The sequence below is a fragment of the Xiphophorus couchianus genome, chromosome 5 (assembly GCF_001444195.1).
Source record: "Xiphophorus couchianus chromosome 5, X_couchianus-1.0, whole genome shotgun sequence".
Taxonomy (NCBI): Eukaryota; Metazoa; Chordata; class Actinopteri; order Cyprinodontiformes; family Poeciliidae; genus Xiphophorus; species Xiphophorus couchianus.
The window spans coordinates 34252723-34388895 of NC_040232.1; the positions used below are offsets into that span (position 1 = coordinate 34252723).

At 40.4% G+C, this 136173-nt stretch overlaps 7 protein-coding genes and 2 long non-coding RNA genes across 14 annotated transcripts; 5 read left to right on the forward strand and 4 right to left on the reverse strand.

The window, feature by feature from the left end:
* The first annotated feature begins 2503 nt into the window (after positions 1-2503).
* On the forward strand, positions 2504-7407 carry LOC114144046 (uncharacterized). Its single transcript, XR_003595387.1, has 2 exons — positions 2504-5460; positions 6178-7407. It is a non-coding gene; the product is annotated as an uncharacterized LOC114144046 (long non-coding RNA).
* Positions 7408-7958: 551 nt separating this feature from the next.
* LOC114144043 (bromodomain-containing protein 4-like) lies at positions 7959-29494 on the reverse strand. Of its 4 annotated transcripts, XM_028016497.1 has the most exons (23): positions 29413-29494; positions 26807-26958; positions 25154-25290; positions 23092-23332; positions 22905-22997; positions 22030-22167; positions 21604-21736; positions 19954-20465; positions 19498-19869; positions 18414-18542; positions 16249-16470; positions 15034-15254; positions 14856-14956; positions 14357-14596; positions 13407-13496; positions 12900-13295; positions 11980-12585; positions 10795-10895; positions 10594-10714; positions 9646-9782; positions 9360-9550; positions 8843-9080; positions 7959-8754 (listed from the first exon to the last, which is right to left on the reverse strand). In XM_028016497.1, exons 4-23 carry the CDS (start codon positions 23218-23220, stop codon positions 8686-8688), a joined length of 4239 nt encoding a protein of 1412 aa, XP_027872298.1. In that variant the 5' UTR covers positions 23221-23332; positions 25154-25290; positions 26807-26958; positions 29413-29494; the 3' UTR covers positions 7959-8685. The 4 variants fall into 4 exon arrangements, with proteins under 4 accessions (XP_027872298.1, XP_027872300.1, XP_027872297.1 ...); XM_028016499.1 differs by lacking the exon at positions 25154-25290 and having other exon boundaries at positions 13407-13493; XM_028016496.1 differs by lacking the exon at positions 25154-25290.
* Positions 29495-30568: 1074 nt separating this feature from the next.
* akap8l (A kinase (PRKA) anchor protein 8-like) lies at positions 30569-41118 on the reverse strand. Of its 2 annotated transcripts, none has more exons than XM_028016501.1 (14): positions 40958-41118; positions 40228-40266; positions 38883-39117; positions 36792-37383; positions 34526-34634; positions 34372-34421; positions 33654-33684; positions 33475-33565; positions 33140-33281; positions 32919-33024; positions 32701-32831; positions 32302-32397; positions 31529-31721; positions 30569-31444 (listed from the first exon to the last, which is right to left on the reverse strand). In XM_028016501.1, the coding sequence occupies exons 1-14, from the start codon at positions 40980-40982 to the stop codon at positions 31218-31220; spliced, it is 2067 nt and encodes a 688-aa protein (XP_027872302.1). In that variant the 5' UTR covers positions 40983-41118; the 3' UTR covers positions 30569-31217. The 2 variants fall into 2 exon arrangements, with proteins under 2 accessions (XP_027872302.1, XP_027872301.1); XM_028016500.1 differs by having other exon boundaries at positions 30569-31459.
* Positions 41119-41868: 750 nt separating this feature from the next.
* LOC114143919 (uncharacterized) lies at positions 41869-49852 on the reverse strand. Its single transcript, XM_028016321.1, has 11 exons — positions 49389-49852; positions 49218-49294; positions 48753-49040; positions 47800-48033; positions 46556-46660; positions 46273-46485; positions 45085-45417; positions 43838-44095; positions 43630-43726; positions 43489-43546; positions 41869-43412 (listed from the first exon to the last, which is right to left on the reverse strand). The coding sequence occupies exons 2-11, from the start codon at positions 49270-49272 to the stop codon at positions 43350-43352; spliced, it is 1704 nt and encodes a 567-aa protein (XP_027872122.1). The 5' UTR covers positions 49273-49294; positions 49389-49852; the 3' UTR covers positions 41869-43349.
* Positions 49853-52027: 2175 nt separating this feature from the next.
* Positions 52028-91720, forward strand: LOC114145650 (zinc finger protein GLIS2-like). The gene is made up of 7 exons (XM_028019309.1): positions 52028-52480; positions 79493-79678; positions 82440-82636; positions 84944-85129; positions 86907-87040; positions 87300-87418; positions 90082-91720. The coding sequence occupies exons 2-7, from the start codon at positions 79513-79515 to the stop codon at positions 90765-90767; spliced, it is 1488 nt and encodes a 495-aa protein (XP_027875110.1). The 5' UTR covers positions 52028-52480; positions 79493-79512; the 3' UTR covers positions 90768-91720.
* Positions 83321-100295, reverse strand: LOC114145652 (uncharacterized). Its single transcript, XR_003595745.1, has 3 exons — positions 100186-100295; positions 84914-85113; positions 83321-83647 (listed from the first exon to the last, which is right to left on the reverse strand). It is a non-coding gene; the product is annotated as an uncharacterized LOC114145652 (long non-coding RNA).
* A 64-nt stretch (positions 100296-100359) lies between these two features.
* Positions 100360-108212, forward strand: LOC114145651 (beta-1,3-galactosyltransferase 2-like). Its single transcript, XM_028019310.1, has 2 exons — positions 100360-100620; positions 106125-108212. Exons 1-2 carry the CDS (start codon positions 100574-100576, stop codon positions 107263-107265), a joined length of 1188 nt encoding a protein of 395 aa, XP_027875111.1. The 5' UTR covers positions 100360-100573; the 3' UTR covers positions 107266-108212.
* Positions 108213-113270: 5058 nt separating this feature from the next.
* LOC114145034 (beta-1,3-galactosyltransferase 5-like) lies at positions 113271-116958 on the forward strand. The gene is made up of 2 exons (XM_028018355.1): positions 113271-113727; positions 115069-116958. The coding sequence occupies exons 1-2, from the start codon at positions 113651-113653 to the stop codon at positions 116165-116167; spliced, it is 1176 nt and encodes a 391-aa protein (XP_027874156.1). The 5' UTR covers positions 113271-113650; the 3' UTR covers positions 116168-116958.
* A 1152-nt stretch (positions 116959-118110) lies between these two features.
* Positions 118111-123149, forward strand: LOC114145033 (beta-1,3-galactosyltransferase 1-like). 2 transcript variants are annotated; one of them, XM_028018353.1, is made up of 4 exons: positions 118111-118943; positions 119036-119132; positions 120081-120143; positions 121157-123149. In XM_028018353.1, the coding sequence occupies exons 1-4, from the start codon at positions 118857-118859 to the stop codon at positions 122170-122172; spliced, it is 1263 nt and encodes a 420-aa protein (XP_027874154.1). In that variant the 5' UTR covers positions 118111-118856; the 3' UTR covers positions 122173-123149. The 2 variants fall into 2 exon arrangements, with proteins under 2 accessions (XP_027874154.1, XP_027874155.1); XM_028018354.1 differs by having other exon boundaries at positions 118113-119244.
* The last annotated feature ends 13024 nt before the right edge of the window (positions 123150-136173 follow it).

Below are 136173 nucleotides of genomic sequence, written 5' to 3' on the forward strand. Positions count from 1 at the left end.
CCCGCTGTCCTGTTTTCTCTCATTGTTCAGAAACTGTTTGCGCTCCTCATTACAGCAATAAACTTTATGGAAGACAAGGATCAATCCTCTCTGCAAACGAGTGAGCCGTAACGAAAAGGAGTGGAGAATAGGAAGGACAGAGATAAGAAGGAAATAACATCATCCCTGCACTGTACACAGAGACAGAGTGACAATAGTAAAAACAAACAAAAAAAACCAACACGCGTTGATAACCTTGTCCTGTCTGCAGCCACATGATGTATTCTGCAGACAGGAGTCTGTCTCTAGTGTTTGTTCAACCTTATTTCCTCATCAGACAGGTGACATCCAGTTAGAGTTTGAACATTTATAGAATATAATTTGTCGTTTTGTGCCTTCCGATCCCCTCATTTCCTCTCAGGGTTGCTGACAGCTGCCTCGAGGGCAACAGTTGTGGCCGTTGTGATGATGAAGACGTCCTATTCTTGTCCCACCGACACCTGTTTGACACAACGGGACAAAGCAAATATCCCATATTTGAGCATTAAATGACCACAGCCAAGGTTAATGGTTGGTCAGAGCAGTTTACTATTGAATTTAACATTTATACTTATATCCCGTATTACCTAGAATCAGACCTTTCAAACGGGTTGCCATCAAACGATGTCTGGAGAGCAGAGTGTTGCCTTAAAAATAGGACATAATCCACTAGCAGATGGTTTACTACGCAGAAAAAGAGATTACAGCAACACTTTGAAACATTGAATCTATGGCTTTGAACTCGAGGCCCTGGAAATGGAGCCACCGTCCAGGATAAGAAAGATGCTCTTATAAAATGTGTGACTTAAACATCTTGAGGGAATGAAACACAAATGAACAGCAATGGGTTATTTTAAAAGTTTGCGACAAATTCAACTTTTGTTGCCAAAAGGTTCTTAGGCATAACGGATAACCCACTAACTGGGGCGGATAACCCACTAACTGGGGCGGATAACCCACTAACTGGGGCAGATAACCCACTAACTGGGGCAGATCATGCTACCAGGCGGAGAGGAATGGATGAACTTCTGTAAAATGGTGAGTTGTGGTCGAGGTAGAGTGGGCCTATTTAATACTTGAGCAAATGCAGCTTGTCTGTTCCACTCCACCTCTTCAAAAATGTCCATTAATCCAAGTGAAACGAGGAGTAAAAGATCTGTCTCTAGAATTGTCCTTAGTCCAACACTGGTAGCAACCGGTAAACAAAGAGACAGCTAAACAGAAAACGACAGACGGGTACGACACATTCGACAAGGACCCGACAAAGACACAGAAACACAGGTGGCATTAAATACACTGAGGGTGATCACAGAACGAGAAACACCTGGGAACAATCAAGGGGTAAACAGGACAACACGGAGACTCAAGACACAGAAATCCAAAATAAACACACAGAAAAACTCAAATCAACACAGAAAAAACCCAATCCTGACACCAAGAGCGCTGCTAGAACGATTGTAAACGGCATGATGGAGGAATGTTGATGTGATGACGTGCTGAAGGCGGAGTCTCTGAAAGCGCAGGAGCTTCTTAAAGAGACAGAGTGACAATGTTAAGGTGTTAAATCAACTTTCTTTAAAGTTATGTTCAATATATACAGTATTTTTATAAAAACTGGGGGTAAACTAGTTACTTGATTGTGCCATGAAATGTCACTAACTGCTGGCAAACTATTTATTTCAAAACTTGTTTCAAATGGTTTCATTATCTATTGAGAGACGTTTGTCTCATTTCCTTTCAGAAACAAACAATGTGGTTGAATTAAGAGGATTTCTAAATCTGTGATGCAGATGAATGTTTTTGGGTTTATCTGTACATCTGGAAATAATAGCTTCGAGTTTGCTTATAAATGTCTGAATGACTCATAGAGTCAAGCGATAAACAAAATTCTTCTGATAATTGTCACTCTGGACTGAATATAATGTAAAAAAAATAAAACAATGCAGCTCAAAATGAAAACAGACAGATTTCTGTTAGTTGTACAATTACATAATGAATTATTAAGGCAATTCTTAAAAACATTGGAGAAACCCCATAAACCCACACTTTTCATTTAGAGGTTTCTATTTTTGTACATTTTCAATGAGGAAAAAAAAAAATGGCTGCACAGTGGCGCAGTTGGTAGCACTGTTGCCTTGCAGCAAGAAGGTCCTGGGTTCGATTCCCGGCCGGGGTCTTTCTGCATGGAGTTTGCATGTTCTCCCTGTGCATGCGTGGGTTCTCTCCGGGTACTCCGGCTTCCTCCCACAGTCCAAAAACATGACTGTCAGGTCAATTGGTTTCTCTAAATTCTCCCTAGGTGTGAGTGTTTGTGTGTGCATGGTTGTTTGTCCTGTATGTCTCTGTGTTGCCCTGCGACAGACTGGCGACCTGTCCAGGTGACCCCGCCTCTCGCCCGGAACGTAGCTGGAGATGGGCACCAGCAACCCTCCCGACCCCATTAGGGACAAGGGTGAACAGAAAATGGATGGATGGATGGAAAAAAAAAAATCTAAACTATGAAAAAAAAAAAAAAGTCTTCTGTTACTAAAATAAAATAAGGTCTGGACAGACAAAAGGAAGTCCTGCTGTAGTCCAGGATGCGGGAAAAGGAAAAGACTCGAGGATCCATGAAGCTGACGCGCTTCGGACTGATTTATGGCGCCGAGCGTGTAAACAGCAGACAGAAATACACGCGGAGGCCCAAACTACAACCAGATCGCTTCCCACAGGCGACCATGTGCGGCACACGGCGCAGCGTGGGGGCAAGTTGCGTGTGAGCGGCAGAGTGTGTGTCAGCCATAAGTGTGTGTGTGTGTGCTTTCCACGCAATTATATGGGGGTCTTGTGCAACGCGCTGAAAGGCTCGAATTGGATTGCGTGTCCATAAATCACACGTGGAGTTGCTTATTGCCGTCTGGCGTGAATTTCAGGGAAAAGGCCTTGACGATCAGCGATCTCCAAGCCTTTCCCCTCCCGTCTCTTTTTAGCACAGCTGTATAGCGGGAACACTGGGGGTCCTGCAGGCGGGCCCAGATGTGTTTGTTCCAAGCCGCCGGTGGTGGCGCTTCGCTGGAGGTGCCTCCTCCACCATTCTTCTCCAGATGGACACATCCTTCCTGCTCAGGGTGGAAGGAAGGGGAAATATGTTTTAAATGAGATCAGGAACTCGGCGAGCAGAGAACTCGGTTTTCGCGCCAGAAGATTGTGAGGGTAAATATGAACTTGGGAACTCGTTCGGCCCTGTTTTCTGGATCAGCCTCTGCGTGCGCCTGGTGTTGGGGGAAAAGGTGAGATTTATAGCACTCCTCCAACTGTAAAAGATAAATAAATAAAATGAGAATAGCGGCAATAGTTGCGCTCCAACTAAGTTTAGAACATGTCGTCACCTTCCTGCCTTTATGTTGTTGGTACGGAAGGAGATTAGGGTCACTAAAAAAAGACAAAGAATTATGACTTTTTTTCTCATAATTCTGACTTTGATCTCAGACGATTTGTGAGAATTCAGAGAAATTAGATTAAAGTCGGAATATTTATTTCAGGGGCCCTAATCCACTGGGCCCCTAATTAGGGGCCCTAATCCACTGGGCCCCTAATTAGGGGCCCTAATCCACTGGGCCCCTAATCAGTGTTTGAATCTGTTTCCTTCAGATTCAAACACAAAGTAGTGCGACATTTTAAACGTGGCAAATTTCAAAATGAAAAGCAGCAACAAAAACGTTTCAGATCGAAGCACATTCATGTACTCCAGCGGTCCAGTCCAAGTAACGACCTAAACCAACCCTGACATTGTGGTAAGGCTCGAAAAATCGACGTTTGGAGACAGAGGATGGCGTGAAGGAAACAATTTCAGTTTGGGTTGCAAAGCAGAGAGGCGGAATAAAAACGGAGGCCGTGCTATTCATTTGTAATTTGTGAAATAAATAAACAACCACGTATGATTTTTTTCTTTCCAATTATGCAGATTGTTGTGTTGATTCGTTACCTAAAATAAAAAAAGCATAAATGCAAGTGACTGAAATGGGACAACGTTCAGTTCGTGGTAAAGCAAGGCGACCGCATTTTGATTCTTCTACTGTCTAGTTTCTTACAAAAGGAAAAAAAAAACGATTTGTGGTTTGTCTGAGCTAAGCACATCCTGTAATCGCTGACTCTGTTTCTCTTTGGTAAAGCTATGTAGAAATTACATTTTTAATTTTTTTTTCACAATTTGAATATGTCCAATTCAAATTCTTGACAAGTATGGCAACTTTTCTTTCTGCTTCTTCTTGCAAATAATCTGCTGAGCTCCCACAAAGGGTCTGCAGGCACAGAACGCTGTGATTTGAGCATGAAGATCGAGAAGTACTGACTTTCATTTCAGGTGGGAGGTGGGAAAACAAATCCAGATCAGTGAGAATAAAAAAAATGTAGATACAGCGAAGAAGAGAGAAACAGCAGTGCAAAAATAGAATTTCCTGTTTAGGCAGAACAAACTTGACACCGAAAGTCAAGGCTGAGAAGAGCTGCTGCTCTCAGAGTCATGTGACTCTGCCGTGACCTCACAGTTTCCTTGAGCCAGATTTCAACAGCCTCCTACCACACACACAGTACAACCTGTTGCCTCCGAATGTTTTTCTTTGACTAAATCGCCTCTGAAAACGTTTGCTCCCACCGGCAGTTCCCCTTCTGACACGTACAATCCCACAAACCCTCGGCGTTTTACAGATGACAACCAAATCTGGGCGTTTCTCTCGTAACTCTATTTTATAAAGAGGCAGCATCATGTAAAAATGGATTCTTTTCGGCTTCGCGTCACGTCATAATGTCGCTCCCTCACCAAATACGTACCCGGAGTGTTGCCTTGACGCTTTCATGCATGTTTGAGAAATCCTCTCATCTCCACGGCAACCATTCGGCTGCGGGTGGACGTGGCCCCGCCTTCGAGGACGAAGCTCCTCCTCCGAGCTGCAGCTTACAAGATTCTGCATGGCAAATCCCAGCTCCCTAGTGGCTCAGCTCCTTCAGACTAGCCACCAGCAATTAGCAACCACCTGGTGGAACGTCTTCTGAGCTCATCACATCAGCTTCTTCTCAGAGAAACGCTGGGAAAACAATGTTAAAGGGTTAATAAAGGAGCCATGTTGTGATGACTTCCTGAAGGCCGAGTGTCAGAAAGAAACAGGAGTTTTTAAAGGGACAGAGGTAAATTTCCAAGCCGTTCAATTTCTTTTAAGTGATACTTGATATGTAAAGAATTTTTATAGCAACTCTGGTTGACATAGTTACTTGCTTGTGCTCTAGAGTCGCACTATGTGGGTGGAAAACACACAATTCTGCCCCTTTAAGACGTTTCTCATGTGCAGCAGTGCAGAGGTCAGCGGCGTCCCTTATCTTACAGCTGAACTCTCCTCGTTCTCTCACCTGCTAAATCCCGAGGTCATCTTGGCAGTTTGCTGCTCTTCAGAGTCACTGACGTCTCTGGTAAGTTTGCCGTCCGTCTTGAACTTTGATAAACCATTTAAAAAAAGCTCAGCCAAACCACGACAGCCCCTCATTTGAAAGTCAAAACCTGAAAAAAAAAGAAACACCTAAATAAATAAAAGCATTCGTCGTCACCACAGGAGACAGAGGAACATTGAGTAAAATATATTTTGTGACTCGCTCGGCAGGTGTTATCTGCCTAAGGTCGACTTTCTGTTTTCTCTCTAATCTTTCTGAGCGCCGAGCAAATTTGTGATAACACATGATTCTCTTTAGCAAAGGAAGCACAGTAATAGCTTCTGTATCTTGGGTGTGAAATTTGTCTTTGACGCCTCTCACCAGCCTGTAACTGGTCTGAACCTCCACATCCTCCCCGGCTCTCCTTTAGCAGCGTCAGTCTCTAGAAAACCTGTCAAAGCCACCAGACAGTTTCTCACGCGTTCTCGTTTGCTGGGCTCTAATTTCGGCTGCTGCAGAATGAAGTGAAAATGTGTGCTTACTTAGCAACTATGTACATACTTGTACACTGCAGTCAGTGTACAAGTACTGTATGTACTACTGTAAGCTTTTAGAAAATATATTAATTTGCTCTTTGAATCACTCCAACTGACTCCACTCTTATTGCTTAATTAAAGCTGGTCGTCTGTGGTTTTATATGTATATATTTTTTTATGTTACTCATTTTTCTTTCCATATTTCCTCTTTTTACCCCAGCAGATGCTGCCTCAGCTCGACTTTAACACCACTGCAGAGAACAGTTCCTCATTGTGGGACTCTAACAGTGTCTGGATTTGAATCTGGGTAAAGATGTACAGAGCACCAAGCACACAGTTACATGCAAACAGAAACATTATATTCAAAATCAACATTTATTTTGATGGATTGTCAACTCATTTCAGAAATTCCTGACTGCCTCTTAAGTGAGCAGTGATGGGATTGATCTTTCAAGATAAATCGACTGGACGTTAGGGTGGGCATTTATTGCATCGTTTATCACAATAAGTTTCTTATAAGAATTTCGATCTCCAATTAATCACGTTTTTAAAAAATCCAAACTATGTCCATATTGTCAATATTGCTATGTTCTCCTATTTTCTCAGAAAGGTCTCCAGGCAGACCTTTCTGCCTGTTCCAGAAAGGTCCATCGATAAATACCAACAAATTTGAAAATATGATGAAAAACAAGTTACTGTGTGCAGTTTATTGATATAAAATCACTTATTAATGAAGTGTAATACAAATGGATGTTTCTCAAGAGCAGAAAATAGCATTTTCAAAAAAAGGACTCAATGACTGTCTTTCTCTCCCACATTTTGCGAGTCACCCGTCTAGCCGAGGGTTATGCTGTTCATCTTTTCTGTACCGAAACAAATTTTGTTGTGCTTCTGTTCGGTGACAAAGGCCGATTCTGAAGAAAAATGGGTGAGGACCAGGGTGAGGTTTTTAAATATTTTAATACTTTTCTTAGAAAAACAAAAAAAAACAAAGATGCTGTACTCCATTATATGAAGATGAATCTATTGACCTCAATGCCTCACTCACCAACACATTTTTCTGGGCAAAATAAATCGAAAGAAAAGACAAACAGCAAAGGAGAAATAGGACACCTTGAAGATGTGAAGAAAAGAAAAGAAAAGGAAGAAAAAAAAAAATACAGTAAACGACAGAGCAGAAAACACTCCTGGATCTCCGAGCCAAACCTCAAGGAAGCGGGAAAATCTCCCGCTTCCAGATCAACACAATGGCACACAAAATCCAAAACGCTCTCGCTGCGGACGACGAGCGCGAGGTAAGAGTGATGAAGGGCAAAGTGAAGAGAAGTCCATCAGAGACTATTGAAACTGTGATGATCGTGGCAGGCGAGATGGGCAAGACCGACTCAAAATATCCACATGAAGGGAAGAAAGAAAAATAAAAAAAAAACAAAGAAATATCTAAAAGAAAAAACTTAAAAACAGACTAAAACACGTAAGTGCAGATTTACCCCGTAAGTACAAAATGATGGGACCTAGGCGCGTAAAACTCCTTTTGAAGAAAGAGAAAACCTGTTGCATAACTTTCGATTTAAAAGGGAAGAAGGGGAGGGAGGGGAAGCAAAATTTTAAATAGCAATGATGACAGTCTTTAATATAAAGTGAAGAGACGATGCAATTTACATGTAAAAAACGTGAAACAACTTTCAGCACTCAATGGATTTGTTTTGGCATAGAGTTAAGAAAAAAAAACAAACAAACAAACCACAAAACAAAAACTGAAAATGTGAGAATAAGACAGACGAAACAATCCTCTCAATAGAATCATAAAAAAGTGTTTGTTTTTTTTTTTGTTGTTTTTCTTCTTTACAGTAAAGCCTACAAAATCAAAACCATAGCTCAGAGATGAACACAGACACGAGCTTTGCTCTCCACAAACGACATCCCTCTCATATTCTTCAATGACTTATTTCTATTTTTGTCATATATAATATATATATTTGTGTATCTATTTTTATATATATATATTTATATATATATATAATATGTATAATTTGTAGGGCGTGATTAGTTTACAGGCCGGAGCGCTAAGGCAAGGGACGCACTTTGAAAACTTTTGAAACATGGTTGCTTCTTCCGTGGTCACTCCTGATTGTTGCAGAGGGGGAAGTGGGAGGTGAAAGGAGGTCTTATAAAAAAAACAAAAACAAAGAAAACACACCGTATCCTGAGAAAACAATAAGCTTCTAAATGATAGCTGACGAAAACCTTACAAACTCAACCACAAGAGTCCAGATTCCCCCAGCGAAAATCTGAGGGGAGAGGAGAAAAGTAAAAGCAAAGCAGGCTGTTCTATTTGTTCTCCTGTTAGCTACAGTTCCCCAGAAATAAAAAAAAAAAAGAAAGAAATTGCTCCAGTTTATAATTTAACATAATGAAGAAGATTCAATTTCGATTCTCTGCTAAAAGTTTCAGACTGCTTATCCCGTCGTCCTTGGAGATCAACAAGTAACCAATGAACTTCAAGCAGGAAACCCGGGGTGGAGAAAAGCCGTTTCTCTACGTTCCCAATCACAACAAGCTAACGGGGCGGAGAGGTTTCTGCTAGGTCCGGTCGATGATGTGGGTTTGTGTCGACGGCGGCAACCATGCATCTCAGAGCTCTGTTTCTCGTGACGCTTGTACATTTGCAAACGTAACTTATCGTGTCCTCGTCTCGTGCTTTTTTTTGTTTTGCTTTGTTTTTTCCTTTTCAGAAAAGACTCTCCTCGAAAATCGCCATCAGGTCGCTCTGGAAATTGATGTCGATGTTGTCCGCCATCTGCAGAGAAAACCGAATAGGTAAAAGGAGGAAAAAACGCAATTTAAAGAAAAAATATGAGACACAAACAAAAAGCAAAAGTGCGTACGGCCTCTCTGAAGCGCCGGTCCCGTTCGCGGAGGCGCTCCCGGTCCCTCTGCTGGTCCAGAGCGCTGTGTGCTGCAGCTGCTGCCGCGGGCGGAGGGGGCGGAGCTTGTTGTTTGGCTGGAGCCGGGGAAGGCTGAGGGGAGTGAGTGGGCGGAGAGGAGACGGGTGGAGGGGTTGGAGCGAGGGGCGACTGTCGCCCTCGGCGACTGTGCTCCGTCGTCGTGTCGTCGTCGTCGCGGCTGTGACACGGAAACAGGAAGCAGCGTTATGTTTTTATTTGATCAAGTTCATGTTTGTACCTGGTACCACTTTTCAAAACGATGCGAAATTAAGCCAAGCAACACAAAAACGTTTTGTAAGGAAATGAAAACTTTTTGCGTGGGAATGCAAAAGAACAACATTTCCTCACCTCCCCTATGGGGCGCTTCTTTTTTTTTTTGCCAATTCTGAGCCATTTCTTTATCATCTGGAGTGAGCTGCTTTCTGTGCACTCATCTCCGTATGTCCCTCCTACTTACCGTAGCATCTCCTGCACTCTCTTGGCCTGCTCCGCCTGGGCTTTCAGCTGTCTCTCCCGCTCCTCCTTCTCCATGGCGACGCGCTTGTAGCGCTCGAAGCTGTCGCTGGACGAGCGCAGCGATGACGTCGGTGCAGACTGGGCGCGATGAGCCAGGCTGACCCAGGAGCCCATGTTCTTTAGTTTCACATCCTGGGACAGAAACACAGCAAGATCAGTGGGAAATAAAGACAGTTTTATTGGGTGTGGCACAATTTCATTTATTTATTTTGTATTTTTCTGCGTACCGGTGTCTTTTTGGGTGTGATGGGGGTCTTGGGTTCTTGCTTGATTTTGTTCTCCGGTTGGGAGGCGGGCGGCGACGGGGAGTTAGGGAGGCGGGAAAAAACGGGACGAGAACCATCCAGCGGCTTTATGTCCAAACCTAAACACACATTTAGGGAGAAATGACGAACCAGAGCAACACCAACTCTTGCAAACTCAAATCTACATTTTTATGGGTTTTCCCCTCAAATTTCCAGATATTTAAGAGTATTAACATTTTAGTTACATTTTATTAACATTTTAGCACCTTTACACACCATTTAATTTGAAACACAATGCTTATGTTGTCTTCAGATTAGGACTGCAACTAATTAATTATTTTCGTAATCGACTATTCCATAATATGACGATTAATCTATTAATCGGATAAAAAAAATTGTTTTCTTTTAACTACATAGGACGACTTTTTTTAATACAATATTATAAATACATTAAAGTATGCAAACAAACAATTCAGTTCCCTTTTTAAATAAAAAATAAAGAAATCAACATTTCATTGCCTAGAATGCAACCAGAGGAACGTAAATCTATGCCACCAGAGGAGTTTTGGGGAAAATATGTTTACAGATGAAGAATTTTTAACATCTCGAAAGCAAAATGTACAAATGTTTTGTACAATTTTGGCTCAATCCTCTCTATGTTGCTTTTCCAGCAACTTTTTCTTAGTCTGTGTAATCCAGATAACGATTAATCAATTATTAAATTAGTCGATTAATCCGTTTAATCGTTTCAGGCCTACTCCAGATTTGAGTATTAAAGGGATATTGCACTTTTTAAAAAGTGCTTGGACTCAGATCTGCTTCATTTTGACATCCATAAAACTTAGACATTTAAAATTGTCTCTGGATTTGACCAATCTTACAGAAACGCCGTTTTATCCTTCCTTAGCAGAGAATAAACCTTTCACTCACTGTGTTTGTTGTCGTGTTTGTGTGCGTCTTGGCGGATTGCAGGGCTGAAAGGTGATGAAGGTAGACCTGGAGACTGCGAAGGCTTTTCCTCTTTAACTCCCACCAGGTTGGACCTTTGCTCCTATGCCAAGCCGAATCACACAGAACTCAGTGCAGTCGCCACACATCGACACAGTGACGCAACGTTCCTGATTTGCTTACATGCTTCTTGGCCTGTAAAGGTGACTGCTGTCCCATTGGATGAAACTGAGGCATTTGAGGCGAATGCATCATTAGAGGAGAGGGGCTTTCACGCAGGCAGCCTAAACACAGGGAGCAAGAAGTTCAGTTTATCTACAGCGGAGCTCTCTAGCACCACCGTATGGATGCATACAGGAATGACAACCGTCTTTCAAAGCATAATTACCCCCCCAGGGTGGTTGAAAAAGAAAAATCTGTGTATTTTAAGCAACATTTACACTGAACTTTAACAAAAAAAGCAAACTAACTAAAAGAAACCCAACAACACTAAACAAAAAAAAAATAATCTAGCTACTACATGTAAAAATCCAAACATATGTATCTTATTAGAATCAAGGTCCTGATGTTATTAAGAGCTGTGGAACTTTCCAGCTTAGTGGTGGTAGTATCGCTGGTAGTTTTCAGCTGTTTCAACAAGTTAAAATAAAATAAAACTTCAACCATGTAAAACGTCAGAAAAAGAAAATATTTAAGAAGGAAACCAAACAACCTGCAAAAAACATTGAAGCTCAGTATGATAACTTCAATATTGACCTTTTGAAGTTGTTATGAAAATGCTATATATATATAAAATATGAATTAAAAGAAATTTCATTTCGAAATTTAACGTCTTGAAATTGGGCGTCCGTCACTTTAAGAAGCTCCTGCTCTTTCTGAAACTCCACTTTTAGGAAGTCATCACAACATGGCTCCTCTATTAATCCTTTAGCAAACGTTTTTACCAGCATTTCACTGAGAAATAGTTTGTAGGTCAGTAGATCCGCAGCTCCACCAGGTGTTTGCTAATTGCTGCTGGCTAGTCTGAAGGAGCTGAGTGGTGGAATTGTTCTGTTCTGCTCTGTTGTGTAGAAGCCTGGAAACTGCAGCTCTGAGGAGGAGTTACGTCCTCAAAGGCGGAGCTAGGTCCACCCAGGTGTTTGGAACAGCTGAACGGTTGCCATGGGAGATTAAAGGATTTCTCTAACATGCATGACAGAATCAAAGCAAGGTATGTTTTTGATGAGGGAGTAATACAATCAGCTCAAAATACTGCCCCTTTAATGTTCTCTGAGTAGGAGGCTGCTGAAAGTGAGAATTTGTTCTCAATCAACTTACCTGGTTACATAAAAGTTTAACAAAATTAAAAAAAACTGTTTAATGTGGTACCTTTAGTTGAGAAGGCCTCTGCTGTGTTGTGTGGGGACGGCTGCTGCTGATGCTGGAGCTTCTGCTGCAAGACGGCGCCCTTCAGCTGCTGGGACGCCGCCGCCTGGGAATTCGGGAACAGCTGGGGAACGTGAGCCGGGACGTGTCTCTGCGTCTGGGTGGGCGGTGCCGCCGTCAAGCCCTGCGTGTGTATCGACTGCAGGAGCTGGGAAGCGGCCTGCCCGGGCGAGTGTGTGTGCAGCGGCTGCAGCTGCGGCGGCATGGTGGACCGGGGCTGCAGCGACTGCAGCAGGTTATGAACCTGGCTGAGCGGTGGCGTCTCGGAGCTGTTCGGCACAGGCTCTTCGTCGTCCTCCAGCAAAGCCTGAGGAGGTTGAGCCGAGAGGGTACCCAGGATGCCGTGCGACGGCGGCGACGGTACGCGTGGGCGGTGGACTGGCTGCGGGAGGCTCAAGGGAAGTGTGGGTTGGAGCTGCGCGGGGGTGGAGGGTGGTGGAGGAGGCAGGGTAGGCAGCAAGGATGGAGGAGGCTGCGGCGGTTTGGGCGGAAGAGGCGCGGCGCGGTTGCTAGGTCTGGATGGTTGCTGGGGGAGAGCGTTGTGGAGGGCTGCAAATATGGAAGACAAAGAAAGAGGGGACAACCTTAAAGCGTAATCCAACAATCTATCAAGACATATTCTATTAAAAACGTAGCAATGTGCGGAAATGAGGGTTTCGACTCAGACTGGACGATACGGCAGAGAAGCATATTGCCTTGCATGAAAGAATCAAGGCAACATTCCAGGCATGTTTTTGATGATTGGATAACATTATAACGTGATGAAAAGCTCAAAAATGTTGAATTTACATAAAACTTCCCCTTTAAAGGATAATTTAGGCTGCTATGTGGATATGCTTAAGCCGCAGTTTCGAAATACCAACCTGGGGAAGGAACGATGGGATGCTGGTTTAGGAAGGGATGCGTGTCGGTCGGCGTCTGGTTGAGGGGTGCGTTTGCATTCAGCAGGCCCGGGGGTAAAGCTGCCCCTGCGGTGGCAACGGCGGCGCCGGACTCTGCGTTTGACTCGGTCAGGTGGGAATTCATGAAATGTGCCAGAGGGTCGAATCCCGAGGACAGCAGCTGAGACGAGTCCAGCGGCGGGACAGAGGGAGCGGATACAAACGGGGGCTTGGGCTGGAACAGCTGGGGTTGTGTTTGAGGCGCGGGGGCGACTGGGAGCATCCCAATGGGAGGAAGAGGAGGGGGGAGCGGCTGGTGGTTCCCTCTCTTGGAGTCCTTGTTGGGTAACGTCTTCTTCTGTTGCTTGGGAACCAGCCCTGTAGACACGAGACAAATGAGATTCAAGAGAGGACGAAAGACAACATTTTCAGGCTGAATAATTGAGGGTGCCAATCAGTAAAAACACAGAAGTGAAGTAAAGACACTACCATTCTCAGAGTCCTCGCTGTCTGAGGAGTCACTGCTGCCTGAAGATGAAGATCCTGTCTTTACCTTGGTCATTTCCAGAGATTTCTCTACTGCAACAAAAGCCATCAAACTTTTACAACTTCAGCAAAACAAGACAAGTATTTAATGTCCATATCAGATTGGCACAATCACAACAAATCCTAAATTGAACTGTGTTTAAATAAGCCGTACAGAACAAAATAATTCATAATTCAGCGGTGTAAGTATTGTAGATTTTGAATCAGAGTCGATCAAAGACAGTTCAGTTTTAATTAATAAATGTAAAGTGAAGACTGTACTGTGCCAAATGAACCAAACCATTTGGAAAAACCTGTTCCCCTCCTCGCCTGTGGAGGCGCTGCACCGAAAACCACTGAGGGAAGCGAGACTGAGTGCAACTTCTTTCCTCAAAAAATGTAAACAAAAATGGCGAGGCGTCAGATTTTAGCGGTTGTAGGATTTTGCTTTTGTCGTTGGCAAAAGACCATAAGCCACTTGATAATCAATTTTATCAATTCAACAATTTTTTGTTTGTTTTTGAAGATTCAATTCTAGAAAATTGTGGATATTTTTCACCACTGCATTCATTGAGTTTCTATAATTCAGAGTGATGTCAGCACACCGTGGGCCGCCATCTTGTTTGACAACCTTGTTTTGCAATTTCTAATTATTTGGACTTTGAACAGACAGAAGGGATGACTGAAACAAAAACCACTTCTTTGAAAATATTTTCTGTCATTTGCAATTTCTTTTTAAGAAAGTGAGAGAAAAAAACCCCTGACTAAAGAAATAAAAAAAAGGAAATCAGATACTTATTTTTAAAACATATCGCCCAGACAAACTCTTGACAACAGAGTTAATGCTGCCTGTGCCCACAGAACGGGTTTCTGATGTCCATCTTTTTCAACCAGAACTTCGTTCCAAAACCCACCTGATGGTTTTTTCTTCTTCTTGAGGCAGCCAGAAACGTATTTCTCCAGCTCCCGCAGCGTAGACGGCTTCAGGGTCTCAAAGTCGATCTCGATCTCATCGGGGTTCGAGTTTTTCAGCGACGGCTCCCTCGTCTGGATTATGTGCACGACTCGGCCGAGCTTGTCGCCGGGCAGTTTGTTGATGTCCAGGCTCAGCTGGCGCTTCTCTTCGTACGACATCGGCTTGCAAGAGCCAAGATCTGAAGAAGAAAAAAAACAAAACATTACAGAGGTTTACACTGAGTCTTTGATTAACCACAAATAAGAATTTATATATTTTATGTTCATTTTAAAATGTAAAAAAATACTTTAGATATAAATTTATACAAGCTTGTTAGGTGAAACTGGATGGGACAATGGGACAGAAATGAGTCTGGAAATGTAAATATTTGCATGAAGACATATTCTGGATGTTTCCAGAAGCAGTCATGCTTCGCCTCTGCTCCGTATTAAACACACCGATGTCGTCCTCCGCTTCCAGAGAAGCTGAAGGCAGAAGAGCGATGGGTCCTGACGGAGGGGGCGGAGCTGGCCGGCTGTTTTTGACGTCTTCTTTCTTACTGCGATGGACAAATGATTGATTTAGTCCGACTTCAAGCGGAGACATCGTGACTGAATTCTGCAAAGGAAAACGTACCTGGGCTTCTTCTTCTTCTCCTTTATCGTGACGGGATCTTTACTCTTGCTTTTTTTAGAAGTCGGAAGCATCGCGGGAGGAGAGGTTTCTGCGGGTTCCTCAGCTTCCTGCTTCTTTTTATGCTTCTCCTTCTTCTTCTCCTTCTTGTCTCTCTCTTTCTTCTTGGGCTTGCTGGTCGGTGGCTGGGAGAGCGCCGCCAGCTGCTCATGAACAGCTTTAAGCTAGGAGGTTCAAAAACACACACATTAGGTCAGAAAACACCACAAGATGTGAATAATCCCCTCTGTGGTTGTGTAAAGCCAGCCTCCATCCTCTAACCCAGGGACGGCCAAAGAATGTTCCTGACTGAATTCAACTGATGACATTTGTTGCGAACTGGTGGAATATAAATGAATTGAAGTGATTTGAATTCAGGAATACCACAAATTTAGCCTGACAGCTCAGACGGTCGATGCATATAGAAATATAGAACAAATGTTAGGGTTAAATTTTCACTGCCTGACCCCTCCCCCCAAATAAAAGAAAAAATGAAAAATTGAAATTTTTTGAAAAATTGAAAAAGTATTGGCCTTTAACTTGGAAATGAATAAAACCAGAAGCATCCAGTGATTTTAGCTGAAAACCCAAGTAAAATAAGAGTGAACAATTTTCTAACGTTGCAGAAAATACACAAAACAAATCTAGACAAAGATATTCAACCTGAAACATGCAAGAAAAAATATGTTTGTTTTTTTTAATAACCTTATCAGAACCTATTAAGATAAATCTAACTGGATAATAAATAAACTACTGCGATTGTATTGCTGTTTTGAGACCACTATATTCAGTAAATATATTGATAATGGCATAATAATGCAAGTTCTAACTCAAATACTACCAAGCATAATTTTATAAAAAAAACACTCAACCCTGGAATTCAGTTTATTTTAAAAATCCAAAATATTCAGAAATATCTTGGACAAATATATTGTAAAATACAATAAGTAAAGCAGAAAAAACCCCACATAAAACCATAAATAAAAGGAACTAAGAAGTCTAAGTAAACATAATTCAGACAACATTGATCATCAGAATCAAATTTGAGCTCATTTTAATTTATCATGTGATTAATTGCTTGTTGCAACAGGCTTACCGAAAATCATAAATAGTTTTGACATTTTAATGTACAAAAAAAAACAAAACAAAAAAACAAAGGTTGGACAGCACCGTTCTGACCTGCTCCTGCAGCTCGGCCAGTCGCTGCTGTCGTTCCTGTTCCGAGTCTCCTCTGGACGACTCGGAGTCGGAGGAACTCGAGCTGTCGTTTTCCGACGCAGCAGACGTAGGAGGGGCTTGTCGAGTGGGGGGGACGGAGAGGAGGGCCGACGACGGCGTGGGGACCGGCGTGGGCCCTTCGGACTCGTCTGGCATTTTGGCGAAGCGCATCTCGAACACGTCCTGTTGGTGGAGGACAGCAGCAGAAACTGTCAGGTCAAAAAGTTTCCCACTTCAAGACAACTCGTCTCAGACGGACTGAGGACGTTTTGTTTATTATAAATCCTAAAGTGTTAACATGATTTCTGGATGTCAGATCAGAAGAGAGGCACCGATCTGATATTAATATCTGTATCGGTCCAGATACTGAAATAAATTCCAGATCTCAGTGACTATGTGCCTGATCCACAAGGCCAGATCTATTCAGTCTAACTCTATGCTTTGTGCTCTGCGTGACATCATGCTTTATTATTTACATTATATTTAAATGTTCTAATTGCACATTCTGAACCATTTGAATTAAGGTTTGTTGCAGTTTATCGTTACATGTTTGACCAAGACATTCAACCCATCATTTTTGTCATTTTAAGTTACTTTATTATTTATTTTACATGGGCTATTTTACTCCTATTTGCACTGGCTAAACAAATTAAAGTTGTGTCATTTTTACATGTTTGACCGAGTTTGTGAAACTATTGGTGTACTGATGAAGAGTTAATAAATAACTTTGTAATGTTTTCTTTTTCTTATAATTTGAGTAAATTCAGCACTTTTTCTCTGTATCAGACTGACTGATACTGAACCTCAAATATCGGTATTGGAAGTTTAAAAAAGTGGATCGTTAGAGATCTGTAAAGAAATTAAAACTAAATTGTAACATTAAATGTTCTAATAAATAACTGTCTTGTTTTCTCCTGTGGCCATCCTGCTTGCTTCCACAAGGTGGCGTTAAAGCATCAGATTGTAGCAGATTGGTGCTACGTTGTGCTTTTGAAATAAAATGTTATGGATTCATTAAAAACAATACACAAAAAATTAAAGCTTCCACAAACATCTATGCAGAAATTCTTGAAAATAAAAATGAAACCCAGTGAAGAAATGAGGTGAAGTCAGTGCAGCGCAAGTAAAGATGAACGGGGGAACTGGGCTGCAAACGGAATCAGAGGATTTTCAGCTTGAATATTTTATGTTTCTTCTTTTATGGTTAACATAGGTTGAGACAGTTTTCCTACAAAGTACTGTGTGGAGAGAATGTGTTCACTTTCTGGGCGACTACATCAAAACAAACATGGTAGATGGAGCATCTAATTAACATCTAATAAGGAATTAAACCATTTTAATGTTGAATGTTTTGAAGTTGAAACTGCAGCAGAGTGCAGGTGAAACAGAAAAAACCCCAACATGAGTCGTTTGTCTCTTGAAAGTGTTTAAAGTTCAAGTTAGACCGATCGTCTGCTACAGTTTCCTGTTATCGTGTTAGTTTGTGTATATATGCACGAAAACCCAAAATAAATTTCTACGTCTCTCTTTAATAACATTTATTAGTGTAGATAATGTGCATGTCATTCAAATTTCACAAGCAACATTGTAAAATAATTTTTTCTTTGGAGTTTCACTCCAACGAGAGATTTATTACTTGTTCATTTCCAGTTAAGCCTCATACTTTTTTGACAATTTGAGTCTCTAGGATTTTTATTTTTAAATACCCATTACACTGAAATGCACATATTTATTTGTGTCAAGCTGCAATGGTGCTTTTCACATATAAGTCACTTTTTAAAGAGTAAAGTTTAGTGTACATTTTATCTTGTGGGATAGAAAAATGAATTCACTTTGTAAAAAAATAGATTGAAATAAAAAGCAGTCTTAAACAGGAAAAAACAAACGTGTAGAATACCTTGATTATTTTAAAAATGAGCCAACAGATTACCGTTTTGAAAATAACTATTAGTGGTGATGTCACCAGAAATAATGCGAACAGAACATTTTTTCCCGCAAAATCAAGTAGCAGCACATTGTAAGTTGTGTTTGTCTGGAGTCTTTCAGATTTTTTGATTTTTTAAAATCAGATGAATAAATTCATAATGCCTGATTTTTTTCTCTTCCCTGCGTGCGGCTGTATTTACCTGTAATTTACGCGCCATGGAAACAACGTCGTGATCTGGAGGATTGTACTTGTAACAGTTGGAGAACATCAACCGGACGTCTGCAGCGAACTCCTCTGCGTCTCTGTACTGCCTGTTATCCAGCTTTTTCTGAAGGAGACAAAAACCATTTAAAATGATTGAAATACTTAGGATAAAACATTTAAAAATATTATTTGATTCAAATTAATGTATAACTAAGATTATGAGTCAACGGAAATTCACACAGTCTAACATTAAATCTATCAAATCTAATCAAATTTCTGTTTTAGGTCATTTAGAATTGTGAAATTATTTATACAAACTCAAATTATTCAGTACTTTTTCTATATAGTCATTTTGGATTAAAATGAGATTAATTACAAACCCTGCAATTAACTTAATTGAGTCCCACCAATAGAATCAACCAATAAGTAAGTTCCAAAGCCTTGACATCATAGTTGGGCTTTCACAAATTATTCAAAGGGGTACATAAGTAGTACATAATCTCTAAATTTGAAAAATATTTTAAGTAGTTTAAAAACATATTCCAGTCGTTGACAAATAGAAATAAGTTTGATTCTCCTCACACACCTTAAGCAGTGTGTTTTAATGTCAGACACCAACTGCGTTTCCATTCACTATATAGTTGCACAAAGAAATTTGCTTAATGGAAACATGACAATTTAGAAAAAAACGTTTTGATACAAAGTTTTTTTGCACTAGAATGAGGTGGTTTTTCAGCTGTGATGACATTAACGTATTTTGCAAAACCTGAATTGGAAACAATTTTTCACATCACACGAGTCATGTGATCAACAACCAGATGTTGCTACTGGAGGAAACAAAGAAGAAGACGACAGGAAGTGGTAGGAGCATGATGACGCGATGAATTAGTTCGCGACATTAGCGAAATATCAACCAAGTTCTGCACACATTTGTAATGGAAACGCAGCTAATGATAATGTCTTTTCTTATACAGTATGTAAATATCTGGATTAAACTGTACAAAGCTGATTCACTCCATCCTAAAACGTTATTGCACAAGTATCCCCAGACTTTAAAAAAAATAATAAAAAGAGGTCACCTTGATGGTGCTGAGATCCATTGGGTGCTTGATGATGTCGTGGTAGTCGTGCAGGCCCAGAGATTTGGCGTCGACGGGTTTGTGAAAAGGCCAGGCGTACGCCATGTGCTTCTTGGACAGCATCTCTCTAACGAGTCGTGCACAGAAGCGGAGCTGATCCTGGCGCTTGGACGTCGCCGTAGCGCCCATCTCCAGGCCTCCACCCATGTGATGTTGGGAGTCCGGCTGCAACGAGTCCCGTTTGGGCTGCTTCGACGGGCGGGCGCTGTCTCGGCGAGGCCGGGTCACGTCGGACACTGGGGGCGACTCGCTTAGCTGGTCGTTGGCGGTGGGGGTGGTGGTGTCCGCTTTCCTCTTCTGGCTTTTCTTTTGCTGTTGACGTGGAGTTGGGGTTTTCCGTCAGAACAGAAATATTTAGATGCATGTAACACAATGAAATGTGGAGTCATTGGTTACCTTGATGAGGGCCGGGGAACTCTGCAGCACCGGTGGAGGATGGAGGCCTGGGTGCGTCATGACTAGAGGGGGGACAGACGTCATGCCTGGGCCTAGGACGTCTGGGGTAGAGAGGGCAAACTGGGGTCCAAGATGTGAAGCGTGATTTGTGGGTGTGGGAGGCACCCGCGGGTGTTGTGTCTGGATTTGGGAGAGGGCTAAAGGCTGGACTAAAGGCTGGGCTAAAGTCTGCGGTACGGTTTGGGGTAATGGTTGAGATAAGGACTGAATTAAGGGTTGGGTTAAGGGCAGGGTTAAGGGCAGGGTTAAGGGCTGGGTTAAGGGCTGGACGAGGGGCTGAGGTAAAGGTTGGGTTAAGGGCTGGACGAGGGGCTGAGGTAAAGGTTGGGTTAAGGGGAGGGTTGGTGTGCCACGGGTGTGTGGAGTGGTTGAGGGCGATGAAAAGCCTCTCGTATGCGGGGTCGTTGACGGAGAGGATGAGTCTTGGCCTGAATCCGACATAGTCATCAGAGCTGGAACGAAGGATGGATGTGTGAGGACAAGAGGGAAGAGAAATAAAAAATGGAGTGCTGTTTTCAGGGTTCCTACAGCTTAAGGCAAGTTAAATTTAAGACTTTTTAATGCCACTTTAAATAACATTTAAGACAAACTTCACAGTAAACACAAATGGAAAAAAAAAAACCACCCAAGTAAGCAAATATTTCCTCCAAGGTTTCCCCCAGAAAACCTGCTAAGCCCGGCGGTCGGGGCGCTCGGCAGTCATTCATCCAGCAGGCCGTTGTGTTTTTGAGTTAAAAAATGTTTAAAGTTGACAAGAAATTTAAAAATATCACTTGATAATCATGTGTTATTGAAAGATTAATGCCTGAACACCATCTATAAAATCTTAAAAAATGCAAACATTTTAAAAAGACTTAAATAAATAAGCAATGCTAAGCCTGTTAGGGGCACAAGTAAAGCCTGGTAGCCCGCCAGGCTTATAATACACTGGGGGAAACCCCTTCCTCCTTGCTTTTTTAACATGAGGCTGGGCAATTTGGCTGAAAAGCATAGCACGAAATAAACGTTTAATCAGTCAATAGATAACTATTGATTAGTTTTTTTCATTTAAATATTTGAAATACATCCCAGTGAAGACCAGCGTCCTGGCTCTGATTGGATGTTTCTAGTTACCACTGGGAGCAACGTGAGAAGGCAGAGAAGCTCAATTTTTCAGAGATTATCTGTCTCCTGCCATACCATCACAAATTAGGGACAGTTTCAACAAATATGTAAAAATATTATTTTATAAAAGTTACATACTGCAGCTTTAAGGCCTTATTTTTAGATCGATGAATTCAATGCCTGTCAAGACTTTTTAGGATCAGCGGGAACCCTGTGTTTTACACATGTAAGACAAATGACATCATTTCAAATAACAGGAAATTACAGACCTGAAGCGTTTCAAACAAACAAAACCTGATTTAACCATTAGAATTTTGTTCCACAAAGGCAAATTTAAGCCTGTATGTGTCCTGACAAGCTTAACGAGTGAGGTTAGCACCATTTACACATCAATGAAAACAAGTCTTCTCAGCTACTTTCCATGTTACATCTGCCAGAAATCAAATGTTTGTGATTAAATGTGTATTTGAAGATAAATCTACTCACAGGGCTCACGCCTCCCTACACGACGACCCTTATTGACCACGGCAATCTCCGCCTCTTCCTGCGGCATCTCTGTGATCTTCTGCAGGAAGAGCTTTTCCAAAGCCTCGGCCATAAGGACGATATCATCCCCAGGCTGAAGAAGTGAGAGACGATATAAAAACCAGAGCGCATTTCAGACTGAAAGCATACTTTTACAATGAAATCCAAACACATACATTGAGATTTGGGGTTGCGAAGTGACAAAAGGTTTATAAATGGAACAATTTTGCAAGATATTGTGTGGTATACAAACTTATTCTTAAATGTTTTTTGAAACTTTGCTCATAACAGATGAACTAAAGCCCTGTTTTTCTGTAATTTAAAAAAAGAACACAATGTGTCGCTCGTGAAGGTTAAGGGTGATTTCAGAATGTGAGCTTGGCTAACCTTGTTGTAGATGTAGCAGTTTGTGAACATTGTGTTGAAGTCTTGGATACACTCCTGGGCATTCCAGTAGTAGTTGTTCTCCAGACGTTTCTTTATGGTGCCCATGTCCATAGGACTCCTTATTATCTTGTAGTAGTCCTTTGGGGGAAACAAACAGGAGAAAAGTAAAGAAATTGACAACTCTGTGTAAGGTGGACTGATGAATTCCAAATTAAATTACGATTAAAAACCGTCCATATTATCAGGATTGTTACTGTTACTATTTTCTCCACTGTATGTTCAATTGGAGTAGTAATTCATTTGAAAATATGATTAAATGCAGTTACTTTGTGCAGTTTAATAGTACAAATCATATTTCTTAATGTGACTAGTGTCCTAAAGAAGCATATTACAAATGGGAATGTTTTTCCAAGAGCAGTATTTGTGTTTGTGGGGTTATAATTGCTGTAACACAGTCGCAGCCACACAGTAACCTACATGAAAAAGTAGTAATAAATTGTTCTTATTGCCACTTTTATTGTTATCAAAAAAGTACCACAAAATATAATAAAACCGAGTCCATATTGCCTTGTTTATAAATTGATCAATTAAACTAATTGTCCACTAAAACTAAAAGCTTCCACTATATATTTTCACAATTATTAATCCAAAATAAAAGTCCAACTACTACAGGAACAAAAACAAGATCAAAGTAGTCATATTTATACCTATACCAACAAACTAATCTGTTTTCAGCTAATTATTTAAGTTACTTTAATCTTTCAATTCTGATTTGTTTATGAGTAGAAGCCATCTACTTGGCAGCAGCTTCTGTGGCAACACTGGCTATACGTCGCGACTTCAAGTACGTAAAAAATAAAGAAAACACGACTCACAGGCAAATTAAGTTTCATTGCGTCTACAGGTGCTTGGAAGGGCCATGCAAACTGGTGTTTCCATAATGTCTTCAACACCACTTTAAGCAGGTACTGAAAAGAGCACAGACAAAACAAAAAGAAAATTATTGGTTCGAGGGGAACTGCAGGCCAATGGGGACATGAAGACGAGCTGAAGTGAAGCTACCTGTAGCTGGTTGGTCTGTCGTTTGGGTCTGGAAGGGTTCCATGTTTCTGGAGGAGGAGGGTTGAAGGGGAGAGGCGGCGTGGCGGGAGGGAGGTGCTGGCTGCTGCCCGCCTCCAGTCCGTCTCCCATCACAGCAGAGGGTTGCAGTGAGCGAGCAGACAGGTGAGATGTGTTGGACCTGGCAGGGGCAGGTTGTAGTGGGGGGAACCCCCTCAGGCCATTACATTCCTCCTTTGACCCTCTGAAAGGACGATTGTGAAACAACATCAAGGGCACTGACGTTGACGGAAAGACGCAAAACTAACAGAAAGCCAACGCTTGAGCAGATATTTTAATAATTTACTGCTGGTTTTCTGCTCAAAACTTAAAGGCTTCTGACGACAGAAACAAAAAGCCTCAACTTTCTGAGGAAAAGGCAACAACTTGGAGCTAGAAACTGCAGCTAACTTTGTCTTTATGTACTTTGTGTTTCATCAATTAACAAGATTAAAGAAAATGACAAAATAAAAGCTGTGAACTTTTTAAACTTCACTAAAAAGTGCTGATTATAAGTAGAGATGCATCGATCCGATATTAACATCTGTATCAATACAGATATCAAAATAAAGTCTACATTGGGTATTGGTGACATGGTGCCCAATCCAGAAGGGTGGATCTATACAATCTAATTCTATGCTTTATGCTCTGAGTGACGTCATGCATTATTATTTATTTTACATTACATTTATAATTTTTAATTACACTTTCTGAACCATTTGAAAGAAGGTTTGTTGCAGTTTATTTTTTACCTGTTGCTTTAGTCAGTTTCAGTTTATTATATATTTTAGATTGGCTGTTCTTCTCCTAATTGCACTAATCGAGTGAACAAATTAAAGTTATGTTTTTACATGTTTGATCAAGCTTGTGAATCTGTTTGTGTATTTAAGTGTGCTGTACTGGCGCAGAGCTAGCAAATGAATTTTTAATTCGGTACATTTATGTCTGTATTAAAAACAACACAAACCCCCCCCCACGTCAATTCACCACTGTTTTTCTGTATTGGATCGGCCGATATTAAACCTCAGATGTCTGTATCGGTATGGGATGTAAAAAAAAAACAAAAACAAAAAAAATGGTGAATCAGTGGAACCCTACTAACAAATATTACTGCTGGTTTGGACACAAGCATGTAAATACAGCTTCGACTCCAGATAAAATGCAAACACAAGACAATAATGTCAGTAACCGTAATTTCAACTTCGCCAAAAAAAACAACAAAAAAGCAGCACAAAGTTTCATTGTGCATAAAGCATGGCACAAACTCACAGAATGTATTATTTGTAAAAAGCAAGGGTGAATTCTGATTATCCTCCTCCACCCAAAAAAACCCCAAAACAAAACAAACAAAACTGCAGTGTTACCCAAACACTTCAATAAAACCTCCAAGCTGCCACATGAGGCAGTGACAGCCCTATGCTGGTCCACTTATATATATATATACATATACACATATTAACATAAATTCTATAAAAAACATTTTTCTTTTATTCTGGCAGTGTTGGCAACATTTTTTTGTGTGCTAAAAACAAGAGTATTTTTATACTTTCTTCTTTATTGTTTCGTTTTGTTCTTATGATCTCATAAGAAGATCATAGGAGTATGATCTTCTTAGAATAATAGATATAGAAATATAGATATAGAATAATAACAGATGTGGTTCCATTTAAATCAAATATTTTGAATTCTGTTCAATCATTCAAGAAGTTAGCAAACAGAATTGATTTCAGTAATTCTAAATGATCTCCAACAGGCATTTAATCCTATTAAACAGTCAGTAAAGAAAATGTTTGTGTATATATGTATGTAAATATCTCATTTCTACTGTATGAGGTGAGCTATCATCTCATCTGGTTTACAAGTCTGGTTTGATGGGTAAACCAGACATGGTTTACACGTCATATATAGTTACACGTGGTTTGATTATGTGTCAAACCAAACGTGTAGTCTGGTATGAAGGTGTGATGCAGAGACGTCACAAAAGTGTGTATGAGCGGCTGATCGGCTGATTTAAAACGTAACACACCGGGACTAATGCAGCGGAGTGCGCCACGCGCCTCATTTCTTTCCATAAAGATACGGTTGACTTGTTGAGGTGACGTGCACCTATAGATCAGACCGCCGGACCTCAACCAATGGTAGTTTCTTCAGTAAAGGTGACGCCTGGAAGTGGAAATAAAAAATAAATAAAAAATCGAGAGGGAGTAACACGTCACCGATGGGGTTTAAACTTTTTAACATTTTTAGACACAGATTTTACATGTAGTGCTCTAAACCCAGTCTGCTGACTTCCACTCTGCATCCATGTGGTTCTGTGATGCCAGCTTTAGATGTGAAAACTCCCATGAGCGCGGAACTCGAGCTTCTCCATTGCCGATTTGTGAAAAGCTGAGGGGAGCTTACTAAAAATTTGATACTTGCAGCTTGCTTTTTGACGTAGTACTAGTGATGTTGCATTAACATGCATAAAAAGTGGCCATATCAGAACAAACCAGCACTAAACAGGCATTAAACTAAATCCAGATGCATTTGGTCTCTCATGCAAAACACCATGCTAAAACTAAATTATTCCATACAAGTCCTCAATCTACAATGGAAATATTTCAAAATTTAAGTGATAAGGTAATGTCAGTATGTTTAATCCGATTTGCTATAGCTTTCAAAATTACAGCAGTAGTGTCTGGCATTCAGAATATTGAATGTGTAAAGCTTTGGAGTTAGTGTTGGTAAGCTTTAGCAGGAAAAGGTAATGTCAACATTTATGCAATTGTTTCATTTAGCTAAAAGGGGCGGTATCATTTATTTTCCAGGCATATAGTGCTATTTTATAGCATAACTATGTTACATCCAGTTGTTATAAAAATGCTTATACATCAAATATGACTTAAAAGAAATTTCACGGATTGAAATTAGGCTTCTGTCTCTTTAAGAAACTCATGCCCTTTCTGAAATTCCACCTTCAGGAAATAATCACAACATTGCTCCTCTATTAACCCTTTAACAGTATTTTGTTTACCAGCATTGCTCTGAGAAGTAGCTCATATAATGAGCTCAAGTTCCACTAACCAGCAGCCAATTGCTGCCAATTGCTGCTGGTTAGTCTGAAGGAGCTGAGAAGCTCAGAAGCTTAGAAACTGCATCTCCGAGGAGGAACCAGTCCTTAAAGGTAGGTCTAGCTCCACCCAGGCATCTTGCGCACCTGCATGGTTGCCATGGGAGATTAAAGGATTTCTCAAACATGCATGAGAGACTCAAGGCAACAATCCAAGTATGTTTTTGATGAGGGAATAAACAATATAACATGATGTAAAGCTTAAAAAAACGTTGATTTTACATAAAACTGTCCCTTTAAAATAAAAACACAGCACTGCTTGGTCTTGGATCAAGCATCAATTCCATGCAGGATTTCCCAGGAGACCACACCATTACAACATTAAGTACTCTGTAACAGCCAGTCGTCATGCCGATGCAACTGAACAGCAAACTTTTAGTTGGCCTGACTAAATCATCAAAGCGAAAACTTTGGACTTCATTAGATGATGCTAGAGATGAAAGCAGAGCTACCTTTTCTGCAGCTTTCAATGTAATACGTTCTAGATCCTCAGATTGTGTAACATCTCCTGCACTTTTGTGTTGCTAATTTTGACCTGATCTGAGAAACGATCTTTGTGAAACTCACATGGTTGATGCTGTGCCGCTGTGGTCTACTCCACTAGTGTAATCATATCTCAGTTGGTGAGGCGGCACCTTTCTGAGGAAACGCGGGATGCTTGTCAGCGACACGCTGTGAGTTCAGGGAAACCACAACACATAGAGAGGCGAGTGTCAAACCTGCGAGAGAGAGACAGACACAAAAGTGAGCGTCCGAGGTCTAAGACGAGACATGTCCAATGTTGTTAAGTAACCAAAGAGAGCAACGCTGAGTTAATCAATGGTGGTGCAATCTAGAGTACATGAAAACAGAATAATTACACGATACTGTGACCAGCAGACCGAGTTGTGTTAGAAAAAAAATCTAATCAGAGTTTTAATTAGACAGGTTTCCTGATAAATACATTAATTTTATTATGCAGCTAAAATCTCTCAATTTCTGAGAGCTCATTTACTTGCTATTGCAAGTTGGAATTTTTAATATCCAATAACAGAACGGGGTAAACATACAATATTAATTAGTGAACATTAAATCCAGTTTCCACCAAAATAGGAACAAACTATTTCATAATTTGACTATAATTTTTACTCCAGTCATTTCTATTTTCAACCACAGTTCTAAAAAGGTATGGCTTCAAAACGATTAACATACTGTTCATTCAGTTATTAAGTCTCATAAAAGTCAAAGTTAAAGTTTGGAGCAGTGGCGACGCTTTGCACTTTGCTCTTCTTTCAATATAGAATCACTATAAAGTAATTTCTCTTGTTCATGAGAAAGACAGGCATCATATTCATCGTTCAAATAACAGGAGTCCCGTCTATTACAGTTATTAGGGCAATCAAAAGATTGCAAGCACAAAATCTGGAGCATTGCGTGTTTTTAGCTTAGAGCAGGTTAGCCAACAATGCCAATCGCCCGGCAAATTAACTAGCATTAGCTTCCGGTTAGGGCTGGATGATATTAAAATGTATAAGTGTGATATTAACATCTTATTATCATTTGTTTGCCGTTGCTCAATGTATATTTTCTCTATGTTCAGTGTCATTCTATAAAATAACAGCAAGCTTGTTTATTTAAATGCTTCAACTACATCAGCAGGTGTTTATTGTACATTTTGATTCAGTCCTCCACTACTGTGTGTGTCATTAAAGGATATTTAAAATGGTCCACTTTTTTGCTGGCCATTTTATGCAACTACTTGTGACTAAAGTAGAATGTAATTCTTTATTTTCAAACATTTTTAGCTCAGAAAAAAACAAAAATTACGGTTATGTATTGTCACAAGAACACTTTGTAAATTATCTCAACAGAAAGCCATTTAATAAGCAATTTAATAATTGTTGGGTGTTTTGACTTTTAAAGTTCACGCTTAGTTTTAAGGTGGAAACATTTTTATTGCTGGAAATGTATAAAAAATAAATATCAAAATTATCCCACAGAATAACCATGATATATGGATTGAATAAACTGGATAAATGATCATTTTCCTTTTATTCTCATGTGGACTTATTTGTGTCTGTAATAAAGATGGCGATGAATCACATTCTAACATTTGTTTTGTATGATTTGGTTTTCATAATTCTACAGATTTCACAATTTCAGCTTTCAACACTGAATTTCATTTTAAAGCTTTAATACACACACAATCTTGGTATCATTTGAAAGTTTTTAATCCTTTTTTCAATAACATACTGTAACTTCAGACCAATATTTTGTTGACCTACAAATGACGATTTTGTCAAAAGGAGACAATTTTGCAAAGTCTAGTCAAATCAGGCATTTTAAGAGCGACAAATTGTGAAATACTCTTAAATTAATAGCACAATGTTTAATATAGCACATAATTTTTAAATATGGTTAGGTTCACAGCGCTACTTAAAAAAATAAAAAAGATTCTACGTTAAAGAATACATTGCGTACTTTAAAGAAGGCCACAACCTCCACACACTGAGGTAATAAAAAAAATACCACCATAATATTTGTCTATAAAAATTCGTAACGCAATCTGACCCAAACAGAGACTTAAAAACCCAGCTTGCTGCAAACCTTTCCTCACTAACCTTCCATGACTGTGGGTCGCCGTGATAAAGTGACAGCTGTGTACGTAAACAGCGTTTTAGAATACCACTCCGACTGCACTGGTGGTATTCACGAACCACCGTACGTCGCCCTTCACACGAGTTTCTGCGCCATAGTGCATAATCTACGCACCCATTAGGACGTAGCTTATGTCACGAATACGGCCTACGGGGCTACAAACAAACAGCCTAGCAGCTAATGGACTAGCGTCCCAGCGACCTGCCGCTAACATGTACACTGACAGCACCGAGTGACACCTGTCACGTAATTCACCTCAACAAAAGTACCCACACGTGGAAGGTACGACACAGGACGTGCACGAGGAGACGAAACCGCACACAAATGCGAGGCAGGACGACATATATCCCGTGTAGCCAAACCGGTACAAGGCCTGCGAGGACGGCTCATGCTCCGCTTGCCGAAGCGCTCACTGACAGCGCGGAAAATACGCCGACGAAGACTATTTTAAACACTTTAGCAGAGCCCCGCAGTCGTACGCCTTCGTTTGATGTGCCGCCGTCATCCAAACGGGACCATTAAAGTCTATTTTTTACCTTGTTCAGTCGCTTGTCAGCGCCCATAGACCTTCCTCGCCCCAAATCCAGAACAAACAGTCCCGTTCGACGTCGATGACGCCAGACGTAAAGGGGGCGGGGCGAATGTGTGTCAGACGAAAATGTCACCTACAGGCTCGCTCCTCCCACTGGTGCGATCACGCAACACCTCGTAACAGCTCCGGTCCGGAAAAAAAGGCTGGCGTAAACTTTACACGAACTGAGCGCCAGATGAAAACTGCCTCAACAATAAATCAACAGCTGCAGATAAATTCCTGAGAGCAAAAGACCAAGCCACAACACAAAAAGTGAATAAACGCATGCTTATATATTTAATTACTCTTATTCACAATTGATGTCACTGTTCCAAGTGACATAAATGCAGATTTGGTTTTGAATCAAATAGCTGACAAAAAAGCTCCTGTAACCCTTATTCAATAAATTCAACTGGTAATGAATTAAAAACATACATTATCATCTCCAGATTGTGATGACTAGAGAATCTAGTTTTATTTTAGCTCAAGGACAAGTTTTCAGTTGTAATTTCACAAAAGAAAAACTATAAACACACATGCTGATTATGCTCTAATAGCCATTATTTAATAAACAAAGACAGTTATGATCCCAACAAATACAAAAGCAATATAATATTGTTAGTAAAAATTTATTTAAAAAAAAAAAATGCACTCATTTTAATTTTTTTTTATTGGAAATTTACACAACAAACCAAATGACCTTGTCCATAGTTGTAAAGAGTGAAAAATGTCTTAAAAACAGATGGAATCCATTTACTAATAAGGTGACATCTGAAGGTAAATTGATCTAGATTTTATTGGAGTATCAGATTAAAAAGAGGCTAATCAATGTGCAATATGCATTTTGGGATAATTCCTTAAAACATTCAACCGTACACTTAATTATATACTACCTCGAGACGATCACCTCAAATCCAAACAACATAATTTTTAATATCAATCGGTCAAACTCAAGCAATCAATAAGGGTTGCGTAAAACGTTAGAGCACCAAAACACTCAACCATAGTGTAGGTTTAAAAAGTAATCTAAGACTTCAAAGTTTAAAGGAACTATTTAAGTTTAAGTTTAATTGAGACACACTGAGATACAACAATCCTGAAAGATGGCAAAGAATCAGAGATTTGTTTTGAACAAGTTTATTTCTCAGGTGAAACAAATAGTCACATCTTTTTTTTCTATCTATTCTGAATGTCAACAGTTAAATTCACTGGAAGATTAAAAAGCTCACATTGCTGTAAAATTTCAAACGCAGATCACAAATAGGTCAATTCTGGGTCACCATGCAACTACAAAAATAAAATAAAACTAAAGTCTTGGAACATTACAATACTGATAGCTTGTAAAAGAAATTAGAAATATTCAACAAAAAGGAGAAAAGTTTGATATTTTCACAAATATTGCCTTTGAGGTTTAAATAAAAAAAAGGAAATCCAAGTGTTTGTTGCAATGAGAGTGAAGACAGCGCAAGCATTTATTATTTGATTTAAGACTGGAACCAGCAAGGCCACCTGTTTGTCCCCAAAAAGCTACTTTACAAATTAATCTCAAACATACTGGAACACAGTCATGCATCAGAGTTTCTTAAAGGAACGTCGCCACTTTTAGTCGAGCTTAGTGGATAGTAGTACCTGAAGTGGAAAACGTATTCCTAATGCAACAAAAACCAAAAAAAAAAACAGCAGAAGTATGTACAGCTGATTTAACTGGACTGATTCAGCAGCTGGTCCAGATATATTCACATTAAAACGCTCACAGGAAGGAAGGACAGCTCATTCTTGACATTCCTCCGCTCCTTCCTCGTCGCCATGGAATCCCTCTTCTCCTTCGTCGTGCACTACGTATCCCTCGTCCTCCTCCTCGCCAATCTCGAAACCTTCCTCTACTCCATGGTTTTCCTGCGTTTCCTCTTCCTGGTTCTCTTCCTCCAGCTGCTGCTCTTCATCCTCCATCCTCTCCTCTTCCTCCCCTGCAGCAGCAGCAGCAGCAGCAGCAGCAGCAGCAGCAGCAGCAGCAGCAGCAGCAGCAGCAGCAGCAGCAGCAGCAGCAGCAGCAGCAGCACCAGCACCAGCAGCAGCAGCACCAGCAGCAGCTGCTGGTTGTTCCCCCTCTGCCTCCTGAGCAGCTTCTCCTTCAGCCACAGACTCATCTTTGATCTCTGGATTTTCTGGCTGACCTTCAGCCGCCTCCCCGGTGTGCTCCAGCTCTGACACGTCCATCGCCATGGAGTCCTCCGGGTCGTGCTCATCTTGGTTCCCGGTGAATGGGTTCTCACCCTGGCAACGAGACAATACTTCAATGCACATTTACTACAAAAGTAATAAGAAAATAAATTACAGTCGTGATTACTTTATGAATAGAAAACAGTTTTTCATTTTCAAATATTTCACATTTCAGTAATAATGGATGAAAAATGATGGTTAGCTGTTAATAAAACTATGTGTTTTATTAACAGTTGATAAAACATGTAGTAAATAAAAAATATAGTAAACAAACAAATCTAATAGTACAAAAAACAGTAAATAAAATGCTAAAATAGTAAACAAAACATAATTGTTAATAAACATAACAGTTAACAAAATAGTTAATTTAACAGTAAATAAAACATTAAAATTATAACGCATAATATAACAGTACAAAAATAATACTGAAACAGAAGATGGTATATGAAAAATGTAATAAAATAGAATTGCAAATATAAAATAGTAAAAGTGAATAAAATAATAATAGTAAGTAAAAAAAAAAAAAAAAAAAAGCAAATAAAAGATAGTAAATTAAATATAAAATAGGGAAAAAAAATCAAACTGTAAAAAAAAGAGAATAGAATCAATGTAAATAAAAAAATGATTGACGTACCTTGAGGTAGCTCTCCAGTTTCTTCCCAATCAGTTTGTGGTTGAGGATGCTTCTAGCCACTGACAAACTGCCACGCTTCGCTTGCTCCATTATGCCCTTAAAAACAACGTTTTTACAGATTTTACACGGAGGGCCACAAAAACAAAGGAATTACGTGAAAAATATTAATAAGACTCCACAAAACAGTTGCAAGTATACCAAAAATGTAGATCTAGAAAAATAAAAACTTTATAGCAGAAGACGGAACCAAAAAAATCTGAAGATCTTTAAAATTATTTTTTAATACTTTTTCTCCATTGGAGCTCAAGGAAGAAAAGCTTAAAATCACGGCGTGAAACAATAAGCCGAATGCAATTCCAGCACTGTGAATGATCGGGTCAGGTTTCAGTGGAAGCGTACCTTCCGGTTGTAGTTGTGGTCTGGAGACTTGATGTGCTTCTGAATGAGGTGGGGCTGCATGGGAATGAAGAGGTCACAGGCTCCGCAGTGCGCCGCCTCCACCTTCCTCATGAAGTGCTCCATTCCGAGCTCTGAACCACGGGAGAAAACATCAGCACACACCGCTGCTGCTGCGTCGTCGTCGTTCTGATGCACAGAAGGCCGAAGGAAGCGCTTACCCCGGGTGAGATCCTGCTCTCTGTATATCTGACAGATGGTGGCGCTGTGATTCTCTAACTGGCCGACCCTCTCTGCCGTCTTCTTGAATTTGTTCTGCATGTATTCCTACAAAATGACGCACGCAAGACATTTTTTTATGAGGATTTGAATGAAACAGATCAATAGGAACCCAGTTCACTTTTTAAAATTGCGAATGAACTTCATGGCCATGCGACGCCACCTGCAGGAAGTCTGTGGTTGGTTTGGACAGCTGGTTGGAGAGGAACTTAAAGTGGTCCTTGTGAAAGCGGCTTTCCAGATGAGCGTCCATTTCTTCCTTGTAGAAGGAGCGGAACTTGCAGACGGAACATGCAAACATCAACCTGCCGTGAGAGAAAATATCGAATCAAAACTGGTGATGTCAGGCAAAAACAAAACAAATAAAAGCGCCATATAAACCTATATCCAGAAAATGAAGAATTTTCAATCATCTCCGATAAAGAAAAAGCCTATTTTGCTCACGTAAAGAATGAAGAAAAAGAAAGTAGATTTGTTTATTTAAGCCCCGCCCCTCACCTGTCCATGAAGCCTCTTCTCTTTCTTGCTTTTTGCTGCTTCTCCTGTCCTTGGGTCGGAGGCTTCTTCTTCTCCTCCTGTTTGGCCGTAGCTGATCAACAGTTCAGACGTAACACGAATGAAAACAGGTTCACGCTTCAAAAATATGGATTCTGACAAAAATATTAATTGGGAATTACCGGTTTTCCCTTCTTCAGAGGGAGTCGCTTCCTGCATTAAAGAAAATACATTTGATAAAATATCAAGTTTAGTTTGTGACACACACAGTAATTCCTAATTTTATGTGCTACTGTTTAAACTTGATCTTAATGTCACAAGAACTAATACTTCATGTGCACCAGTGTGAAGTGCTGTGTTCGCACACAATAGCATCCAACTCTGATTTAATTTCTGCTAAATGTGACCCGTATTACACTTTTTCATGGCAGCAGGACAGGCCACTTTAAAATCTTTTCACAAAAAAAAAGGAGAAAAAATAAACAATTTGTGCCAATTTTTTATGTTGTGTTATCACAGACACACCCAGTAGTTTTGCAAGCATTTGTAGTTAACCTCATTTACATGACACATCCCTCATAATGCTACACCAGAAGAAGACAGATGTTATATATTAGGTTGCAAGCAATGGCTGAATCAAAAAAAATTGCTCAACTTTATAAGGCAAAACAATAATAATCCACAGATGGCGGCATCCATATTTAATTCGATGTGCAGTGCTGTGTGACCTCTTTGTTCTCATTCTGTGAATGCAGGTCACACTGGGGTCAAATCGTTTACACGGGGATTTGATTGCAGTCAAAGTAAACCAATAATAAATAGATAAATATGGATTTCAGAAAAATAAATAAAAAAGAAAAATAAGATTGAGCATTAAGACAAAAAGCTTTCCCTATTCACCTCAGTAGCAGCCTCCGGATTGTTGTCGTCACCTTCTGGTTTTGGTTCTTCTGTTTACAATAAAATAAATAAATGGGCACAGAAAGATGAGACAAGACTGCGAACATTTCTATAAAACGTGACATCATCATGTCTCGGATTTCTGAGGAGTAACCTTGCGTTCCCTCCGCCTCTTCGCCCTCCGTCTTGTTCATCTTCGACTCCGGCTCGTCGCCTCCGGTCTTCCTCTTCTTCTGTCCGTCACGCTGCGGCTTTACCTGCTGCTGCGGAGCCAAATTAAAACGACACGACAGGATAAAATAAAATCATAACACATTTCTAGACTTTAACCTGCACTGCATTCCTGTCCTCATCGTCTTGAGAGTTCCTCACAGAAATGCGGCCGAGGCATGCAAACTACACATCTGCGTTTTGAACTCATTTGACTTTCAGTTTCTTTAGGCATGGGCCGGTTACTGGGTTCAAACAATGACGAAAGAGTCTCCATTATAAAAGTTTCTACTGCTTCAACTCCCTTTAATGCCAGAAAAAGTGACAGAAATGAGCAGAGTTTATGGAACAAAGAGCTGCATTTGCCTTACCATTTACTCGGCAGACATTTAAAGAAATACTCAAAGAAACATTAGCTGTGTTGCTATGACAAATGTGTGCAAAAATTTGTTGATATTCCGCTAATGCCGAAAATTTTGCAATTGAGACGTTTCCATTAAAAAGAAATTTAAAAAAAATAATTAATGAATAAAAAATCCCATGTGATTAAGTTTGTTAATGTGGTAAGTCATAAAAATAGTTATCACATTTTGCTAAATACACCAATTTTGAGACCGCTGGGAAACTTTTTTTTAAGCATTTCCATTAAGAAAAAAAAAAATAAAAATAAATTAATGGGCTGCTCAGTGGCGCAGTTGGTAGCACTGTTGCCTTGCAGCAAGAAGGTCCTGGGTTCGATTCCCGGCCCGGGGTCTTTCTGCATGGAGTTTGCATGTTCTCCCTGTGCATGCGTGGGTTCTCTCCGGGTACTCCGGCTTCCTCCCACAGTCCAAAAACATGACTGTCAGGTCAATTGGTTTCTCTAAATTCTCCCTAGGTGTGAGTGTGTGTGTGAATGGTTGTTTGTCCTGTATGTCTTTGTGTTGCCCTGCGACAGACTGGCGACCTGTCCAGGGTGTACCCCGCCTCTCGCCCGGAACGTAGCTGGAGATAGACACCGGCACCCCTCCCGACCCCATTAGGGACAAAGGGTGAACAGAAAATGGATGGATGGGCATTAAGAAAATTAATTTTTGCAATACCAATTTACACAGTTATACGGCCAATGGAAACGCAGCTTATGGCTTATGACAGACTGGTAAATTTTCTAATTGTGATTTAAGTAGAAATGTAAAAATGAAATAATGAAATAAATAATTGTGATTTTTGGACGGACTCAACACCATCTTGCTCATTTGTGAGAAAATTCTAGATTTTTCCAGACCCAAATTATTTCCAGTTCTTCGATTTAGCATAACTTTAAAGTGCAAATAAAAACGTAAATAAACGGTTTGATAAGAAGATATAAAACATGAAAGGAGAAACAACAGGATGAACAGAGATAGAAAGAAAGAAAGAAAGATTGATGTATGATTTGATAAAAGATGGCTCAAATATTCAGTGGACAAATGAGGAAGAAGGAAGGACCAAGACACTGACATTTTTTAGAGAGTAAAATGAATAGTTTGAAAATACAGCTCCTTTTCTCTAATTATCCAGACCTGGAAAATGCACATGAAATTCCAAACTTTTCCAGGAACATTTCTCATACCGGCCCATGCCTACTCAGGAGTTCAAATCTCTTTTATTTTCCAATAACTTTCTAGTTTCCAGACGGTTCATGAATGCCCCATTCCGGCTTAACAATTAGTGCAGGTCACCCACAACTTCAACTAGACAAAGAGGAAAAAAAAAAAAAAAGGAAAAAAGAGAGAGACCTAGATAGTACTGTGTGAATTTAGTTGAAAACATGAAAATGCAGTTTTTGACAAGACTGTAAATGTTTCTTTAAAATATTCAACTTAAAAATGGTATATATTTAAAAACAAATGAACAAAAAAAAAATTGCAGTGGAAAAATAATCAACCTGTAGCTAATTAGAAAGCATTAAGCAGCTGGGACTAATTTGTTGCACTTCACTGAACTTTTCAGGCCACTTTAAAATCAAAAGTAGATGAATTTTAGAAGTGCAAACATTTCTTTTATTGTTATTACTATTATTTGTGTTATATTTCACAAACTGCTGTAGTTGGAAAGCTAGCATGGATTAGCACGTTGGGCTAATGTTCCAGTTAAGAGTAAAAGAAGGAGGGAGTCAGAGAAAGGGCTCAGCATTCGCCCAGCGTCTGAGGTGGGGTGGGAGGGGTTTTCATTTGGCTGGAGGTACTTACTTTGATGAGGGGTCTCTTGCGGCCTCGCTGGCGACCGCCTCGTGGCCCCCCTCCAAAATGCCTCCCGGGAAAGTCCTGAGGCCCCGGAGCAGAGCCCTGGAAGCCACCGCTCTCGGGGTACATGCGGTTGGACAGGAGGGATGGGAGCTTGCCTCTACCACCTCCTGGAGAGTGGCCCCGGTGGGACTGGCCCCCGCCGCCGCTTCCCCGCAAACCCCCGCTTAGTGGGGTGGGGTCGGACCTGCGGCCGCCAAACCCTCCTGCGGCTCCTCGGGCCCCGGCGCCCCCGCCCCTTCTGGGGGAACGTCGGCCGGCTCCGACCCATCCGCCGCCTCCGGAGCCGCCTCCCTGGCCACCGGCGAAGGAGTCTCTCATATTCGGTCGCACTTTGGCGACGCCATAGGAGGAGGAGGAGAGGCTGTCAAAGCCTCCTCCTCCCCCGAGCCCAATTCCCCCTCCGAAGCCGGAGCCGCCTCGCTGAGTCATCAGCATGCTGTCCCCAAAACCGTAGCTACCGCCGCCAGATCTGTAGAGATCTCGGGAGGAGGAGAGCCCGGAGGGGCGCGAGTCGAAAGACTCGTACTCGTCAAACCTGCAGGAAGGGAGGGAGGGAAGAGGGTTGATAGCACAGCAGAGAGCGAGACAGGCAGGGAGGGCAAGCCAGGATGGAGGTTTCTCCACCTGCTCTTTCCTTCTGCTCCATCATCTTGCTTTCTCAGAGTGTCCTGTCACATCCAGATGTATGCAAAAAATTAAAAGTAAAATAAAATAACAAGAACCACATTAGATCAAAACGAGATGATCCGAAACTAGCGAGTTTTCAATTTGTGGTCAGCCTTTAGACTTTAAACTCTTGCAGATTAAAGAAATGCAATTTAGTTTGGGGTTTTTACTGGCTAAAGGCTGGGAAAGAAAACTCCACCAGCAACGTGTTCAGACAGGGGCAAGCGGTGAAACATCCTGAGATGTGAGCAGATTACACAGAACACCAATGAAATGGGATGATATATTTATAATCTATATAAAAAGGGGTTGTCATTCATAAATAATGTCTCTGTAAAGCGGTAAACTCATCGCTCTGGGTAACCTAAAGTCGGAACACAGGTTAGGTCACATGGAGGATGAGGGAAACGGACCAGAAAATAAAAATTGTCTGGGGAGAAACTTAAAGGAACGCCTGACTTCAGATGAAAAGAGTTTGTTTTTTTTAAACAAATTGAAAGATTTATATATCCACTTCCAACAAAAGCCCATGGCACTACACAAAGACAAGTGTTTAAAGATGTTTTTTTAAAAATCACTAAAGATCAAATAATAATAAAAAAAAAGATACAGGGTCTTCCTGTCAATGTTCCAAGTGGCACTAGGAAGCTTAATGGGATCATTTGTAATCCAGCCAAAGCAAATTTTACCCCATTAATATTGACAGACAGTTCAATAAACTGGACTGGAAATAATCTAATTTCAGGAAATTCATTCACAAAGTTAAACACTACCACACAGCTTCATCTCACACAGTAACATTCCGACACTGTGTGTGTAATCACTTAAATTCCAAGAAAATTATCGCTGTTACTTCTGTGCATTTTTTTGATATTGAGACTTTTTTCTTCCACTCAACCTTTTCATGTTTTTTAAAACCCTGTGGAGAATGTCAATGGCCGTCTACTGGACATATCTTAAATTAGCAAACTATCCCCATGATTGTAAATCATAATACAACATTTTTGTAATAACACCTATTTACTGGTCTTAGGGGATATTCAGATTTTTGGTTCTTAATTTATCAAATTTTTTTGCTTTGGATTAATTTAACAATAACTTTGAAGAACTTTTGTATTAATGACTTACATCAACATTTTATTTGTCTTTGGGATACATGAAGTTTTTTTTTTTAATTTAAAGAAACTAAAGCTTACCTTATGTGTGTAATCAAAAGACTGAGTTTAATTGAATAATGAAAATAAATTCTAATTTATCAAGATGAACTCATAAGTAGGTATCCTTCAAACCATTCCTATGCTGTGCATTACAATATATACTGTGGTATTTATCCTAAAATAAATTAACTAAAAAGAAAAACAATGTTACCTGTCTCCTCGAGACCCCCTAAACCCCCCCTCTAACTGTGTGAGCATGTCCAGGCGCTGGTTAATCTTGGCAATGACTGCGTCTGCGTGCGTGCCAGAGGATGTGAGCATAGATCCCCCTGACGGCCCTCGCTTCAGATGGCCGCCGCTGCCGCCGCCACCTCCGTATCCTCCAGCTCCGGAGTCTTTATAACTTCCTCCTGCTCCTCCTCCATACATGTCAAAACCACCAGAACCTTCAAAAGTGAAAGGGAACAAAAACAAGAATCATCCCTACTCCAACATCCCTTAATAATTGGCTTGAACATTTGATTTTAAAGAGGCAGTGTGATGCATTTCCCAGGCACATCGTGCTATAACATAGCACTATCAAGTAACTGTTAACTTCAGTTAATATAAAAATGCTGCAGAAATCAAATTTGACCTTGCAATTTAACGCCTTGAAATTGGGCCTCTGTCTCTTTAAGAAACTTCAACTTCATGAAGTCATCACAACATAGCTCCTCTATTAACCCTTTAACATAATTTTTTACCAGCATTACGCTGAGAAGTAGCTCATATGAAGAGTTCAGCAGATGAGCAACTCAACCAGGTGTTTGCTAATTGCTGCTGGCTAGTCTGAAGGAGCTGAGTGAGGTAGTTGTGTGTGTGTGTGTGTGTGTGAGAGAGAGAGAGAGAGGGAGAGAGAGAGAGAGAGGTGCTCTGCAATGCAGAAGCTTGGCTTGAGGAACAGCTCAGAGGAGGAGCTTTGTCCTCAGAGGCGGGGCTAGGTGCACCAAGGAGTTTTGCACAGCTGAATGGTTGTGGATTAGGGATTAACGGTTAAGGATTTCTCAAACATGCATCAACGAATCAAGGGAACGCTCCAGGTGTGTTTTTGATGAGGGAACAACGTTATAACATGATGTAAAGCTCAAAAAAGTAGATTTTACATAACACTGCCCCTTTAATAATTGTTTCACTTTGCTACAACAGTTTACTGTTCTTGTCGAGTCCTAGTGCTTATTTTTCCTGTGCTTAAACGTCGAGCCGTGTTCTTGAGCTTTGCAATAAGATGAAACACCTCAGTTGATCTATTACTGATCAAATGAAAGCTGATAATGATGCAAACAAGCATGTTGAGGGTTATATGCCAAGCAAAACATCGCTGTACATCAGCTTAGCTTCCCTTCAGTTCCGGTAAATGTGATTTAGTTTGAAGCACATTGCCCAACTGTGCTTGTCATACATATATATATATACTATAGCACGCATTGATTGTACATTAAATACGCTTAAGCACTGAGAATGTGTAACAATGCACTTCAGTCTGCTAGTAAGATTTGTTTGATTATTAACTTCCTCACCTCTGTTTCCTGAGCTTCCGCCTCCCCAACTGGAATAACCTGCAAAAAAAAAAAGAAAAGAAAGAAAATGAGTAAGTATGAGGAAACCAACAAACCTAGGTTTACTTTAAGTCTGGTTTGTAAAATATCATTGGACAAAAAGGAGGGAAAGCAAAGAAAAATAGTCAATTTCATAATAACCGTCATCAAATGGTCACCAATACGTGACCAACACAAAAGACCCGACAAGTATTTTTGATACATTTAAATTTCCCTTGTGCACTGAAGCGGCCATTTTAACATTCAGTGTTTAAACTTAGGCTTTTTAAATGCCCGCCCCTGTTCTAAATATTGAACACTATAATCCTCACACAGCACCACCATATTACTCACAGCTAAAAAAAAAATAAAATAAAAATAAATAACAGCAAAGCAGAATCGTGACGGCTAACCACAACGGCGCTGTCACGTTCATGCTAGCGGAAATGCCTATGGTAGAACTAGCAACATATCGTAAGTCTGAATTAAAACTGCCAAGTTAATTATGGACAACAGAACGAAAAACAACGAATGTTTAACGTCTTTGTTTAAAGCTACAGCTAGCGGGCCTGGCTAGCTTAGCTGGGAAGCTACAAATGTGCACAACCACAGCTAGCACAATGTAGCTGCTTTCTACTCGGTAACACAGAGAGCTAATAGGGTTTTTTTTTTTTTTAAGAACAAAAATACTACACGATCTGTGGATATTTACCAGAACCGTAACCTCTGTTGTCCATGGTACTTTTAGTCCACCGCTTAAAAAGCGCAGTTGAATCCAACGGCCAAGTGTGAGCAGGTCGACGCCGTTGCTCTGCGACAGGATGGAGCAAACGGACCGGAGCGGCTACTCCACACAAAACGGGATGCGAGGCCAACCACGTGACCAACCAGGCCAGAAGAGGGGTATTACGTAAAGTCCACGTTTATTTTATTTTATTTTTTTTTATATTATGTTATACTGTTATTCCGTCGTCAAAAGCATACCTGGAGTACTTCTTTGTGTATTTTATGCAAGTTTGAGGAATCGTTGAATTTCCCGTGGCAGCCGTTAAGGGGTGCCTAAACGCTTGTTTACACAAAGGACTGCCTATTTACGTAAAGCTCCTCGTCAGCACTGTTGCCAACTTCTATGCCAGAGAGTACAAAAATAAAATGTTGTGAAGACTGTATTGTAGTTCTTAGCTTAGATTTGTAAAGAATTTCTCATGTAATCTGCCCTAATTTGCTGTATTTAACCTTTTCCTGTTTGTAATTGTTGCTCTTTTGCCTTCCTTAAGCCTTGACCTTAGTTACTGTTTATGTAACTTGTAGATATTTTTGTAAATAAAATATCTTTTAAAAATCCCTTCTATGCAAGAAATTGGCTTTGGTAAGGCAAAAGTGACTACAAATACTCTAAGATTTTGAAATTCAAATAAACTTTATGAAATAATTGTTGTCTGAACGTACACCACGTAAATCAGTTTTGTATATTATCATATTTAACCAAAACACAGTTATCAGAGGCACAGATGAATCATTGATTGATGCTGAGTGATTCAAATGCAGTGCAACAGTCATACATAAATATAAATATTGTACATGATGCAATATTTGAGTTGTTTTGCCTAAAATTCAATTAAATTGAAACTCAACAATACTTTATTGATCCCAAAGGCAAATTAAATGAATGGTTACAATAAACTGCTTACAAAATGGTTGAAAATGGTTCTAAGTTAAATATCTGTTGATATCAAACAGGTTAATACTTAAAAACAATGTTATTAAGCACAAGAGTAGTTATTTAAAGGACAATTTAACAAGAAATATATTTTTGGCTTTCATCAGCATACACAATCCGGTTAAAACTCAAGAGTTTTGAGATTTAAAAACTGAGGGAATGCTTTGTTCAAGCACCATTTTGACTAAATAGCCTGATTGAATTTTCATCAATTACGTCGATTATATCTGAAATAAGGCTCAGTCGTCCTAGGACGTTCCTTAAATTTTCATATTTGCCATCTGTTGATGCAGCCGTGGTTTTCTATGGAGATGCTAAGAATACCTAACTGTACAAAAGTATCAGTCAGGAGAAGAATACAAAACAATCCACTATGTACACTATGTCACAGTGAAGACAATCAACAATAACTGGAGAAAATATTTTTTAAAAACACTGAACGTTTTTTATTTGTATTTTTTTCCTTCTGAATTGATAAAAAATGTCAAACATCAACTGTCGTGCTAAGCGGCTAAAGTGGCTGCAGCAATTTCCAACAAGCTCTGGTTGATTTCCACACGTGAAAACAATCTGCTCTGTATGTCTGGACTGAGAAAAAGGGTTCGATTTCAGGAATATTTGCTAACGAAGAAAACTTAGCTAAAATCTTCCGAAAAGGTTGGTAAAGAACGCGCTACGGTCTGGAGGAACCAAACTGGAAGCGCTTGACCAAAAGTTCAGTTTGTACACAGAAACAACACGAAGGCACTGCATGCCCGGTAGGAACAGGATATCATGTTACTCTTTTTTCAGATGGAGAAAACTTTGAAAGCTAGAGTAAGAATATACAACTAAGTCAAGATGTGAAATGCAAAGAGAACTTAAAAATTAAAGGCTAAAACGGAGACAAAAGGTGCTTTAAACAAGTACTTGTTTAAGGGTGCGCACACCTACTTAATCAGGCTGTTGTGTGTTTTTCATTTTTCTTAATCTTTATCTTCTGACATATTTGTTTTTCTTTAGTCAAATGCCACATTAAATGGCAGACGATAAACATTGTCTCCATTATTTAAGTCTCAATTGTTCAGATACTTTTAACAGAAGGTTTGCAAAACCTCAGTAAATGTGATGTTATTTCTACTACTTAGTTTGCAGCGGTTCGTGGAATCCTGTTTCATGAAAGGTTACGATCATCTTTCTTGATCTGAACATCGCCGTTCGAACGTGACAAAGAAGTTACATCCGACCCATAAGCAAGAAGCGATATCAACGGGAAAGGCTTTATCTTTGGCATCTAAAGTTGCATTTTATTTTTATGACCTCTGTACATTATTTTCAGGGCTTATATCGAATACCGCAGCCCATGAAGTAAAGTCGTTATGCAATGTCCTGCTGTCTTGTCTTCCTACTCTCCTTCAGTACGAGGGTATCGGGCCGTAAACGGGAGTATCTCATATTGGGGCGTCACCTGTGAGAAAAAACAAAACACTTAGCCGAGGGAAAGACACAAAAACAGCCATTTCGCTTTGAGAGCTTGTCCTCACCTCTTCCATTTCCACTTTTTCACTCGGCTTGGCTGTGCGAGTTGCAGTTTTTCGTTTTCTTAGTTCGTAAAAATGAAAGTTAAATGTGTTAATGTAATGGTAAGAAGGCATCGATACGTGGAATAATTGAAGGTGTTTTACCTCAGCATCAGGTACTTCTTACATCCAACAAGAGGGAACAGCAATATAAACACCAGTTTTGTTATGTTCATTGCTACAATCGCAGTTTTATCTCCTTCTATGGAAAAGATAAATAATACAAACTGCTTGATTTCAGTGCAACTCACTTGGTTTAATGGATTCCGCATTTGTACGGAATATACTTTTACACGCCCAATCCTTGAATTACCTCTGACAGTAAGAATCTCCACGCTCGAGTTGATGGTCTTGGGGGTTCTGATCGCACAGGTGTAGATTCCCGCATGCCGTTTTCTGACTGGGTTTAGAACAACGTGCTTGTTGTGGCCCCCATTGAGGCTCAGCGGTTGCTCATTGAAGAACCACATGTAGGTTGTCTCCTCACTCAGAGGGCAGCTGGTGCTGCAGGTCAGCGTGACTCTCTGACCTTCTGTCACCACGTCAGAGGGAGTCATGGTCACCTTCAGACCTGAAACACGTCGAGACGCGGGAGACTAATGAGAAACGGTCAAAAAGCAAAAGCATACAAGTTTGGCAGGGTGGTGTATTGTAATATTTCATATCCCTTACAGTGAGGATGCACCTATATGAAAATTTTGGCCGATATCGATATTTGATATCTGATATCTGATATTAATATTTCTATTATGGCTGATAACTGATATTTACTGATGTTATAAATATTTCAGTACCGTTTCAACACCTTTGGGAGAAAAAAAAATCAACCAGACACGGATAAAAATAAATATCGGATGTTTGTATCAGCCCAGTTTTATTTATCGGACCGATATCGATATGTTAAAAAATGACTGATATCGGCCGGTACCGATTTTGGTGCCAATATATCGTGCACTCCTACATTACAGCATTCTGCAAAAGCATTCATAGCTCTTGACATTTTGTCACGTTTCAACTACAAACGTCAGGAGTTTAATGGGAGCTGAATTGGGGTCATACAGTTTGTTCTAAAAAAGAAAAAAAAATTAAACTCAAATTGAAATTGAAAAAAAGGATGTCAGACTGAAAAACATGTTCAAAACCTCTTTTCAGATTCAAGGTTTTGTTTCAGTTTCAATTTTTTTTTATTTTTACAAACTTTATGGCCCCAATTTGGCTCCATAGAGTTTTCAATTGATAGACCAACACAATGTGGAATGTGGCCTTGAAGTTGAAGGAAAATGATGGAGAGTTTTTCAAATGTTAACCAAAACCCTACAGGATGTTGTTTGTCAGTGCGATTTCCCTCTTTAACTGATTGATTAGTTGAGGAAATTGATTATTTGCTGTGAAGATACTCCTATCCAAAGTGTTAAATATGAGTAAATATAAATGTTACCCTTAACATTCATAACACAAGTGGGAAATTACAAGAAAATTAAATATGATCTAAATATAAAATAAACACACAAACAAATACATAAATAAATGAAAAATTATTTTAAAAAAACCAAGTATTACCTGTGACCACCAGGATCGCTCCCAGCAGGTCAGGCTGCTCATATTTCTCATACTTATTGAGAGTGAACATGTATTCACCAGAGTCATCCTTCATCAGGTTGTTGATTGTGAGCGTGTGTTCATAATTATTAATGTTGTGGTGCTCCACCCGGCCTCCAGCTTCTATCATGGTGGCATCAGCTTCCTCCTTCATGTCTCGCTTTAGTTTATACCACGATAACAAGTTGGAATGGGCTGAGTGACTCTTTGTGTATTTGCTGGAAATGTTTACAGAAGCTCCTTCCAGCACGCACAAGCTCCTGCTGACATAATTCACGTTACCGGAGTTTGTGCCTGAAGAATGAAATGAGAATATTTAGTGAAAAGTGATCACTACGGGCCGTTGTCGACAGAAAAAAAAAATCAAGAAAGTTTTTGAGCTCCAAAAGCTGACAGTCTGCGAGTAAAAAACTCAAATTATTAGATTAATCTCAGACATTTTGTAGGAAAAGCTTTTCCAGAAAAAATTTGCTTGATTTTCTAGAATTATTTCAACTTTTATTTTTTCAAATGATTTTCAAAAGTAAAACATTTTTGAAACTTCCAGAACTTCTTGAAAATTTGGGACGTTTTTGAGCGCCAGATGTCGACAATTTAGCAAGAAAAAAAAAAAAAACATCACAACTTTCGACTTTTGAAACTCAGAAATCTTCTATGGTTTTTTTTTACAGAAAATTTCTAAGATCCATTTCAAAATTTCTGTTTTTTTTACTCACAAATTGCCAACTTTTGGAGCTTGGAAATTTCAAAGATTTTATTTTTTTTTAAATTCTGAGATTATTCTTGAAATTTTTGATGTTTTTCTAGCAATTTCTCCACCTTTCAAACACAGAAATTTTCAAGTTTTTTCTTGAACATTTCTGAGCTTTTTTTAAAAATTATTTTTACAAATTTTTTGACATTTCAGAAATGTCCAAATATTCATTTCTAGAAAATTTCTGGGTATTATTCCTTGCAAATTGTCGACTTTTGGAGCTCAGACATTTCCAAGATTGTGTTGAAAATTTCTGAGATAAATCTGAATGTTTTGGCTGAAATGTACTCTTCCTTTTCTTTTTTCTATCTATATCTATTCTGCACCATCCAGAAAGCATCTGGGCACAAAAAAAAAAAAAAAAAGTTTGTCTGTAAAACAAAAAAGCTACTTACTGATCTCATCAGAGTGCATATATTCATTGTTTTTAACAGTGCAGGAGACATAGTCGTCAGATTTAAATAGCATCATGTCCTGACTGGTGCAGTCCATGAAAGCCTTTCTGTTCCAGTACCAAGTAAAGGTGGTGTGAGCGTCAGCGGCGGGGCAGCTGGTGTTACAGATCAGCGTGACATAATCCGTTTCAGCGAACCTTTGAACACGTACGTCTGTCAGGAGGGAATAAACAAACTTATTACATGTTAGACTGGATGGTGTGTTTCTGCGAGGAATCGTCACCTCTGGGGTACGTGATGGAGCACGGCCCCTCGGCCGATTTCAGTTTCTCCGGACACATTTCTGCTTTTGAATACGTCACACCGAAACAGTCTGGATGGATGAAGTCTGTAGAGAAATAAACATGCCGTCATTTTCCAGTTGTAGTTTGATGCATTCATTGGTTTTGTTTGAAAAAAAACAAAACTTAAATAATCCAACGGTTGAACAATTTTTCATAGTAAACATATTCCTACAGGAAATACTGATATGACATTTTCAGAAGGTGTCGGTGACAACCGAAGTAATCCTTACATAGAAAGAAACCAAAACAAATAAGTACAGAAACTAAGTTATGTGTGCTAATGTGAAATGGCACAGGGGGAAAAAGTATTGAACACGATTCATTTGTTTTATACTTTGGACCAAAAGCTTGTGTTGGTAATGACTGATTCAAGACGAGATTCAAGGGACACAGAGTCTTTAAATCTTGAAGGTCCGGTGGGTTTCTTTCTATGAACTCTGACTTTTAAGTATTTTTCCAATTGAATTCAAACCAGGTGATTGACTGAGTCAGTCTAGCAGATTTATTGAGAGTTTCCTCTGCTCTGGGTTTGGGATCACAGTCTTGCTGAAACGTTCACCCTTGTTTCAACTTCATCATTCTGGAAGACGGACAGCAGATTTTTCTCTAGAGCGTCTGGGTACATCTTTCCATATATCCTCCTTTCAGTTACCTGACATTTGCTCGTACCGTATGCAGAAAAACAGCCGCACACCGTGATATTTCTCCTCCAAACTTCACTTTTGGTATGGTGTTTTTTTGGGGTGATGTGCAGTGCATTTTGTCCTCCAGACATGGTGTGAGTTAAGGCCAAAAACAGAGTTCAATCTTGACCAGACTGTGTTCTGCCAGTATTTGTGGTGATGCAGTAAAAGAGCTTCAGCATGCTCTTTCTTCAGAAGTTGAGTCCTGCGTGGTGAGGATACGGGCCACGGCTGTTGATGGTTATCATTGATCTCAGATCTTTCTGATACTCTATTCATGTGGCCTTTGGTTTTTGGACAACTCTTCTGTTGATTCTTTTCACTCCTCTGTCTAGGGCCACAAGGATGGCTTTCCAATCACTGATTGCAATTTATATCTTGGCTTTCCATGCCTTTATCCACCTTCTCTGTTGCGTGTGCTCAATACATTTTCCCTGTCTCATTTTACATAACTTACTATTTATTTCACCCATTGCATCAATTTTTCTGGTATCACTGACCCACTGAGACGTCCGGAGCTCTGAGATCCTCGTAGCCTTTGATAGCACAGGAGTATCTGACTGCCTGATCACTGCTGACCAGCTCTTGGTACCAGGGGGACCAGTCCTCATAGAGGAACGCTCCGTTCTGGTACCAGATGAAGGCTGCAGGGCTTTCAGTCAGAGAACAGCTGCTTGAGCACATCAGAGTCACTTTCTGTCCCTCCGAGGCAGGAAACACCTTTACCTGGAGGTCTGAAATGACAGCATGTGGCCAAATGACAAAGCTCTCATGTCTGTCCAAAAGAATATTTGTCTGACAGAGATAAAAACATTTGTGTAAGGTAGGCGTCCTGAAAACGTAGCTCAGTTACACTAGTTCTGTCGCAAGGAATTGACCAAAAAATCCAGCAAACTGCTAAAAAAACAAAAAACATGGAAATTTCTGAGTTTGAGAAATCAAAGATTTACTAGAAAAAAACTAAGAAATGTTGTAGATCAATCTCTGGAATTTTTTTTTTTTTTTACTTTTGAAATTAAGGAAAATCATTATGATCATGTCAAAAAGTAGAACATTTTCAACTTTTCAAGTTTAAAAAGAGAAACTGAGCATTTTTTTTTCCCCCAAGAAAATTTCTGAGATTAATCTCAAAATACAAAAATGTATTTCTCCATTTTTTTTTTCTATCTACAATTCCCTTAATGCAAAACCTTTGACCCAAGTCAGACAGCTTAAAAGTTCTCAAGAACAACGATCTCTCAGCATTTTGGAATTTAGCAAGGAAAATCTTTTTGATAACCATAGCTGCTTCAAAACATTTATTTAGACTAAATAAACATCAGGCGGTGTGAAAAAGGTTCAGTCTTTTTATAAAACTTTTAAAAAACATTTGATTTCAGGTGTACCTATATATCAATATACTTAAGTAGCCTGCAGTAAGCTTCCATATTAAAGAAATAGACCTTGTTTGTACCTGTGACGTGGAGCTTCGTTCTGTTCTCCAGGCATTCCCTGTAGGATTCTTGGCAGCAGAAGCTGTACCCATCACTCTTGTGTACATCTCTGATAGTTAGAGTCCCGTCCTCAGTTACGTTGTAGGTGAAACTCGCAGAAATCTCAGAAATCTCTTTCATTACACGCAGAGTTTTGTTTTCCTTGAGGTAGTACCAGCTCTTGGGCGCGGCTGGATCTTTGGCAAAGCAAGTCAGATTGACGGATGAACCCTTCAGGACGCAGATGCTTCTCTCTGCTCCCAGAGCCCCTTTAACACACACACACACACACACACACACACACACACACACACACACACACACACACACACACACACACACACGCGCGCACACACACACACACACACACACACACACAACAATAGATGTCAGCTAAAGAATCAGTTTGTTTCTCCATCTTACTGCACACAGTCTCTGTTTCAGACCTGAGACACAGAGGACGAAGCCCAAAAACATCTGTTCAGCTTTTAAAAACAGCATGGCCAAAGTATTCCCTCAATTTCTAGTAAGAGAAAACACACAAACAAACAGAATAAAAAACCAAAGTAAATACATTTTTTAAACCGGTGATATGGAAAATATGAAATGCAACTCACCAACCAATACTGACAGCAGTCGTGTTGCGAAGTGCAGTAGGTCTTCTTATGGTAGATAGATTGCTAAAGAAAATGAGGCGAACAAACCAGATTTAACCACGATACCGAAATGACTCTTCCTTCCCGTTTTACATATCACTCGAGTTGCTTAGTGAACGGAATGTTTTTAGATTCAAAATTCAGATTACATCTAAGAGATGCTTTTTCTTGTGTTTATTGAGAAGTGTCAATAAACACAAGAATAGTTTTTTTTTTCTTGGTGCAGAGCTATTATGGGGAAAAAGGTGTAAAATGCATCATAAAGATGCTCGTGCTGTTATAGATGTGAGTTACGTTGTAGATTTTTTATTATTGAAATTCCGACATAGAAGCAGCAAACAGTCTGGGCCGATTATAAAGCATGGTTGTAAAAATGCTGACAGGACTTGTACGAGTCTTAATGTCAGGAAAAGGGTAGGTAAGATTTCTGCAGACCCCACACATTCTGGACACAAGCAAATACAAAGTGCTATTTTGGTAAAAACGAACCTCCACAGACACAGATTCAATCCCCAAGATGTCTCTCTGATGAACAGAGAGGGACTTTTCTATCCCTTCTTGAATATACCTATGACGTCTTGGGCAGTTGCCCAGGGGATCAGAAAGAGGAGGGGCACCCAAGAACTAGGAAATAAAAAAAACTTCCTTATCTGTCAGATGTCCCCTGAACAACCTGATTAATCTGATTAAATATTTCAGTCGCTTGACAGCACTAGTTTTAGCACAACTTTGGAACATGAATTGGGAGAAGATTCCTTCTTGTTTTACGGAGTTCAATCAGTCTATTTCTCAAAACAACTAAAGTGATGATGATGATTCTGAAGTGACTTAAAGACTACTAGGAGACAACAGAGTTTGCATGAGCAACCTTTTAATTGAGCTTGAGTTCAATAAACAGCTAAAGTCCAACAACGCTTCCTTGTTTCAGCAAATGTTGCAAATGTATAAATAGATATGCGTGTGTGGGCACAATCCGCAAGTATTTATGCAGAAGTTGCGATGCATGCAATAATTACGGTGGTGGGTTGCAAGATATGGCTGACGTGGGAACCACTGAGCTGTACCAATCTGGTTTAAGAGTTATTTGTCTTACTCTAAAACGGGGGTCTCAAACTCCAGTCTTCAAGGGCCGCTGTCCTGCAGTTTTTAGATGTGCCACAGGTACAAAAAACGCTGGAATGAAATGGCTTAATTACCTCCTCCTTGTGCACATCAGTTCTCCAGAGTCCTGCTAATGACCTAATTATTCTATTCAGGTGGTGCAGCAGAGGCACATCTAAAAGTTTCAGGAAAGCGGCCCTTGAGGACTGGAGTTTGAGACCTCTGCTCTAAAACCAGTTTAGAGTTTCCTTTGCTATGTGTTTGGAAAATGTTCAACTTGTGTATCTCCATGCGTGTGTACAAACATCCACGTTATTCATCGTGTTATTTCCACTTCCGCATAATGGGCTCATTGAAACCTTCAGTAGGTTAGAAATTCTTTGGCAACCAGTGGCTTCAGTATGTTCTGCAAAATGTTGCAAAGATCTAAGACAGGGGTGGGCAATCCTGGTCCTCGAGGGCCGGTGTCCTGCAACTCTTGCAAGTCTCCCTGGTCCAACACACTTGAATCCAGCAGCTGAATCACCTCCCAAGTGCAGTCAAGTTCTCCAGAGTCCTGCTAATGACCTCATTATTTGACTCAGGTGTGTTGAAGTGGAGATGCATCTAAAAGTTGCAGGAGTCCGGCCCTCGAGGCCTGGAGTTGCCCACCCCTGATCTAAGAACTGAGTGGACTTGACTGAACAACCAGGTAATACGAGTCTGAAAAGTGACTGGATTGTTGTCAAGTGTTTATTTCTGTTAAATTGGATGATTATACTTAAAACCTAGTAAAGATTTCAACTTCAGCCAAAAAGAAAAGGTTATTGCCAGAGTGTGGTCACTTTTATCCCGATACAGTTTCAACAGGTAGATTAATTTTTGGCAGCTCTCCTTCCCCCCAAATTAATGCCACTGTTTTTTTGGAATCAATAATAATAACAACAACAACAATAATAATAATAATACATAGCACAAACCTTTCCAATTTAACTGAATAATAGTCTGCTTTATGCAAAACATGGTTTACCTTGAGTCAAACCAAAAGTAGAGGTCTGCAAAGTATGATTTTATATCTCTTAACCCATCTGCGTTCAAATAATGTCTTTAAAAAAACATTCCTCTAAAGTAAAAAACAACAATCTTATGTTTTGAAGTTATTTTTGTAAAGTTTTTGGTGTAGTGTTGCGCTTTAACCACTAGAGGGTGGCAACGCGTGCTGAAGCAATTACTTGGATGCCGAACTACAGATTTTCTGTAATAAACGGAGTCTGTCTGGGATGCATCTTTGTCGTGTGAAAATTCTTCCTTTGACATCTAGAGCGTTGAAGTTTGATAAAACATATTTTTCTAAAATTCTTCCAAATCGTTTGGACTGAAAGACGTTGTGCAACTTAAAGGTATGTATTATTGCCTCCCACTCCCAGAGTCAGAACAGCTGGCAGAGGCCGCGTCTCCTCCTCTTCTCCGCCCTCCGTCAGCCTCCTCCTCTCGGACAGCCTGTTCTCCGCTCCCCGCTCCTCTCCGCTTCAGTTGACCAGCGTCGCAACTGGGCGATGCACCTCCAGAAAAAACCTCCGCCTTATTATCTGTGGACGACTTCAAATTCACATCACTCAAACCCGAGTGACTGTATTTCTTGTGTTTGTTTTCCTTTGAATCGTTTTTCTTCTTCTTCTTCTAATTTTTAGCAGTGTAAATTTTGACAGAACTATTTCTTCGACAAGGTTTTTGGTTACCTACCTGAAAACTGACCACTTTATTCATTGCAGAGACACTAATTCTATTTTTTTTTTTTTTTTAATCTTTAAAGAGAACCGGTTTGCAACTGGTAGCTCACTGGGAGATGTTAGAAGGAGAGCCACACAAACAAGCTTGATTTTTTAATTTTATTTTTAATTTGCAATTTTTTCTCGAAGACATCGACAGCATCTCCTAACAAACCACAGAAGCAACGGAGGCGCTCCTAAAAGGTAAACACTCGATCAATAATAAAGTGTAGGCTACTTAAATATGTACACATGTAAATCCAGCTTAAAGGTTACGCTACACTTGTTTAGAAGATGCAACTCACCTTGGAAATTCATTTTTTCTATATATAAAAAAATAATAAATCACCTTGAAAATCCATTGTTTCTTTTTAAAAAAAAAGTAACATAAAAGTAGAAAAAAAAGATAAAGGTAAAAAAAAAGTTAAAATTTGTTTCCCATTCTGTATTGTTTTTCTATTATTTGATTTCGTACAGTTTCGTGGTATAGAAAGACATTTCTATGGAGAACGGTGTCAAACGTGCGGATTCTTTTGGGAACGATACATTTGCAACTGTTCACATTTTATGCTTGCTCGCCATAAAAAAAGGAGTTCCACAAGCTTGTATTCCCGGCCCACTAGTGTTGTTTCAAAGCAGGGTAGAATTAGGGATGTTCTGTTTCCCTTCAAGCACAAAACAAAACAAAGAAAACTTTACTGACTGGAAAAGTTTTGAAAACGCAGCCTTTTCTACGATTCAGATCTCAGTCATACAAAATAAAAAACCTGCGTTGATAAAAAGCTTTTCTATAAGCTATAATGTTTATACAATACCTGATTTGTGAAAACCTAAAATTTTCTCAGTGCTTCTGCTTGTGTTTCTAGTGACAGGAATGATGCTACCCATCTGCCCTGCTCCCCAGAAAAAATGGGAATCACCATAGCAACAGCATTGCAGTTGTGATACTTTAACAGATTTCAGTTTTAGCATTTTATATAAAAGAACATTCATTCAGAGTTTTTCAGGTTCTAGTTATCAGAGGGGTGGACTCGAGTCATATGACTCAGACTTGAGCCAAGTCCGAGTCTTGACTTGAAAAAAATGGCTGCCCTGATGATGCCGTTCGGCTTTAACGTATATGCTTCTTTTTGTCACGCCATTTTAAAACATACAGCTTGTTAGCTCGAGATCGCCGGTGGATGGTGAGCGGGGGTCCGTTTCGGAAAGCGGGTTCAGAAAAGGAGCTTCTCTCTATCGGTTACCCATCATAACGCTGAAGCGGGTCCAGCTCCATCAGAGGACGGGTCGTTTATCTGAAGACATCCGCCTTGGGAAATCATATTGACAGTTTTTCACAGAATTTTATTTTATTATTTTGGAAATGTAAAGTTTAACTAGACAACATAAAGATGGCGTTTTAGAATGACTTTAAAAAAATATTTTGAAGGTTCAGTTGAACTTGTTTCATCACAATTTGAGATAAACACAGATTTTAAAAAATCCACATTGTCTATTATTTACATTTAACATGATAAAAAAAAAGACTTGAAAAGACTTGAAATTTCAAGTTTCAGACTTGGCACTTGACACTTAGAGTTGGCTGTCTTTGCTTGAGACTTGACTCAGGACTTCAGGATAAAGACTTGAGACCTGAAACTTACCAAAACAATAGCTTGGTCCCACCTCTGCTAACTATTCTAATCTGACATGAAGTGTGTGAAACCACACAACACGTTCAAGCATCTTAATATTTCCTTAATGGAGATGAAGCCAAACGTGAACAACTGTGTGTGAAGTAAATACGCCCAATGATTCAACAGCTTACTGAACTTCCTGATAGCGGCAGTAATCCATTTTTTGCTGTGACACTAATGCTTGGTAACCAATAATGTGCAGCCATAAGGACACAGTTGTGCTACCAAGTTGTTAATAGGCTTACAATAAGTGAATTGGGAAGTAAACACTTTTGTTGAGATCCCAATCCAATCTGTCTAAGGCGTTTCTTCAACAGTAGCATCTAATGTATGTATAAAGGTCGGTAGATGGGCAAACACGGACTTCCCCAATCTTTGACATCATCGCTCCCGAAAATTTTAGCACCTCCTCGAGGATAGCACATGTGAATTTTATCCGTACTTATTCCCAAAAGGCAGGGCGTTTGTTGGTAATGACCTATGAGTTTATCGGCAGCACAGAATTCCCCAAACTTTGCAACAAGGTGGCCAGAGCTGGCTGTGTGGGGGCGATTCTTGTAAAGCCAGAAATGTGCAGGTTGCAGCCTCCTTGCATCATGTAGCTCTCTAAAGGCTGGGCCAGACACAGTTGTGTGGATTTTCCTTAAAGAACCAGAGCCAAGCAATCTCCTTTTCTGTCATTCCTCCATCTGTCTGTCTTACCGCCCTTATCCAACTGTGGGGGACACTCCTCTTTTGGTACATATGGGATCGATCTGCTTTTGTGCGGTCGATACAAGGATAATGTGTTGGTACCTAGTAAAGAGTCAGGTCAATGCAGAAAACAAGATAGAGGAGAAGACAGAAAGAGGAGAGAAGTGCTTGGAAGTCAATCAACAAGTGAAGAAAGAGAGAGGAATGTAGGATTTAGGGAAGAAATGTTGTAGAAGACAGAACATAAATTTTATAGATGTGACATAATCTTGGGCCAATAAGTGTTTTTTTCCCCTGCATCATGCTGCAACCACAAAGTTTTATATATTTGATCAAAATGCCATGTGATAGACCAATGACTGAATGTGGTCTTTTAACTTTTGCTACACATTAGAAAACTACGTTTTACAGCAATACCCCTTACCTGAGGTATTTCTCTACCAGCTTCGCACATCCAGTAACTAAAGTTTTGGCCCATTTTTCTTTTCAAAAGTCTCAACCTCGGATCAGAAGGAAAGCACTCTGGAACAGCAACGTTTCCAAGGTATGCCAAAGATTTTCAATGAGACCGAGTACGAGAATTATCTTTGATCTAAACCACTCCGTTACAGCCGGAGCTGCATGGTTAGGGGATGTTGCCCTGCTGGACAGTGAACCTCCAGGACACTCTCAGCTCTATTTACAGTATATAGCTCCATCCATCGTCTCTCACCAATTTCCCTTTCACCGCTGCAGAGAAGCATTCCCACAGCACTGGTCGAACGAGGTGAGGCTGATGTGTTTGGGGTGAATTGTTTATCTAATCTGGTCACACTGTGTCCCCAACATGGCGTGTAGCAAACTACAAATGGGACTTCTTATATTTTTCTTTCCACCGCCCTTCAATGAAAGCCAGCTTTGTGGACAGCACGGTAATAGCTGGTTTGTTAACATGTTGTTCCACCTGAGAGTTTCCATGACTCTTTTAGTGGTTTTTGCATTTGTTTCTGCTTTAAACTGTCTCCCTGTTTTGTTTGCTGCTTGGTTTTCAGGAGGCTGTTTGTTCACTAAGCAGTCCCTCCAGGATTTCATGATTGGTTTTTGTGACAACAAAATCGCAGGTTTTTGTTTGTGCTACTTTAGAAATATTTGCGAGGAATTTTGCTATATTTTTTCGTAGGTAAACTTCTTCCAAAATCTACCTAGAGAAGAAAAAAGATAAGCCAAAAAAAAAAAGCAGCAGTGTTGTTGAAGTAAGGAATGTGTAAAATCAAGTTTTTTGAACTTGACATCATGTTATGATGTTATTCTCTCAGCGTAAACATACCTGGAGTGTTGCTTTGATTCTTTCATGCTTGTTTGAGAAATCCTTTAACGGCAACCGTTGAGATATTCACCTTCAACGATGAAGCCCCTCTTCTGAGCTAAAGTTTGAAGCTTCTGAGCTTCTGCGACTCCCCCACTCTGCTCCTTCAGACTAGCCAGCACCAATTGGCCAACGCATGGTTTATATGACCTATTCTCAGCGCAACGCTGGTAAAAACGTTGTTAAAGGGTTGATAGAGGAGTCATGTTGTGATGACTTCCTGAAAGCGGAGTTTCAGAAAGAGCAGGAGCTTCTTAAAGAGACAGAGGCCCAATTTCAAGGTGTAAATTACCAAGTCAAATTTCTTTCAAGCCATTTTTGATAAATATATATACAGTATATCAATGTCTGTATATATATATTGATGTGTGTACTTTGGCAAGACACTAAAAGTACTGAAACGAAATGAAGGAAGAAAAATAGTCCCGAAAATTAGACAAAAGGCAAAGAAACACATTGACAGACGAAGGAAGGTAGACTTAAACACAAAAGCAAAGCAAAATGAAGTTTATCAGTTGAAGTAAGTTGTTTAAAAATGGCTACAATGACACTCTGTTGTCATCACTCTCGAATGTCCAGTCCTGGTCCCTAACCTGAACCCCCTCGTTGGATCTCCCTGGGTGACTCTGTTGTTTCCATACTTTCTCTGCTGTTTGTACATGATGGGTTCAGTGGGTTCAGCCCAGCTATAAAAGCACCCCTCCCCTCACTTTTTCTCCCCCTGCGGCACAGGACAGAGTCTGCAGGCCCTCCTGTAGGAGGTGGAGGCCCTTTTTCGCTTCTCCTCCTATATAACTCTTTTTTTTTTGACTGTGTTTTCCTCTGCTTCCCCCTGGCTCGCTGGCTGGTTGTGGTAACAATTTTGGGCCCAACCCTGGACCCGGCAGTCATTTTTCTCCTCTTAGTTTCAAACCACCAACTAACCACTGACTCCCTGCATCCCCCTTTCCCTCCTCCTCCTCCTCCGCCGTCTCAGGAATGTCTTATTCACCTCCTCTGTGCGTCTCCGCGCTCTCATTCTGACATGATCACAACTCCCATCTGTTTGCTGCGGCACCTGAAGGCCGGCGTGTCGACGCGGTTCAGCGAACGCGCACGTTTCGAGACACATGGAGACCCCACCCCTTCCATCAGCTTGTACCGACCACCTGCGAGGGCATATATACACACACACACACACACACATACACACACACACATCCATAAACCTCTCTTTCTTCTCCCTCTCTTTTCTATTATCCTCCAGAGAGCCCAGAGACAGGGTCTTCGCTTCCAAACCAAACACAGACCGAATTCCAAAAACCCCAACTCAACACCCCCCTTCCTCCATCTTGCCCTCCCACCCCTTCATATTTGCCTCTCCACTCTCTACCCATTCCTGGCCTGTTGGTCTTCTTCTTCTTTTAACTCTAAAGTATAAAATAACAATCCATCTTTTCATCGTTTTGAAAGCAGATAAGAAAATCCACTTTTCAGACCTTTGGAAGTGATTCCCCCACAGAAAGGCAAAGGTATACTACCATAGGTGGATGACGGTCTGTCATCTGGAGCAACAGCAAGCAACTTCCATCGCTGAAAACAGAAAACGGATTGTTTTATTCACCAAAAAAACAACACTTTTTTAACTGTCAAAAGAATGCCTGGATTTATTTTGGCAACCTACCAAAAGGAACGGAGTGAGCGCTCTTACTTTCCACCCAAAGATCCTAAGCTTGACATGTGGGTGAGAGCTATGAAAGTAGAAGGCAGATTTCTCCTCACCCGTCAAAAATCAAAAACATCATCTCCCTTCACAACTTTTTTTGAAACAGTCTGGATCTCTAAGACGGGAAGCCCAAACTGAGAGATGTGGTTCAAGCTACAGAACCTGCGTTTCCATCGGCCATATTATTGCCCGATTTGACCTTCTGAAAATAAATTTGCTGAATGGAAATGCACCAATTAAAAAAAACAACTAAAAAAACTCATTTGTCCATAAAACGTTTTGGCATTAGGACGAGGTTTGGGATTTTTGGAAGTATTGAAGGCGGTTTATCTCACAAAACTGCAATGAAAACACGTTTCCACATCGTGATCCACAATCGGATGTTGCCACTGGCGCAGAGCACAAAGAATAAGAAGACGACAGGAAGTAGTTGGAGGACGATGAGGGTTTTTGATGACTTGTTGCGTGAACAAACTAATTCATGTGTGATTCTAACGCTTTCATGCATAGCGGTCACTGCAGTGGACAGATATCTAAAAGCCGTTTTCTTGTGTTTCTTGTGGACTTTTATGTTACAAATGCACAGAGACAATACACTGCCAACTACTGGCCATCCGCTGCAAGTGCAAGAATTTTTGTTGTTAAATCCAATATGGCGGACAGACGATAAAGCAATTCAGGAATATCCAGTCCCTACTGAAGAAGATTTTTGCAGGTTAAAAACAAAATTGTGGCATTAAGTAACCTCTAGTGACTAACACTAGTGACGTATTTTCAAAATAATAACTTTGCATTTGGAGAGAATTACAAATAATCACTTAGAAAAAATTCCTAGAAAAAACATTTTTCTATACAAATTAAAAATGATTGTTTTTGTAATTCTAGATTTTTTTTATAATTAAAAAAAACATCCATCCATCCATCCATCCATCCATCTCATATTTAATGGAGTCTTTTTCTTTAACCTTCGTCTACGTTTCCTAACCGAAAACAAGATGGACAGGCTACAATACGCAGCTGGGATTGGTTATTATTTACTTGCTTGGCACACACACACTCACGAGGAGACCCACACACACACACACACACACACACACACACACACACACACACACACACACACACACACACACACACACACACACATACACAGAGTGAAAATAAATTGGGTGAATCTGCTCTGCAGAGAGGAATGTGAGACACATGTGTTTATGTGTTCTGGGTCTGGATGACAGAAGGAATGAAAGAGGGATACTAGGAAATAAAAAAAGAGAGAGAAATATGGAAAGAGAAAAAAAAACCCAAAGGCAAATCTGAATGGAAGTGGAAAGAAAATATTGCAAAAACTGCGTTCGCGTCCGGCACTCAGGCTATTCCTGGCCTTGTTTGGCTCCAATCGATCGCTGGAAAGATTCACTTGTTTCCTCATTTCGGTTTTTATTTCCTTTACTTTTCCATTTTCAGTGCAAAGAGATTGTGTTTTTTTTTTGTTTTTTTTGCTATTTGTCTCCTCTCATTCTTTTCTTTATGTCTTAATTTTTGTTACTTTCCCCCCCAAAAAACATGTAGTGGTTGTGAATAAAATCATCGGTGGTTGGGAAATAACTATTGCTCCACTAATTGTAAGAAAAGCTGCAGGGGACAGAAGGCGACTTCTGACCTGTCTGACCAACGGTTGCAAAGAAACATTGATGGTCTTTTTTAGATGTGTTGCTGAGAGAGAGCGAGAAAAGAAACACCCAGCAATAATGTGATTTATTTTCCTTTTAAGAGAAAATTCATTTTAAGAACAGAAATAAACAAAGGTCTGCTGTTGTTACGGGTTACGTAAGTGTTTTTGTGAGAGTTGTTGCGATCTTTGATCATTTTCCGCTCTTTAAATGCAACCATTTGACACTGAGGAGAATTCAGGTTCTGACCTTCACTTTTTTAAACTTTTGCTAAAAGCAGCCGTATTAATGCCTCCTGCACATTTTCACCGCTTTTCCCACAAGCATTCATTTGCTTTATTGGGATTTTGTGGGATGGAGCAACACAAATTAGTGCACAATAGGAAAATGGAGGCAATGCTTTCAGCCATCTTAGAAAGAAAAATCTGGAAAAAGTGTTTTTGTGCATTTCTGTTTTCCCTCTATGAGCTTCACACGCGTGTAGAGATAATTTTTCACAGATTTTTTTCAGATTCCTCATTTGCATTGTGGTCAGTTTGATTCAGTTTGTTGAAATGGCGTCAATTCACAACATATCATCTCGAGGTACTTTAAAAAAACAAAGAAGAAGAAAAGAAATGATTACATTGAACTTTAGTATATCTGTGTATTTCTCTCCATCCATCTTCCCACCAACTCTTATTAGTTTTTATGACTGTAGGAAAACACAGCATAATCCTGCCACCGCCATGTTTCACCTCGGAGGCGTTTTGCACGGAACCCACAAAGTGTCATTTTGGGCTCATTTGACCAGAGTGCCATATTTTGAAAGCTAGCTATAATTTTCCTCCTGCTACAGTTATGCACAACATTGTGTTGGTTTATCAAACTGCATTTCTTCAAAAAAAAAAAAAGACATTGTTGTGACACAAAGCGAAAAACGTAGGTATGTCACTAAAGAGTAGGGAAACTTTTGCAAGACATAAAATAATTTATTACGTGTCGAGGAACTACTGACTTATTAGGAAAGCATCTGTAAAATATAAGGCATTTTCTCTTTTTAAAAAACACTGCTTATTGCCTTTTATTTCTGAGAAGTTTCAAACCAGATTTAGACCTGATTGTTGTCGAGACAAAATGGCTCAAGCTGACATGTCATGGTCTAACTTCTTATTGTTGTAAACATGCAAAATAGTGCAGATATAATCTGAGGTACATTAATTCATTCAAGTAAATACAGTTTTTTCAGACAGCAGTTCCTGTGTTTCCATTACAATTGTGCGCAAATCTTTGTCAATGTTCCTCTAATGTCTTCGCAACTGTGGTGTTTCCACTAAATAAAGAAAGCAAATAAAAACACACCTGAATGAGTTTGTTCATGTGATCAGCCATTAAAAAATCTTCCGTTTTCTTCCTGTCTTCCTTTTGTCTTGTGGTTTGTGCCAGTCTGGTTGTCGATTATGTGACTCATGTGATGCGAAAAAAAAAGTGTTTCCATCGCAGATATGCAAAATAAACCAACTTTGATATGGCAAAAAAACAAGAAAAGGCACGTCATTATAGTGGCAAAAATTTTTTATCGGAAAAAATGGATGTGTTTCCATTAAGCAAATTTATTTTCAAAGTGTCAGATTATATGGCCAGTGGGAACGCAGCTAGAGTTAGTGATGGAGTTCAGCAGGGTTCTGTGCTTGGATCAATAAGTTTTTGCTTTATACATCACATCCTTACATTATGTTATCTAACACAGTGGTTCTCAAATGGGGGTACGTGTACCCCTGGGGGTACGTGGAGGTACTGCAGGGGGTACGTGAAGCTTTTCAAAATATCTTTAAAAAATCAGTAGGCTCCTCATAATAAGTCTTGGGAAAAATTATTTTGTGAAAAGTTCGATAAAATATAAATGTGTGTTCATGCACTGAATTTTATATTCAGTATTTAGTTTCAATATCCTTTAAAATAAAACGGTTTGACTGGTTTTATACCTTCCTGGTGGTCACCGTCTTCTGTTTTTCTTTTTTGTTTAACCATGCAATGTTTGCAATATGGATGTATTTGTCAGGTTCACTGATATAAGTTGTTTGGCTTTAATAAATCTGTGATGGCTGCAGTTACAGCCACACAAATGTGGTAATATTCACTCTCACCACACGCAATAAGTTCATTTCACTTATATTTGGATTTTTTTTAAGTTTAGGATTTAATTTACAGAATAACTAGTTTTGTTTAGAAAGCAACACATCACAGTGTATTCTGGAATAAGTGCGCACATTTTAGTTTATATTGTTGTGTTTTGCTTGATTTAATCTTTGTTTTGTTTCTGAGTTTAAGTGCTGGCTGCCCAATCCTTAGGAGAGCAGAGAGGTGGAGAAGGGGTGGAGCAAGCCAGCTGAGACTGCAAATTGGTTCACACCATTACTCATCATCCAGAGGGGGGGAATGGGATTTGCTATGTTAGTTTCAGTTAGGTTTCTGTGTATTTTCCCTTTTGTGTTTTGTATGTGGCCTGATCAGCCAGTATTTAAGTCCCCTTTTGTCTTTGTTTGAGAGGTCTGTTTTTTGAGTTAGTCTGAGTTGATGTCTGTTACTTTGACCTCTTTTATGGGCCCAAATTTTGTCATTTTTTCTATTATTTACCCAAGTTTTGTTTTGGGTTAAATAAAAAATAATTATTATTGACTTTGAACCGGTGCCTGGCTGTTCCTTAACTGCTCGGTCCATCACAGTGGTGTCAGGAGTGGGATCTCGCAGTTAAAGGCACCGGTTATTATTTTTTTTAGTAGTCCTCTTCCTCCTCTTACCAAGCCATGCAAAGAGCAGGAAGGAGTGCCAAAGGACAAAAAGGAGATCCTCAAAACCAGCCTGCCGGAATGGAGGAGCAAGTTGGAGAGGAAAATGGAGCCTCTGGAGGGGTGGATAGCACTGAGGGTAAGGAGCCAACAATATCAGAAGTAATTTCCATTCTTCGTTCTCATATGGGCCAGCAGGAAGCCCAGGAAACAAGACGGAGGGAGGAGTTTAATCGGCAGGAACAGCGCTTCAGAGCACTGCGACACCAATTTCAGCTGCTACAGGTGGAAGTGCAAGCGCGTACCCCCCTTGCTCCTGAGCCTCGATTGGATGAGTCACAACAATCCGATGCAGAATCAAGTGAAGGTGATGACCATACCTGTGGCAATAATGAGCAAATATATGCTCCCTCAGGTCAGTTTCACTCTCATGAACCCAGACTTGAAAAACTGACAGATGAGGATGACATTGAACATTTTTTAACAACATTTGAACGCATGGCTCTAGTTTGCCGGTGGAAGAAAGCAGATTGGGTTTTTTACCTGATTCCATTACTCACTGGCAAAGCAAGAGCTGCGTATGTTCACATGGACATGGATGACTCTCTGGATTATTATAAAGTTAAAGAAGCGGTGCTTCGAAAGTACGACATTAATCCTGAAACATATAGATTGAGATTTCGATCATTGGAAGTAAAACCTGAGGAGAATCCAAAAGAATTGTACGCAAGATTGAAGGACTTGTATGGAAAGTGGATGATGCCAAGACAAAAAACTGTGCAGGAGGTAGGGGAGATCATCATTTTAGAACAATATTTAAGAATACTGTCTCCTGAGTTGCAGATATGGGTTAAAGAACATAATCCAAAATCGGCTGCAGAGGCTGCCCAGCTGGCTGACGTGTTTGTGGCAGCACGGACAAAAGGACAACCCTGGAGTCAAAAAGCATGGAAGTTGAGGGAGGTTGCAAGACCTGTTCCCCATTACCGAAAGGCAGGGGTGAGTAAACCTCTAAAGGGCCAATCATTGAGTGCTTTATCAAGAGTCCCAGCCAAAACAGTGATTTGTTATCTGTGTGGGATGGAAGGACACACAAAACCAATGTGCCCGAAGAACTCCACAAAAATAACACAAATGTGTTTTGTGCCCAGACAAAGTATGGACTCCAAAGGGGAGTCTAGTTTAAGAACGACCTCAATTGAAGTTGAGGGTAAACAATTAGAGGCACTCATTGACTCAGGAAGTACTCAAACTCTGGTGCACAGAGACTTTGTTCCAGCAAATAAGGTTAATGTGGAAACAATCCCTGTCCGCTGCATTCATGGAGATGAGTTGTTGTATCCAACAGCAGACTTGTATATTAAAGTACAAGACCAACTTTATCTTCTAAATATTGGTGTGGCTGAGAATTTGCCATTTCCAGCAGTGCTGGGTCAAGACCTGCCTGTGTTGGATGATTTATTGAACTCCAGCAAAATGTGTAACATTGCATTAACCAGATCTCAGGCTAAAAAGAGAGAGGAGTTTATACAACCACTCTGTGCCTTGCCTTTTTATGACGCGGACCTGGAGACCACACCCGGGAAGTCTCGCAAGTCCCGCAGACAGCGACGGCAAGAGAAATTTCAACACGCTGTCAAGTCACCTTCTAGCTCTGAGCCTGAGTTACCAATGGGGCTTAAAATCCCTGCTAACATTAGAGAATTGCAGCACAGCGATCCAGCCCTAACATCTTTATTCCAGAAAGCAGAGGGAAATAAAAATCCTGAACGAGGTTTGAACGGCCTGGGTGAATTTTTGCTGAAAGATGGCATCTTATATCGTCAGCAGGGGTCAGCATTGCAGTTAGTGGTTCCTGAACCAGTCCAGAAGGTAGTGCTGTCTTTAGGACATTCCATTCCATGGGCTGGCCATCTTGGAAAGCACAAGACACTGGCCCGCATCAGAAAATATTTTGATTGGCCTGGAATACGATCTGATGTGACTCTGTTCTGCAAAAGCTGCCCTCAGTGCCAAAAGTCTTCCCTAAAAATTCCCCCCAGAGCTCCTCTTCAGTCTTTGCCAATCATCAACACCCCGTTTGAGCGGCTGGGAATGGACATTGTTGGCCCCCTAGAAAGAAGTAAATCAGGTAATCGTTACATGCTGGTGATCCTGGATTATGCTACAAAATATCCAGAGGTTTTTCCTTTGAAATCAATAAAAGCTAAAGCAGTTGCCTTCTGTCTCATACAGCTCTTCTCACGAGTTGGGTTTCCAACTGAAATTCTCACCGACTGTGGAACTAATTTTCTGTCCACTTTGTTGAAGCAGGTGTACCACCTCCTAGGAATTAAGAGCCTAAAGACTACTCCATATCACCCTCAGACAGATGGCCTGACAGAGCGCTTCAATCAGACCTTGAAGCAAATGTTGCGCAAGTTTGTCAATGAAACCGGCACAGATTGGGACCAGTGGCTACCTTATCTTCTCTTTGCATATAGAGAAGTGCCACAGGCCTCTACTGGTTTTTCACCTTTTGAATTGCTGTATGGCTATGAAGTCCGGGGTCCCTTATCTCTGTTAAGAGAGACATGGGAGGGTGACAAAGAAAGATCTCAAGCTGTAGATGTTGTCTCTTATGTTGTCCAGATGCGGGAACGACTGGAAAAGATGATGGCATTGGCCCAAGCTCATAAGGAAGAAGCACAGAAACATCAGAAAAACTGGTATGACCAGTCAGCTCGCCAGAGGTCTTTCAGCCCTGGCCAGAAAGTGTTGGTGCTCCTTCCTAGTGCTGACAGTAAACTGTTGGCAAAATGGCAAGGTCCGTATGAAATCCAGAGCAAACTGGGGCCAACAACCTACAAGATTGCCATTCCAGATCAGCCCCGTTCCACCAGGGTGCTCCATGTCAACCTGCTTAAAGAATGGGTAGAAAAGCCAAAGGCAGATGTTTTTCTTATTCAGGATGTGACAGAGGAAGAGGAGGAGGATAACCAGTACCTGCCAAAGCCTTCACCTCAATCGCTGGATCTGGACCACCTCTCGGAAGAAAAGCAGGCTCAGGTGAGAAATCTGTGCACCCCAAACATGTTTCAGGGAAATCCTGGTAAAACGGACCTTGTCCAACATGACATTGTATTAAAAGATGGAGCTTCTGTGAGAAGACTGAGTTACAGAATACCTGAGCGTCTGTTGGCTTCACTGAAAGAGGAAGTTGATCTGATGCTGTCACTCGGAATCATTGAACCATCAAGAAGTGAATGGTGCCACCCAGTGGTCTTGGTGCCGAAGAAGGACGGCAGCCTACGGTTCTGCATTGATTTCAGGTATTTGAATGGAATAACACAATTTGATTCATATCCAGCCCCCCGCATCGACGACATGGTTGAGCGGATTGGGAAGGCCAGATATTTAACAACCATAGATCTCTGCAAAGGTTATTGGCAGGTACCCCTGACGGAGCAGTCAAAAGAACTTACTGCTTTCCGGACCCCATGGGGCCTGTTCCAGTTTAACGTCATGCCATTTGGACTACATGGTGCCCCGGCAACATTCCAGAGATTGATGGATCAGGTACTATCTGACATGTCTGATTTTGCTGCAGCCTACCTTGATGACATAGTCATTTTCAGTGCTACCTGGGAAGATCACCTGAAAAATTTGGAGAAGGTGTTGGAGCGACTTCAATCTGCAGGGTTGACTATTAATCCAGCCAAGTGTACAATTGCCAAGTCTGAAACTGAGTACCTGGGGTTTGTTATAGGAAATGGAGTGATAAAGCCTCAAATAAATAAAATTACAGCTATAGAGTCCTGCCCTCTGCCTGAGACCAGAAAACAGTTAAGATCTTTTCTGGGTATGGCAGGGTTCTATCATCGGTTTATCCCTCATTTCTCAGCCAGGGCCGCGTTATTAACGGATCTCACTGGTTCACGAAGCCCCAATAAGATCCTCTGGACAGAGGAGGCTAAAACCGCTTTTCAGGACCTGCGGCAATCTCTCAGTAAGAGCCCAGTCCTGCACAGCCCTGAGTTTAAGAGACCTTTTATTCTACAGACTGATGCCTCTGAGAGAGGTTTGGGAGCTGTTCTGTTGCAGGGACCCCCTGGAGAGCGCCATCCAGTGGCTTTTATTAGCCGCAAGCTGTTTCCAAGGGAAATACGATATTCAACCATTGAGAAAGAGGCACTAGCCATTAAATGGGCCCTGGACTCATTCAAATACTACCTTCTTGGCAGAGAGTTCACCTTAGAGACTGACCATAAAGCTCTCCAATGGATAGAGAAGATGAGAGATACCAATGGAAGGATTACGCGATGGTACCTTGCCATCCAGCCATTTCGATTCACCATCCACCATATCCCCGGCAAGGACAACTGCATCGCAGACTGTCTCTCTCGCTGTCCCAGTGAGAGATCTGAAGAGGGGGAGTGTGTGATGGCTGCAGTTACAGCCACACAAATGTGGTAATATTCACTCTCACCACACGCAATAAGTTCATTTCACTTATATTTGGATTTTTTTTAAGTTTAGGATTTAATTTACAGAATAACTAGTTTTGTTTAGAAAGCAACACATCACAGTGTATTCTGGAATAAGTGCGCACATTTTAGTTTATATTGTTGTGTTTTGCTTGATTTAATCTTTGTTTTGTTTCTGAGTTTAAGTGCTGGCTGCCCAATCCTTAGGAGAGCAGAGAGGTGGAGAAGGGGTGGAGCAAGCCAGCTGAGACTGCAAATTGGTTCACACCATTACTCATCATCCAGAGGGGGGGAATGGGATTTGCTATGTTAGTTTCAGTTAGGTTTCTGTGTATTTTCCCTTTTGTGTTTTGTATGTGGCCTGATCAGCCAGTATTTAAGTCCCCTTTTGTCTTTGTTTGAGAGGTCTGTTTTTTGAGTTAGTCTGAGTTGATGTCTGTTACTTTGACCTCTTTTATGGGCCCAAATTTTGTCATTTTTTCTATTATTTACCCAAGTTTTGTTTTGGGTTAAATAAAAAATAATTATTATTGACTTTGAACCGGTGCCTGGCTGTTCCTTAACTGCTCGGTCCATCACAAAATCAGACAGTGATTTTACAGCACTGTACCTCTTTTTTATTCCAAAAATGTTTTGCCCGTGTCAGGGGGTACTTGACTAAAAATATATTTTTAAGGGGGTACATCACTGAAAAAAGTTTGAGAACCACTGATCTAACAGATAACCACCTGATCCCAACGCCAAAACGTTTTATCGAAAAGTGGGAGGTTTCTCCAAAATTGGCACGTTTCAGTAAAGTGAATTTATTTTCAAAATGTCAAATTATGTGGCCAGTGAAAATGCAACCAGACACAATAACGGAGTTCAGCAGGGTTCTGTGCTTAGATCGACACTTTTTGTTATATACATCACATCCTTATATTATATTTACATTATATTACCAAACCTAATAGTATACATGTGTATTCTTGTCCATACAATCCTACAATCTATAATTTCCTTTTATGTAGCTATGAATGGCTTTTAGTAACCTCTCTTGCTTGTGCTGCTGTGTGGGTCTGCGGCGTCACGTTACATAACAAAGTGGCCACCATTTCTTGATCTGCTCTCTCCAGCCACAACACCTTACGCAATTTTCCCTTTTCACAGTTGGCATCCACGTCCTGGTGCTTTTGTGTCTCTCTGTGGCCCTTTCCTGCGCTCTCACCTCCAGTCAGTCCAGGCAGATTGTCGCCTTTCCTGAGTCTGCTCCGTGCTTTTGTGTCCGTCTGTGTCTCTTTCCTGTCCTCGCCGTCGCAGCTGGTTGATGAAGCTTCCCGAGTCGGGTTCTCCTGGAGGTTTCTTCCTGTGAAAAGAGAGTTCTAGTTTTTTTTTTTTTACTATCGCCTGTCAGCTCAAGCACACGAGTGATTGTTGACCAAACTGACGCTGCTCATTTCCTTACCCGTTGCACATCTTAAAAGCGCTCACACCGACCTTGGGTCTGTTGAATTACACGGAGTATGACAGGGTTAAATCGAGCAAGAGGAAGAATAAAGGTTTGTTGGATTTATTTGGTTAAATACACAACAGGCGGGGAAAATACCAGGTCAGATAAGCTGAAGAACAGGAACAGAAATGCATGAAAAGCAACATGTGCTGTTTTTTGTGGATAGCTTAGTTGACAATAAAGATTATTATCTTCATTGCGTTTTGATATTCTGGTGAAAAATCTCTTTACTTCTTCATTCGGGTCTTTTTTTTTGTGCCCAATTTGAAGCGCTACTGAAACCTGTACACTTCAGTATGCTGCTGTCTGGTTGAGCTAAAACAGAACGAATGGGGCCGTGTGCGTGTCCCCAACGTCCAAGCGGATAGCGTCACGCTGTTGACTCTGTTGGTTCTGATGTTTTCTCCACTCTCTTTGTTGTGGTGTTGTGGTGTTGGATGTCCTGCCGTTTAAGAGTTACGTGCTGGAACACTGTGCTCTTTAGCTCAGTTCATGAACCTTTTGCATCTTAACAGGTTAAAAATACTGAAATACTCACCCTGAAAGTTTTCTATAAAAATGCGTAAATATTTTTATGTCCCCATGTGGCTAAGAGGTCCAATCTGTGTTGTCATTAGGTAAAGTCATAGATTCCAATGGTTGCATGTGGACTACCTTTAGTGGCAGCAGAAAATAAACTGTTATATTCCTTTGGTAAGCATAATAATTGTCTGCCTGTGTGGTCGTCCATTTACCTCTGAAGTCAGGGCTTTAATGTGGGAATGTCAATAAACTCAACTGTTTATTAGTTCTAAGTTCAGAAGCCAGTGGGATTTGCTCTGAGCAACGACCAGGCTAACCACCATTAGCAATACATGCTAATAGTTATTGCGCTTGTTGTACTTTCAAACGCCGCAGCGACGGGTTTGTTAAAATAAATTTTTGCAGTTTGGAATATTTTAATGAGAAACAATACTTAGAAGTGCAAAGAAACAGTTTTGTTTTTTTTGCCTACATCTCTCCTTTCGTTTGATAGAGGAGGCCATGTTTCATTTTGAGGTTCTGATTCTCAAGAATTCAATTTTCCCACTCAGAACACCAACATCTAGAGATGTCGGTGTCCATTTCTTATTTGTCCAAAGAAAATCTCAGAAGTTTTGACTTCTGAGTAAAAGCTACTTTAAAACTGCGTCCTTAAACCAATCAAACGGTGCCAGTACACAATGTTTTTGCTGTTGTTTTTGTGGCATAACTTGACAACCTGAAATACTCAGAGTCCTGTTGCAGCACTGTTTCCAAATGTCTCACAAGACGGTTGTAGTTAGAAAATGTGATGTTAACCAGATGTTAACATGCTAGGAAAAGAATAATTCGACTAGTTTCAACGCCCCCGATAATATGTCCATGTTTCTTTGGCGCTAGCTTGTCTATTGCAACAAATTGTTTTCCATTAACATGTAATGTGTAGGTGTGCTAAATTGACCAGTTTTCAAGTTCAGCTTGTTTCATAATCAAAACATGTGGTGATCCTGTTGATCGTCGTTTAAGTTTAGTTTGAATTTAAAGAACTTGTTCTCCCTTAATTTGACTCGGTTTGTGTTTTATAGCTTCTCTGCTGGATGATTTTAACCTTTTAAGTTGCTGTACCGACTTTTAAAATGCGCGGAAGGTCAGTAAAACTGTTTTTAAGAGGAAAATAGGCCCCTTCTCGTAAGGCTACTCCCCCACTCCTCTGGCCCTGACAACCTCCGCCACTCCCTTTCTAAGGGGTGAAGACGCCAGTGTCAGTGCGAGACAATCTACAGGCTCTACTGGTGACTATTGCATACTCGGTCTGCAGAGTTGCATCATTTAGCTCTGCCGAGATGCAAGAGAGCCAGACGGAGAGAGGGTGGGAGGGAAGAACTGAGACAAATAATGGGAAAAGTGTGAGGAGAGGAAAGGGTGGGAGTCCATGTCCTGCGTTTTCTGTTTGAGGTTTTCACCTCCTCCTCTATCGCTTGTTTTCCTGTGGCAGCCATATTTTACGTCATGAGGGAAGGTCAGCATCCTGGACGTTGGCACTGACATCATACTGAGAAACAGACCTGACATAATAGAAGACAGTCCGTTTATACCGTGGTTCTCGCTAACACCGGGACTCGGACGAGCCAAAACGTTAGCGGTTCTTGCCGTGTGCCTTTTCAAGACCTTGAAAGTGAAACACACTGGATAGAGATTTAAACTGTCAACATGTATATCTGGGAATTACATTCAACCCAACTTAACAGTATTTCAGCTCCAGGTTTGAAACGCGGTGGGATTTGTTGGTTTATAACCTGTTTCTAAACTAGTCACTATTAGCATCCTAAACCAGAAAGATTTTCTTGCCTTTAGACATTTGATCAACATGCTTAGAGATGGAAGTTGCAACAAGCATACTGAGTGTGTGAACAACTAAATGAGTGACACGTTGCAGAGAGTGCAAACAAATCTGTATTTTCTCTTTCATCTACACTCATTTTTATATGCATTGGCAGGTAGCCATGTTGGATTTTCAGACGATGGTGCTGGTGATAAAACCACAGACTGGAATTTCAGATTCTAGTGACCTTTCTGGAAATTTCCGCTTCTAACTGAGTGGACTGGATAATTAAATAGTTTTCTACAATGACTCAAGCACTGACATTAGAATAGTTTTTTGTTTTTGTGAGCTGAGAGTCACTTCTTCTATAGTTTCAGACCAAACTCTGGATCAGAAGATGCAGGTGCTGCTCTGATCTGTTGCCAAACTCTTGATTTACTAATCTGCTTTGGTTCCAACCCTCACCTATGAATATGAAATATGGGTCATAACATAAAGAATGAATGACTGGCAGCTGAAACGATCTTCCTCTGAATGGTGGCCATATTCAGTTATAGAGATGAGGGGTGAGAAGTCAGGTGGTCTGGACATCTGCTTCTCTAAAGGAGGTTTTCCAAGCAGGCCCCTCAATTATAATACCCTGGGGAAAATCTTTCCCTACCCTGGAAATGGTTTGTGAAAAATCTTGCAGAAGTGGAAAACAATCTATGCTTTGGTGGATAATTCAACTGCAGCCTTCCACCAATTAAAGATTGACCATCAGAGGCAATAGTTCTTAACAAGACAAATGGTAGACTGCTTCCTAAAAGTCAATGTCGAGTGTTTGAGTCAAATGGAGACATTCAGGTGTCTTAGTGTCTTGTTACCGATAGCATGGAGCCAGAGATCAACTGAAGGATCAGGGCTTCAAATGCAGCACTGAGAAACACAGGTGAATCAGAGCAAAGCTCTGTTTTTACCAGCCCATGTTGTGGGATATGGATTATAGCTGAATGATCTTGGATACAAGTGGCTGAACCGAGCTTCCTCTGTACGATGGCCAGGGATGAGATCAGAGAAAAACTCGGCTTCAAAGAGAGTCAGCTAAGGTAGTTTGGGTATTTGATCGGAATGAGTCCTGGACGTCGACCCCTGGAGGTTTTCCATGCGAGATCAACTAATAAGAAGACTCATGGGCAGGGCCTGGAGCTTTCTCGAGAGATTATATGCTGTTTCTGAACAGAGAACATCTTGGAATACCCCAGAATGAGTGATTGGAAAGTGTCATTAGGGAGGCGATGGATGGATGGGTGGATGGGTGGGTGGATGGATGGATGCTTAACACAACAAACTGAAAAAATGGCAAGTCATGCAGCCAATCAGTTTTAAAATGACTGGATTACCTGGACTTGACATGATGGTACTTGTTCCATAAAAAAACGAAAACCCTCTAGTCTTACTCATTCAGAAATTATATTCACTGGGTTACAATATCTCACGCAAGAAATAACACACCACTTCCCTAGTCTGTCTGCTGGCTTCCAAAAGTTATGCCTTGCTTGAATTATGTTTTCACTCTATTTCTCCTCACTCTGTGGTTTGAGCAGACTGCCCCCCCTTCACGACTCCCATTGTGATTCTGCCCATTACCACTCATTTAGTCCTTTTGTTTGTGCCCAGTACTCTTCAAGCAGGTATCCAATTTCAAAGTCTCGTGCGGACACTTCGGACCTTTGTAAATGCCCTCTTTCTTCTTGCCTCTTTATGCCTTCAGATCACAGAAACACAGGCCCCACGCCTCCCTCTGTGATCCTTGCAGTTGCAGGGACATTCTGAAATTCCTTAAAAGGACTTGCACTGGAAAGATCAAAGAACATCACTTCTAAAAATTGAACATTGACTTTTTTTTGAACGACTTGACGAGCTGTCGTTGATCCCAATCTCCCTCAACCCTTCTTTGCTTGGCACATCAAGGAATCTTGACCATTTTCGTCCCGCACTTTTATAGAGTTCTAACAGAACGTATTAAGTTTCACTTATAAAACTTTACATGCGGCGCTATGTACATAAAGCAATAGGCAAAGCTGCAAACACACATATGATCCAAGAAACTGGAAAGGAATGAAAGAAGGGAGTTAAAAATGCACTGGAGAATAAAGTATGTGAAAGAGGCAAGGGGAGGGCAGGGGGGAGAGAGGAGTGGGAGGAGCGGGGAACAGGAGAGGTATGCTCTGCTGGTGAATTGGGAGAGGAAAACCACAGGAAGGAGTTAGAGGGAGGGAAGACAAGAGAGGAGGGAGTAGAAAAAAATTACAGGGAGGGAGAGGCCAGACCAGGGCGACCGTAGAAGCAAATGTTTCCTGTGAGAGGAGGAAAGCCTGATGAGTGTGTGTGTTGTACCTGAGGACTCCATTAAGTGTGACATGTCATGGATGTTTTAACTGTGTAGGAGTTCATGAGAAAAAGGCTCATGTGCTTTATGGTGTCTCAAAGCTAACCTTGCGGAGGTTTCTAGAGATGTGCTCACCTAAACGTTTTGCAGGCCTTAGAGTTTGAGAGCACACATTTGCAGGACCAAATGCAGTATTCTTAAATGCAAGTTTTCTCGTAGTCACAGTCTGTGCTCTGCTAGGGATGGAAGTTGTTAGACATGTTGCAGGTCTTTGAGGGGGAAAGCTGCTGGAGGTTAGAGGTTTAGGCATTGCTGAGAGTCTTTCCGGCGTAGCGTGACTCTGGTGGGCGTGCGTGTCTGGACGCAGGTGGCGAAGGTTACGACGGCGTATGTGCGTGCCGCAACGGTGCTCCCAAGCAGCAGTCCGTATGCGAGTGTGCGCATAAGAAAAGTCAGCGAGGTTGCAGCGGAACGAGAAACCAGTGCGGTGAAGAAGTTGGCAAAGACAGCAGCCGGGACCCTAAACACTGACTTCATTGTGGTTTAGCCTCTGCCTTATATTCTGCCGGGGGATTGTGTCAGTGATTGCGGAAGAATTTGTGGCGACAGTGAGTTTCTGGGAGCCCGAGGGAGGAGGCGCGCATGTGGCTGGGAGGTTGCTGGTTCGAATCCAGCCAGTATATAAAAAAAAAGTAAATCATGAATGTCGTTGCTGCCAGCTGTCATTAGCGAGCCGTGCAGCGGGACACCCAGTCGAGGTTTAGCAGCTGTGTCGCAAAAAAAAAACCAACCTACGTTCAAACATAGGTGTCTGGCGCCATTTAAGAGGCTGAAAAACTTGTGTCCAGAAAAAACAGATGGCTGCTGAAACTTTTCCACTTGGGGTGCAGGGTTTCAAGTAAAAGTAAAAAAAAAAAAAAAAAAAAAAAAAGTTTCCAAGACAGATTTGCTGGCAAATTTTGAAGAAAAAGCAAAGCAATAACGGCTCAAATTCTGACTTTGCTTCTTTGCATTTTAGAAAGGCTGGATTGTCGCTCCTCTGCTTTGCCTCGTTGGTCTTATTGTGACGTTCCAGGATGGAATTTGGAATAAACATCTGAGTGTAATCTAAAGTTGGCATGGCGGACTGGGCTGCATTAGTCAACAATGTGAGCAATGGTGGACTAATGAGTTTTTTTTCTCTCTCTCTTTAGAGCTGCGTTTTGTTGTAGCTTTCCTCTTCATCTAATAGAAAATATGAGGGCCGATGGGGGTTTAAACGCAGGTCAACTTCCAGTTTTTGAAGAATCACAAAGTCAGTTTTCTTCTTAAACGGTGCCATCGTCGTAACATTTTGTCCTGAAAACGTAATACGCTCTGGAGTAGGTTTAGTTCAGAGGAGGAACATTTTGAAATGTGAGTGCCACCTTAAACATTTCCCCCCATAAAAAGTAACGGCCAAGAATCTTTAATCTCCCCTGGGCTGTTTCTTGTGATTGTACCAGCTTGAATGCTCAGTCTACCGCTTGCAAGAGTGTTGCAAAGTGTGAGGGAGGGAAAAATGCTGCCCTCGATTAGATAAAAAACCTGGGAGAGAGATTCCTTTAGCAGTATCCTCTCTCTATGGTTACTTCTAACCCTAATGAGGATTTTTTTTTTAATTTCAAGGATTCATAAATCACTCACCTGCTTTGTGGCATGGGAGAGATTATATAGAAACTCTGAGGGTGAATGAATTCCAGTGTTCTGCAGCTTCCGATTATGTTTTCCTAGAGATTTCATCCTGAAGGAAAATTCAGTTGAATCCAAATTATAGGGGAAGTCGCTAACATTAAAATAAAACATGTTGTTTTTTTATGTGTAGGTTGAACTTACCCCATATCTCTCAAACTCTCAAAATGAGTAAAAATCTCCTTCCCGGGGATATTTTGTGACTTTGAGTCTTATCACGACATCCATCCATTTTCCATTTTTTCAGGCTGGTGCCGATTGGTCGAGAGACGGATTACGTCCATGTTCCATGTGTTTTCAATCCTCCATACATTTTTAGAAACGTCAGTCTGCACAACTAAAGAACGTAAAGGCAAAACTCTTTTCCCTCTCTCCAATATAATCTCTGGAAAACTGGGTCTGGAAAAGTCTGGAATTTCTCCACGAAAGCTGTGCAGAGACCCTGCATAAATGACAAGAGGCAGATCAGAGAGTTGGGACAGAAGCAAATTTAAGACCCACTAAATATAAAAGGTGGTGAATATTAGGTTCCAAACAGGCCAATGTCCTTGGACATGTTCTTAACACTGCTACTGCAATAACAATATATTGTCGATATGTTGTTCAGCCAAAGCAATCACTGCCGGTACTGTTATGGTAACAATATGACTTTACGACAACCAGAAGTGTTCAATAAAACCGTTTAACTAATTCATCTCGACGCCTTAAAGGAGAAATGACCACAGAGTTAAAAGTATAAAAGTTTTAAAGGGGCAGTGTTATGCCTTCTTTCACGCATGTTTGAGAAACCCGTTAATCTCCCGTAGCAACCATTCAACTGTGCGAAACGCCTGGTTGGACCAAGAGTCGCCTTCGACAACGAAGCTCCAGTTTCCAAGCTGAGCTTCTGCCCACTCAGCTCCTTCAGACTAGCCAGCAGCAATTAGCAACCGCCTGGTGGAAGAGAGCATCAGCTGAGCTCATTATATGAGCTGCTTCCATTGAAATGCTGCTAAAGGGTTAATAGAGGAGCGATGTAGTGATGACTGCCTGAAGGTGGGGTTTCAGAAAGAGGAGGAGTTTTTAAAGGGACAGAGACCCAATTTCACAGCATTAAAGTCACAACATCAAATTTCTTTTATCATATTTGACATATAGAGCATTTTTATAGCAACTGAACACAGTTACTTGATTGTGCTATAAAATGCCACTATGTTAATGGACAATACACACTACTGCCCCTATACAATCTGGGGAGGCTCCAGCTTCATGATGCATTTTAAACAGGCAAAAGATTAGATGTTGCACCGTTCGTGCAACTCGATTACATGAAGTAAAGCGCAGAGTGCATCTTCTCCTCCATGCATGCGACTGATGGCCGCTAACAGGATTAACAGGGGAACTATCACCAGGATGTAAAATTGTAACGATTAAACCCATCAGTGCTGTCAGCTTTTCCAGCAGCTGCTAACCATTTTTACTCTCCTGCAAGATTTTTCCACCTTACCACGGCTTCGTCCCGTTTTTGGCTTCTCCCCCGTGACGCTTTCGCTTTGAAGCCAATATCCGAATCTTGAGTCACTCTGTTTGACAAGAGCGCAGCCATGAGTCATGGACCGAGAGATCGTTTTGATTGGCTCATGCCTCAGTCGCAGGGTTCAACCTTAAGAAATGAAAACACGACTGCGAAATCTTGTCGAGCCACTTAAGGGCTGACCGCAGAAACGCAGAGCAACAGTTTAATATCACGATAACTATCACGAGGTTTTCCCTCAGAAACTTAGAGACAGATGTGTTTTTCTGTGATGCGTCACTAGAGGAACTCAAACCTTTCTCAGAAGTTTGAGAAACTTACTCTAACCTCATTAGGTTAGAGTAATGAGCTGTGTGGCATTAACAAAGAGTACAGGTTCTTTCTTTATAAATGACTCTTTTGTAGTCATTTACGCTGTAAATGCTTTGTAACCTTTGGATTAATTGTATAATTCATGTGCATGTACTTTTTGTTTTTTGCATACATATTTTTGCCTCCCACATTTATATTCCAGGAGAGTTAAAGACATGTAGAAGCTGCAAACTGTGAACTGTTTACTTTTGTGGTTCTAATAAACACAAAATTGTCTTAGTGAGCTTTTTGAGTTTACAAGTAGTTATAAAGAATTTATTTACTTTCTGTTTTTCTGGTTTTTTTTTTTATACCTAGTTTGGTGAAGCACAAAGGGGCTCGGGCGGCGCTCATGCCGCCCTGGGTGGTTGCCCACGTCGCCCATATCAGAACTGTACATTCTTCATAGTAAAGAAAAGACATACTTTGTTGTATATCAAGAAAGCATGTTTACTTTAAACACTATGCTAAATAAATCATTTGTTCTCTAAACATCCCTGTTTAGATGTGACTTATCCCTTTTAGCACAAATCTGACACAACTAGCCCTGTGATTGGCCAACATCCCTGAGTGTGAGAATGAAGTTGTTTTGAGAGCTGCTCACCAGACATATGACTTGACCTATGAATCAGATTTTCCTCATCCTGTTGAATGAGAGGCTGACCTCGGATAAAAGTCAACACTCACACTTAAACCTTCAGATCTGGAAGGAGAAGGAGAAAATCTGTGGGATGTCAACATTTACACAATTAAACTCCCTTTATTTGGAAGGTAAAATGTTTTTGGAAGCCGTGTAAGTTCATTTGCCTGTGTTTTACGGGTTTCTGTGTTAACATGGCTGTCGGGCTGAGGAAGGAAGCTTTAGCATCGGGTTGAATCCGAGGGACTCGGGTGTTGGGTGGCCAGAATGTCAGAAGCAAAATCTCTGTCATCGGAGGAATATATATAGGATGTGGAGAAGGACACTCCAGGTTTTCCCCCAGAAAACTTGCTAAGCCCGGTGGTCGGGGCGCCGAGGCTGTCCACCGTGTTTTTGTATTTAAAGATGTTAAGTAGACAGGAAATGTAAAAATATTACTTGGTGATTATAAGTTACGGGAAGACATCGCCAGTGAAACGTTATTTAAACCCACAACTAGTCTTAAAAACAGCAAATAAAAAAACACAATTAAAATGAATATCAATTATTTGCACTTCTGTTTAATCTAAGTTAAGTCAGCAGCTCCATAAGGCCCCCCAGGACTTCAGGGGCCCCATAAAGGCTGATATTTTAACACAGAACACAGATACATAAATGTAACATTTGTTTATTGAGATAAAAGTGCTGCTAAATTTGATTTAATGGTTTCAGTATACATAAATTAATTTTTTTTAATTGTTTAACATTTAAATGTAAGATTTTATGGATCTGGAAAGTTTACTTTGTAAATGTTCAAAGAACAATATTCATAGTTAAATTGTTTTGTTACCATAGCAACAATCTGATGCTGTGAGTTTAATCTTTGAGTTTGAGCTCTGTTTGCTCACAAATACAAACTAGTAAACTGCAATTATAACTTATTGCTTTTTAGGTTGGCCAATTAAACTATTGATGGCAGGACCTCAGAAGTGGTTGAGACACCTCTCGAATGTCAGAGAGGACGCAGACCATTCCTGTGGTACCAGTCTGTAGGAAAGGGGGTAGGAGATTGTGTTCCAATAACAAGTGGGTCCCACTTGTAAAGACCCCTGGGAAATGAGGTTGTGATAATAAATAAATAGTTTGATTGAGGTGTGTTGGACCAGGAATGTGTCTAAAGGCCATGGTACCCCATCCCACCCGGACTCTCCTTAGAGACGACTCCTTTATGGCAGTCGAAACGAGGCTCTGACCGTCTGCTGAACCTTAAATTCAAGAGATGGAGAGCGGTTTTCATCCCTGCCTCGGAACAGTGGACAAGATAATTATCTCTTGCAAAAATGCCGACGGCGTCACCGGAGCTCAGCTCTCCGGTCCACATGCACTTTGTGGTTCTGGAGAAGGCCTTCGACCCTGTCCCCCCAAGGTATTAGTGGGGAGGCTGTGGTAGTACGGGGCATAAGGGGGGATGCCTTTAAGGACTATCAGGTCTTTGTCTAAGCAAGGCAAATTCTGTGGCTGCATTCGTGATATAAACTCGAGCTTATGCCCAAATCCTGTTTGTGGTGTTTATAGACAGGATCTCAACACTTGCCATGGAGAGGAGGGTATCTGGTAACCTCAAGGTTTAAAATGAGCCATTTGCAGATGAAGTAGTTCTGTTGGGATCTTTAAGTCGTGACCTTCAGGGTGCCCTAAGATGGTGTGCAGCAGTACTTGAGGAGGGATGAGGCTGTTGTGATCAACTGGGAAAAAGGGGGACTGCTCCTTGCTGCTGGGAAGTTCGTCTCAACCTCAGTTAGTAGGCCATGTATTGTAGTGTCTTGTTCATGGGGTGTAGGATGGTGTGGGCTACCAAAGGGTTCCCTCCTTTGATGATGGACAGATGGAGTGAGGGTTTGCTCCGTTCTGCCTATTTTCTGACCCTAGTCTATGTTCATGAGATATGGTTTGTGACTAAAAGAGCAAGATCCCAGATACAAACAGCTGCAACCAGATTCCTACCATCGACCTCAAAACCACTTCTTGTCGTCTTCAACATCCAGTTGTCGATCACGTGACTCGTCTAATGCGAAAAAAAGCGTTTCCAGTGCAGTTCTGTGAAATAAACCGACTTTGATACGTCTCAGTGCCAAAATTTTTATTGAAAAAACTTTTTCGAAATTGCCGTGTTTCCACTAGTCAAATTTATTTTTGAAATGTCAAATTGGACAATCATGTGGTCAATGGAAACGCAGCTGCTGCTGCACATTATGAGATCTGAAATCCATTGTTGCAGACAGAAAAGTGATTTTAAAATGTCCTTAACGTGGAAGACTAACCAGTTGACACACATGTGATACAGATGTGGAGGAAAACAAGGCCGCAAACGTTAAAATATCAAAACAAGGTTCAAACACCACCATGTTGTTTATGCCTCAGCTGAAAGTATTTCAAAGTGTTTCTCGCTGAGGATTTACTTACCTTTGTTTTGTGTTGAGTGCTTTGTAAAACGAGCCCCTGATTTTCCCGTCTCAGGGCACCAGTCTTCAGCAGCCATGCTTTCTCTGGACGAGCCGCTGGACCTGAAGCTTCCCTCTGGACGAACAGGCGGTCCTGTGAAGTTTGGAAAGAGGTCCTGTCCCTCATCGATCTGTGCTCCTATCCACGCCTCACGGCCACGCCTGCAGTGCACCACCTTCCCATCGCCGCCCTCCTCACCAGGTAACCAACCAGGACGCCTGAAGCTCTACAAGCTCAGTTAATAGACAGATTGGGTCAAGTCAGGCGCCCGCGTGGCATTGATGACGCCCGGTGTCACAGTGAGTCTTTAACAAAACCGGTTCTCTGTTCTCACTTCTCCGGTAACCTAATATTGCAAATCCAATAGAAGTTTGCTCCTCTCTGTCCTCACACAGAGGTGGATTGTCAGCAGATTTGGAAGTGTCGGCTCTAACGAGTCGAGCGTGACACCGACGTGAAGCAGGCCCAAAGAAAACTGCAGACAGAATCATATGTTTGTCTCCAAACCAGGCTTCCCACTAAGCACTGAGGCACGTCCAGATTGCACCGGGGGCAGAGGTGGAAACCGAATCGGAGAATGGTTTTTGTTACGTCGGAGAGAAGTGTCGTTTTCGAGCTAATTAGGAAGAAGTGGAAAAACTTTGTCAAATGGCAGCTGTGACATGTGAACACAATGTAAGGCTGAAAAAAAAAGAAAAAAAAGATTGTGTAGATATTTCTATAAGTATTTTATGTGGAATTAATCCTTATTAAATAAGGATGTAAGGTTATATTTTTGATTAATGTTAATATTCTTACTGGGGCAGACATAAAGTTAATATATATCTATTTATATAAACTTTAGGTTATTTATCACCAATAGTACTGTGAAATAACTTTTCTTCATTATGTATTAAAGCATCATTTTTTCAGCGTTATTCAATGTATTTAAACAATGTAATGAATTTGATCGATACTGCGGAAGCTTTATTCATATCCATAAAATATTAATACGTTTAATATGATAATATGTGGTCACTTTCTCTTATCTAGTGTTCAGAATTGGAAAGACATATGCAGCATGATATTCAAGTATGGCAGATAATGTACTTGAGCCTTTTCACTATGCTATCAAACACATTTAGCAAGAGACACATTGCTTTTTAATTTGTTCTTTAAATTACGCTATAATTAAACAATTCATTCGTTTACTTTTGTGAACAAAAAAGGCTGCAGGTCTATGCAGCTCCACATTGCGGTCAGGTGCTTCTTGTTTGCGTAACTAAGTCCCCACATGTGCATCCAAGCTGTTTGTGCTCCGGTCAAAAACAGATGGAACCATAAATAGTTTAAAAAAAGAAGGGCCACGTGAATCAGTTCTATAGTTCAAGAAAAAAAAGGAACTCCTTCCGATCATCAAAAGAAATATGTGGTGAGTCATGAAATAAGGAACTGTTGTGAAAGTAATTTTTTCCCATAGGGAGTGTTATCTCAACAACACAAAAGGAAAAAAAAAATATGTTAATGTGATTTTAAAGTACTAAATTCCAACATGTCTGAAGATGGATTAAAAGTCTGAGCTTATGAGAATCTAAGTGACTCAAAGCGACTTCTGAGAACAAGCTCCGACTTGTTAACATTTAAGTATTAACCCTACTGACAAGTCCTATATCACTTTGGATTTTAATGCCAACTAAAGCCTGTTGATGCATATTATACACAAACCAAGGATCGTACTAAAAACATTTTCCTGACATCTAGTGATTGAAGTTATGCCAAATTATGACTTGTTTTGCAAATGAGCATAGTAAATAGTGGTGGTTTGTGAAATAGCGACGCATTAATGTTATTGAAAAAGTTCCTTTGTTTCAGTTACTAAATTCACTAAGTGAAACACATCATGTAGATTGCGCACAGACTGATGTCTTCAAGCTTTTATTTCTGTTAATTATAAGGATTTTCTGGCTACAGCTAATAAAAACATGTCACTTCTGATAAGAGTTTTACATCAGACCAATAAAAAAATACAATCAAGTTAATATAGAAATGTGGACTTAATGAAAAGTGTGTTTAATACCTGCTTGAAGGTTATTTTCAAAAGGTGCTTTCAGTCTGTTTAAATGCATATTTGTAATGTACCGAATGACTGCGTTAGCCACTTGGGAAGTTGCCCAGGGCAGCATCAGAAAATGGGGGTTACACAAACTCCAGATAAAATTATAGAATTTAACTGTCAGTTTAATCATGAAGAAATCTTCTATTACTTTTATGTATGTGCAAATCTATGGAGATATGGCGCCCCCAAGTGTTGAATATGCGCATGTGTTCTGTATTTTGTAAAGCAGTGCATTTTATTCTGTGCCAGAATATCAGAGGATTTTCCTCATTTTTCTATTTATTCACTAGAACTAAATGCTACATTCAAATGAACAATCTCTACTTAATTTAGTATTGGCTCAACAACCAAAACACATTTTGTTTTTATGTAACTGGAATTGAATTCAGGCAGTCAGGAGTTAAAGACTTTTAAGACTTATGATACTGATATCGCCTTAAATAAAGCATAAAGATTACAAAGATAATGCATTTATTTTTGGTGTGTAAAATTGTTTAAAAATATTCTTCGTCATTGTTCAGTTTGGCTCGATGGGATATTGATTGTCTGGAAGTATTGATACATTTAAAGTCAAACAACAGCATGAATAAATCTGCTAACAGTTACAGGCTGGGAAAAAAAATTTGAAAAGTTTAACGAAATTCTATCTAACTAGTCTGACTAGTCAAAGTCAGCTGAGGTGAGAAAGAAAAACGACAAAAAAACAAAAACAGAATTTAAAGCTGAAACACTTAAACGTCAGAGGTCAGTTAAAGCACGCGCAGGAACCACTTAGTGTAAATGTGATTATAAAGCCCCATGCTGTATAGTCTAACATAAAACATGACAAGCTGCCATCTTTTTCAACCTCTAAACTTTCCCATCCAGATTCCCAGTCTTCTCAGGAGCGACCCGCCTGCTGCTTCACCCCTCCAGCCATGGACCTCAGCATGTCCCCGTCTTCTCAGCGGGCCCTCTCCCTGTCTCCGTCTCCGTCCTCCCCCTCGTCCCCCTGCCCTCCCTCGCCCCTGGAGTCCCCTCGCAGCGGCAGCAGCAGCAGCCCGCAGCCTCACCTCTTCTCTCGGGTAAGAGGCGCTGGTTCCACAAGGACACAGAGCAACGTGCACACAGTCACATCAGATGGCCACGGCAGCACTGAATGTGTTTTTAGCTTTTGACTGTTGACTTTAAAGCTGCAGTATGTAACTTAAAAAAAAAAAACAAATGTATATTTTTACATACACTATATGTGTTGAAACTGTCACTATATGTTGTGACAGTTTGGCATGAGACAGGTAACCTGTGAAAAAAAAAAAAATTGAGCTCCTCTGACTTCTCTCAGTGCTAACTAGAAACAACCAATCAGACCCAGGAGGCGGGTCTTATTGCTGTCAATCACCCCCTTCCCAGCTCCCCTCTTGCTCTCTACTAGCTGGCGGAGCGTGTTGTGAATGCTAGGCTAGGTAGCAGGACCACCGATGGTTTTCCTGTAACGGTGAGTTGTTTCTAGGCCATTAGCACATTTAGCAGCATGTACATGAGTTTGATTGACAGCGCCAAGGCCCTCCTCCAGGCTCTGATTGGTTGTTTTTAATTTGGGACGAATCGGAAGCGGTGCATTTCTTCAAAAGGCAGTAGTAGCTCAGGGAGGAGGTGGAGGACATCGTCACAGATTATCTGTCTCAAACTGCTGACAGTTTTAGCAAATATGTAAAATCATATTTTTTTATATAAAAGTTGAAGACTGAATTCTATAGACTGAGGTTTTGAATGGATGTTAACTGGTTTTAAGGGATTCATTTTGAACTTTTTTCGTCTTTTTTACAAGAATACCGTCATCTCAAAAGAAACATACACTTGATTAAAATTCACGTTTCCATTGTAAATACATTTTTTGTTTGATATATTATAAAATGGTAGATTCTGCATTTTGCTGTTTTTTTTAACACCTGTAGGTAGATTTAAAAACTAATCTTAATGTGGCTCCAATGGACAAAACCCAAAGAAAAAGCTAATCTCTTATGTCAACAACTAATCTCTTGGATTTGAGTGTCAGGAAAATGTAACGTCCAGTGCTTCAGCTGCTTTCTGCAGAGCTGCACCAAAACAAAGAAAAGAACAAAGAAGATCAAGTCAGGTAAAACATACTTAGATTATGCAATAAAATCCGGAGTTTTTAGATAAGAGAACAATAAAATGCAGTTTTGCAAGCCGTGTACACCAAAACAGGCCACTTGTTGCTTAGATACGTGTGCAAATCCCAGACAACACAGAAACTACAGCTATAAAGATACTTCCTCTTCATCATCACTTTATGTCCTAGTCTAAGTAAAGCATGCCATGTTATGTCTTATTTTATTCATTTCTAAACATTAAATTATACGATCGGAGATTATGATTGGATTTTGTTTTGAATTGTCACTTGTGCACAGCAGTCCGAGTCGCACCTTTAAACTTCTAAATGAATTTTGCCTTTAAATTGATTTCACAAACGTAAATGAGAAATGCTCTTTGCAAAATTTCACAAAACACGACAATCTCCAGATCCATGTCCTCATTTGATTGATCCAGTAAACTTGAGCAGAAATCCACTTGACGTGTGTCACGTTAACCGCTGACTTCTGCTTCTAAATTGAGAAACATGCAATTTGATTTGTCTGATTCCAGCTGTTCAGAGATCGGGGATAAATCAAATTGTATACGTGCGTCAAAGATGAATTATAAAACATGTATTTTTATAGAAGACTAAATCTTAAATCCCTCACATGGACATTCTTTGACCCGTTAAACTTTAAGCTGACAACTTTGAGAGGTTTTTTCCAAAGATTCCTTTTTGTCTTTTCTAAGTCCCCAGTCTCAGCCACTCCAAAAACCAATCCTCAGTTTCTGTTTTAAATCAATTTGATCAATCTGTCATTTTTCAAAAGGAATAATTATTTTTTGCTGTTTCTTTTTCTTTTTAAGATATTAATTGATGTGCTCCTACATTGGATGTTTTCAACAGGGTCAAAACAATTCTTGGCGCTGTCAGACATCAGGTCTAACAGTAGGGGGCAGTAGATGCCACAAAAACTATAAAAACAAATTTGTTCCATATTATCAAAAAGAAAGCAATGGATTTTTTCCAGTATTTCCTTAGGTTTGTGTTGTTTGGCTGTAACGTTTTGGATAAAAACAAAGAAGAAGAAGAAAAAGGCTCCTACTGAATTCAACCAATTCTTAACAGTGCTCGGAGGTATTAAGAGATTTTCAAAGCATCTTAAAAGTGCAAAAGAACAGGTTAAAGTTAGAAACTTTTTCTCCGTTCACAGAATGACTCAGTTTTAGTGTGATGTGGAGGCCGCTTGTGTGAACTTTCAAACCTCTCTCTGTGCGATCGTCTCCTCTGGTAGGAAGCGTCTTGGCACCACAGTGTTGAAGGTGGAGCCTCCCAGCCCGGATTTCCATTCTACTTCCCCATGAGGAGCCTGCAGAGGGGCTACGGCTTTTCCTCCTCCGTGTTCATCGGCCAGCACAGAGAGAAGGCCGTTTCCCCCGAGCCCTCACAGGAAGGTCAGCTGGCCTGTCGGTGGAAGAAGGTAAAATTCCTGCTCAGTTTGACACGCTGTGCAAGATCTGATCAAAGTTATCTTTCAATATTTAACCAATATTAACCAGGGTTAAATATTGAACCAACAGGGTTTAATATTTAACCCTGTTGAGTCGAGCTCAACTGGATCTTTTTTCCCCGCTGATCCAGCCAAGCCCGTTCCCTTGGCTGTGGTTTCGCTGGATGGGAGTTAGGGACAATGGGAATGGTTAAAAACCATGGCAGTTTTATACCATGGGGACAAAAAACTGCAGCTGTAACTGTGGCCACTGGGTGGCGGTATAAGCAAATAATAATAACATGAATATCAAATAGTTAAATAAATAGAAAAAGAAAATAGTACTAAGCACTAAATATTATATTTAATAGAAACTAATGCCGAACTGAAACTTATGCGTAACATGTTGGAGACCTTTGAGCAAAGTTTGCAATTTGTAAGATCAGTTATACTTAGTTGCTAAGGTTGGGACATTGTGAACTTTTACTCGCTTTGAAAAAACGTCTAAAGAAAACAGCCAGCAGATTTTCCAACACCTCCCACTGACATGTAATTAGAAGAGTGTTTGAGTGTAGCAAAAATAATATATTTGATAACAACGTCTAAACATTGACACAGGTTGAATAAACATCCCCATCGTTTGTTCATTCAACATTTAGAAAGTTAGGCTGTACTATATACAATTGCTCTTCTGTTCATGAAATACTAAAAAGCACACGGTGAAATGAGTTGGAAGTAAATGCTAAAAAAAAATCTAATCAAATATTTGATATCAATAAAAATGGAGGAATAAAATAGTGAATATCAAAAAATGTGAATGAAAAATTAGGAGTCAATGTAAATAGAAATGATTACGCATGGATACTAACATATAAACATTATTTGTTTGTGTTTTGATTTCAAATGTGAATTATTGAGATTACATGTTGAGGTAAAAAGTAATGGATGCAGTATAAATATGTAGTTAAAACCATTTCTGGTACGTCCATATGTCTTGAAGAAGAGAGCTGATCTCTGGGGGATCCTGGGTAAGATGCAGTTTTAATGAAAAACAATCGTTGGTTGAGAAAACGCTAGAATTGGTGAATGTTGCCCAGAACCAGAACCAAAACTGGAGAAACAGCATTCAGTTTTTTATAGTCTTCTAATCTGGAGCTGTCAAGGTGTGTGTTGGTACACTGGGGACTAGGAAATGAAGTCTAACATAAAAGAATAACTAGACACACGAAATAAACAAACCGGAATCACTAGCAAAGGGCTGAAATAAAGTAAAACAGAAACCAGGCTGATCCAATCAAAAGAACATTCCTTTCTGATGTGTGATGCCCTTCATTGTGGCAACAGGGTTTTATATGATTAGACTTGTAGAGTGCACTGCTATAGGTTATACTGTTAATGTATAACCCAAAACAACTCCAACAATGTAACAGGAACAAACTTCCAGAAAACTGCAAACGCGCCGAAACACTGACTTCCTTTAAATCAGTCACCTCTTTAGAGTTGCCTTTGATCAGCAGTAAAAGGAATATTGACCAACATATTTGACATATGCTTGCTTTATGATTTTTATGATGGCAGTTTATTGCGTGTTTAATAATGAGTAACTACATTTTATGTTCCTGTGGCGTAAAGCACTTTGAACTCCCTTGGTACTGAAATGTGCTGTACAAATACGGTGGACTTGACTTAACCAATCAGTAATTGTCACATAATGACTTGTACAACATCCCTCTCTGATTTCTGTCCTCTCCATCTCTCTCCTCTCCAGTGTCGCCTGCTTTTCGACTCACTCCAGGAGTTGGTAGATCACATTAACGACTTCCACGTCAAGCCTGAGAAAGACTCTGGGTACTGCTGCCAGTGGGAGGGCTGCGCCCGCAACGGGAGAGGCTTCAACGCCAGGTACTGTGCACAAACACAGGGACAAAGGGTCAAGCTATTCATACCTGATGTCCTGTTGGAAACAGGATATATTGGGTGTAGACTTATCTTCCACACCCTCGGATAAAACATTTGAGAGTATTTGAATACACAAACCTACCGTATCCCACCAAAGGTCATGTCCCGGTTAAGAGCAATTCTTTAAGCCAAATCTTTTTGGCCTGCAGCATCAGCAAAGCACCCATATTATGGTTGTAACTTTATGTTGTTTGCACTGCAGGTACAAAATGCTGATTCACATCCGCACCCACACCAACGAGAAGCCGCACCACTGTCCCACCTGCAACAAGAGCTTTTCACGTCTGGAGAACCTGAAGATTCATACCCGCTCCCACACAGGTGATCCACCTGTCCACCCTAAAATCTAAACGAACTGAATGTGAAATGCGAAAGACTATTCAAAGTAGCATTATATGGTATTTCAAAAGTATTGGATTTCTTGCCTTTATGCATACATGCACTGTAAAGATTATGTTCCTTAGCATTGAGAGCAGCTTAAACTTCAATGGAAAGGATGTCTACAAGATTTAGAAGAGTCTTTCTAGAAATGTTCTACCATTCTTTCAGAAGTGCATTTGTGAGGCCAGACACTGATGTTGGACCAAAAAGGTCTGGCCTTGCTCTAATTCATACTAAACGTGCCTTACCTAATTGAGATCTGGTTGCAGGCCAGTCAATGTCTTACACTCAATATTCATTCATGCCTTGTTGGATCTTTCTGTGTGAACTGGTGAGCATTAAGTTGGAACAGGAAGGGACCATCTTCGACCTGCTCCCTTGTGCTGCATTCAGTGTGAACATGTGTCGCGTGTCAAAAATGGTCCACTTTGAAGTCAGGCGCTTTATATCAAGCATCAAAATCATCCGAGCAAAGTGACAGGTGTTCCACATGGCTTTTTTTCCCCCTCTCCTGGCCTCTTAGTACAATAGTGGAACAGCTAAGAAAGTGTCTTGGTTTTATTTACTGGAAGAAAGAGAATGTCGTAATCGGACGCCTGTGTGTCTGCATTCACGAGAAAGTTCAGAGGTGTGGTTAGTTTGGTGAGCTTCACAACTTAGCTGGACACTGACGAGGGTCACAATCAGCACTATTTTTATCTCACAAGACCCCAGCTTGACAACCTGCTAAACATTGGTAACTACTGGCATTAGTAGCTACGTCTCCTGGCAGGATACCGACTATGTCCAGCGTCAGTCGCATTGGACACACTGGACACGGGTTGAATGCTCAAAGGACGAAAACATGCCATGTCAGACTTATCGCGAGACTTCTTGACATGCCCTAGACATGCGTCCACAAAGCCTTTGTCATTACATTGACTGTAATGCTTGGCATTGCATTAAATTGTCATTGCAGTACACTGTATTGCTCTTTCGTAATGTTATTAACAATAATGTTAACAGTGGCACATTTTCTTGGAACCTGTCATCCATTTTAATTTCTTAGAAGGGCATTTCAGGAGTTTGTTTGGGTAAATATTTAAAGTAAATTAGTTCCTGTTGGCCAGCCCTCCAGCTGCTCGGGTTTTATAAGAGTTACTGTTTGTAATCTTGATCTGGACAGCTGCAGAATACTTTACTTCCTCCTACATAAACTTCTTTTGTTGAATTGAACCATAACAATGACCAGTTGTTACAATTTTCTCAATTGTTGTAACATTTTCATTCATTATTTCTATGATGGGTATATTTTTTTGCTTGTCTAAACTTAAATGTCTGCCTACCTACCTGATGCGACAGCAACATTTTCTTTCTGTTTACAAAAGAACATGTGTAAGATACATACATTTTCTTTTAGTCACCTTGAGTCAACCCTTTGTTGAACAACTTTTGCTGCACTTAGAGCTTTGCCTTTATAGATATATGTTTTACACACCATATACTTATCAAGTTTTCTTTACCAAATAGCTCAGTCAGACTGGACAGATAACCTTTTTTTAACTTAGCTCTGGGTCATTGTAACACATAGATCTACATAATTCCTTTGCAACGTTTATGCATGTTCAGAGCCGTTCTCTGAAGCACCACTCCAGGAAAAATCCTCTCGCACATTTTCTTCCAGGATTACCCTGCATTCAGATCCAACAATCTTCCCATCAACTCCAACCAATTTCCCTGTCTTTCCTATAGGAAAGGATCCCTACAGCATGAGGCTGCAGCCATAATGTTTCTAATTGGAGATATTGTGTTCAGGGTTCCAGGTTTCAATCCCGGACGAGCCCCCAATTTCATGTTTCACCCAGTCCAGGTGTCGGCCAAAACCACCAATCAAAGCAAACTATATTCTCTGGTTAGAGCTACCTAAACCACCTGACTATAACTCTTTATCTTATTCATCGCCTTCTGTGAGTTATACAAGTATGTATAATTAGCTGGAGAACTGATAAAACAATGCTGCTGTCAAGGGCTGTTTCTGGATAATAAGATTCCTCTAACAGTATTCAATCTAGGGTCAGGGAGACTACCAAGAGCAAAGTGACTGGGAGGGAAGAACCCAAAGATCTTCCATACTGAAGATGGAAGATCTCCTGATGGAGTGGCCTGTTTTTTGCAGGTCACTTGGACCTACAAAAAACAACAAAAAAGCAGAAACACAAACAAACAAAATTTATAACTAAAATCATAATTTTCTTCACTTCTGATTTGTGCCCTTCATTGTGGCAACAGGGGTTTTTATGATTAGACTTGTAGAGTGCACTGCTATAGGTTATACTGCTAATGTATAGACTTACCTGAGCTGTGAATCTTTGCAGCTCCTCTAGAGTTAACATAGGTCTGCTTCTCTTATTAATGCTCCTCATTATTCAGTCTATTCAAAGCTTTGCATATTGTTATGGAAGCGAACCCTATTTTAAGCTTTTCCACAACTGTCTGGTTAATTTCTTGCTGTTCGTTTATTAATGTTATTGAACAAATCCGAGATGTCCCCCCAGTCTATTGTAAGCCAGGCAGGTCACCGGGCTTTACTTACAAAGTTTTGCTATTTCTCTTCTTACTTCTAGGCGAGAAGCCCTACATTTGTCCGTACGAAGGCTGCAACAAACGCTACTCCAACTCTAGCGACCGCTTCAAGCACACGCGCACCCATTACGTGGACAAGCCTTACTGCTGCAAGATGGCGGGCTGTTTGAAACGCTACACGGATCCCAGCTCACTGCGGAAGCACATCAAGGCCCACGGCCACTTTGTCGCCCAGGAGCCGGGTCCTTCTCCCAGACTGCGGACTGGAATGGGGCTGGGGTTCTCTGGGCACCAAAACACCGCCGAGCTGTCCTCTGTAGGCGGGGGGCACGTCATCCTTCCAGGAACAGCGGCAGCTCTTCTCGGCGGCCTTGGAACGTCCTTGCCCCTCTCTGCTCTCTGCCACTCCAGGGCCTTGGATCACCACGGAGCACCCATCTTCTCCATGAGTGGAGGCGGCCGCTGTGGGATCAGTCCCCTCGGCCTTTCCGATTCTGCGCTGTTGCACCTCAGGCTCTCTGCTGCGTCTATCCTGGGGCTGGGAGCTCTGGGAGGTCTGGGCCGGATGACAGGAAATGAGTCAGAGGGGGACAATGAGAACGAGGGGAAAAAAGAGGGCGAGGCTCTTAACCTGTCTGTCGGAGAGGGACCCAGACCGGGGGATTCTTTGTCTTGGGTGATTGTTCCCTCAAACACGTTTTTCCTAAAGCCAACAGCTGTTAGTTAAGCTGTGAGAGCGCAGCTTTGGAGGAGCATTGTGGATTTTTGCATCAGATTTTAAAGCAACCAAATGACATCTGAGCATGGACTTGATTGCACCTTTAGAAAACCTGTGAGATTTGGATGAACTTACTCGGTTATGGCATAGTGCAAACATTTCAGACATGTCTGGACAAGAATGTTTTCAAAAATACAAGAGGGAGTTCTCTTTGAGTTTGCCTTCAAAGCAGCATCAATTCCCAAAAGTACACTTGCACATGGTTTTTAAAGGGGCAGTATTATATGTTTTTCATGCAAATAATGCCATTTTATAACACAATCAAGTAACTGTGTTAACTTCAGTTGTTACAAAAAAGCTATATATATATATATATATATATGATATCAACTGCATCAATTATCAATTATGACTGGAAAAAGATTTGACTTCGTAATTTCTCACCTTTATATTTTTGAAAACATTCTAATGACATTTTTTCTGAAACTGTCTATAATATTTGCACAGTACCGTATATCCCTTCCCTTTACTTGATTTTCTTATGATTTCCAGTTACATTTATCACAGACTTTTGCCTGACAAATCGTCTGCGTCTTTGCACTTACAAAACAGTGGCAAAACACTTGCAATATAGTTACAGTATGGAATTTATCTGGGAGTAAAAAGAAAAAGCAAAAACGCACCACGTGACAAAAATGTACTTTTGTAGCATCAGTTACTTAAGTTAATTGATTATTTTGTCATTCGAATTGAGCAGATTTGAATTACCGTAACATCCAGACTACTGAGAGCATCCGAATTAAAGACACGCCCACTAACTTTGAAGAACAAAAGAAAATGTCTGAAAAGGTTTGTTGATGCTCTCAACGTCAATTTGGTCTTATGCCATCCTCTTCATCACGCAGCAGTCCAGCCTTTCGAAACCCTTTGGTTAAATATTAGCTGCATCTCGGTGTTCAAGCAAAAAAAAGTATCTGCTGTAGAAACTACAGTACTTTTAAAAGGGGAAAATGTAATATTCATGAGATAGGTTGGAGATTAATCGGGAGATCAGTGCATTTACATCTTTACAACTTTCCATCCATCCATCCATTTTCCGTTCACCCTTGTCCCTAATGGGGTCGGGAGGGTTGCTGGTGTCTATCTCCAGCTACATTCCGGGCGAGAGGCGGGGTACACCCCGGACAGGTCGCCAGTCTGTCGCAGGGCAACACAGAGACATACAGGACAAACAACCATTCACACACACACTCACACCTAGGGAGAATTTAGAGAAACCAATTGACCTGACAGTCATGTTTTTGGACTGTGGGAGGAAGCCGGAGTACCCGGAGAGAACCCACGCATGCACAGGGAGAACATGCAAACTCCATGCAGAAAGACCCCGGCCGGGAATCGAACCCAGGACCTTCTTGCTGCAAGGCAACAGTGCTACCAACTGCGCCACTGTGCAGCCCGATCTTTACAACTTTTATAAATCTAAATTTTCCATGTGCTACAGAACACCTGTGCCATGGTAACAGCGTGTCTTTGGTTTTTGTGTCGAACAAAAGCAGCTGTGTGTGAAACGCTCACCTTAGCGCCTTATTAGAAGGAAACTAATTAGCCCTCTGGAGAGTCCCGGAAGGTCTAGTTAAATATATAATTTATGATTAACTCAACTAGATGCTCGACCGACCTATCAGTACTCCTACTGTGGATCTCAGCTGCATCATTGCTTAGTTTCTCTTACAGCTCGGAATCGAATTGGCACATTTTCATGATAGCGAGTCAGAAACTGCATCATTATACAGTCGACATTGTGATTTTCTTTTCTTTTTCAGATCACAAGCAGGAAAATAAAATGATTTGACGCAACTGAATGTAGGGTTATGGCTAACTCCTGTATTTAGGGATAATTTTTTTAACGATAGCTTATTTGTCGTCGCATTCAAAGACAACGATCTAGGCAGGATCAGCCCAGCATCTTTTCAACGACAGATTGATCATCAAGAAAGACAAAGGTGTGTTTGTGTAAATGCACATCTGCTTCAAGTGACTGTTAATATGAAGAAAAGCCGATTCTAAGACACTGAAGGATATCTTGAACATCCTCAGAGTGTAAAAAAACAAGCAATCAACCACATTAAAACCCATCTGCATGTAGTTGCATGTTAGGAATTTTGGTGTTTCACTTAAATCAGCACACATTGCCAGTGTGCCCAAAGTTGTACTGCTAATACTATCGCAATTATTTACTTGTCTGTTGAAATGGGTACATTTTATTATTATTTTCCTTTCTTTTGTTCAAATATAGGGAATAATTTGAGGCACCAGTTACAACGTATGCAATGCCAAAGATGCTAAAAGGAAGAAGGAAACATTTCTTTTTCTTAAAAAAATAAAAAAAAGAACAGTTCGACAATGGCCACAGGCGGCCAGTATCTGTGCTCATTTATCCTGTTTGCACATGATTTTACGGTAACCAGTATATCAAACGTTTTCCAAGTGCCTTGTGTTTCATCTGAATTATATAAACTGAGAATTATTTACTCATGTGTACAAGTGTTGAAGTTTCTTTTCTTTTTTAAAATCTGACAGCAGATGTTATCGAGACATCAGGGCCTTTTGCAACACTTTTCATCGACAACAAATGTTTTTGATGATCTGTCAATAAAAACATAGAAAGAAAATCAAAATGGCCTGTCTCCCACTTTATTTATTTTTTTTGTAAAACTTGGTTTTTACACGTAGAAAATGAGCAGAAGCTAATGCTAACCGTTAAGACGACCATCTCTCAGTCTGTGTCACACATCTTGATGACTGGTGTGAGCAAAGTTCTCAGTTTCTGTTTTTGCTACATCACTTCTAAGTTGTATGAATAGGACGTTGAGAAGTTGAGAACATACAATGTGACATTGAAGTCATTAAATTGGGTAACATTTTATGGCAATAACTGGTTTTAAAAAAGGCTCAAAACGAAATGGCACCTTGGGTGCTGTGGTGGCGCAGGGGCAAAGCACAACCCACGTATTGAGGCCATAATCCTCGCGGCGGTGGTTGCAGGTTCGCATCCCGGCCTGGCGACATTTGTCCCATGTCTTCCTCCTCTTTCCTGTCTAACTACTTTCAAATAAAGGCCACTAGAGCCAACAAAAACTTTTAAAAGAGAAATGGCATCTTGAAAAAAAAAAAACGGCCATCACCCTGAACTTCATTTGCTAATATGAAAAACCTTCAACCTGAGGGCTGAGCATGCAAATGTTTATGCTGGAAATACTTTTACAGTAACATGCTGCTGCTGAAAGCAGGTCTCTGGAAGTAGTTTTGAATGTTGTTCCAGAGACATTGGCTTCATCCAAAGTAGATTCTTCACGTTAGCTTTTGACGTCTGGCTAAGATCGCCTAGGCAATTTTCAATGCCCGATTATCAATGCGCATTATCTGGCGCAGCAATAATAGACTCTGTTTTATTTTTAGTTTCGCTGAAGTCAAACAACGCTCAGCAGATGGACCGCGCTTGTAGGAGTCACAAACTCCTGATGTCATCTGATGGGCGGAAACATCGCGGTCCACGTGGCACCGCCGGCTGCGAGCTATTTCACGTTAACTGGAATGGATAAAGGAAATGTGCGCACGGTCCAATAAGTCTGAATATTTTTTTGTGCCTCGCCCTTTTCTAAGTTACAAATGATGGATCCTCATGTTGTCTCAAACAGGAAATGAATCTACGATCTTAGTTTTCCTGCGTACTGTAATGCTGCAAAGTTTCATTTAAACTGACAATATTTCTGAACAACCAGGCTATGATTAGGCAAAAACAGCCAAAGGGCAACAAATGAGTAAACGATCAATGTAAGTATGTAAGTACATCCAAACAATTTGGACTATTTCTGAGTTATTATCGCGGGGATAATGAGACAGTTTTGATTGTGTCTCTTTTGTGTTGCTAGTCTGAATAGTTTAAGGGATGTTTTCATGTCCATCTCAATCTGACACAAACAGACATAAACATGCAGTGAATAAATTGATTTTCAGTCAGTGTTTTGCACCAAAGAGTTAAGAATAATAAACACGTTTTCACTGAGGCTCTTTAAATGTGTATTTATTTTAAATTTTCAATCGACATTTGTGACTGTATACAAAATAGACCGGCAATACATAAGCGATATTTGCTTATTACGAGGGAATGCAAAAGAAAACTTTTTCCCCCATTTCCCCCAGTTGGCTCCGTATCCAACAGAGATGTTTCAAAACAAATAAATAAATCAGCAAATCTACCAAGACTTGACAAGACAGCCGAGAGGTTCAAAGTAGGATGTTAGGAGCTTCACAGACTTGGGGAGGGAGAACCTGCTTACGAGAGAGCCACTAATGACACCCTCCACAAATCCAGCTGACTTGATGTGCTCTGCAAGTATGAATGGAGAATATCTCCAGTCCCCAGAAGCGAAAAGCTGATGGAGGCGTGCCTGAAAAGTCGTACTTAAGCGACATTTTGGTCCGGAGGAGCTGAAAGCAAAACAGTGTGCCTCTGTTATCAGAATATTATGAGTAAAGAGAGGCTTTATCCTTGACGCCTTATCGTAAAAATCTGATTGAAAGACAATTAAATTTGCAGTGGGAATAAAATATGAAGAATTTCGACAGGTCTGAGTGGCAAAATGCCTGTTCTCATGTCGGATCATCTGAGTAAATAAAAGACCTCTGCAGGTCGTTCTTTAACTGAGCACCGTTCTTGTCATTGCTACATTTGTTTTGTTGTTTTCTCTGGTATGGAAATGATTCAGTGTGGATTGAAACAGTCTGGATTTGTGCACCACATTCCCTGGTTTTAACATGGCATCACAGGGGAGGAGGCCCCAGGGAAGACCCAGGACACGCTGGAGGGACGATGTCTCTCGGCTGGCCTGGGAACGCCTTGGGATTCCCCCGGAAGAGCTGGAAGAAGTGGCTGGGGAGAGGGAAGTCTGGGCCTCCCTTCTGAAGCTGCTAGCCCCGCGACCCGACCCCGGATGAGCGGAAGAAGATGGATGGATCACAGGATATTTCATAAACTTTTCGTCACCGCAACCAACGTCTAAATCATAAAGTGTAAATCATCCAGTCAGGGAAACATTCTCATCAAATGGATTATTAGCCGTACGGGAAAGCTTTAGAGGCTCCATCATTTACTGTTACAAATCGATTTACGTCGTTTCATTCACTGACTTGCGTTCTCTCGGCGTCTCTCCTCTCAGGTGCTGAATGCTATTTGATGGAACGAGAGAGGCTTCAACACCAGACTCTTTGTACTCACACACAATGAAAAGCAAAGAAAGAAAGGACGTCATACCAGGTGTGGCCCAACAACCTCTCACTCTTTTGATGTTCAAAAGTAAATACTTTGTCTTTTAAATAAGCACGTTGTCAGGATGTATCACGATGATAGCATCATTTTCTATTAGAATAAAGTACATTTTATGATTGTTAACTTTATGCTGGTTGACCTTTGAACCCGCACTCATGAGAAGTGTGGCTGCGGGTGCTGTCTCTCACTGCAACATGAGCTTTTCAAGTCTGAAAAACATGATGATTCATGTTACTGGAGAGCTCTGGGAAATGCTATTAAAAAAACCCAAAAACAGTTTCTGTAAAACGGCAATGCGTAAAGCCCATTCTTTTCTGTCACTGACTGTGTTTCCATAGACAATATGACTGCGCAAATTGAAATTACGAAAATAAATGTACTGAATACCAATTTCTTAAAAAAAACAACAACATGTTTTTAGGCTATGATGAGGTGCTTTTTTCTGTCATACATTAAAATAGATTTATTTAGTAAAACTGAGAGGGGGATCAGTGGCTCCAAATCTTGAGCCGGAACAGGGTAGAGTGTCTTCTCTAGGTCAGGGTGGAGGGTGTCCTGCCCCAAGTGGAGGAGTTTAAGTATCTCGGGATCTTGTTCATGAATGAGGGAAAAACGGAGCGGGAGATCGACAGACAGATTGGCGCAGCGTCTGCCGTCAAGCGGTCGTTGTACCGGTCCGTCGTAGTGACGAGAGAGCTGAGCCAAAAAGCGAAGCTCTCGATTTACCGGTCAATCTACGTTCCCACCCTCATCTATGGTCATGAGCTTTGGGTCATGACCGAAAGAACGAGATCGCGGATACAAGCGGCCGAAATGGGTTTTCTCCGTAGGGTGGCTGGGCTCTCCCTTAGAGATAGGGTGAGAAGCTCAGTCATCCGGGAGGGACTCAGAGTAGAGCCGCTGCTCCTTCACATCGAGAGGAGCCAGTTGAGGTGGCTCGGGCATCTGGTCAGGATGCCTCCTGGACGCCTCCCTGGTGAGGTGTTCCGGGCACGTCCCACCGGGAGGAGGCCCCGGGGAAGACCCAGGACACGCTGGAGGGACTATGTCTCTCGGCTGGCCTGGGAACGCCTCGGGATTCCCCCGGAGGAGCTGGAAGAAGTGGCCGGGGAGAGGGAAGTCTGGGCCTCCCTTCTGAAGCTGCTACCCCTGCGACCCGACCCCGGATAAAGTGGAAGAAAATGGATGGATGGATGGATGGATGGATGGATGGATGGATGGATGGGTGGGTGGGTGGATGGATGGAAACTGAGACGGAAACACTTTTTTCAAATTTCACGAGTCACGTGATCTACAGCCAGATGTTACTGCTGGCAGAAACGACAAATGAGACAACAGAAAGTGTTAGGAGGATGATGGTTGGTTTTTTGTTTTTTACGGACAATGTGCAGCTCGAATCAATCATGATTATTGGTAATGGTCGTCTCAGGTTTTAGAACTGAAAGTTTCAGTAAAACCTACCAATTTTTATCTATGCATGTGAGATTGTCTACATAATCCTGACTGGAATGAAGAAAATCCACAAAAAGCAGACCTGTGCACCTAAACCTTGTTTGTGAAACTACAAGTTTGACGTTGTATATTATATTAACAGCATTACTGTGACATTTCTTAAGAAGAATACATAATTCTCACTAGACTTGGAGCTTTTAACTTTGTAAAGGTTAAATGACAAAGCAAACAGTGCTGCATTTACAGGGAATAATCCTACTGATGCCTTTCCACCCAGATAGAGTAAATATTAGTTAATTTACTGCTCAGAGGATGTAAAATTTGCATGTGCTAACAGTCAGTCAGACCCAATACCTGTTTTGATGTTTTTGTCTCTTTGATCGCGCAGTAAAGTCACGATGCACACAAATAAGAATCACCGAAGAGAGAAATATCATGTTCTTTTTAACGACTTTATGATTTATCCGTTGTAGTTGTGAAGGATCTTTTTTCCCTGCCTGGGGAAGAACGTATGAAACCTGAGAAGGTGCAGTACCAAGTAAGCAGGCCTTGTTTGCAACAAACCTTTCAGACTCAGGACTAATCCGTTTCGTAGAACAGAGAACATGATGAGCTGGTTCAGGTGGATATATGAGAATGATGTCATTATATTCAGCATGGGAGCTTGATCCTGCCCAAAAGCATAAACTGCATATTTTCCAGTGAGTGCAAAGTGATCACAGTGATGCTTTATGTTTCGTTTTACTGAGCTGGCCAAACATTTTCTGTGGTTCAGATCTGTAGGACAAAGTCACTAGAAGTGTGATCTATAGCTACTGAGCTGCACACTATAACTGCATTTAATCACATTTTTGATTTCCTGATACTTATTTATGCTATTACGAAATAGAAGGAAAAAAAATTCAGTTTTTGTAATTTTTAAATCTGTTTTTTAAAAAAAAGATTTTTTTATTACCATCAATAACTGAAATCGAGCATGAAAACGATAAATCTGAACATTTTGACACGCGCTCTAACACATCGTTTTCTGAAAGGAGCTCAAGTGAGCAGACTAAAATCTCATCCAAGAATTACGTTGTGCAAAAGAATGCAACAAACATGTAACCTAACCTGTGCAAGGAAGTATAAATGGTGCGTGACCTTTGTGACCTTTGAGTTTGCAGGCAATTGTAGATATAAATACACAACTTTAGTTAATATTCGAATGCAAGTAATTTAGCACTGTTAGCACTAATCTATGGGGCCAGACTATGGAAACGATCAAGTACTTTACTTAGTAACGTGCTCACCAATTAAAAGAGATTAAAAAAAAGCTTTGACAGTTACTGGGGCGTAGCTTTCCAGCTTCCTGGAAGATTTTGTATTTAATCTCACCCTCGTCTCTCAATGCCCTTGTTACCTTCACTGCACAATAAATGAGTCACTGGTATTTTTCGAAATGTCCACTTTGTCAGTATGTTCCTTTTCTGCTTTCTAACATCCGTTTCTCTATGACTTCAAGGAGAGAAGCCATCTGTGAAGGCTGCAACATGAAGCCGTTCAGACTTTAGCGAGCGTCAGCAGCAGGGAGGAAACGCCAGAGCGAATAAGTGAATCCGTTTTTTTTTGTTTTTTTTAAACGGTAGTCTTCTGCTGAGTATTCATTACCCGATCAATCACAATGCAACACTTTGACCTAAAAATGAACCAAAGTATGAAAAAACTAAAAACTACTATTAACTAATAGAAACTAAACAATAATAACTAATAAAAAATTAGTTGCAGGGGAGAGACAAAGCACTGGAAAGTTCATAAGCTTCAAAATATGAATTTACAAAAAAGTCCAGAGTTTAGTTTGGCTTTGTGAGTAACACTACACTGGTGTTACTTTTAACATTGTATTTGAACATCAACGCCACTGTGAAGTTAATGTGACACCCGGTGTAGTTGAATATAAAACAATAAAATTTACAATAAAAAAAAGGGTGTAAATTTTGCAACATTTTCACAAACGGAAATTTAACACCAGATAGTTTGGACAGGTGTGAACGCTGTTGGTGTTGAAGTGAGACTGGCATTTTTGTTGCAGAAATATTGAACTTGAAAGTCAAATACTTGATGTGTAAGCTAAATATTTCACTTAAGTCAATATTAAGTTTGCCGCTGACATTTACAACCTGGGGAGTAAAATGTGACTTTGAAAAATGAGCACCCAAATAAACCAAATGTTAAGAGTTTACTGCGTAACTTTACAAACCTCATACCAATGCTTCATATTTGTATAAAAACAGTTTAGTCTACAATCACAATAATCACAATAATAATCACAACAACAACAACAACAACAATAATAATAATAATAATAATAATAATAACAACAATAATAATAATAATAACAACAATAATAATAATAATAATAACAATAATAATAATAATAATAATAACAATAATAATAATAATAATAACAATAATAATAATAACAATAATAATAATAACAACAACAATAATAATAATAATAACAATAATAATAATAATAACAACAACAACAATAATAATAATAATAATAACAATAATAATAATAATAATAATAATAATAACAACAACAATAATAATAATAATAATAATAATTCACTCAGCCCTAACAAATTACATAAATCATATACTTACCTTATAAAGCGCAGTCTGCAGGAATGGACGTTTTGGGAGCCGAATGTAATCGAAAGTTTGGTTTAGAAAAGTTCAAGTTAAATTATAGGTGTGTTCTTTTCTTCAGTATCACGCCCCTCGCGTTTTTCTTTTCGTTTTCCGTGTTAGCAGAAGTTGAAGACCAGTTCCCCCCCCCCATTGCTCCGGCTCCCTCCCACGCCAGGTACACCTCCACCAGTCCACTCCCACGGTGACAATGGCCAGTTTCCCACCTGGCCATAGAAATGACTTGTGCCTCACGAGCCGTCGTTAGTGTAGAGTCCCGCGGGTGAGAGGCTGCAACACTGAGGGGCGACAATTGAACCCGGAGCGGTTCGGTTCGGGTCGGTTCGCAGCAGCAGCAGCAGCCATGGGGGACCAAAACACTGGTTCGGATGAAGAACTTGGCCAGAGAAGGTAAGGACTCTGAATTATTGAACGCGCTGACACAGAAGCTAAAAAACTCACCTTTAGAGAACAAACCTGGAGAAGGAATCGCGGTTCAACATGTTTCTGTCTCCTCCACACACAGAAACGGCACAACATTCAAAAATCAGGCGTAAATCTTAACTTGGTCAAATCATCTCTGCCCGACTTTAATATTTTTGAAGCGATTTAAAAAATAAAAAAAAACCATTTAAAAATATTTTTAGGCCATGCCAGCTCCGTTATAGTGCAAGCAGGTTTTAAACGTCGATTTTAAGCCTTTATTAATGTTCTTAGTCTTCAGGAGGTTGTAGCTTTCACAAAACAGGTCCGTAGAAGTTAATCATGTTTGCAAAATTGATCTTTCAGTCGCTATGTTGTAGTTTTAACGCAAATGTAAAACAAAACGTGCACCTTAACATAAGAGTTACGTACATTTAATAAAATATATTCAGCTAACTGTTTTTTCTTGTTTAGATGTTTGTTTGCTTTTTTTTTTTTTTTTTTTTTAAAGTTTATTAGCTTTTAAGTACATTTGCTTTGAACGGACCAAATTACTGTACGATGTTTTATTGGTATGCTTTCATTTTTTGATTGAGAACAACTGCTTTAGTTCTCATAATGAAACTAATCTAAGCATATTTTGGCACTTTACCAGCAGAAGCATGACACAGAATGGAGCCAAAGAAAACTGCACACATTTTGATCTTCTATCAACAAAAATGCTACTTTTTACTTTAAATTTAAGAACCCAAAATCTGATGTACATCATCACGCCTTTTTCTTTTAGAGAGATATATTGATAGATGAGAAAAGAATGGTGAGAGTCAGAACAACCAGACTCTACCTCTGAGGAATAATTACCACTGACTCATAATTGCTCATTGGCAGAGTGCCCCAGCATGGAGCCTTGGGCACTCCGTGTGCTTTTTTTCTGTTTTCTTAGCTTTGTTAGGTTCACCACAGTTATTTGTTGTCTAAAATGGCTTTAAAACGTTTCTGGTCTTTATGGATAAAGGGATCTCACTCCCTTTGCTGATCAAACATATTCGTATTTCCGAAGATCGCTTTTGAGATCTTTGTGCCTACTTCAGAAGTCTGCTTCTATGAAAGAAGACATGTCTTGATTCTACAGCCGTGGCCTAAAAGATAAATATACGTGTGAAATTGAACAAATTTTCCACATAAAAATTACAAAAAACTGGGCAATTACTTTTCCACAAAGGGGCAGAGTGGTTTGGACAGTGTTTATTAAAAACAACAAGCAACATAAAATCCATAACCGGGTGAAAACATTTAAACTCTGGTGCTGAATTTTCTCTATTGCTGTCTAAGAACAGGTAGCAACAAGTCAGTTGGGTACCATAGTTACAAAATGTAAACCTGAACACTTAATCTACTGAACATCAAATATGCTGGTAGATGTATTTTTGCTTTCCTTACCAGGGAGCCCAGCTATCAAATGTCTAGTTCCAGTTTGCAACAAAATTAAGTAAAGACATTTTTTTCACTGTTTGAGATAATAAGCTGTATTAAGTCAAGGAGAAAAGTCTCTATTAAATGGTTTGAATTAAACTTGTTCATCTTGTTAGAGCAGAGAAAACTAGATTCTTTTGTTTTGTGACAGGCATTTAATGGAGGTGATCATGCAAGCCGTATTACATTTCCACTCCGACGCCGTTCATACTTCACGCGCTTCCTGTTTAGTTGCGTTTCTGCACTTTGGTTTGGTTATAATAGTATAGAACTTTGACATAATCGCTGCATCATGTGGTGATGAAGCCAAGAATCGGGTGAAAACCGTTTTCTACATCACGTTTCAGCCCACACGCCTTTTTAAAAAATGATGACTATTATGTCTAGAGGAAAAATTACGGGGTTTTTTTATGTCAAGCTTGCATGCGGTTGCAGAGTGACAGCTGCAACTGTCACGCTGCAAAGAGTTGCGTTTCACAATGTTGTGAAACCGTGTGCATTGATCTGCGATAAGATTGCTTGCACTTTAAAGAAAAAATAAATAAGATAAGATATGAAAGCACTGACAGTAAGATCTTCTGTCATGGTGTTGAAACACTTCCAGAGAAACCATTTCATCACTAGTTAAAACCGTCACCTAGCAGCCTGTGTCTGGGTGTGTGAGCCAACATCCTGTTCTTGTGATGAGAAGGCACTTCCCCTGGTGATGTGTAATGTCTTATTATCATTTCTTTACAGCTTTTTTCCCCCCGTGGAAGCTAGCATTGAACAACGTGTATGACTAGCAATGTACAGTCAGTCTTTATCTGTGTAGCACCATTACACATTATAATGTGCTTCACAAGTAAAATAGGCAAAATAGTTACATAAAAAAAAAATGAAAGCACAAAGACCCAGAATAAAATAAGCGCTGAAAGCAAAAGAAGTAGTGACATAATCGGGCTAATTGTCCAGCTCCCATGAACTAAAAAGGAAAGGAAGACAAAGGTGTTTCTGGAAGAGATTTACAGTGGGTTCACACCAGCCCTGTTTGGTCCGCTTTATTTGAACTCTAGTTTGCTTGCCAAAAAGAGTCTGGTACGTTTGGGGAGGCGTGAATGCGCAATCGAACTCTGATGCGGACCAAAAATGTCGAACTTTGGTTCGCCTAAAATTCTGCGTCTTGGTTTGGTTGAAGTAGGGGTAAAAATGCTGAGCATTCTGGGTAAAAACAACCAACACAAGCATGTGAGCCTAGCGCTGATGTTAAAAATGTCTTGTGATCTTTGTACCAAAGACAAGAAAGAAATCCTACAACCGCTGCAATCCGATGCCGCTCCATATTTGTTCACATTTTGTGAAGAAGGAGGCGGTGCTCAGTGTCTTCTTCAGACGTTTCATTCAGTTGTTCTTGGTGTAGCGCCTCCGCAGGCGAGGAGGGGAGCAAGTTTTTCAAAGGGCTCAGCTCGCTGGACGCAGCGTGAAAGCGAACCACGCCTGCTGGAAATGTAATGACTTGTAATTCTGGTCCCCAATCAAGCCGAGTCAACCGAACTGTCAGGTCTGACAAAAAGTGTCTAAATGACGCACTTAGTCCTTTGTCTAAAGCTGATCAAAGGTAGATGAGAGATAAGAGACACTTTTAGGGAACAAAGTGAATCATGTAACTATTTATCATCTTTGCTCCCAGATCTGTCAAATGAATCTGACACAAATGACCAAATTTGTCTAAAGGACGCTTTTTGTCATTGAAGTGTAAGCTTACTGTCGAAATTTAAAAGCTTTTACAGGATTTCAGTTTCATTCATTCAATGTAGAAAGATGGAAAGGTCATGCACTTTTGTCAACATTATTTGGCAAAAAAAACCCCAAACTTTTTGGAACTTTACTAGAAATGCACCGACCTGACACCGACATCTGTATCGGTCCCCATATTGAAAGACAGTCTAGGTCGGGTATCGTGACAATGTTTCCCTTCCGTAAGGGCAGATCTGTTCAGTCTAATTCTATCTCAGAGACACAAGAGGAAACAGATTAAGTGATATTTCTAAGTTAGTGAAAAGATGTAATCTTTAAATGTATTTAGTGAGGCCTTCCAGATGATCTGCAGTATGCTGGTACCGGTTGACATTTATAGAAGTCAAAGTATGACTCATATGAGGATGTGATATTTAATATTTCTGAGTTTTCATTACCTAACATCTTGAAAGCATAGTTTGTGTTGCTTTTATCTGCCGCCTGTCCTGTACCCTTCTTATTATAGCATGCTAGCATGTGTGCGGCTAAGAGACAACTCTCTTTGCAAAACTACTCAATCTGACTGATGACTGTTTTTTTCTTTTACTCCAGAGAAGTAGGACAAGTGGTCAGTCTGTCCTCCAGAAGCCTTTAGCAGTATAACTACAGAGAGAGCTCAGGATAACTCTTAAGTTTAAGCTTTATCAAAAAGAAAGCATTAAGGATAGACTTAAACATAGTCAAGAGTGTCTCACAGACTGAAATTGGAAGCTCGATTCGCGGAAATTACCTGCCTCACATTCTACTTTTAGAATCTCTAGAAACCAGCGGCAAACCTGCAGACTGAGACCACAGGGTTCTGTCAGGAACATAAAAAGCTTTCACTTCCTCGACCATCTTCACCGTCGCTGTGGTTTGCGCATTTAGATTGTGCGTCCTTTGGGTGTACCAGAAGCGTGTGAATACACATTTTCCAGCCAGACCTTTAGAGAAGAGGACAAAAAAAGAAAAGAAAAAGAACTGCGTGTTAAGTTGCACAAAATTCGAGACCAAACTTCAGCTTTAAAAGAGAACAAACAGCTTTAATTAACATTTGCAAATGGAGAAAACATACAAAGCTCACATCTCAGTGAGAATCGGATGAGTTCTGACTTGGGGCTGAACGTCCCCTCATCTACATAGGATACTGTACATCACACATTACGTAGCCACACCCCCTGGCTCAAGTGTCAGGTAAAAATCTATACGTTACTTATCTGTAAGTTTCAGTCGAGCATACACATTCACAGCTCAACTTTAGGCGTTTCTCCAAAAAGGCCTCTCTGCTGATGGCTAAACAGATACTAGTAACTGAACTTCTACAAACTAGGCTTATCACCTTAGCCATGTCTCACATTTCTAACTGCTGAACACCCTGTTCTTCACTTCTTTGAGGAGGATCAGAAGAGCACATGTCCTGCTGAGCTGCAACTGAGTGCAAACCTTTAATAGAAACATCATAAAGTGTACATTCAAATTTATTTAAACTTTGTTACTAAATTTTTCTTCACATGCGTTTAAAATTTTAATGTGTTAAAATCTGTGAGATTAAGATGATCAATTCCTACTTTTTACCTTTGTCTTTGTTAGTTGAACAGCCCTTTAAGATGTTTTTTCTGTCAAATGTTTTATTTTTATCTTAATTGCTTTAGTGTTATGCGTTTTAACATTTTTTTTGTTGTTTTTTTTGTTGTGCATCTGGAGTTGTTATAACTGTGCTACATAAATGAATCTGACCTTTGACCTTAGCCGACATGTGCTGCTCGAAAATAACACCAAAGTTCTTTGCATCATTACCAGAGGACAATTTAATGCCACCTAGAGTAAGTGACTAGCTAAGCAGTCTCTTGTCCAATGACCATAGCCTCTGTCATGTCTTAATTTAAAGGCAGAAAATGAATTCATCCTGTGTTTTCTGCTACGCACTGAGCCGTGTGGCATTCCACAAGTAACAAAGTGCATGAGGAAGATTATTTATTCGTGTTGATGAACAAAGTCTGTCAGAGAACCGTACCCAGGACATGTGGGGCTGAAGTTAAAGTGTCGTTAAGGAGGTTAAAGGGGCGTCTAAGCACATCGGACGGAACGCGGTTCCAGTTAAATTAAAAAAGTGAAATGTGTGTTTTTCTTGTACTTTGCCATTATGCCCTACTTAGTGTTGGTAGATTGCATGAAATCCTATTGAAAATTGATGATGTATTTATATTGATTTAGGAATGAAATGTTAATGAGTTTTAATTAAATTTTATTTTTTTTCTTTCCAGACAGTTTGCCAAACATCCGCATCAGCAAAAGCCTCCTGCGTTTCACTCCTGGTTTCAGGGACTGCTCATGCTGTGTCTGCTCGTGTTCGTCGTGTTCTTGGCCTTTTCGGACAGCACCCTGTCGTGGTCCGAAACGTTATCTATTCAGAAACAGTACCAGCATTTTTTCAACAAGAGCAAGCAAGTGCACGCACCTGCTTATCTGATTCACCCAAAACACAGAGCTTTTCTGAATAAAATGAAGGAGAACACGTTACAAACCCCTGAAGGCCTTCAGTACAACACAGAGCCACACACTACACAGCAACAACGCCTTCAGTACCATGAAGCTTATCCACACAACTACAGGTTTGTCTTGGAGAACGCCGAGGTTTGCAAAGTCAACTCGCCTTTCCTGGTCCTGATGGTGCCGGTGGCGCCAAGCAACGTTGCGGCTCGGGACGCAATCCGGGCAACGTGGGGCAAAGACCGAGTGGTTCAGGGCAAGAAGTTACTCACTCTGTTCGTGTTGGGTCTCGATAAAACACACGACGTTGAGAAGCTCCAACAGGAGAACCAGCAGCACAACGACCTGATCCAGAGTAACTTCCTGGACACGTATCTCAACCTGACCATTAAAACCATGGTGATCATGGACTGGCTGGCCACGCGCTGCCCTGCAGCCGCCTACGCCATGAAGGTGGACTCCGACATGTTCCTGAACATTGATAACCTGGTGATTATGTTGAAGAAGCCAGGGATCCCCCAAAAGAACTATCTGACAGGAATGCTCATGTGGAACAGACCCGTTGTCCGGTCCAAGAACTCCAAGTGGTACGTTCCCGAGGAGATGTACCCCGAGCCCCAGTATCCCACATACACCCTGGGAATGGGATACGTCTTTTCCAACGACCTTCCCGCTAAATTAGTGGACGTCTCGAAATCCATCAAACCCTTTAACATAGAAGATGCTTATATTGGGATGTGCATTAAAAAGCTCGGACTTTCGCCGACGTCTCCACCGGACCCATCGCAGTTTAAGGCGTATAATTCTAAGTACGATCGCTGTGATTTCTCTAAGGTCATTACGTACATTATTGGCTCTTCGGAAAATTTGAAAAACTTTTGGGCAGACTACAAGAAGCCTGGACCTCACTGCTAAAGCCGTTCGCACTACGGATGCAGCGTGAAATCCCTCATCGTGTAACTTATTTCTAGATATTCAGCAGGTTGAAAAGGGGAACGGCAATAAACTTTTAAAAAGAAAAGAGTTTTTTGCTTCAAATATCGTGAAGCAAAGCTGTAGTACATGTTACAGTTGATCCGGCAGGATGTGAACCACTACTGGAATTGTTGTGCAATTCTTTTTAAAATGGTTTTATATGCTTTTCTGTGGCTTTGTTATATTTTAAAAATGGAAATTGCATAGAATGCACTGACTGTTATTTAAACAGAGATGCTAGCCAGCACTTTATCAACTAATGGATGTCAAACTCCAAAACTAACATGTCAACATGAAAAAGGGCAAGGACTTGTACTTGAAGTTAGCACAACATAAACTAGTAAATTCAACTACGACTAACAGAACAAAGGTTGCATTATGTTGGCTGTGTCCAATGAACTAAAAACATAAATCAACTGTGCTCCTGTCAAAGGATTTTAAACGATGTACCTGGGATTTTGAAGTTTTGTGAGTTTTGTATTTGATTTGTTTTTATTTTTAGCCACAATTTTCCACATGTTCTCCAGATTTGTTTCTAATTGTTCTGTATTTCGACTGGGTCATCCTAAAAAACAATATGAGAGTTTCATATACACCATTATTGGTAATTATACATACGGGATTTTTATGTTTTTTATTTTAAATACTCCCAAACTGGTGACGTGACGATTCCTTGTTTATCTGCAGCTTTCTTTAAACACTGTAATTTGTTTTGTTGTTAATCAGTTGTGTTTGGGAAATCTGAAATTGTTAGAAGGAAGTTTAGCTTCCAACACGCACTTGTAAGAAAAAAAAAAAATCAATGTTGCATGTAGTGCCTTCAAATCTAAACTTAAATTTAATGTGGTGCTTGCTTATGGAAAGTAAAGCTTAAAATGTTTGTAAGAGCTGTTGTGTCGCCATGTTGAAATTCTGACTTCTTTACTAGAACGCTGTTACCTTGAATCCAGCGCCGGGTTCCCACTTCTGAGTTAATTGGAACACAGCGTAAAACTTTCAAGAGTGCATTTTGTCTTCTGAAAACGCCGGGAGAGTTTATCCGCTTCTCTCTGGAGCCAATACAGAGAGACACAGAGGAAAGCAGCGACGAAATGAAGAAATGCAATTCGGCCATCAATGCTTTGGATTTTAGCTGCAAAATGAAAATGAAGATGAAGAGAATGAGCTCACCGGTTGCCGTTGTGGTTTACCTTTTGTTTTTTATTGGTTTTTAAGACATACATAGTCTAAATCTTAAGATTGTCTTTTAACCGACCAATCCCTCAGCTTCTTTGAAAGTAAAGGCAGTAGTTTGATGGGACTCAAAGTACAACGTAGCTTTTATTTGTAACCTCTCATGAGGCCAGATCAACCTCCCTGGGTCAGCTGGGTCGCACCAGCCAGCAGAACCCCATCCAACAGTGGAAACGGGCCGCTTGTGCTCAGTTTCTGACCGACGACAGAAAGGATTTTGCATCCTTCTGCTTGTGGGTCCCACACGAGAGAGATTCCTGGTTCTGATCAGTTAACAGCAGTCGGGTTTTCGGAAGCTTCAAACGCTCCGGCTGATGGAAACGCGTTCAACGCTAACGATTGAACGCGTTTCCCTCGGGTCTCTCAGAGGCAGAACAGGGGCTAACCGTCAGCGTCTGATGCTGCCTATATCAAAAAACCTTAAATATTTTGCAGCACTGTCTATAGGTTTCAGAAGGGAACCTATAGACGCTAATGCTGTTTGGGGTGAAGTCTGGTTCTGAAGGTCCGTAAACTGCTGTTTATCTACTGTGGATCAACCTGGATTCGGATCCATCAAACATACAACAGCTGAAGTTGGTGATGATCTGCAGAACTCAGGATCCTAAGGAGGAAATAAAGTTCTGGTCCAGCTTTCTGCAGCAGAAACATCAAAACAACCGGAAGTTCATGATTTGCATTGAAATTAAATCTAAATTGAACATTTAATTGATATCTGTTTGACTTATCGGTGCAAAAATATATCAAAAAGACGGAGGTAGTGATTTTTGGCAGATCCACTGTAGAGTTCCTGACCAATCTTGGCTCTTTGGCCCAGTATGTCAAGCTGGTTATTACAAATTTAGGGGTCAAGATGGATGCTGGTCTTAAGCTGGAAACACACATTAGAGCCGTTGTAAAATCCAGCTTTTTCCACTTAAGGCAGCTAGCCAAAGTAAAACCTATTCTTTCCAGACAGCACTTTGAAACAGTGATCCATGCATTTGTGACCACACGGCTGGGTTACTGTAATGCACTTTACATAGGAGTCAATGATTTATATATTTCCCAGCTTCAGAGGGTAGAAAATGCTGCTGCACATTAACGAAAATGTGACCGTATTTCCCCTATTTCAGCTTCCTTACACTGGTTGCCAGTACATTTTAGGATTCATTTTAAAATCCTTTTATTTGTTTTTAAAGCTCTTAATGGCCTTGCCCCTCCCTAACTGAGCTGTTACATTCATACATACCCTCCCGTTCCCTCAGGTCGGCTGATCAGCTGCTTCTGAAGGTACCAACAACAAAGTGCAGCTCAGAGGGGACCGAGCTTTTTCTGTGGCAGCTCCCAAACTATGCAATGATCTTCCTTTGGGTGTCAGACAGGCCTCTTCACTTGCTGCTTTTAAGTCCCTTCTTAAGACCCATCATTTTTTCTTTGGCTTTTGGCACAATCTGAGAGGTTTCACTTTGTTTTATTGTGTCTGTACATTAATAAGTATTTTATATTTGATCTTTTCTATTTTATAATTGCATTGTATTTTTATGATTGTGTATAGCACTTTGGTCCTGTCGGTGTATAAAGTGCTCCATAAATAAAGTTGGTATGGTATGGTACTTGACAAAACTTTACTGTAAGTTTTTTTAAATAAGCAATTTATAGATAAACTTATGTTACCTAAAGAAAGACGCAGACTCTATGGAGAGTTAAGAGTGTTGATAAATGAACCCAGGAAGCTGTCAGACCTGGCAACCCTGCCAACAGTGCCGTGTTTGTTTGGCATGTGCCAGCGATGGCCACATGAAGCTTCGTGAAGCAACAGAGCCTTCCAGCCCTTTGCTTTGCCCAAAGGTTCATTAATTCATGCTTCATTCATTACTCACTGGTGAAATCTGCTGCTGAAACGGCGACAGCCTCACTCAAATGTAAGCATACTTAAAAAAAAACCCCAAAAAACATTGGCATCGTTTTTCTTTCTTTGTCAGAAAATCTAAATTTAAGTGTGATCGTAGGTAAAACGCCACTGTGCTGCTCTCCTCCTCTTCCTCATTCTGCGAGTGTGTGTGTGCGTTTGTGTGGATTGGCAGGTAAGGAATTAACGCTCATTGTAAGCTCCGGCTTGTTGCAGTTTGTTTGAAAAGGTGACTAATTAACTTCTATAGGTCTCCCCATATTTGGACCGTTGCTGCTCTTTTGTCTCCCGGATTTCTGCACGTTTGACGGACTGTGGTGGCGGACACACGCCCCAAATAAAATGGTGTTTGGGGTGCGGCATTGGCGTGCCCAGAGGGCCACACCTGGTTCTGACATTTTAACTCATATTTTCTATGTTTTTTTAAAATGATTGTTATTGTTTCCAACCCTTTCAGTTCATTATATAACAGTTTTTTTATTTGGGCTGACATTGTTTTTCTTTTGTTGTATTAGATTCAAGGTTGTTGCATTTATTAACTGTCTTTTCTTGTTGGCAGTTGCTGAGGTCCGGTGGCGGTGCTGGTGCGGTGTCTTCCTCTTCTGTGTGCCGTGATTCCTGAGTTTGGGTTGTCTCACTGCGTCTGGTGCTTTAAAGGGTTTTTGTTCGCTGTGTTTGGTGGATGCCGTCCCTATAGTGGGCCCTTCTGCCGGTGACCTCAGCTACTGTAGTTTCTACTGTTTTTCTTAGGTTTTTGTCGTAAAGAACTGGTTTTAAAAAGAGTATTTTTTAAAAGAATTTAATAAATAGCTTTTTGTAAATTTGAAACGGTCTCAGATGTCTCAATCTATGCATAACTGAACCTGTGTGCCTTAAAAAGAAGGTGAAATTCCCAGGGTGGCGTTGTTGAGCAACTTATTTGGGTCCAGAAATTTTAAATTACACAATATTCCTGAGTTTCATCTAGTGTTGCCATATATATATATATATATATATATATATATATATATATATATATGTATATGTATATATATATATATATACAGGGGTTGGACAATGAAACTGAAACACCTGGTTTTAGACCACAATAACTTATTAGTATGGTGTAGGGCCTCCTTTTGCGGCCAATACAGCGTCAATTCGTCTTGGGAATGACATATACAAGTCCTGCACAGTGGTCAGAGGGATTTTAAGCCATTCTTCTTGCAGGATAGTGGCCAGGTCACGACGTGATGCTGGTGGAGGAAAATGTTTCCTGACTCACTCCTCCAAAACACCCCAAAGTGGCTCAATAATATTTAGATCTGGTGACTGTGCAGGCCATGGGAGATGTTCAACTTCACTTTCATGTTCATCAAACCAATCTTTCACCAGTCTTGCTGTGTGTATTGGTGCATTGTCATCCTGATACACGGCGCCGCCTTCAGGATACAATGTTTGAACCACTGGATGCACATGGTCCTCCAGAATGGTTCGGTAGTCCTTGGCAGTGACGCGCCCATCTAGCACAAGTATGGGGCCAAGGGAATGCCATGATATGGCAGCCCAAACCATCACTGATCCACCCCCATGCTTCACTCTGGGCATGCAACAGTCTGGGTGGTACGCTTCTTTGGGGCTTCTCCACACCGTAACTCTCCCGGATGTGGGGAAAACAGTAAAGGTGGACTCATCAGAGAACAATACATGTTTCACATTGTCCACAGCCCAAGATTTGCGCTCCTTGCACCATTGAAACCGACGTTTGGCATTGGCTATAGCAGCCCGGCCGTGTATATTGACCCTGTGGAGCTCCCGACGGACAGTTTTGGTGGAAACAGGAGAGTTGAGGTGCACATTTAATTCTGCCGTGATTTGGGCAGCCGTGGTTTTTTTTTTTTGGACACAATCCGGGTTACCACCGGAACATCCCTTTCAGACAGCTTCCTCTTGCGTCCACAGTTAATCCTGTTGTATGTGGTTCGTCCTGTATATATGTAATGGTCTCGCTATGGTGTCTTGAACCAACGCTAACCATCAGCCAAACTCCTTTCACACGAGTCAGGATTTGTCAGCTCCTCTTTATTTTTCATGTAGAACGGAGTGAAACTGCAAACACAAACAACTCAGAATAAGCTCAAAACAGCATATAGAAATAGAAATGTTTCAGATACAGTTACATAAGTACAACGCTACGTAATGGCCTAAAATATCTTAACGGCTTGCTAGCAATGACGTAGCAACAGTCGACTCGCTGACATTTATCTTCAGAACCAACATAAATTCAATAGACAACTCACTCGGCCTTACACGTTAACACAAACGCCCATTCTGAACTATAAGATGTCACTTACAGGCATTGCCTCGAAGAAACCGAACAGAATGCGACACCACAACAGACACATCCGTCCATCTGCTTCACCGCTAGCTGAACAAACGCACTAAGCCACATAAAAGTAAAGCATTTCCCCTTCCCCAAAACATCCAGTAGATGGCAGCAATGTGCCATACAAAATAAAGCACCCACAGTTCTCAGTTTACAAGACAACTTACAGGACTATATATATATATATATATATATATATATATACTGTATACATATTCTTATTATTTTTTGGAGATGACTATATATATATATATATATATATAGTCAAACCCATGTTTGGTGGCAGTGTCTATTGAATCCTGTTTAATTGTTATATTTTTATAGTTATTGAAATGATTTGTACCCAAACTAATCCTGTTGTATGTTTGTCTGTATTTTTTTTGTTTTTTTTATTTTGTACTGATTCAACAGTAAATATATTTTATGTTTTTTTATTATTATTACTATTATTATTATTATTATTATTGACTTGGGAGTGTAGTGCTTGTTGGGTCAGACGGTATTCTTTGACTCGCTTTCTGAAAGGCTAAAATTACTGCAGGTTTCACTCTTGTGCTTTTCCAGTAGGCCACGCCAGCGCTGTTCTGTTGCACAGCTTCCTTCCACAGTTGAGGCTTTCAGAGTTTTTTCAGTGGGTGGGTGTCAGCCGTGACCGACTCACTGTTGATAACGACGGTACAGGCAAAAAACCTTATCAGGCTTTTCTCTGAAGTCAAGAGTCCCGCAGCAAGCTGTCGGACTCCTGCTGGCTGCGGCTCCACCGGTGAGGAGCCTCGAGGTTCGGTCAGGTCCCCGGCCCCCCGGTGTGGCTCTCCGCCGAAGTCGGTGTCCTCTTCATGTTTTCCACTCAGAATGGATCACGGCAACGTCTGGAAATGTTCGGTGACGTGCGAGAGCGCAATCCTTTACATAAGTAAGATAATGCTTAAATTTGTATATTTCTTTCTGAGTTTACATTCCGTTGCAGGTGCTTCGTGACACTGTAAACTGTTGAGTTCCTATTATTTTGGAGATGAGTGGAGGGCGCGTTATGAGAAAAATAACCTATCATCAAAAATAATGCTTAGTAAATAAAGTTGTATATGCTGAAAACTATGTTTTTTAAATTAACAAAAGACAAACGTTGGTTTTAGTTTAAGCACGGCTATCATTTTGTTCGCTGCAATAGAACAAATAACAGGAAGCATGGCAGATGTACTGATGTTGTGGCAAATAACAGCTAAGCTTTATCTTTTCAGAGAACATAATTTGCTAAATAAAACCAACTTAGTCAGGGTGGGGTTTCCTGTTGCCCTAAGAAAAGTCTCATCAGCAGACAAACATTTAGAAATTAGAGAAGTTCAGCACTTTTTACCCTGAAAAATGTTTGATTTTTGTTTCCTTTGCTTGTTTATATGTATGAGTATGATCAGAAACACTTACTGTATGTATTGGTTGCTTTAGTTTATGGAAGAAAATTCAGTTTGATAAAAATTTCAAATTTTGCTGGGACAGGTTGGGAAAGGGGCAAGAAAAGACTGAAAGTTGAGGGATGCAAAAAAAAGTACTTGTTTGTAACATTCTTCTGGAGGACAGGGTAAACAGGTGATTGGGTATTAGAGGGGGAGCATCTCCAAAAGGCTCAGTGATTCACGAGGAAGGATGGGGACGGGTTCAACACTTCGAGTCCAACTATTTAGGTACAATGATCTTCAATGTACTACAATTGCGAGGAATCTTGCGATTTTATACCAAAAAGGAAAGGTGATGTAGCACAGTGGTACACATGAACCGGGCACAACGTTTTTGGCAAGTTTTCCCGGCATCAACATTTCAATAAATGAAATAAGTTTGAACATTAAATATCCTGAGTTTGTAGTGAATTCAGTTGAATATAGGATGAAAAGTATTTGCAAATAACCCCATTCTGTTATTTGCAGAATGAGGTAGTTATATTTTACTTCATTGTAATTGGGTTATAATAAGGCCTTGAAGGAGCCCAGGAGTTTAGACTTATGATAATGAACTGTACTGGAAACGGAACAACTCAAACAGATGGCACAGTTTGATGTGCTGTATCAGATTATAATAGCAAAAGCTAATTTGCATCTGCGGTCTCTTGACAATTTACAAAAATGGACATACAACAATAAAATAAGACAGAACAGACCAGAATCTGTGGCGCGACAAAGATTATGGCAAGGAGGGATTCCAACTGTAAACACTTGGAGCTCATCTCCAAATATGCTAACCAGTTTAATTCTTTTCTCTACAGAAAACCTTTGTGTCATGAGAAGAAGTCGTCATTTCGCTTTTGGTTTCAGTTCCTGGTTCTTTTTTGCCTGCTGCTCCTCTGTCTCTTCTACACAGTGTGCAACAGCACACTGTCACGTGGGGAAGGTGTTTCTGTCCAAAGTACCTGCAGCTGGCTTTCTGTCCAAACTCCTCGGGGTAATGCACCGCCTTATCGAGTCCACCCGAAACACAGACTTGCGCGAAATGACATGAATGAAAACACAGAGCAACACACTACACAGCAACAACGCCTTCAGTACCATGAAGCTTATCCACACAACTACAGGTTTGTCTTGGAGAACGCCGAGGTTTGCAAAGTCAACTCGCCTTTCCTGGTCCTGATGGTGCCGGTGGCGCCAAGCAACGTTGCGGCTCGGGACGCAATCCGGGCAACGTGGGGCAAAGACCGAGTGGTTCAGGGCGAGACAGTGCTCACTCTGTTCGTGTTGGGTCTCGATAAAACACACGACGTTGAGAAGCTCCAACAGGAGAACCAGCAGCACAACGACCTGATCCAGAGTAACTTCCTGGACACGTATCTCAACCTGACCATTAAAACCATGGTGATCATGGACTGGCTGGCCACGCGCTGCCCTGCAGCCGCCTACGCCATGAAGGTGGACTCCGACATGTTCCTGAACGTCGATAACCTGGTGATTATGTTGAAGAAGCCAGGGATCCCCCAAAAGAACTATCTGACAGGAATGCTTAAGGGGAATGTGCCCGTTGTCCGGTCCAAGAACTCCAAGTGGTACGTTCCCGAGGAGATGTACCCCGAACCCCTGTATCCCACATACCCCCTGGGCATGGGGTATGTCTTTTCCAACGACCTTCCCGCTAAATTAGTGGAGGTCTCAAAATCTGTCAAGCCTTTTAACATAGAAGATGCTTATATTGGGATGTGCATTAAAAAGCTTGGACTTTCACTTACATCTCCTCCAGATTACTCTCAGTTTAGGGACTATAACAAAAGATACGATCGCTGTGAATTCTCTAAAGTCATTACGTACATTCTTGATTCTTCAGAACAACTGATCCATTATTGGACAGACTATAAGAAGCCTGGACCTCACTGTTAGGAATCTGGCTAATCAAAATACACGTAAAACAAACTTTAATAGTGATATCTGATTTACTTTATATTACTTTTTAATGATTTTTTTTTTATGTTATTACACTGGAATCTTTTGTTTGAATATATTCACTCTAAAGATAATCTTTCTTTTTTGTGTGTTTTTTTGTTTCACTTCTTCATCCGCCTGACAGATTTATGTTTCTCAAAAACTTTTGCAACTACTGCATGTAGCAAAAGGTTTAACCTAGTCGAGTTTGTGTTTTCTGTCGGCTTCAAATGCAGCAAACGCCCTGCGAAGTTTGGAATCGGAATCGGAATTAGCAGCTTCCTCTGTAAGGAAGTAAGGAGAACCTGTTTACATCTTCCTGAAGTTACAATCCGCCAAGTGGGTTGTAGCGTTGTGCAGTACAGAGCACGTTAAAAGAAAAGGTCTTGGTGTATAAAATCTGTATCAAGCTTGGAAAGTTCCACAAAAATGCTTTTTCTGTGTCCAGCTGTCATTCTACCACACTTTAACTATCACGAGTATAAAAACTGACTTGCATATAAATGTATTGAGAGAGGAACTTTGATGGTTGGCAGAACTGGAAATTGATCCAACAATTCATTGTTTTTGTTCAGATATTTACCAGCTCCTGGATTTTATTTTTTATTTTTTTGGATCTTGACCAGAAGATCTGGAATGTGGTCAACGTCCTGCTCAGTTCCCAGAGAGAATTGAGCAGGAAGGCTGATCGGGTGCAGACTTCCTCAGGAAGGGAGCAATTCTGACTAAGCATTAAAAAAATAAAGGATTTTGTTCGTGGCCCTGTAATAACTACAAGAACCATCACATTCATTCAAGAAACAACTGATGATTCTTTATGATCCACAACAAAATATCAGTAAGTCTGCATTTAAACTGATTAGCGTTCCTATTACAGAGCGTACCAATTTGCCAAAACAAAATGCAGACTATTAAAGCTCACGTGACTGCTAAACATGCCTGTTTTCCACTTTGACTTGAATACAATATAAAGAAATGGTGTTCATTTGTTTTTCACTGGAAAATTCGTTATTACATTGGATAAATGGCAAAAGGTCAAATCAAAACAAAGATGTAAAAACAGCAAGATGAGCCTGACACCTAGCGGCATAAAAAGGTTATTGCACGACTGGGATTTGAAATCTAAGTTGATAGTCCTACCTGTATATTAGAGGACTTGTATATATAGTCTACAGTGGTGTTAAAAAGTGTTCCTATTTCTTTTACATGTTCGTCAGTCTCCGGTGTTTCAGTACATCAAAGCCAATCTAGATATTAGTCGAAGACGACTCAAGGTTGTTTTTTGTTTTTTCCCGTCAAAGTGGCGGAAAGAGGCTTCCATAGGTTTTACGTCGAAGCTTAAACCTTTTGAACAGTGAGTCGTGTTTGCTGTGAAAGCTGTTCGGTTCTGCTCTAGTGTTGGCCGGTGTTATGCATAACACCGGGGCCGACAAGGAAGCGGGGCGGGGCGTGTCCTGTCCACTCACAAGGGTTTGAACTCTCAGGTAGCAACACCTTTCAACGGCCGGGCACAGTTGTTTTATTCTTCCACATTGTCAGGTTAGAGTCACATCTACTTTAACATGACTTCCCGTCTGCTGGGTGCGTTTCTGTACCCCGGAGAAGACGTCGAAGAGAGGAAGCGTGTTTGAAAAACAAAGCGAGGAACACAGAGGTAAGCTGCGGGAGCGGAATACAAAGTTACCGACGGTTTGTTTGACGATATAACTCGGTTGGCTTCCGATTATCGGAGTGCAGGATAAAACACCGGAACCGTGTTCAGATTTACACAAGTTTGGGGTCGTGTTCTTAGAGAAAACCCGATTAGGTGCAGCATACATTACCTACTTCCTTCTTTTCTAAGTACAATTTTTCTATGTTGCTGCACTGAACCGAAACAGCAAATCTAGTTTAATGTCGGGCAGTGCAGGGGAAAAAAAAATCCATACATATGTAATAGGGTTTTATTTTAACTATATTATAGATGTGAAGTTTGTCAAAATAGTTTGTTTTTTTTTAGTCAAAAAGGATTTTCTCCTGACATTTATTGCTGTGTAAGTTATTTTATGTTACTTTTTACGGTTCCAGGACAATGTTGAAAAGCCCGCCAGCAAGTCCACTGGTTATGTTCTGATAAAAAAAATGAAGGTTAATATCTGAACTTAATTCTGATTAAAGTTAGGCTACAGCTTCTCAAACAGGCCATTTATGCTAGAAGCTCTTCAGTGTTTTGGGATTAAAACAACTCTGCAAAGAATACTGGGTAAAACCTTCAAGTTATCTCTTTCTGATCTTAAAATGACTTTGGTCTAAATCATGTAACAAAAATGGAAAAAAAGTCAGTAAAGGGGACAAACACTTTTTCATAACCCTGTATAAAATCTCCAAATGGAGGCTTGCTGATGAGATGCTTAAACAGCTGGGTTACTCTTTTGGATGGAGAAAAAGCATCAGTTCCCCCTAGCAGCTCCCCACAGGTGATGGATGGTATACATTTTTTGTACTCTGAAATGTCACCTGGGTATATTTTGACTGGATTGTTTTTATTGTATGGTCACATTTCTGGCAACAGCTTTAAAAGTGTGTCACTACCTGTATTTCAGTCCAACTTCATAACAGGAATTGCAAACTTAAAGGTAACAGAGTATTGTCTAACACTGACCACCTTATGGAGGAAACATGTTTCTGTTGCTTGTCTCTGACTTGTTTGTTGTTGCTCAGAACCATAGGGGAAGGTCGTGACAGTAACAAACCGGTAAATGGAAATTCTCACATATCTGGCTTTGCGCTTTTTTCACTAGTGAATCACGAACGATCTGATTTTTTTTTTTTTTTTACCCCTCCAAGGGTTCTTTTGTGGACCCTAGTGTCCCAGGAAAGGACATGCGGCAAGTATCATCGGGTCTGAGAGTCGAACCCGCGACGGCCGCATCGAGGACTCAAGGTCTCCAAACATGGGTTGCGCTAACCACTACGCCACCACGGCACGCCCTGATCTGATTCTTTTGAACAGCTCTTTACCATGAATGACAGGACTCGTTACTCCTTGGTTCATAGTTGAGTTTTATTGTGTTGCCTTAATTGTTATAGTTAACGGTGCAGGAGAGGAATTTTGTTTCCGCCAAATCCACTCAAGTCCACTTTTTTTCCTGTGCTGTTTGTTACATTTTCCCTTTTTTGTTTCTGAATTACAAATGGCACTAAAATGTAAAATATACACACAACACTCGTAAAAAAAAACACCAACCTACATTAGTATTTGACATATTTTGAAATTTTGTTGGAAAATTTAGTAAAAGAACATTCTGCAAGAACATACTGCGGTTATTTACTGAATGCAGATGATTGAACTTCACTCATGAACACAATGAAGATAAAACTTAGTACTGTCAACCACACCCGTATACACGCTACTCACCTCCGCTGGTCCCTGTTGGCAGAGCCTGTTGTGAATGTTAAAGCTAGTTAGCCTGTCCACCAATGACAGCGGATAAACGGTTTTCCTGTAACGGTGAGTTGTTTCTTCACCATTAGCACATTTAGCTATCCATCCATCCATTTTCTGTTCACCCTTGTCCCTAATGGGGTCGGGAGGGTTGCTGGTGCCTATCTCCAGCTACGTTCCGGGCGAGAGGCGGGGTTCACCCTGGACAGGTCGCCAGTCTGTCGCAGGGCAATACAAAGACATACAGGACAAACAACCATTCACACACACACTCACACCTAGGGAGAATTTAGATAGACCAATTAACGTAACAGTCATGTTTTTGGACTGTGGGAGGAAGCCGGAGTACCCGGAGAGAACCCACGCATGCACAGGGAGTTAATACTTTTTTTTAACAAGGCCATAAATTTAGTTCTATTATTTGACATTCTTGTCTTTATTTTTTAGCACATTTGGGACATTCTTCACATGGTTTGGCTCGTGGACATTGGCTGAGAGCTGCATTAACAGGTATGTGCAACTTATTTGCCCAATATAGAAATATTTTGACATTATCTATGCTCATCATTTGAATGCTTAAAGATCCATATATTAAAGCTTGCTAGTACTGAGTCCATGAATATTCAATCAGTTGCTCTGGGTTTGTCTGCTGCACGTCCATGATGCGACAAAGAACGTCTAAACTGTTAAAGGTGTTACAGCGTTCTCTGCATTCAATGCATAAAATTGAATATTTAACATCTTTCCTGTTGTAATTGAACACTTGTCAATAAAACAGATTTGATTTGACCGATTAAAATAATATGTAAGCCCACAAATGTTGAAGTTTGAAGTTCTATTTATGTGGCCCAATTTAACAAGTGTACCTAATAAAGTGGCCGTGGGGGTATTTTGTTAAACTTTTGCATCTATGAATTAAGATTTTTGTTTTAGGTTTACATTAAGCACTATCAAACTTTAACATTATTAATCACATTTTCACGTGTTAACTTTTATACTTCCATGTTCAAAAATGAGCTTGTAGAAATACGCTTTTGATGATTTACCCAGGAAAAGCTTCAGGAGTTAAAACTAATGGACATCAATAAAATGTATTTCCTCTTGTTTGGCATATGTTGCTCCTCTAATCTTAAGTTAATTCAGTTTCAGGACATATTTTAATCTTTCCACTGATGGACTTGTCTGCGGATGTTCCCACCATCAGATTATGCTGGTTTAGAGTTTTGGTTGCCAGGCAACAGAAACCACTTCCAACTGGAAATGCTTCAGTCAGTCAACTTAACATCTGATTAGTTTAGTTTTCACGTTGACCAGCCTGAATTTAAAGATAGTGCTCATTGGTTACACAATTTAAAAGTATTTTCATGTAAAGATGTTAAAATAGTGACAATTCCTGGAAATATTGAGCCAACCTGTTTTGTGTTTTCAAAGAATGAAGTGTTAGTATAGTATGTTCTTTACTCAGAACTTAGTCCTTTAACACATGCTTTGCTCTGAAAGTTTTGCAATAACATTTTTTGCAGTTCTAATGGACAACAGGAGACGACTGAAGGACATCCTCATCTGCGTTTTGGTAGGAGTGACAGTGGTCATCATTTACCTTACCTCGGAATACAAGCCTGATCACTTGTATGGTCCAGCAAACAAAAAGTCCAATGCCACGGCCTCTTCGCTGCCTGAGCCAAAGTGGGAGGACCCAGGCCCATACCATGTGGCCTACCCACGGAAGTACAGATTCGTCATGGATAACTCTCCAACGTGCAAGACCGCCACTCCGTTCCTGATCTTGATGGTTCCCGTTGCTCCTGCCAATTTGGAAGGTCGGGACACCATCCGAAGGACGTGGGGGGGTAAGAAAATGGTCCTCGGTCGGCTGGTTGAGACCGTCTTCATAGTGGGGCTACCTGGAGGGGTTGATGCCAACCAGCAGCAGGCGAGACTGAAACAGGAGAGCGAGCGGTATCGTGATCTCATCCAGAGTAACTTCCAGGACAGCTACCGCAACTTGACCATCAAGACCATGGTCATGCTGGAGTGGCTGGCTCAGCACTGCGCCAAGGCCAGCTTTATGATAAAAATCGACTCGGATATGTTACTGCATGTTGATAATTTGGTTGCATTGTTACTTGACCCGGAGACGCCTAAGGAAAACTACATGTCGGGTTTGGTTTGGTGGCACAGCCCAGTTTCAAGAAACCCTTTCAACAAGTTCTACATGCCAAGCCATGTGATCGCCGAGCCGGTGTACCCCCCCTACCCTCTGGGCATGGCTTACGTCATGTCTCTGGATCTACCCAAGAAGATCCTGAGCGTCTCGCCTCACATCAAACCCATCAACATTGAAGACGCATACCTGGGCTTGTGCCTGAATCGTTTGGGTGTCTCTCCTACCAACCCTCCTGATCAGAGGATGTTTCAGGTCATCCCCAGGCATCCTCTGAGCAGATGCAATCTCTCCAAAGTGATCGCCACGACTACGACGAGCATGTCACAAATGCAAATCTACTGGCAGAGGATCATGCAGGGAGTTCACTGCTGAGCCTGATTTGAATATTGATTATTTTTGAATGGTTTGGCAGTTTCTGGTTCATTCTGGTTCACAGAAGGAAGCTATAGTCCCATCCCCATGGGATAAGCATTATGTGGAAGGTCACAAACAGAGGAATGGTATTCTTACCATTGCAATAATTTTACTCTTCGGCCTTTTCTTTTTGATGCTGTACGTTACAGGTCGACAGGGATTTGCTGGCTCGGAGGCTGCGTTACAAGCCAACGCAGCCTCCGTTCTTAGCTTTTGGCTAAAGAATGCATTTTTTAGCCAAATGCATTCCTATGGCCATATGAATGTAGCCAGGAAAACAAAAACGTCTAACATTTTGGATCCCACCCATTTCTGTCCATGTTTTTTTTCCCGTTGATTTGCACAGGATTAACAAAGCAGACAATCCATGTAATTATTACAAATAGCATTGGTCCATAAGTAAAACTAATCCCATGTGAAAAGGGCTTAATGTTGTTTTAAATTATTTTACTAGGCTTTGAAGTAAGTTTTTTTTTTTTTTTAACTTATGTATAGAGAGCAGTCATTCTTCTATGCACACAAATATTTTTACATTCAGTTTGTATTTGGCTGCTATCTGTGTAGAGTTTTGAACTTTCTTCCCTTTGGAGGCATAGATATTTTTCAGTGTATTCCAGGTTACTAAAAACCATGCATGTTAAGCTGCAGTAACAGATTATGGAGGCCCAAATATAAACTTACAAACTCTGAAGTTGGTGTTGAATGTGGATAAGACAAAAGCAATGGTTTTCTCACCTGCTAGAAAACTACCAGAAACCTCCCTATTGCTTACCACTGCTGCAGGAGCACAAATCGAGTTTGTCAGTAATTATAAATATCTTGGTTTTATTCTAGATAATGAACTCTCTTTTAAAAATCATATAGCAAATCTACTACGGACATTGAAAATGAAGATTGGGTTTTATTAACGAAATGGATCTTGTTTTACACGCAAAGCTAGAAGAAAATTGGTAGCAGCGACATTCCTGCCACTTTTGGATTATGGAGATGTTTTATATATGAATGCTTCGAACAAATGTCTTCAATCATTGAATACTGTGTATCATTGCGCTTTAAGATTTATAACCGGTAGTAGATGTCTGACACATCACTGTGATTTGTACGCAAAAGCTGATTGGCTCCTTTAAGTGTACGGAGAAACAATCATTTAATGATCCTGATATATAAATCTCTACTCGGTCTAACCCCAGCATATTTATCCACTCTCCTACATAGAACTGTCAATTCTCGTTCTCTTCGCTCCAATAACATTATTCTTCTGCATGTCCCACGCTTTCAAACTGAAAAAGGGAAACAGGCATTCAGTGTGTTTTGCCCCCACAGCGTGGAATCAGTTGCAGTCTGAACTTAAGATGTCAGAAATGATTTCACTGGACTTATTTCGAGCAGTTCTTAAAGATAGGCAACAAGATTCTATGAAACAGTGTCATTGTTTTCAAATAGTTTTTATTGTTTTATGCTTGTGCATATGTATTAATTGTTTTTATCTTGTAACCAGATTGCTATGTATTGCAATGGACCTTACCAGGCTCCGCCCACAACCGACCCACGTGACCGCAAGTCTCATAGCAAAGCCTCGCGGTGCGTTGTTTCTATGTAAACATGACCCGATTAGTGCATCATTTCTACTGGATTTTCACAATATATCAGCTACTTCAATGGACAGAGGAACTAACAAGTTCAGGTCATCATCTGGGAGGAGGTTACTGGTTTCTCAGTCACAAGCTGGTTGCAAACCTGAGGCCAGCAGGTGTCAGTCAGTTATGGTAGATCTGACATTTGGTTTGATGACGTCAATATGAGAAGCTACAGACTGATAGGAGGAACCAAAGAGCTCTGTAAAGGTAAAGGCAAATCTTCAGAAGCTGGGATATAATTAATTTAATTTCACATAATTATCACGGTAGAAGCCATTTGTTGTGTATGAAATATATTTGTTCTATTTGATGTTTGTTGTGAATGACGTAAACGTCTCGGTGATCTTTTCCTGCAATCTTTTTCCAAAATAAAAAAAAACCTATACGGTTTACAGGATTAACTAAATTAAGAATGTTATTGTTCCAGCAGTAGTTTGTCACCACACCAGAAGGGGGCAGGCTAGCACTGCATAAAAGCCTTAACCCTGACCTGCCCTGACTTCAACTCTCAGGACTGCTTCACAAACAGCCGTTACATCTTTTAACACCTTTCAGCCACTTGGAAGAATAATCACATCGACACGCAAGTGGTTGCTACAGCTTCAGCTGAGGAAACATGTCAAACTTTTTCCGTTACTGTCGATACAGAAAGAGGGACACAGGCCTTGGCTGACATGATCATGTTTTCTTTTCTTTTTTTCTTAAGATCTCTTAGAAATAGTAGCAGAGGTCGCGCTAGACTTTTTTGTTCTCCGTCATTTTGACCGACAGCATAAAAAAAAAATCGGTCAAGTTCTATTTTTACCCGTCAAATTATAATCATATTACCATAGGCCATTCAGCCGCATTTTAATTTATTTATTTTTATTCGCCTAGTTGAACCGTGACTCCAGATTCCATCACACATAAACTTTTTCTTCGTAGTGACAAAAACCACTGACTGTGGCCCCAATAACTTATAATGAATGAAATTAAACGACTCCACTTAAATTACCAGCACTTCACCCGCTGGGGTCTGAAAGCACAGCTTCAGAAATTCCTCTGCAGAGAAATCTGCTCTCCTCCTGGACGTGGAGGGGAACGTTTTCCAGCTCCACTTGTTAAAGCTGCAGAGTGAGTCGAGTTTAATTCTTTGCAGTCCGCATTGGTTGTGCAGCGCTCTGCGCATGTTACGGTCTAATTAACTTCACCTTTATTTATTTCCTCAAGATAAATTGCCGTCTCCTCTGTTTAGACTATAAATAGATTAACACAACATTATATTCTCTTTAGTTTTATCTGCTCTGTAATGGCGACTGGAATTAGAGGCACCATTTCAACCAAAGGTTTGAAATGCGCTTCCTAACCCAGACGGTCCAAAGCGTCCGGTCCATAACTCTTCAACACGCTGTCAGCTCCCGGTCAGAAAGACGCATTTAGTTCAGAGTCCATGAGATGATATTCAGAAAGTTTTTTTTTTTTAATTGATTGATTTTAGTTGCCTCTGCGATGAAATCTTTGCCTGAAGTCTATGTCTGTCCATGCGCACCAGTCTGGGGCATTAATTATAACCTGTCAAATGACCGACGGGCTTCAAATTTTCCCGTTGTTAAAAAAAAAAAACGGTCAAATACGGAAAACATTCCGTTAACCCAACCTCTGAATAGTAGTGGTAATAATAATAATAATACTGTGACGTGGTCAAGAGGTGAAACTAAATCCAAGCTTAAAAATAAAAAAAGTAGTTCATATTGGACTTTTTAAGACCTCATTTATGACTTGCAATAATAATTGGAGGTTGATGAAATTGACAATGCTATACTTTAAGAAACATTCCCAAACACAATGACAAATGATTTGATTTATACCCTCTGTGCATTCTGTTAATGACTGGATTACAGATTTGCTGTCATGTCTTGGACTTTTTGTGTACTATCTGAAATTTTTTCAATATTATATGGCTCAGTCATCAGATTGTTTGTTTTTGTACGGAAGGCTACGTGTTTCTGTCTACTAGACTGTTGTGTTTGGATGTGCGTCTGCTGAGTGTTCAGGTTCATTTGTTGTCTCACTATTTTAGGTAGTGTTAGACATAAACACACAGAGAACACTATGCAGACTTTTCCAGTTGCGCACACGACCGAGGAAATTGCTCATCTTCTCTCCCGTTGACGTTGCTGCAAGGTGCTACTGTCTATACTATTGTTTCTGTGGTATGGGTATAAATACATTTCTTTGATAAAGTACTGAAAGTCATGTAAAGTTTTTTTCTTTTATAACTGGATTAGAAAGTCCTTTTGGCAAAAGTGGATTGTGTAACTTAACAGCAGGGGAGGCAATAACGGTAACACTGGTGAGTTTATTAAAGTATTTCTTTTTGCTCTCTGAAGGTTGGATTTTCTACATAATTCAGTGCCATATTATTGCCACTGCACTTTTTTACACGTGTTTTTACACACAGTTGTTCAGCTCACTCTTAGTTCAGTACTTTATGAGTTTCCTGATCATGAAAGTACTCAGGGTTGAAGTCACATCAGAGCATTTAAAAGCCCATTTGTGCACAGAAAAGGCTCCGTTTTGCTCAGACCAGGTGTTTCGGTAATGTCCTCCCCTCACCCCAACCTCTTTCTTCTCCAGCCTGCAGACTGGCTGCCCTCTCCATCACCGTCTGAAAACAGACTGCACCATGGGGTCGTAAACTTCAGTTGGCTCTGTTTGGGCTACGGGCACAATCTCTCACTCACTCACTCACTCCATCGTTTTTATTTTTTTTTTTACATATAAATATACACTTAAAAAGCTCATTTCACAGGCTCCAAGTTTAAATGAAATAACTTTATTGCACTTAGAATCTGACAGGGTGACGCTTTCAGAAAGCTGGTACTGAAACTTTTAAAACAAAATGGGAATATTGGCCATCGGTTAATATCTACAATTCTAAAAAATGTTAAGTTTGATGTGTGCTGTTAACCAAAGAGCAATAGTCCAGTGACGTTAAACCTGCAGTAATTTGATAACCATGTGCTGTCTCAATTTTAAATTATGCTAACAGTGCCACCTGGTGCTCAAACAAACACAAGATACTGTTTTCAACTAAGTATTTTAACCTTCTTGCCGCTTTAAGAGATGAGTTTTTACTCTGTGTATCATACGGCGGATTCACACTGACCCACGTGCACTTGAGTTTTGTATTTCTGTGTGATTTCGGGAATTGATGGTCTGACGGGACAACCCACCGGTTTCCTCGTAACATTTTCTGTGCCCCTCCTGAGCATCGTGCTGAGACTGCAGGAGGTTTAAATAAAGCTTGTAAGCAACCTCACTCCCTTTTGCCATTATAAGTAATTAAATTAATTATGAAGAATCAGGATTTAGCTGCAAGGATGAAATGTCTAATGACGATCAGAAAGGTAAAGGAGAGAAAAGAAAGACGGTAGGTGGGAGAACTTCCTGGATCAGAGGCACAACAAGCAGCTCTCAGACTCACTCGTTCTTCTGTCCAAAACACCTGAAGTTCAGGCTGATTGGATGTAAAAGTTTATGAACATTGGTTTTCAAATCTTGCATCAGATTCCCGCCAAGATTTAGCTTAGACCTTTGACTGGACCTCGAACACATTAATATGGTTTAGATGTTTAGAACTGAATGTTTGGCTAAAAAAGTGCAAAGCCAACACATTTTTAAAAATACACATAACACGAGTTGCATTTGACCTCCCTCATCTTCCTCTCTGTCTCTAGATGTGGTAAGAAAACATTCAGTTGCTCCACATGTGTGACGAAACGGGTCAGAAAAAAAGGACATGTTTGTGTTTGCGTGAGCAGCTTCCACACATGCTGCTTCTCCAATCACGTTGACCTTCCGACGTCGATGAAAGCAGGTTTGTCAGATTGCTCTTCGCCTCGCGGACCCCTGCCAATCAGGTTCTCACGATCCATGTCAAAAAGAGGCCGCTGAGCGGGCTGTGAGAACCCGCAGCGGCCCGGCCGAGCCCCGCCCCGCGCTGCGGGCCGCCCGCTCCCCGCAGTGTTCAGCCAGACATAAACAAAAACAAACACCGACATGTCACAAGCCCATAGACGCTTCACATCACAAGCAAGAATTCAGATTTAGAGCATCCCGATGTTCAGGCTCTCATACAGATGCTGAAATGGCAGCATTATGTGAAATCGGTATATTTTCAATTTCTCAAGAACCCCGCCTGATTGAAATTAACATTAATCATTTGATTTTTCTTTTTTTATATATATATATATATATATATATATATATATTGGTAGCTTATTTCTTTTAGTTTCACGAGTTTGCTCTTGTAACCCACGGTATCAGAATACTTATTTGACTAATTAATTTTATGATAAGAGCAAAATCCCACTGTATTGATAACTAATAACTTTTGATAGCAATTTTTCAGAGATGTTTGTGAGTAGGACGGGTTAAATGTTAATTCTGTCATTAAATTAAAAACAAACTCCACTGTAGTTACATAAATAAAGTAAAACTGATATAAGTAAAATATAATACATTATTCAGAAAATTATGTTACTTAAACTGGCCTTGAGACAAGAAACTGTACCCAGAACCTCTTTTTCAATCAATCACCACAGACGAGTGATTTCTGTTAGTTTCTGAAAGCTTTCTGCGGCTGGAACGAGCAGAAGAGCAATCAGTGTTTGATCACTTATTCTTCACCAACAGTCTGCAGAGAACCCTTTCTGCTATTAGCAAACACCTGGTGGAGCTGCGCACCTGCTGAGCTCATTATATGAACTACTGATCAGTCCAGCGCTCTGGACTAAAGTTTGTCAGCCCATAATTGAGGAATGTTGATGTGATGATATGCTGAAGGCGGAGAGTCAGAAAGAGCAGGAGTCCAAAGAGACAGAGGTCTAATTTCCAGGCATTGAATTCAACACATAAGGCATTTTTATAACAACTGAAGGTAGCATAGTTACTTGACCGCTCTATAAAATGCCATCATGTGGTCAGAAAACATACTGCCCCTCTAAAAAAATGCTGGCATTGTTTGGAGCTGATGAGTCTAATTGCTAATCATTTTGGTTACTTTTGATGTGTTTTCAATTGTTGGTGTAATTATGGGACTTATGGTAGTTAAAGTTAATGTGGGTGGTTAGCAGCTGTTTGAAGAGTTAAATGGGCAGTCTAATGTGTTTTCCAGCCACATTTTATAGCATAATCAAGTGGCTATACTACCTTCAGTTGTTGCAATAACGCTCTATTGCATGATTTAAAAGAAATCTGACTTGGTAATTTAACGCCTTGAAATTGGGCCTCTGTCTCTTTAAGGAACTCTTGCTCTTCAGGAAGTCATCGCAACATGGCTAACAACATTTTTACCGGTGTTTCACTGAGCAGCAGCTCCTATAATGACTTCCCCAGATGTGCAGTTTCGCCAGGTGTTTGCTAATTGTTGCTGGCTAGTCTGTTGCTGTGCGGGGATGTTGCCGGGGGGAGCGATTTCTCTGTGAGGCTCTGTGAGGTGGAGGCTCGGAAACTTCAAAACTGCAGCTCTTAGGAGGAGCTTCGTCCTCAAAGGCGGGGCTAGGTCCACCCAGGCGCTTTGCACAGCTGGACGGTTGCCATGGAGATTAAAGGATTCCTCAAACATATAAAGAACACTCCAGGTATGTTTTTGATGAGGGAATAACATTATAACATGATTTAGTGCTCAAAAAAGTCAATATTACGTCGTACTAACTGCTTCTTTAACAGTGTGTAGAAGTAGTGTTGTTTCTGCAGAAACATTACATCCAGGGTCATTAGCGAGTTCAGTCTTGGTCGCGGTACGAGTAGGAGGATTCATGCCTGGGCAGAAAGAAGGGGGGATTTATGGCGTTTAGGTGAATTGTGGTCCTCTAGCTGAGTTATCGCTCTTTGTGTTTTGACAGTGCAAACGCTTGTCTTGTCCTTTACTGTGGTGTTTTAACAAACACAGAGTGAGGAAATGAATCATTTTGGAAATTGTGCAGCAGCCAAATGATTAGGTCTGTCACGCCGGGGCCGTCTACTCGCTTTAACATTTCTGAGCTAAATGATGTGTAGCACCATCCGTCTTCTTTAGTCTAAGTCTGAAAGTCCAGATGCTCTGAAGACGCGTCCTAATCTGTGCTGTCAACACAAAAACGTGTCAAAACCGATGCAACTATTTTAGAATTCAAACATTAGAAAAACACATTTTTCCTTCCTGACAGGTGTTTAGGTGCTTAAACGTAAGCAGAGACGCATGCAGACCACCGTGGATTGTTAGAAACTCTTGAGTAAATAATGAACCCATTGTGAGCTTTTAAAGCGAAGCCATCAAAACTCCCAATATTCAAACTCACAGTAAAACATCGGAGAAATAGTCAGCATTACGCTTTGGGCAGTAGAAGATTCTCACTTCATTATTACTTTGGGAAAATAATAACTGTCTCTTTTAATTTTAGCTACACAAATTTAAAAACACAAACCTTTATTGTGATCTTCCTTCTATTATTGTATTTTATTTTATTATGATTAATTACAAAGATTTTTCACAAGCCTGGTTTTTTTGTTGCCTCACTTGGCATTTGGTGCCCTACACTGTAAAAACAAACAAAAAAAACCCCATAAACAAATTACAGGTAAAACATTTTTAAAATTTTCACATTTAGACGATTAGACGGCATTGTCACTGTTGATTTTGCAGTTAAAAAGGTGCTGGAGCCAATGTTTTACTGCAACAACAAAAAAAAATGTTTTAACTGTAAGAGAGAGAGAAAAAACAATGCTTTTCCCTAAAATGAACAAGAAAACAATCTATAAAATGAATGTCAAAATGACTGTTTTCATTGATTAATTTATTTACGGCAACTTCCCATCAATTCAACAGTTAAAATTTTTTTGTACGGTTTATGAATTTTTCTTGTCACAATTTTACTGCCTATTACTGTCAAAAATACAGATTTTTTTTTTTACGATGTACGTTTACGGTGGAGTGACGGCACTGATTACAGCCATAGTAAATATTTGTAGTCGTTATTGAGATTCTGAGGCCTCAGAAACTGAGACGTTAGCATAGCAAGCTAACGTGAGCTAGCGGACCATTCCGGCTATCCGCCTGGTCTGGACGATGTTTTTAAAATGGTTTGGGTTACAATCTTCTCTGAGTGGAAAACGAAGGAACCTGAAACCAAACAGGAATGACTCATTAAGTAAATCGGGGCTCTAAAGTTAGCTTGGCTCCTTTTAAAAAGCCGCCACTTCAGCCAAATCCTTCGCTCTTTTCCACCTCCCTGTAATCACTACAGGAATTTACTCCCACCTGTTTTCACACCGACTGTCAGCTGTTGTTTCAGGCGTCGTATTTAGCGACATGTCGCACTTTGTCATTTTAAGTTTTAGATTTCATACACTTTTTTTTTTTATTCTCTGTGTGTTTTCTCTGCAAAGTTTTGTTTTCCCGCCTTGCCGTCGTTCGGCTCTGAGTAAAAATGGCGGAGAGGAACGTCCCTGACATCTGCTTGTGGTCCACACAGGGAGGTTAAAGGCTATGTGAACGCAACACAGAGGAACTTTAGAGTCTGTTGCAGGAACCAAACGCGATTAAGGTCATAAGCACATTCTTTGTCATCCGTTCTTGTGTCTTTATATTATTAATTTTCATCTGACATTCAATCAGTGCTATAGTGAACAGAAAAAATGAAAAGCGTACTCAAAGAGGGCAAATCGTTTCAGAAAATGTATTTATTTATTTATTTTTTTGGTAAAAGTTTCTAAAACTGGAAATTAAAATGTTCCATCTAGGTAAGAAGGTAGAGGGAAAAAAGGGAAAAAGTTGTACTTCTTTGTGCTTTCTTTCTTCCAGTACAAAATGATTCTAAAAATACTGAACCCCCTTTACTTTATTATTAAAATAATATCAATAGTAGGTTGGTATCAGTATCCGATCGATGCTAGCTAGCATGGTAAGATCCATACTTCAGATAATCCAGATTCCCTCGTGTTTTATTTATACATCGCAGTTTCTCTACTGCACTTCAAAGAGATTTAGTTTTGTTTTGATTTTCTCTCAAAAGATAACTATTTGTACTTTGCAGTTTGTTTTGTTGTTGTTGTTATTATTGTTTATCATGTTAAAATATCTTTTCTACACCTACAAACTTTGGGCAATTTCTGTCCCAGGTTTGGACAAAATAATTAAAACAAATAAAAACAAAAAAGGTTTGACATATCAAACTTAAAAAGAAGATATCAGTATCGGTATTGGCGATACTCTTTCTGCATTATCGGATCGATACAAAAGTATTAATTATCGCACATCTCTAGTATTAACATGGGTGTTTTTTGCAAAGGCCTCTGGGGTTTGTTAGAAATGAAAGAACAAATTGCCTTCAAAAAAAAGTTTATATTTATTTTTTAAATAAGTATGGGCAATATCTTTAGCCTGAACCTTGCTTGCCATACTTCTGCCCAGAAATTTGGTAATTTTATTGTACTAAATGACATCCAGGACTCCATTTATTTTCTTAAAGCTTACCACTTGAAGTGTGAAATCACGTAACAGAGAAGTATTCATATACGTTTGAATACAGACAGAAATCAAGCTTGACAAGAACAGAACTCTAAAAGAATGAGCACTTTGATGAAATTAGCAAAGTTCAAAACGTCTCTTGCTCTAAGCAGCAACATAAACGTGTTTGTGAAAGTCTACAGGGCCAGAAATTCATTATTTTTGTCCAAGAACAGGTTACTACACGATCACATGTAAGATATAATAAGAGGGTACCAGGGTTATACAACTGCTTTTACAAAACTTCCACAAAATCTAATAAAATCAGAGATGAGGAAACAGGATTTAAGGAAAAAAAAACCCTCTGCATGCTGTTTTCGCCTCCCTTTATTTCTCCTGGCTCAGGCCCAAACACTAAATTTGACCGCCTCCCTCGGGGAGAGTATCTCCAGGCCCAAATTCCTTTGCGTTATTTCATGTTTACTTTCTGCTGCAGCATTTTTTCCCCCTTCTGTGCACCAGCTTGCATTAGAGGAACTCCTCCCATGTCAAAAATATCATCAAAATCCGTGTCCAGGCATCTGCTGATGTTTTTATATATAAAAACATCCTGAGTTTCATGGATGTGTGAAAAGCACCATGCTAAACGCTGACCTTTTTTAAATTTTTTTCTTGAAAGAAAGAAGAGACGGTGGGAGATGTAGAAGAAGTCCTTTCCGTTATGTTGGGGAAGCCTGCGAAGGGTCAAGTCTTCCACAACTCTGACTGTGTGAATCACATAAACGCTCTGAGCAGCCCTCCTCCTCTGAACCGTCACACACAACTTTGTTCATCTCACTGGTTTGTTTAGTTGGGGTTTTTTTTCTCACAGTTAAATCACATATGTGTGTGTTTCGGGTTCTTTAAAAAGGCTTGTATGTTTTTGTTAATTTGATATTTCTGAGAAATTTTTTTTTTTTGTTGTCTTTCTATTGATTCCTTTAATCTAAAAATCAATTTGATTTCAGGCGCGTCGGCGTTTCGTATCGATTTCTTCCCATGAGAAAATCCCACTTTAGAGTTAAACTGCAAACAGCAGGCCAAACATACCTGTCGGATAGCTGTGTTTGCTTTCTCGCAGTCCCATCAGAATCTGTTCCTCTTTCTCACACTGACGCGTCCCCATGACAACAGCCAGCAGCCAGGCTGCTCCGATCCCACCGGTCAGCCGGACCTGCAAGGCAAAAACCGAAGGCTGCTGAGTTGTGCAGCGGGCAGCAGGTCAACTGGTTCAATTTGGAGATTGGACCGGTCTCAAAGCGTTGAGATTGTTTCAACGGTTTGAAACGATCAAAATTCAATTCTTAATTGTTAATTCAAGGAAGCAAGAAAGATGTCTTTTGGTCTTCAAAAGTTTGAATATATTTTAAAGAAGCTAAATTAAACTTGTCCATATCTTACAGAAGAGTGAATAAGTAAAAAAAATAGCTAAATCAAACAAATAAAATCTTGGCAAAGGAAACATATTAGTGTGTTAAACACTTTTAATTTTAACTAGAAGAAGTGAATCTTTGTTAAATGAATGTGACAATTCATTCATTCACAGGTGCGACACCATCGTTATGAATAATTACACTGCAAAAACACAAAATCTTATGTAGTGATTTTAGTCTAGTTTCTAGTGCAAATATCTAAGTACACTTGAAACAAGACAAAACTAATTTATAAGTAACTTTTCTGCAAGAAATAGGAGCTTGTTTCACATAAATAATTTCTTAATACTGGTTAAAAAGTTCTAGATCTCAGACATGTCATACGTGGAATAATCTGCCAGTGGGACTTGTAGTTTTTCATGAATGTTAAGGAAATATTGACTTGAAACAAGCTTTTGTATCTTGCTGAAAAGTTACTTGTAAGTAAGTTTTGTCTTAAGACACTTGTACTAGAAACGAATGACTTTGTGTTTTTGCAGTGTAAAGCCTCTCAGTATGCAGATTTCTCAGTTAGAAAAGAGCTACAGAGTGTGTATGCATGGCAGACAGACACACTGGACCTTGTCTTGGAACAACCCAAGGCCTTAGAATCTCATTGTCTGGAGATAAGATTCATTCAGCTTCAAACTAGCCTAACAAAGATGACATTATGTGCATAACTTGAAGGGAAATAAAAAACTGTGGAATGTCGCACTTTGAAGGTTGCGTGCTCTACATTCTCATGAATACTTGGGTTGCCCCCTGTGTTATAGTTTCCAATTTAAAGATGGCTAACCGATGAGGTTTCTTTGTTTTTGTTTTAAAGGGACAGCGTTATGTAACATTGACTTTTTTGAGTATGCAAAATAGTCGATTTTTGTATACTCAAAAAACAAGCCTAGAGTGTTGCTTCCTTGCATGTTTGAGAAATTATTTAATCTCCCATGGCAACCATTCAGCCATACAAAAAGCCTAGGTGGACCTCGCTACGCCTTAAAGGACGAAACTCCTCCTTGGAGCTACAGTTGCAAAGCTCACAGAGCAGCCTTCCCACAAAACTCCCCAACTCTGCTCCTTCAGACTAGCCAGCAGCAATTAGCAATCACCTGGTGGAACTGCAGATCTAACTGAGCCCATTATATTAAGCGATACAGGACTGAAGCTTGATGCTATCCACTCACGCTATGGCCTTCTTGTCTAATTTGTGTCTTTTAGTTGGTTCTCATGTGCGTCAGCAGCTGTGCGCCAACAGTCCCAAACATATATACACACCATGTGTTGGGGTCATCATGTGTGTGTACACGCTTGATATGCTGATGAAACCCTTTCGCCAGGCCGAGCGCTGGGGAAAAGCGATGCCAGTCTCAGATTTCAGTGTGTTGTTGCTACACACACACCCACACACACACACACACCACACACACATGTATTTAGTGTCTCGCTTTTCAGCACGTGTCAACCTTAGTTGACAGAAGGAAATGTTTGGTTAGCAGCACACCTGCAGCAACTTTCCCAAGACCATGTATAAATAAACCTGCTTAAAATGGAAAAGCAAACTTGCAGATTGTACTGGAAATAAAGTGAAATGTGAGCGGTGAGCGGAGGGAGGAACAGTTGACACAAGATGTTTGAAAGATAAAAACAGGTGAAATACAAGTGGGTTTTATTACAAAATAATATTTTTTCATTTATATCAACACAGAGGGGATCTGAGTGATGAAAAACAGCGACTTAGCAAATTATTATTATGCTGATGACATCCTAGTATCTCAAGTTTGGAAATTTTGGAATAAACTTTCAGTTTGAGCTCAGTCAGATTTAACGAAGAACGTTTGTGAACGTCAATTTTAAACTCTTATCACAGATTCTCAATTAAATTTTATTTTGGACTCAATCATGCTCGGGTACACCCTGCCCAACGTGCTAATGGCGGAGAAACAACTTACTGTTACAGGAAGCTATGGGCTGTCATCTGTGGCTATGCTAACTAGCCTTAGCATTCATGGCAGGCTCCGTTGTGAGGAACTAGCTGCAACAGAGAGATAGGTGAAGGTGTGAGAACACATACACAACTTCATAGACAGCGCTAAGACCCTCCTCCTGGCTCCGATTGGTTGTTTCTCACCAACGTTTCACAGATTATTTGTCTCATATTATATTGTCACGACATGGTGACAGATATGTAAAAGGATGTTTATAAAAGTCACATACTGCAGCTTCAATGTATTTTTCATTAAAATTCCTTCACACATTTCCACTCATAAAATTATAATAAAGTCAGTTGAAATTTGTGTTTTTAACATGACAAAATGCCAAAAGATACCAGGCAAATGAAATGTTTTTTAAACATATATTAATTTTTGTGATACTCTTTTAAAGCACTACATGGAAGAAAATAATA

What these genes read in the sequence shown, in the direction of transcription:
- LOC114143919 (XM_028016321.1), bottom strand. Translation starts at nt 49,272, where the DNA reads ATGCTGTTTTTAAAAGCTGAACAGATGTTTTTGGGCTTCGTCCTCTGT. An exon ending in AGCGATCCTGGTGGTCACAG is followed by an intron (nt 44,096 to 45,084) that starts GTAATACTTGGT and finishes GACGTGTTTCAG; the next exon opens with GTCTGAAGGTGACCATGACT. An exon ending in AAAAAGTGGAAATGGAAGAG is followed by an intron (nt 43,413 to 43,488) that starts GTGAGGACAAGC and finishes TTTTTCTCACAG; the next exon opens with GTGACGCCCCAATATGAGAT.
- akap8l (XM_028016500.1), bottom strand. Translation starts at nt 40,982, where the DNA reads ATGGACAACAGAGGTTACGGTTCTG. An exon ending in AGGGGGTCTCGAGGAGACAG is followed by an intron (nt 37,384 to 38,882) that starts GTAACATTGTTT and finishes CCCTTCCTGCAG; the next exon opens with GTTTGACGAGTACGAGTCTT. An exon ending in AGAAGAGGCTTCATGGACAG is followed by an intron (nt 33,282 to 33,474) that starts GTGAGGGGCGGG and finishes CTCTCACGGCAG; the next exon opens with GTTGATGTTTGCATGTTCCG.
- LOC114144043 (XM_028016496.1), bottom strand. Translation starts at nt 23,220, where the DNA reads ATGGGAGACGGACTGGAGGCGGGCAGCAGCCAGCACCTCCCTCCCGCC. An exon ending in TGTAGGGAGGCGTGAGCCCT is followed by an intron (nt 20,466 to 21,603) that starts GTGAGTAGATTT and finishes CCTTCGTTCCAG; the next exon opens with CTCTGATGACTATGTCGGAT. An exon ending in TGGATCTCAGCACCATCAAG is followed by an intron (nt 18,543 to 19,497) that starts GTGACCTCTTTT and finishes TGTCTCCTTCAG; the next exon opens with AAAAAGCTGGATAACAGGCA.
- LOC114145033 (XM_028018353.1), top strand. Translation starts at nt 118,857, where the DNA reads ATGGAGGAAACATGTTTCTGTTGCTTGTCTCTGACTTGTTTGTTGTTG. An exon ending in GTCGTGACAGTAACAAACCG is followed by an intron (nt 118,944 to 119,035) that starts GTAAATGGAAAT and finishes TACCCCTCCAAG; the next exon opens with GGTTCTTTTGTGGACCCTAG. An exon ending in GCTGAGAGCTGCATTAACAG is followed by an intron (nt 120,144 to 121,156) that starts GTATGTGCAACT and finishes CATTTTTTGCAG; the next exon opens with TTCTAATGGACAACAGGAGA.
- LOC114145034 (XM_028018355.1), top strand. Translation starts at nt 113,651, where the DNA reads ATGTTTTCCACTCAGAATGGATCACGGCAACGTCTGGAAATGTTCGGT. An exon ending in GAGCGCAATCCTTTACATAA is followed by an intron (nt 113,728 to 115,068) that starts GTAAGATAATGC and finishes TTTTCTCTACAG; the next exon opens with AAAACCTTTGTGTCATGAGA.
- LOC114145651 (XM_028019310.1), top strand. Translation starts at nt 100,574, where the DNA reads ATGGGGGACCAAAACACTGGTTCGGATGAAGAACTTGGCCAGAGAAG. An exon ending in GAAGAACTTGGCCAGAGAAG is followed by an intron (nt 100,621 to 106,124) that starts GTAAGGACTCTG and finishes TTTTCTTTCCAG; the next exon opens with ACAGTTTGCCAAACATCCGC.
- LOC114145650 (XM_028019309.1), top strand. Translation starts at nt 79,513, where the DNA reads ATGCTTTCTCTGGACGAGCCGCTGGACCTGAAGCTTCCCTCTGGACGA. An exon ending in ATCGCCGCCCTCCTCACCAG is followed by an intron (nt 79,679 to 82,439) that starts GTAACCAACCAG and finishes TTTCCCATCCAG; the next exon opens with ATTCCCAGTCTTCTCAGGAG. An exon ending in GGGAGAGGCTTCAACGCCAG is followed by an intron (nt 87,041 to 87,299) that starts GTACTGTGCACA and finishes TTTGCACTGCAG; the next exon opens with GTACAAAATGCTGATTCACA.